Source organism: Odontesthes bonariensis, chromosome 20 (assembly GCF_027942865.1).
Source record: "Odontesthes bonariensis isolate fOdoBon6 chromosome 20, fOdoBon6.hap1, whole genome shotgun sequence".
NCBI classification, from domain to species: Eukaryota; Metazoa; Chordata; class Actinopteri; order Atheriniformes; family Atherinopsidae; genus Odontesthes; species Odontesthes bonariensis.
Window position 1 is genome coordinate 21,501,871 of NC_134525.1, and position 110,280 is coordinate 21,612,150.

At 40.5% G+C, this 110,280-nt stretch overlaps 4 protein-coding genes and 1 pseudogene across 6 annotated transcripts; 2 read left to right on the top strand and 3 right to left on the bottom strand.

The window, feature by feature from the left end:
• Positions 1–3,087: 3,087 nt before the first annotated feature.
• LOC142370368 (macrophage mannose receptor 1-like) lies at positions 3,088–8,078 on the bottom strand. 3 transcript variants are annotated; one of them, XR_012767850.1, is made up of 9 exons: positions 7,918–8,078; positions 7,442–7,843; positions 6,402–6,575; positions 5,569–5,682; positions 5,330–5,470; positions 5,074–5,219; positions 4,957–4,989; positions 4,677–4,857; positions 3,088–4,500 (listed from the first exon to the last, which is right to left on the bottom strand). XR_012767850.1 is itself a non-coding variant. In XM_075452903.1 (8 exons), the coding sequence occupies exons 1-6, from the start codon at positions 7,985–7,987 to the stop codon at positions 5,077–5,079; spliced, it is 1,044 nt and encodes a 347-aa protein (XP_075309018.1). In that variant the 5' UTR covers positions 7,988–8,078; the 3' UTR covers positions 3,088–4,854; positions 4,957–4,989; positions 5,074–5,076. The 3 variants fall into 3 exon arrangements, 2 of the variants coding, with proteins under 2 accessions (XP_075309018.1, XP_075309017.1); XM_075452903.1 differs by having other exon boundaries at positions 3,088–4,854; XM_075452902.1 differs by having other exon boundaries at positions 3,088–4,857.
• A 1,606-nt stretch (positions 8,079–9,684) lies between these two features.
• LOC142370083 (transmembrane protein 236) lies at positions 9,685–18,809 on the bottom strand. The gene is made up of 4 exons (XM_075452506.1): positions 18,538–18,809; positions 13,000–13,072; positions 12,242–12,365; positions 9,685–11,186 (listed from the first exon to the last, which is right to left on the bottom strand). The coding sequence occupies exons 1-4, from the start codon at positions 18,807–18,809 to the stop codon at positions 10,483–10,485; spliced, it is 1,173 nt and encodes a 390-aa protein (XP_075308621.1). The 3' UTR covers positions 9,685–10,482.
• A 3,704-nt stretch (positions 18,810–22,513) lies between these two features.
• On the top strand, positions 22,514–33,172 carry hacd1 (3-hydroxyacyl-CoA dehydratase 1). The gene is made up of 7 exons (XM_075452041.1): positions 22,514–22,697; positions 27,717–27,834; positions 27,915–27,933; positions 28,046–28,134; positions 28,346–28,467; positions 30,366–30,544; positions 31,786–33,172. The coding sequence occupies exons 1-7, from the start codon at positions 22,579–22,581 to the stop codon at positions 31,866–31,868; spliced, it is 729 nt and encodes a 242-aa protein (XP_075308156.1). The 5' UTR covers positions 22,514–22,578; the 3' UTR covers positions 31,869–33,172.
• Positions 33,173–33,409: 237 nt separating this feature from the next.
• Positions 33,410–78,624, bottom strand: LOC142369705 (collectin-12-like). Its single transcript, XM_075452040.1, has 10 exons — positions 78,362–78,624; positions 77,345–77,395; positions 42,970–43,092; positions 37,918–38,004; positions 36,786–37,829; positions 36,014–36,511; positions 35,395–35,531; positions 35,191–35,300; positions 34,682–34,827; positions 33,410–34,591 (listed from the first exon to the last, which is right to left on the bottom strand). Exons 1-10 carry the CDS (start codon positions 78,366–78,368, stop codon positions 34,572–34,574), a joined length of 2,223 nt encoding a protein of 740 aa, XP_075308155.1. The 5' UTR covers positions 78,369–78,624; the 3' UTR covers positions 33,410–34,571.
• An 11,820-nt stretch (positions 78,625–90,444) lies between these two features.
• Positions 90,445–94,467, top strand: LOC142370527 (clusterin-like protein 1; annotated as a pseudogene).
• The last annotated feature ends 15,813 nt before the right edge of the window (positions 94,468–110,280 follow it).

Sequence of the window (110,280 nt, forward strand, 5' to 3'; positions counted from 1 at the left end):
TTCCCGCATGACCCAGAGAGCAGAATTTATTAGTGTTTTAGAGTACCTAATTAAATATGTTTTAAATCATGTTTGATTTTGTCTGATTCGACAGGTTTTTGGGGACAGGACCCCTGAGAGATTTCTGAAATGATCTAAGTAAGTAGACAAAAAGAGCAGCGGGGATCTTGGTTCCCATTTGGGGAAATGATTGTCTGATAACTATGGCCTCATTAGTGTTGAAATACCCACAAATGCTGCTCAAGCCAATATAGATATGGATCCAAAGGCTCTACCAAAGACTCTGGTAGAGGTACATGAATTGCTGATGCTTGACAGAGTAAAACTTTGAAAACAAAGTTGTGTTGACTCCTTTTGATGTTTGATTCCCTCTATTTTATCTTCAACCCCCCCCCCCTCCCCCCACTCCTCCCCCTAAAAAATATTTGGTTTGCATTTCAAATTATCTATAATCTGATCTATTATAGGCTCTATTATATTGTTGGTATAGCAAGTTCTCTTTATGGCGGGGCCTCAATGATACCAGCAATGATAGGTGTGAATCCTTTGAAATTCCCAGGATTTCTGAAGTAATTACATGTAAATATTGTCTTATCTCCATCTGTGTCACAATTATATCAAACAAAATCTAAATGTGACAAGACAAATATCCCACCAGCAGTTCCACTTTTCTCATCTTTACTGAACTCACTCAGTAATCCCTCACAGTAAGCCTCCTTTAGCAGCAGCACCTCCATCAGTTGTTTGCTGTAGCAGCTTATGAGACCTGCACAGCAATGAGTAGGAATTCTGGACCATTCCTCCTTACAAAACTGTTTCAGTTAATCAACATTACAGTTTTAACTGAACAATAAACTCGTTTGAAATGACTTGGCCATTTCAGGAACAGGAATTTTTTTATGTTTTATTAATTCTTTTGCCGATTTACCAGTGTGTGTTTATAATTTAATTTAAAATATTTTTTTCCCTCAGCACTTGCAAGGCATCAAGACTCTTGGGAAGAAAAGCAACCCCAAATCATGATGCTTCCTCAACCATGTTTCAAAGTTGGATTGAAGTTTGGTGCCTCCCATGTGTCCACCGAACACTTTAAAGGACGCCACTTTTGGTCATTAATTTTCTTATAGTGAACACATTAACAAAGAGTATGTGTTTAGCTGTTTTAATTATATTTATTGCACCTAATTTAGGATTAGGTGAAATAATTAGATAAACTTTAACCTCATAGTGTGGTCTTTGAAGGACACTCCGACAAAGATTAGGTCATGCTGCATTCGTTGACAGTTTTTCTTAGTTTGGATTGATGAACACTAAGGATTACAGAATTCTTTTTTTGTTAGACTGCATTTGTCTACGACTTATATTAAGATAATTTTTTTGATATTTATCCTGGTCATTTCAGAACCTTTTCTTACAGTACATTAACAGTAATGCACAGGATATCTAAGAGATCCAGGAATGCAGCAACATTCAAAAAGGGGAGAACATTACTGCAGTTTACTTTCATATCAAAACTGAATAGGCGATAAAGTGGTATTGATCACAGCGATCAATATCATGTCACATGTGTGATTATAGGTAGGGTGGCTGTGGCTAAAGCCTGATTCTTACTTGGCGCAACCGCGCAACTGTTCTGGCTCGAGAACCATTAATAACGTCATCGAAAGCGCCAGCCCCTTCACAGTTCCTTCAGCTCATGAGCGCAGTTTGCGCCGAGTATGCGTCACATTTGCAGTTCTCTCCAGACCAGCGGGCGTCACTGTTGAGGAAACAAGCTGAAAAGCATACGAAGAAAGCATACACAATGCCACCTGTGGTGTCACGTCAGCAGAGGCTGGCACATCCGATGCGGATGCGGAATGAATTTTCTCTGGGTGTAGAACTGTATATGTATCTCAGAGCTAAGCGGCTGCGGCAAAAACAGAAGAGAAGGTGGAATGTTCGTCCTTTGCAACAAGACGAACTTTGTCAAACGTTGTCAAACGTTGTCCTTTGGGACAACGTTGTCCCAGTGTAACTTCATAGACGTGTCGTACAGATGTTTGTAGAGGCGCACCCTCTCGGTCACCGCGGTCTCTGCAGTGTTCATTTTTTCTTTTTCTTGGTCAGCTGTTTCCAGTTGAGCGCGCGTGAAGTCAGAAAAAAAGTTGTGTGCGCGCCCTTGCGCCGCGCGAGGATTTTCTAGCTTGCAACGGGGGGCGTGGCGGAATTTTGGGACACGTGACCGTTTGCGCCATTTGCGACCAGCTAGTATGAGCGAGGTTGCACGGAGTATGAATCAGCCTTTAAGGAGGTAGGATGGCTGCCTTGAAATCGAAAGGGTACTGGTTCGTTCCGCAGCTCACCTCTCAAAGTCTTCTTGGTCAAGATTCCCATAATGTGAGTCACTTTGGAAAAGCATCTGCTAAATGGAGTGTAATGTAAAGGTGGCTGAAGTTTCCACAGATTTTTTTGGCTGAGGGAGGCATGAGGCAAATGTATGACAGCTTTACTGAAAATCAATCATAGCATAAATATGTTCCTGGTTATACAAAATAATGTACCAACTCAAAGAATAAATAAGCTGTTGGATTTTGGTGGAAACTTGTTTGCAGTCTTTTTTGTCAGTATGATATATATATAGAGAGAGAGAGCTTTGGATTCTTTGACATGTTAAGTCTATCAACCCACAAAATTGAAATATCTCAAAAACAACTGGATGGATTTCCATCAGTCATTGCGAATACACTCACATTGCTAGAAGATGAATTGTAAAAACCTTTGTTATTTCTTTACGTCCAGTAAGTCTCAGCTGTACTTGATGCAACACAGAAGTAGTTGATAGTGACTAGGCAACATAACACATAATAGTAACACTTTACCTATTAAGAAGCAGTGTTAGCTTTACTGTTATGACCATTATAGCAGATCTTGGCTAAATGTACGTTCCTGAACTTGCATCCATAGTAGATTGTGATCAGATTCAAAACCGCTATGGTTTTCTTATATAAGCTTGGTGCATCTTACAATTCTATATAATTCTATTAAATGTATGTGGACTATTAGACAAAAAAAAAAGAAATATATTTAAAAAAAAAGCAAAATCAGTAATTCAGTACATTTTTATTTATTTGGTACATATTTACATTATCATAGAAAAGAAGTAAGCTGATCAACAGCCAGTGAGGATTATGAACAAGCACCCCAGTTAAGGGAGATTTGTCAGTTTGCATTCAAAACATATTCACCTTTCTTGATTTAGTGCTTGATTCCAAAACATCTGTACGTATTTCATAAAACACATGATCATATTCAATTTGGATTGATTGTTATTTACACAATCTTGTGCTGAGTGACTGCACGGTGGTGTGGTGGTTAGCACTATTGCCTCACAACAAGAGGATTCCAGGTTTAAATACCAGCTGGGTCCTGTATGTGTAGAGTTTACATGTTCTCCCCGTGTATGCATGAGTTTTCTTTGGGTACTCCGGCTTCCCCCCACTGTCCAAAAACATGCATGTCCCGAGGAGTGAGCGTGAGTGTGTATGGCTGTGTGTCTCATTTGTCTCTGTGTGGACTGACGACATGATAGGCTCCAGCCTCACTGCGACCCTAAATTGGATTTATGTGCCTAATAAGTGTGGTGCCACTGCATGCAGAGGAATCAACATGACTATAATCTCTGAGACAGTTATCACTAGAGGATTTCTTAGACATCCTCTTCCTTTTAAAATTATCCAAAATAAAGCATGCAAATCTCTGATCATTATGATATTGCCAACCACCTTTGTTCTTTCTACGCCTGCTCATTCTGCTCTATGTTGGCCACAAGGCCTTTGGTGCTCACGGGGACTCGGTTAGGATTGTTTGAGTATAACTTATTGTCAAAAGTGTGTAAAGCCCCGAAAATATGTTAAGAACGTGATATTCAATTAATAGGTATATTTATTTTATTGGGAGAGCATTTATTTTATTTACTATTTAGTTAAAACAATTAATTTGGTTTAGGGCTAAATATGTGTTAAAATTACTTTAGTTTGTTTCATTTATTTTATAGATTTCTGTCATGATAATACCCCGTTAAGAACGACACAATGCCTGATAGGAGTTGAAAGTTCATGACCTGTGATTAATACGCAAAGAGAAAACTACACATGCTGTATGCTCGAACTGGTGATTTTGTTTAATAAAGTTGCACAAAAGAGAATATCTATTTTGATTTTTTTAGTTATTTTCAAGGGTGCAACAAGATCACTCTCCCAGCACAGGTGTGGGTATCCATTTACGGAAGAGGAGGAAGGCACCAAGTCCAATTCTGTCAGAACCACTCTCGTCAAAACGAGACGAGAAACAGAGATGAATTTCAGAAGCTTATTCTGAATGCATACAATTATGTTTGGCGGTATGGCTCTGTTCGGAGGAAGTTCCCGACTTTTCCACGAGCTCCATGGAAGCCAAGACAGGGAACAGCAGCATCCTCAGGTGGAGTGCCTTCCATTTGCTGTAAAGGCAACAAACCCCCTAGAACAGAACAAGCAACAATGAACAACAGTATGACATTGTTTGGCAATGAGAAGTCAGTGGAGCAGGGGAGGTGGTGGGTGCAAGCAGAAAGCAAAAAAAAGCAGTGACAGCAAACCAAGTTTAAATGAAGCGCCCCAAATGCCAGCATCCAATTGCGAGCAGCAGCTGATTACCCATTGAGCGCAGCTGGTTGTGGACAGCCATAAGGGTTGGGTCGGCGTCAGCCAATAGGCAAAGGCCGCGTTGACTAGTGTGGTCTGCCAGAACTAACGCGGTGCTACATTTATGGCAATTACAATCAGTACTGTTGCCACAGTGATGCCAGCAGATCCATGTGAAGGTTCTTCAACACTACTGAGGAGGCAACACAGACAGAAGTCGGTTATCAGTTATGCATTTGAAGCTTGCAATATTTTACTCAGAATGTATTTAAAGTCGATTCTATTGACTTACCAAAAGATGGAGGCTTTTCTGTGGGTGGAATAACTGGAGAAAAAAAAAGATAATAAATACTCTGTCTTAGTGACTGATAAGTCAATTAGAAATTAAAGAAGAACTGATTAAACTTACTTTTCATCCTTTTGCAGATAAAAGATCTATTTTGTCTGCAGGTGGTTGTACTCCACTGTCCGCCCACATCTTTTTATTTCTCTCCAGGTACAAACAGTTACCTGCATAAGGAACCCAGTGACTGGGGCAGAAGCTGGGCGCTTTGACTGTGGATACACACAGATGGAGCTAAGGAACATAATCAACTACGGTTTGGACAGTAAGGACTTACTTCAAAAGTAAACCACATTCTGAGTGTGTTGGATGGGGATTTTACTGTGTGGTGGGTTTAGACTGGTAGAGTTTCCTCTTCGACAAATGTAGCCAAGTTTCTTGGTGCAGGTGCTGCTCTCCCACTTTGAGGCCTTTGCAGCATTTAGAGTTGCACAGGTGAGCCCAGGTTCTGAGGAAGGATGACCTGTTGGAAACATTGGTTCATTGATGATAAATGAGAGAATTAACTTAAGTTGCTCCAGTCATTAAAAACATATCTTACAATAGAATTTCTACACTAACCAGGGGCCCAGTTTAAGTATCTGAACGGGTTTCCATTGCTCCACTGCCATCCGCTCTCAACATCCAAGCTGTTCAGCCCAATCCAAAGAAAGGTTCCCAAGTGATTTGTCAACCCTTTGTCAACACATGAATATGACAGAAATTCATTTTCAACAATATGTCAACATAGGTTCGTGTAGTTCTACGATGCTGAGGAGATCAGCTCCCTGCTGCTGGCAGCTCTTCCTAGCCTGATGCCAGGTCAGCACTGCCTGTGCATTCCTCTGATACTGAACCCCTGTGACTGGGTCAGTGTCCCACCCAGTGGAGGCTAGATCATATTAAATACACATAACTCAACAAGTTAAAACCAAAAATAAAATAAATTGTTTACACTATTACCTTAAAGTAATGTTGACCTGTTGACAAAGAAGGACAATAAGGAGGTCAATAAAGTATCCAGCTTGATAAACATCTACATTCTTATCTAGGAAAGAGCTTTTTCATGAGGGGCTATTGTAAAGTGAGATCCCTTTATTTTCCTGTTCCCTTCCTGCTCTCGCTTTACAGCAGCGTCAGGGAGAAGACAAGAGGAAAATAAGGACAGTACTTTGTTGACAACATGAGAGGAAGTGGTGGTGTTGTTCTGCTGCGGGAGAACAGGGGAGAGGGGTCAGAAACCAGACCTGTAAGCACCAACCTCTTGATAAAATGATGACGATATGATTATGCATGGTCTGGAGTTCTTTCGTCAATCAGCAAATTGTGCAAAGAGTTTGCAACTCTTTAGGAGTGCTGATTATTATAGATATACGTTGACCTTTTGAAGGTTAATTAATGTAAATGTTACTCACCTTTGTTTGGACAAAACCCCCACTTTTTTGCTTTGTCATAATCTCTGTCCGTAGCACACCACAGCTGTCCATCTGTGCGACCTTCCTTTGTGCAGTCAGCATACCACTTCTCATGGAACTTAAATGGGAACTGACAGGGGGCTCCAAAAGCATTACCCCCTATCGTGAAAGTCTCTGAGGAGAAACAGATCACAGATTTAAAGATGATAAGAAACTGTATGGACATGTTGTTACTACATTATGAGCATTACTTTCCTTATGCTATGACCGTTTTCTAGGATGGATTTCCTCATGACTCTGGCAGCTGGTTGTAGGTTTTCACTCCCATATCAAAGGTTTTCCACACCAAATTTAAAAAGCTGTTTCTTAATGGACTTGTTGTCTTAATTGCCAAAGCTAAACTGAGCTTTTTTTATATTCGAGTGGGCTGGATGAAGAACCTTAAACAAAAAGTACAACAAAATATGCAAAAGGTCTAGTTTATGATGCATGACGTGATGCTGTTGCTTGATTTGCCTTTAGATTGCTCTAACTCATGAAAAGGACTGGTTGTGAACCAATTCCAAATGTATTCAAGTCTAACTTTGATGCTAGAACTCTGTGAACCCAACAGCCAGCTATGCATGGCCAGTTGTGCCACTCTGGACAGTGTGTAGTGCTGGCTGCACGTGCACCAAGATACAAATGTCTCATCGTTATCAGCTGCACTTATGGGTCTTATGTGGTAAAATTTCGCTCCTCACTTTATAACCACAAACCATTTCCCTGAAGGTGGAATTTTTTTCACAATTATTGAATTTCCACACAAGTGATCATTTATCAGAAATCCCTTTTTTTCTGTATAAATCACATATTTTGTTATCTGAATTAAGTTTATACAGTATATATTTTCATTGTCTGTTCAATATTATAATAAAACACTGCTGAGGGACTCTCTGAAACACATTTCCAAACCTCCTAGAAAGCTGCTGCACCCTCCATTTTAGCTCCCACTGTGGACAACATTGTGGATTTGTCGATTGTGGACAAAGAATTCCTACCTTGAAACCCTTTTGAACAAAGATCATTCTGAGTGCCAAATAGTCTCCAGCGACTCCACACCCCTGAGCCTTTGTAGATCATAACATTCGTCTCCTGGCGGTTTCCCCAGTTTAGGTGCAGGTCCTGGTCTTTTAGGCCAAAAAGGGTCTCGTTCTTGCACTGCCAGTGCTGAAGAATATTGTTTTCATCGCATTCAAAGAGAACTACCTTCACCCAATCTTTTATCTCTGTGGCAGCCAGGCACAGTTTGAGGGACAGACTGAGGAGGCGGGACTCAGAAGCCCAGCGAAACTGCTGCTCCTTGGCACGTGGATTACATGGAGCCAGAGTTACTGAAGTGGCTTTCTCCACTTTTACGCACTTGCTGTGGTCCTGGTTGAAGATCAGGAAGGTTCCACTGTCTGGAGAGGAAGTTATTTAATTACTCCATCACAGTCAAACTTACTGAAACAAGAAATGTGTCTGGAGTACTTACCTATATCAGCGGTGATGCAGAGAACTTGCAGGAGACAGAGAACCACAGCAAATTTCAAACAGGGTAACATCCTCAGTCTCTGGCTTGAACTTGGTTGTGAATGTGGCTGTAGGACAGATTTGTGTGCAAAGGTATGTGACAAAGTTCACCAGTGACACAGAGCCAAGGTGTCCTCCTCTTAATCACACTGATGGATATCCTGTCACATGGGTAGTTCTGGCTGGACAAACTTCTTCCATAGGCAGACTTTTCTTGGCAAAACAGAGGAGGAAGTGGGATCAAACTATTAGGCGAGAAAATGAAAGTCAGCTTACAGAATCTGAAAGGACAGAAAAAAAGAAGGCCTGCATGATATATTTTTACATTCATTTATGAAAGTGTCATTTTTAAGTTTAGAAATGTTATTTGTAAAAAAATAAATTAAAAAAAGCCTAATGTGAATGCTAAGTTACCCAGAGAGCAGAATTGATTAGTTGTTTAGAGCACATAATTATGTGTTTTTGGGGACAGGGTCTCTGAGAGATCAACGAGGCCTCAAGTTAGAATACAGAAATTATCTGTCAAAATAACTTATAGTATAAGTCAATAGTTAAAGAGAGCAACAGGAGATCTTGGTCCCCATTTGGGCAAATGATTGTCTGATCACTATGCCCCCATTAGTGTGCCCACAAATGCCGCTCAAGCCAATATAGATGTGGATCCAGATTAGTTGGCTATGTATCTGTGAAATACATTTGCCTTGAAATATAATTCAGAGCTACAGTAATGTGTTTGTCAGCTTCCTGGGGGCAGCAGATCAATTTGTAAATTCAACAAGCCAACATGTATACTGGGCCTGTGATTAAACCATTTCCTGAGAGAAATCCCTTGGGCAGTTGATAAATCCTCCTCCATGAACACCAGCTTTTTTACTCTTGTTTTTACACCATTTAATGCTGAACTGGGAGTGTATACTCAGTGTGTTGGAGGTTCTTGACCAAACCAGGTCAGAGAACAGAACAAAATGATCCAAAACAGACTTATTGGTTGAATGAACTGTGTTCTTTTCTCTCTTTTATACATCTCAGACACTGCATTATCCAGGCCAAAGTGTAACATCCATCTTTTTGTCAAAAACAGTTGTACTTTTGTACATTCGTGAGGACACATTTAGAGCTAAACAATATTTACAGGATTTGGGGTTCTGCAGTAAGAGTCTGGGTGCTGAACTGGCCTGCCCTTACCAACTGAAAACATTTTTTTAAAATATCTGAGATTCAACATTTGATATGTTGTCTTATGTGTTGTTATCAATCAAATCAACTGATATTAAAATATATTAGTAATTTAATCTCTTTTTACGTTACATTAAACCTTTTTGTTTGAGACGTTAACTTTTGTGTGTTGGATGGCTTTGGTGTTTACTCCCAGATCATTTCACAGGTACAGTGACGTTGTTTCCTCTGCTGCTCTTTTCTATAATGCAAATGTTGCAGAATGACAGGAAAACTTTTTTTCATATCTGGCAGCTGTTTGGAGTGAATGAGATGAATTCTAGTAAAAAAAAAAAGGTGTAAATGGAGGTCAAAAACAAGCACACACTGTTGGTCAAATCCGTCCATATCGCAAATCATGAGTTAAGCTCAAACAAATATTTTAGGAGTTTCTTTATTTATCATATTAAAATAAATGTATCAGTGATACAAACTCACACTTTTTTCCTCTTGTGAGTATTAACTTAGCAAAGAAAAACTCTAATTTAAACAACATGGATTTATTCTTTTACATATTTGCCACACCTTATGATGGTAGAAAAAAAATCTGCTATTAACTCTCAAGTGACATTACAGGGACATTCCCAAAGTGCCATGCTTGGTGAAGGTCAAGGGTTCTGAGGGGTTAAAAAAGTATGTTTGCACAGAAAGGTAATAAAACATAACACAACACATCATTTGACACATAACTTCAATTGCCTAAGAGCTCCCTTTTGGCCTGTGTATAGTACCATCATGTTTTTTATTCTTCAGTTGTTGTTTTTTTTGTAATGTCTTGCAGATGCAAATTCATACTTGGTTTGGTTGCACCAGCTATCTTTAAATCCACCGCTAAGTTTGAGTATAAAGTTCCTCCTAAACTACTTTTAAAATAATGACTTATTAAGCCAGGTTACACCATTAAAACTCAATACAGAAATATTGAATTATGGAAACAGGTAGTTGCGAAAATGACAACTATCAAAACCCAAATGATGTTTTCATGAGCTGCTTTAACATTTTCTGATTTAAAATGATTTTTTTTTAAGTGTTGCAGATGCCACTTTTCCAGATTTAGTTGCTTATAAAGTTGCCTTTTAATGGGCATCATGTCAGGTTTGTAGACTATATTCCACATTTCGTCTTTGACTATAATAAAACTCAACTAAATAACTAGTTTGCGCTCATACCATTTGAACTTTTTCTCATTGCTAAGTTTAAACGTATGGAGAGCTGGTGCAACCACCTTCTGAATGCCATCAGGCTGCGTTTCTTGTTTAAGTCTCCCAACACCTTTTTCAGTGTTGCACTGTTTGTCCTTGCTGTCTTGGTCTCAAAAGAACATCCTCTCTGTATTGAAGACCCTCAGCTTGGTCATGAAGTTAAAATAGACGAAGGCCAGACACACCAGCAGGTTCTTCATCAGATAGAGGACGGGCGTGACAAAGCCGAAGAAGGCAATGAGGCCGATGCGCACAAAGAAGAAGGGTAAGTCCTGCAGGGCAACTCCCAGCGAGGAGAGCAAGGGGCTGTGGGGCATGACCACCACACGCAAGCATGACAGGTAGCTGAAGATGTAGATGGGGAACACCCAGCCTGAGTAGTAGACCAGAGGGTGTCCTGCCACTCTCACCATCTCCACTGTATCCATCCAGAACATGAAGCTGTCCACAAACACATCTGCTCGGGCATCACTGGCACACAGGAACCTCAGAGGGCCCGTGTAGGCGTATGGAGATATACGGTACGCTGAGGTGCTTGCTGATCGAGAGCTCAGTCCAGAAATACTGAATGGCCTGCCAGGGGTTCCTGGTATCCCCGGGACTGTCCCATTGGTCTCTGGTCGAGCTGCTGCTCCATTCTGGCTCCTGTCATTGAGCTGGGTTGGTTGCTGGCTTGGTTGCATGGGTGCAGGCACACTTTGCCCGGGCACAGCTGGCCCCGGCACAGCTGGAGTGATGGGAGTTACTGGTGTCACCTGCTCCACATGTGTGAGGACAGTGGAAGGGATTTCAGCATCTCTATCCATGTCGTTAGCTGTACGGAACAAAGGAAAAACAAACACAGACAGTCACCGACACCCTATATTCAACAGAAAATCCAGCAATGAAAATGTATCGGATAAGGTTAGGAGAGGGGCACTGAAAGACTGAAAGAGCTCTAAAATAAATCAAACTGGCAAGAAGCCAGTAATAGGACAATAATAATACTGGTGTAATACCATTAGTGCTATGATAAGATATACAGGTTTTGGGAACACTATGTATCCAGGGAAGATGTTGCTTATTCGAGTAAGACAACACATAGGGGAAGAGTCAGGGTCTGGTCTGCCCACAGTACAGACTTGTTACAAAGTAACAATATTCAAAGCATTAAGAAAAAATAATACAATATGTGAGGTCCAGCATTGTTCAGCAGATAAAATCCTGTATCAGTTAAGAATGGGAATACATTTAATTTTAAAGCATCAGTTAGTTTCCTCATTTTCCAAACACTTTTTTAATATAATATAATATGCAACCCAGCCCAACTTTTTTAAATATGTTGCTGTCACTGTGTATTTGTTTTAAAAAACAATACAATTTCAACATCCGTAATGCTACTTTAAGTTAAATATAGAACTTAAATCATTTGCAAATCATTGCTTTGTGTCAGTATTTACATTGACTCAGCATGAAGCATTCTTTGGAAACAAGACTGTAACCCAGATACAACTATAGGCCCACAGCAGTTCGTGTCCACAGCAGTTCCTAAAAAGAAATTCCCTTCACGTCTTTATTCATATGTTTTTAAACTTATCACAGTATTCTTAGGGGGAAAAAAACACAGAAACCACATAATACTGTTTTCAGAACTGGGTACTTGTAGTTTCTCTCTTTGGTAAATTGAGCATTGACAAATGTCCTTCTCCTTTCCTCAGACTAGATGGCTGAGTTGTTCTGGATACACGATGTAAAGACCTATTCCTGGTCTGTTGTCTCAGAACCCCTGCAGTGTAAAACCAGGTGTGTATCACTATAGAAGTACGGGAAAGTTCAGGAACTACAGAACTCAGTGACTGATTTGTGTAATGTGTTCTGAGCTGCGCTCACCCTGGCCAGTCAGTCTGCAGTGGCGTATCCTCTCCACAACATCGATACAGATGAGCGAAAAGAGGACCAGTGACACTGGGAGCTCTGTGAACGTATCGTGCTTTATGTTGTTATTTATCTGCACCTGCACAAATAACGATACACTAATTAAAAATAAATACATTTGACCTGAACCCATCAGTCAATAATGAACTTTGTGAGCTACAATATATCACTTTCAGCTCTGTTATTTGCCTGAGTCAGGACTTCACACCAACAGGACACAGAACAAAGCAGACAAACGGGTCATCTAACAGAATTTATGGCTCTTACAGAAAAGGCACCAGATAAGTAGGGGCCAACAGGTCAGCTTGGTCTTTGGAGAGTGCTATGTAAAACAGCAAATAGGACCTGGGCTGCAGCCAGAGAGGAAGTGAAAATGCGCTTCATGGACAGATGGTTTGAAAGCATGGACAGGAAGAGAAACCAAGCTGCTTATCAGTAGCTTCTTGTCCAAAGGACTTCTCACAAATCATCACTTACAGAGACCTTCCAATGATGGCCCTAAATGCTCCAAAATGTTACTTTTTTGCAGCAAATTTAATTTTGCTATGTTTTTGGACTATGTGAATATAAAAAAAAATATTAGAAGGATGAACAATAACAGACTTATTCATGTTACAAATATAGCAACATACAGGTGAGAGGTCTTGATCAGAGCACAGATAAACAGATGTAACAAATGAAGCACATGAAAAACGATCCACTGCAGGTTGTACCTCAGAGCTGGCGATGAGAAAGGCAAAGCAGGGCAATGTGGACAGGATCACGTATACGAGGGCCACAGGCCTCCTGATTAAAGAAAAAAAAGAGGGGGAAGACTAAAAGTATAAGAGAGGAAGACTGACAGTTGCAACAGTTGCAATCTCATGGTATTCACCAACCGAATGCTGTCCAAACAATGGATGTTTTCAGTGAACTTTAATAACTCTAACAATCCACAAATCTGTGCAACAATACACAAGCAGCTCCACGGACAAACATGCATTTTTGTAGATTTCGTTTGTAAAATCATATCCACAAAAATACAGAGTGATTTACAAATATGTATTATCTGCTCTGTAAGTAAATATTTTGATTACATGTAAGAATGAAGTTTATTCAAACGTAGATACTTTCAAAACTGAAATGCATTTAAAGGGAAGTTTCAGCGCAATGATTTTCACATTTACATCGTTTACTGTCAGCGTGAGGTGGGACTTTTTACATTACATTACATTACGGTCATTTTGCAGACGCTTTTATCCAAAGGGACTTACAATAAGTATGTTCAACATTGGTAGGCAAAAGAACTTCAGGTCACAAGAAAGTGCATTTCCTTCCAAAACCAAACAGCTAAGAGCATAACTAGTGCTAGAGTAAGTGCAATAAGTTAGGTACTGAGACAAATTGGAAAAAAGACAATTTAGAAAAAAAAGACAATTTAGGAAACAAATAAGTGCGTAGGAAGCTTTTCTGACTTCACTCCTACGTGTTTGCGTTATTTTGTTCAACTGGAACCGAGTGGGTCAAAAGTACCCAAATAATATTATACATTTGATTAGAAATGTGTAGTTACTCGCTACACCAGCAGGTGGTGATACACGGATAATTAAAGACAGGGATAACAAAACAGTCTACTTGCAAGGGAAGGCTACTATGGGCTCCGTGGAATAGTCTAATAGTCTATTTTGCCTAGGCGCCTTCCTTACTGAGTGAAATGACCTGGAAGTATCTGAGTAGAAGATAGGAGCTGTTTGAATTCTTCAAATTCTAAGGAAACGAGCTTCAATGCTTCCTTTGTTATATCCTTTAGCAGAGGATACGCTTTATGAGAGAAAAGAGAAAATTATATCTCAGTTCTTTCTTTTATAGCAACGCTCAATTATAAAAATAATTAAAAAAAAAAGATAGCGGAAAGTGTCACATATTGAGAAAATGCAAACTTCTCTGACTTTATCTTAAAAGTTTAAATCAGTCTGTTTAACAGGATTGTTTAAATGCACATGATGCTGCAGACTCTGCTTACTTCTGTCCCACTACAGTCAGTTAACTGGCCCTTCCCAAGCCGTCGCCCTTCACCTGCCCCTTTTTTCTTGTTCCAGGTTCAGATGCATCCTGCCTTGAGTTAGATCTGTTTATAAAATGTAAATCTCGATCACTTTGTTCTTAGAGCTCCTCGGGTGAGCAAAAATTAATGGTAGACTTTTCAGTGAAGTAGGTCATGTGTGTATTTTGTTCTGACAAATTATGAGGTTTCTAACAACTTTTAAAGGGAAGTAAGTTATTTCTTGCACTTTTTTTCTTAAAAACATATCTGTCGGGGAGTGCAAATGCAAAAGAGGGTAGGACTAGGATGTTATATTCCACCATACATGTAACACACAAAAGGAATTTGTGGGACAAAGTACCTGATGGCTTGGAGAACATTGCATTGCAACATACAGAAAAATCTGATTTTAAGTCAAGAAACATTCGGTATTGAGACTGAATGTCTACACAAAACTCAAATATGCTCTCTGTTAGCCAAATTTTAGGGTTTCAACCGTCACTGGAGACTTCATTAGTATTGCTTCTTCTAATTCTGCTCTAAATACACAACATGCTGCTGACATCTGCATCTGATAGACAGGTTTATGTTGGACATTCATGTTAGCACCTGTGATTTGTCCAACAACACACATTCTTTCTGAAGAGCTTTTGAGAGTTGGGTGGGTTCTGCTGCTGTACAGTCATTCTACAGTCTGAATTGGATTGAGATCTGGGCTTTGACTTGTACATTCCAACACATTCAAACAACATTTCTCAAACATTTCCCTTTAAACCACTTGGGTGGCGCTTTAGCAGTATGCTTCAGGTCAGTGTTCCGCTCAAAGGTGAAACTCTGTCCTTGTCTCAAATCTCTAAACTGAAACAGGGAATTTCCCTGTTTAACACCATCCATCATTCCATCAGTTTTAACCAGTTTCCAAGTCCGTGTCAAGGACAAACATCCCTGCCACTGTGGGGATGGTGTTTTTAAAGGTGATGAGAAGTGTTGGGTTTTCACCACAAATAGCATTTTTCTTGATGGTCAAAAAGTTCCATTTTAGTCTCATCAGACCAGAGCACCTTCTTCCTTGAAGGGAGTCTCCCACTAGGGATGGGCAAAGATTCTCCACTGTTCAAAATAGTGATTCAATTGTGAGAAATCAAATAGTTGTGCACGAATGTCTTGATATGGAATTATTTTGCTATAACAGGCAACTTATAGTAATGTTTTCCTACCATCACAAGATGGCGGTAATGCACAGAGGTGTTTGCCAATTGATTTGACAACAACAAAAGTGCTTGGCGACTGCCATCCTCCAATACAACCTATCTGGCACATTGATTTTAGATGCTAATGGTTGTCCAACAAGAGAAATGTGCAAAGTTAAAGACAGCAGCCGTGAAACATATCTGTGTGGAGCACAAATGAAAATCAAGTCCAGAGAAAACTCTTCCAGGTAAAGCTAGGATGCCATAAGTTTTCTTCAACTATGCACTGTCATTTGAGGTGACTGACCATCATCCATACCCTTATGAGGGTTGGGCATTATGGGGGTTGGGGGTGTGGGGGGGGGGGGTTTACTGTGATTTCGAACAGTATTTTCACTTGAAATGCTCCATCTCCAACATTCCTATTGACGAACTCTAAATGTGCTTTCTTATTTGTTTCTGTAAGCAAAGACTTTTTGTTCTGGCCACTCTATTGTAAAGCTCTGCTCTGTGGAGTGGACAGATAAGTCTCTCTCCTCTGTGGAGCCTTCCAGCTCCTTCAGGGATAGCATTGGTCTCTTTGTTGCCTCTCTGATTAATGCCCTCTTTGACCGGTCTGTGAGTTTTGGTGGACAGCCCTCTAAAAGCAGATTTGTTATGGTGTGGGCCATATCCTTTCCATTCTGTGATGATGGATTTAATGGTGCTCTGTGGGATTTTCAAAGTTTGGGATATTTTCTTATAGTCTAATCTTGATTTGTATTTCGCCCCTGACCTGCTGAAAGAGCTCCTTGAACTCCATGGTGTCACTTGCTTGGGCGTGCCTCTTGATTAGTGGTGTTGCAGACTCTGGGGCCTTTCAGAACAGGTGTACTGAGATGATGTGACACTTAGACTGCACACAGGTGGACCTTAGTTAACCAATTATGTGACAAAGGTAACTGGTAGCACCAGATCTTATTCAGGAGCTTTGTAGCAAAGGGGCTATATACATATGCACACACCACTTTTTATATTCCTTTTTTTTTTTTTCCTCACCAATTGAAACTATTTTGTGTAGGTTTTTACATGAAATAACAATAAAAATCAATTACAGGTTGTAATGTAAAACAAAATGGGAAAAACAGCAAGAGGGGGTGGAAGCTTTGGCAAGCCACTGTGTGAATGTTTTGGAAAAGCTCTACAACATGCTCTTCTTATAGCTTGTATTATTCACAACAAAACCTGTACGATGGAGTCTGACAGCAGTTTTTGTAAACATTAAGTGTGTCACATTTGAAACCTGAATATGATTTAGGGTGTCTTTAGGCTATTCAAACACCCAATGGTTTTGTCAGCAATGTTTCATTTACCTTTTCACAGTCTGGCCCTGCTTCAAGGAGGCAGATTTCTGGCCTGCTTTCAGTTACGTTAAAGCAGGACGCAAAGACGCTCTGCAGCATCGTGTGCATTTTGATAGTCCTGTTCAACAAAGGGATTTCAACTATTAGAATTAAGTCAGAGATGTTTGACTAACATGCATTTTCTGGGTATGCGACTCAGCAACAATTCCATTTTCAAAACAGGAAACCTATTATTGTACATATCCAGCTGTCAGAATCATCTACACGAAAGTTTGGTGACACAGCTGTTTTTTTCATCCTCTATTCTGACAACATAATACTGTGACAAAGGGCTGTCATTTCTTGCTTTAGCGGGAAATCATTTAAACTATGTAGCAAATTTGTTTTTGCAGCAGCTCCACAATTAGCAATTTACACCAAACTTATGCTGCACAATATGCAAATGCAATGCACACTACACAGACAAAAAGTCTAGATGTTTTTCTTGTCTTAACATTTTTTCAACTTAACAGCAAGAAACTCTTGATATGATCAAATAGATTTAATGTCGTAGACAGCTGCCTCCTTGCCATCAATGCTACAAACGGGGACTGAATGAAGTTTACGCTTTATGCTAACACATGTTCGCTGGCTGGCTAGGACGGCTTATTATCATTATTATTACCATACATTCACTTTTGCACCTTCTCCAAGAAAAGTTCATGTGGCATTGAACACTGTTTTACTGTCTTAATTAAAACTGCTGCGATAAAGCAGAATCCACTTCTCCAGGAAGGGCTACTGGGTCCTGGAGAGCCTGCCCTTGTCCTCTACAACCTTGTCCAGTAACCTTGCCTGGTTACTTCTTTCTTGTGCTCTTCTATATATGTCTGCCCATTGCCACCTGCCGGTGTCGGAAGTAACTACACTTTATATTTGTGTACTTTTTTCTGCAGACCTGCTCTATTCCAGTTGGACAAAATTAAGCAGGAGGGAAGTCACAAAAGTCCCTCCTCACAAAGTGACAGGAAGCGATTCACAAATGTGTGAAATCTGTTTCATGTGTACAAAGCAGTCTGTAAATGCATCATTTTCACTTCACGTGCATTTCACTGGCGATGGTATTTACATTTGTGAAACCCTTTATAGTTTTTATGTTAAATGTACATATTTACAGAGCAAGTTATACGTATTTTTTAATCGCAGCTATTCCAAAACATTAAAATAATATAGGCTATATCTACGCATGGAGATAATCACAGACCTTTCTACATATTGGTTTGATTCGTCTAGTTTGACAGATTAGTTTTGGTACCAACTTGTCAAAAATCCTCAAACAGGACTGAAGTCGCACATGTCACGTGATCCACAAAGAGTAGAGGTGCACAAATGTGCAAAACCTGCCTCACAAGTACAAGTTAATCCAAAATGTTTACACCAGCGGTTGTGCACGTTTGCAAATTGTTCCGCATTTTTGTGCATAAGATTTTACACAACATAAATGTAATGAAATACAATTTTGTGGAGAGTGAAATGTTTGTGGATGGTCTTGTGTGGGTTACAACTTTTAAAGTCCACTATAAACTTCCATACCAAACCAGCCACAGGCCTGGTCAGACTCACAACAGCTGGTCAGGTCTCTGTCAGTGTTTCACTGAGACAAGGTGATAACCACACATAGCTGAGACCTCCATTTGTGGCTCCACAGAAACTCACCACTTCTTCCTCCCAACGAGAAACTTCTTCTTCATGAAGACCATGTACTTCAGGGGAACCCAGACCAGCAGGGCCGTAGAGGTGACATAGGCGATGGAGGAGGCCACGATAAGCCAGTAAGCAGTGCTGCTGTCGCCGGGGGGCTGTGCCGAGGTTTTGACCTTTGCTACGATGACGGCGAACCTCTGCATGACGATAAAGAGTGGCACACACAGGCCTGCAAACTGCAGCACCTCGCAGAGGGCGAATTTCAGCGTCCTCCCCGAGCCCATCCTGTGGCAGGTCACAAAAAGAGAAAGAAGGGAGGGAGACGGGGTCTGTTGTCGCAGTGAGGCGACCCCTGTCCCTCTGAGGGCTGGTCAGGCCTCGGACTGCTGCATTGTCTGCCTCCACTAGCATTTTCCACACACCACAGCTCTGGCTCTTTGCTCACCCAACTGCTTACACTGCACTAGGCATTGTGTACCTCGGTGTGACGGTGATGTGACTAGCCTTTTACTTTCTTTTTGTACACAATACAAACAAAGTTTATCCAACTCTTCTCCCTCAAGAACTGAAAAAAGATCAGAATCAAATCAATGATTCTGTACTTTTTTATGCCAAAAGCCCATCTCATAACAGCACTCTGATTCGGGGTAACATATGTTACAGCTGGGAGACACAAGCAGAGTTAATAACTTCAATAGTTCAACAAAATCTAAGAACTTCTTAATCCAAGAAAAATATGATCCCACTGAAAATTCACTTGCCCCTCTCTTATTTATATGCTGCCATCTAGTGGCTGAATGTGATCATTGTAAAACATCAGAAGCTGCTTGGTGATGTACCAAGAATCAGTCTTTCTCACTTTCTCTGATAGCGTTGTCTTGAGTCTCTTTGCTGCATCTGCCGCATCGTTTTTTATTTGGGTGAAAGTGCATTAAAAAAAAATTTGCACAAACATCTACTAGTGTTATGTGTTGTTACTTTTGCTTAACTGTTTGTTAACATATCTTAGAGATGTAACCCAACTTTATCATTTAGTCAGTGGCAATGTAATTAACTTATGGTATAGTTACAAAGTTTGTCTAAAGTGAAATTGGATAAAGACAGTTGCTAATCATAATCATGGATACTAATCATACAAGCACAGAGGGATGTAACACTTTCAGTTCCGTGTTTCAACCTCTCAGACTGAAAGATAAAGCAATTAAAATACTCAAAACAAAGCATACGCTGCCATTCATATTGGTATTTCAGATGGGTCTTTTTTTATAGTTAAAAATGCTTAGCTGAGAGCATTTCGGTATGCCAATGTGGATTAGTGTTGCATTAGTGCAGTCTTTTCTGTTTGTGGTGAGCTGTAAGTACAGTAGCAGAATATTGACTGTTACTTAGCAAACAGTTCCTCACTGTACTTCCAGTCTGCTGTGCCCTTTCGGTTTGCGCTGTTGCAGATATCCGTTTCGCAGATGAACAAGGTGAACAGGTTGATTGTCATAGATCTGGTCAGGGTCAGTCTGCATCTTTTCCCGAAGCCCTATAGGTCTACCAAAATTGAGTGACCGACATTCACTTCCATGTCAATTATGTTTTTCTGCATGGGCCAGCCTCAAGATGACTAGGTCTGGTCCTCGGTAGATTAGTCAGATGTGGCATTGCACAGATAACATTTTGTCCTCTTTTTATATTCCTGAGCCTCACAATGATTAGCATTGGTCTAAGGGTTCGTTAACTGTTTTTTGTTGCAAGTCACAAAAGTGTATTTGGAGAAATGATATTTGCATTATGTCAGATTCTGCCTGCAGGGAACAATGTGCACATAGGATAACATCAGCCAATGTTAGAAAAGAACTTTCTAACAGTTTGATGAAGGGCTGAAAAAGCGTTCTGTTCAGTCATAGTTCTTTGTTTCCCTGGAATCAAAGTGGGAGAAAAATAACAAAAATGATCAGGATTAGCCACTGGCCAGATCATTATCTTTAACATCTGTATTAGTATCTGCCCAGAATTTCACATTTTCTTAAAAAGAAGTTGAGACTCTTTGTAGGATTTAAATAAAAACAGAATTCAGTCATTTGCAAATCTCACAAATCAAAGTTTATTCACATTAGAACATATAAAACATATCAAATGTGGAAAGTAGGATATTTTACTGATGATATTAAAGGATAAGACCGTTTTTTTGACATTGGGCCCTTGATTTCACATTATAACATGATGTTCTACTCACCCCTGCTTGTTGTTGGTAATTTGGAGCTGTTCCGAAGATATTTGAGAGGCGTCTGGCTGCTCTCTTGAGATATTCGGCCATGAAACGGTTTCCTATGGGCAAGCTTATACAGGCACAAACTATGCTGTTTATAATTTATTAATTACTCTACACTAGCACTGATAACGTGGAGGTGCGTCGCTTACTTAAAAAAATCCGGGTTACTAATTTTGAATTTTAGCCGAATGAATAAATAGGCAGCAGGTCTGTGGGCTGTCTGTGGTAGTAGCACGACGATGACGTCAGTAACACCCACTTTACGACAAAAAAATCAAAATTACAATAACCCGGATTTTTTTAAGTAAGCGACGCACCTCCACGTTATCAGTGCTAATGTACAGTAATTAATAAATTATAAACAGCATAGTTTGTGCCTGTATAAGCTTGCCCATAGGAAACCGTTTCATGGCCGAATATCTCAAGAGAGCAGCCAGACGCCTCTCGAATATCTTCGGAACAGCTCCAAATGACCAACAACAAGCAGGGGTGAGTAGAACATCATGTTATAATGTGAAATCAAGGGCCTAATGTCAAAAAACCGGTCTTATCCTTTAACCCCTAACCCTAAGTAACAGATGGGGACAGGTCCATGTTCACCTTTTCCCTTAACAGCAGTCTGTAAACATCTGGGAACCGAGAAGACCAGTTCCTGCATCTTTGGAAGAGGAATGTTGTCCCATCTTGTCTGATATAGGATTCTAGCTGCACGGCAGTCCTGGGTGTTCTTTGTTGTATTTTGTGTTTCATGATCCACCAATTGTCTTCAGATAGTGAAAGGTCTGGACAGCAGGCAGGTCAGTCCAGCAACTCGACCCTATAGATGCAGTGTGAGGTTTAGCGTTCTCTTCCCTGAAAAAGAAGAGTCATCTGCATAGAAGCGTATGTTGTTCTTTAACCTATACTTTTTGGCATTGTCTGTGCCTTTCCAGATGTGCAGGTTGCCTGTTCCACCGGCACAAATGCACCCCAATACAATAAGATATGCAGACTTTTGAGCTGATAACAAGATAGATGGTCCCTTTCCTTTTTAGTTCAGAGGAAGTTGTGTACATTATTTCCAAATTCAAAACTTTGATAAGTCTGGCCACAGAACAGTTTTTCACTTAGGCTCAGGCCATTTTAAATGAGCTTCGCTCCAGAGAAGACAGCAGGGTTTTGGTTTTTTTTATCATGCCCATATTGTCAAGCTGTTGGTTGCCTGTGTCCAAACTGTTTGATATGTGTTGCTATCTTCAAATTCAAGATGAGCTGATATTTTTTTCATTAAACACTAACGTGTCTCCCTGTCAACACGTTTGACATGTTTTCTGTGTTCAACTTGGAATAAAATGTTGGCTGACAAGATTTGCTCACCATTGCATTGTGTTTTTATACATTTTCGGGATTGTACATAGTCCAAGAATTTTCCAAATAAGGTATATTAGATCCTCAAATTTATTCTTTATTTTTATCCTCCAAATCTAACTCGAAGTAGTTGGATTACCATGAGAAATTATATTATACTAGATGGGAAAATTAAGCAGCCGTGGGCTTCTTCAAAAGGGCTAATACGCATCAGTAGGACTTCCAGATTAGACAAAGAAGTTTATTTAATATAAACACATTCAGAGTTTTCACAAGCTGACTTTGCTGAGCAGTGCCTGGCCCACCGGCAGGCCACGCACTTGTCTCACTGGAGTGAAGGGATCCGTGGGCGGATAGATAGATGGATGAATGACCCCGCTGCTCCCCTCCCTACCAGCCCCAGCTGTCAGCTCCCTTCCTGACTTCCCCACCCTGCCCCCGGTGCCATGGCGTCCAGCGAGGAGGACGGCACAGTTGAGGAGAAGGAAAACAACAACAAGAGGAGAACGAAAAGCGCCGTCGCTACCGCATGGCTCACTTTCTACAACATCGCCATGACCGCCGGGTACGTGCGTTTATTCCGCCCGTGTCGCCTTTTAATAAGGAAAAGCGGAAAAGTTTTACCGCTCCCTAAAAAACTGTAAGCGTGTGTTGCTGTTTATAGGACTGCGTGTGTGTCCGTGTCAAGCCGAAAGTGCCTGTTCAGCTCGCCGGATTTAGCGGCTCGTCGGCGCTGGAACTGGGGGAAACTTTGGCGAGCAGGTTGCCAGCGAAGAGCAGATTTAGTGAAAAGCGAGCCGGGGCTTGAGTGACTGTTGGAAAATGAATGAACGGCGGTTGGTTTGAAGTGACAGACTGGCGCTGAAGCCGTGTCCAAATAGGGCTGACTGCATGGTGTCAGCGTCAAGGCCCACACTGGGTCCGACAGTTGCAGTGATAAGTATAGCCGGAGCGCGCTGCTGACACTGGAGCCGCGACTGTGAACTGCTCGCTGGGCAGATTTTTAATAACATTTTTCACCCAGTGCAGCCCAAATAAAACCTATCCAGTCCATCTTTTTTTTTGATTGCGTGCCTAATTTAGTTACTTTTTTTTTTTAAAGACGCATCTGTAAGAGTTATGGAGCAAGCGGCCCCCTTATTGAACTCCGTTGTCGGTTTTTGGAACGCTGTTCAGAATGTACAAAACACAATGCAGTGATTTATAAAATGATTTCAACTGCAATATTTAACGGTCGTGATTTATGGCACATTTGACCATGTCACGTGCATTGAAGGACATTGAAAAATACACGGATCTGATGCCCCCCCCCAAAAAAAAAAAAAAAAGAATGTGGGTGAGATACAGAATCTCGTTGATTAAGACATTCACCCAGTGCGCACCAAACATACAACACAGCAGTGTGAACACCAAAAACTCAACTAAAGTGCGAGCATACAGTACAGGCAGACGTAAACACGAAGGCACTAATGATAAGCCTGTTTTATTGTTAGTTTCATTTCTTTGACCTGAAAAAATAAAACCCTCGAGATTTAAAATCCATTTTCCGAGTGCCCCAGAAGTCCAATCAACACTTATTACACAACAGTACACACATAATTGACCCACTATGATGTACAAACAGTATGTTCATATTGTATGGCTGAAGTACAGAGACGAAAGCAATCATACGGATCAAAACTAAAGGATGTAAAGATATATCAGGGGCAATTATAGTCAGCCACAAGACTGGCAGCCAGATGTTCCTGCCTCCAAATTATTAACAACTTCTTTGAAGCTGTTTCATAAAACCAGCTCCCTCATTTTCGGCTGGATTCCAAGCACAGGAAATAGTGTATTTATGCATCTTTTTTTCCCCAGTTTGGTGCAGGCTTTAGCACTGAATTGAAACAGTGAAATATTTGTGCGTTTTTGAAAATATGGCGTTCAGTTTCAACTTCAAGATTGTGCTTCAAAAAGGCTTTGAAAGGGGTAACAATTATAGACAAGTGATTAGGTTTGTTTTCAGCAGGTCTGCCTTGTGTTAGTGGATTAATAGAGCGCCCACTTTTCAACAAAGGGTTCCTCACTCTCTGCAAAAGAGTGGGGAGGTAGTGGAGGGGTGTAAATATTTAAGAGATAAATCTGCATTATTAGGTCCAGAGATTCCAGAAAAATCTCTGTGCACAAGTGCAAGGGTTGAAAAATAACATTGAATAGTGGAACTCTTCAGACTTAGGCAGCACTACATTAAAGACATACATGATTATGTCACGGAAATCACTGCACGGGCTCAGGAACACTTCTGAAAACTACCTGCAGTGAACAAACATGGTTCACAAGTGAAAGTTAAATCTTGACTTTGTTGAGAAGAAAAACATCAAGAACCAGAAGCAACACCAGTAGAAATCTGGCCTGTTGTCTGACCAATCCAAATTTTGAATGCATGATGGAAATCACGAGTGATGTGTTCGCAGAACTAAAGAATCGAGAAACCATCCTGCTTGTTTTCAGTGTACAGTTAAAAAGCTATTAGCCGGGATGGAATGGGCCTGCATCACTGCACATCTTAAGGGTAACTTGAACGTCTGTGAAGGCATCATTAATGTTAAATAATGATTTTTACAGGTTTTTGAGAAGCCTAAGCTTCCAACCAGTCAACTAATATTCAGAGAAGACTTTGCTTATTTCAGCAAGACGACACCGAAACCAGATTCTGCACGTGCTACAGCAGTATGGGGCTCTGTGGTCGAGGTGCTAAACTTGTTTATCTGTAGTCTGGACCTGTTTGGAAAATATTTGGAGCATCAGGAAATTAAAAACATGACCAAAGGGGGCTCTGACCTCCTGAGCAGCTGAAATCACTTATTAAGCAAGGATGGGTAAATGTTTCTCTTTGTTGTTACAAGAGGAAGTGGTGACACAAGTCATAATCCTGTCCTTATTTCTTTTAAACATGTAGCTGGCAACAAAACCGCATATCATTTTCAAAAGAACATTCAATCTCAACCATTGATATGTTGCCTTGTTCTATTTTCCAGTTAAAGGATAAGACCGGTTTTTTGACATTGGGCCCTTGATTTCACATTATAACATGATGTTCTACTCACCCCTGCTTGTTGTTGGTCATTCGGAGCTGTTCCGAAGATATTCGCGAGGCGTCTGGCTGCTCTCTCGAGATATTCGGCCATGAAACGGTTTCCTATGGGCAAGCTTATACAGGCACAAACAATGCTGTTTATAATTTATTAATTACTCTACACTAGCACTGATAACGTGGAGGTGCGTCGCTTACTTAAAAAAATCCGGGTTACTAATTTTGAATTTTAGCCGAATGAATAAATAGGCAGCAGGTCTGTGGGCTGTCTGTGGCAGTAGCACGACAATGACGTCAGTAACACCCACTTTACGACGAAAAAATCAAAATTACAATAACCCGGATTTTTTTAAGTAAGCGACGCACCTCCACGTTATCAGTGCTAGTGTACAGTAATTAATAAATTATAAACAGCATAGTTTGTGCCTGTATAAGCTTGCCCATAGGAAACCGTTTCATGGCCGAATATCTCAAGAGAGCAGCCAGACACCTCTCGAATATCTTCGGAACAGCTCCAAATGACCAACAACAAGCAGGGGTGAGTAGAACATCATGCTATAATGTGAAATCAAGGGCCCAATGTCAAAAAACCGGTCTTATCCTTTAAATGTAAGGTTTAAATTATTAGGAAATCACTACATTCATTTTTTATATTTGAACGTTTTCGATCTTCACTGATTGTTTTTTTTTTCCCCACTCTGTGTTATGTCCTGTTCATCTGTTTGGTTCATGTGTTTGGTTCACATGTAAGTTAATAAAAGGTTAGTGGTACCATGAGATGTTTTTGACCACAAACGAGAAAAAAAACAGATCAGCTCAGAAATAGGAGAAAACTACTGAGAAGTTTTATCAAGTCAGTCATCACCAGTGAATTCTCATCCTACGTCTTTTTTTTTCTCTGCTGGCTTACGTTATGACAAAGTTTTGCACCAGCTATAGGTTGATTCAGTTTCAATTCAGTTTCATTCATAAAACGCTAGAAGAAACATACAGTAGCTCATGTCTAGGCAATTTGCAAAAGAGGGTAAAGGCTGCACTGTTTTCAACAAATTGAGCAGCGCTTGATGACAGCTTTCAAGAAAAAAACCTCAGACAGATGCAGGCTCAGGTAAAGCAGACTCCACCTTTGGTTCTGTCCATCTGCTGCCTAAAGTGTAGTGAAGATGAAGAATTGTTATTTGGGCTTTTAAAATGCATGTGATCACGTGAGTCCTCTGAAAACCGGACTATCACCCCCAGAAAATCTGACTGGGGATCAAATTATTCTTGTGTGAATGCACTCAAAAAGACTCAAATGGGCCTGGGATCTCTACACATGCCCCAAAGCTCCATCTTTTTGTAAAAACAGCAAATCCTTACTGTATACTTATATAGCTGAATTCCCAATAAAGCTGCTCCCGATCACGTTTTTCTTGTTTTTTTCTATCAGACGGCCGGTTAGAAATTATTACTGAAAATCAGCCCACTATGACTGCAAGTTAAGTTGAAGTCACCTAAAACGATTCCAGACTGTTGCTCTGCTCTAATAAAAACCTGATTTCATAACCACTGCATAATCTGGCAAAATCTCCATCCAAGTAATTTAAAGACGACGTCTGCTCAGCTAATGCCGCTATACAGACAAAGTTGGAAGCTGCAGATTGTCTTGAATATTTTGTCGTATGATAAAAAGTGTCCAATATACCTGCTGTGGCCATTGCTTAACTCAACTTTGCCTGAAACTGAGTGTGCGTCAAAGAATAATTGATTTCAGCGGTTGTTTAGTCTCATGGTTCAAAAACTGACAACCCAGCTATGGATCGCTCTTCTTTAGGTTCTTTAGTTAGAATGTAAGTAGTGAAAGGCCTTTCTTTCTTTAATGTGACAGAATAAAGTACTGAACATTGTGTGCATAAATACAACTTTGAGTAAGTGTTTTGTTTCTAATGTTGGTCGTATAGAGCACAAGTTGTGATTTGGACTGAATTTATGAGCATTACATATTAATTTTCAGGCTATGACTTATGTATGTTGTCCAACCTCAGAGATGGTGATAAATCTGATGTACAGAAGGGTGGTTTAATGGGGCCTTTGTGGAAGTTGTTGCAGTTGTTGCCCTTTTGGGTTTTTACATCATTCTGCTTCAGTGTGATGTAGTGCCTTCACTGCTCAGGCATTTATTAAATGGATTTCTCACAAAAACGGGGAATTACTTTTTATTACTGAATAATAATTTATTTTTACTATATTCTGATGTGCTGTATATTAATTGTGTTGATATAAAAGGACACATTTTGTGATTTGGGTCATCCACAAGGTGCAAATAGATCTCCAAAATAATGTGTATTTTCTCATTTATTCCCACTGAAGCAGCGTCTGCTTCTATCAGGGTTATTTCTTACTGTGAATGTTTGAAAAGGCCGTCGGTCCTTTACAGCCTGTTGACTCTTTCTGCAACTCTGCTTTGTTTACACAAATCGATGCCTGTACGTTTTTTTGGGATTGTTTTTCTTGTATTCTTTTGTGCAGGTGGCTGGTTTTGGCCATTGCAATGATGCGCTTCTACATCAAGAAAGGCACACACAAGGGTCTGTACAGAAGTATAGCAAGGACATTAAAGTTTTTCCAGACCTTTGCGTTAGTTGAGGTAAGACTTTGAGTACAATAAGAGAAGAGAACAAGAGAGAGAGACACTTAACTAACCGTATTGTATGTTTTGTCTTCCAGGTGGGACATTGTGCTATAGGTATGTGTTTATTTTGTCCTTTTTTTTTGTTAAAATCTCAATACATTTGTCTCCAATCCAATGTCTGTATGGAAGCTGATTTTATCTATTTTTTTCCCTGGCTCTGCTGCAGGAATTGTGAGGACTTCTGTGATTGTAACTGGGGTTCAAGTGTGTTCACGGATTTTCATGGTTTGGTTTGTCACTAACGGCATCAGACAGGTGAATATTACGCCAAGTCTCGACTGAAAAACGGCACCATTTTTAGATTAAATTCTTAGTTTGTCGCTGCAAGGTAGACTTTTTAAAGCTGAATCTATTAGCATAGTAAAATATCTACTACTTCACACGTCGTCGCCAATAATATGACATGACCAGTGAGTACAGCATCTGTCGGCTTTGCAAACTTATAACTGTGTATATTTTGCTGAAGATCCAGAATGAAGAAAGCGTAATCCTGTTCCTGGTCGTGTGGACTGTGACAGAAATTACCAGATATTCCTACTACACATTCAAACTGCTCAACCACCTGCCGTACTTCATCAAATGGGCCAGGTGGTGATGCTGTTAGCCGTGGCTGTGATGAATCCTTATTACTGTCAGACATTGTGTGTGAGCATGTCGGCCTGATGTGGTGATTTTTCCCCTGATTCCCTTTCTGGGCGGAGACTGACTTTTGCACCAGGAAGTGGTGCAGCAGTGTGTGTACTGATTGCCTATCTCGTGTGTATTGATTAGCACCTCATTAGACATGATCTATGAGTGGATGAACAGTACTAACTGCTGGTATTGTGCTCTGACAACACTGATAGCAATGAAGAGATAAACTGCATGACTGTATTATGGGTTTTAACTTGATTCTAAAACATAAACAAACAAAAAAATGGCTGTCTAACGGGAACTTTAGAAAATTCAAATCCTCAACTGTCAGGAGATAAAACCTAAAATTGAAGCGTTTCCCAATGAAAGTGTCTCAGCTGAAGTGACATCATTCTGCCTTCTGCTGCACCTGTGACGTAACTGTCTGCCCTGGCAGGAGCTCATCTGAAATCGGAGCTATTTGGAGGAACGCCAGCTCTACACACTGATTGCGGTCCAACACACAAACTTGGCATCGCAGAGAGGGCCATCTACCTCTCTACAGAATAGTGCACATCAACTCATTAACAAAGCGAGACATTTCTGTCTCAGTGTTTAAGCTAACAGAGGCCTACCTGCAAAAATGCAAATTTTTTTCTTCTATTTCCATGCATCATGTGATGCTCAGGGGTCCACCCAGCTCTGTGCCAGCCTTTCCTTTGTCTCTGCTCTTGATTCTTGCAAACTAAGCGGACTCTCTTCCCTACCCCCCACCCTTCACGTCTTTCTTTAAGCATTGAGGAGACGCTAGGCCCCCAGAGAGGGCTCATGTTCAGCTGCTCCTGTTTTTAAGACCTTCTGTTTTGGTCATGGAATGTTCACCCAACATTTCTCTCACATCCGCCGAGACGCTACCCCGAGCCTTTGCTGTGGTCCAGACTAAAAGCAGGATCCCTGCAGTCCTGAGTCATGGCATGCTGTGCTGTATGACAGAGCACTCTTGTCACAAAAGTTGGCACGCTATCTCCCACATGCACTGTGTGACTAGACTTTGCAGTTGAAGTTAAAGTAAATCCAGCTTTAACAGTAAGCTACTTCTTTATGCTAAATAATGTTTAAATATCGACATACTGTAGGAACAAATTAAAAAGACAATCTATGCATTCAAGGGTTACTGTGGCTTTAAATAACTAGTGCATGTACTGATTGTGTAGTAACTGTCACTGAGGCCTAAATTACACACACCCTGATCTTGCACCTTAACCTACTACTACAATGTGCCAAATCAAATGCCTGGCTCTCTGTTCCAAGCTTTAGTCACCACCCATCATCATTTCCGCTGCCTCCTAATTTTTATCGGTTCTGAAACAGCACATCCAAGTAGCGTAAAAGTAGAAGCTAAGAATTGTTATTTATTTAAACATCCACAGTGAAACTTTGCCTCCATGTTTTTCTTTTTACTCTTTCTTATTCTTATCATATCTTCCACACATTGAAGCTTTCAAAGTTTTTACATGTTTTATATATATATATATATATATACATATATATATATATATATATTGTCAAGACAAACAGCAGTTCAGTGGACCAGTTTGGAAAAACTGTGATCAGGCAAAACCTTTTTTACTCTGTCCCTTTTTTTTATCATGTGTTAGATCTGGCCATATCAGCACATCGCGTTTATTTCTCTGCTTTAGCTCAAAATTTAAGGATCAAGTCTTTGCAGCAGCTGGAAAGCTTGTGCTGAGCGTGCACGTGCTAACATTCTCTCACTCTGACTTCAGGTCTGGGCTTGCCTTCGTGTGTGAATGCATTAGTATGTGCTCATAAATTTTGAAAACATTTTACTCTCTTTTCTCTTTTTGCGGCAGATACAACCTTTTCATCATCTTGTACCCGCTGGGAGTCGTTGGAGAGCTTCTCACCATTTATGCTGCTCTGCCATTCGTGCGTAGATCTGGAATGTACTCCATGAGGCTCCCCAGCAAATATAACGTGTCGTTTGACTACTACTATTGCCTTATCATCGTCATGCTGTCCTACATCCCACGTAAGGATTATTTCTCTCCTGTACTGAACACTTTAGACACCTGCTACAGAATGCAATGATTTGCAGATCATTTAATGTGATATGTGAGCACAGATATGGGACTGTTAAAATGTTTTGGGTGCAAATTATTTGCCTTTTCAACTTGGTTTTTCCCCGCTTATATCGGTATTTAGATCAGGATTGTAAAGGCAGGTTAGAGTGCCATTCAGCCATCCATCCAAATAACAATGATGAACTCAATCTGAAAATAATCAAAAGGAGCATTGTTACAGATGTTTTTTTTCTATCATGTTTTTTCCGTCAAATGAAAAAATATTGCATTCACGAAGGTTAGAAACAGGAGACAGTAAACAATCTATGTACAGTTTGTCAAAATATTGTACATTCATGATTATTACTGAAATTCTTTACAGTCAGGATACAAAGTGTTTACTGCAAATTCACATTCCTTGGATTCCAGTTGAGTTGCAGCAATCCGTCTGGCGCACTTTGCTTTACTTTTTAGAATCTTCCACAAAGAAAAGTCTTTTTTTTTTTTTAATCAGGTGGTCAATCATGCAACAGCTCTTCACCATTTCAGACATGTTTGTTTGTGTTTTCGAGTTGGTCAAACAGTCCGTAGCACTCGGTGTCCAGGTACAAAACTGACAAAATCAGGTGCTGGTAAAACAGGTGCATTCAAGACCTGTCACCCATTTAAAACGTTTAGTGCGTTATGAATAACCAATACTTTCATGTTTATCAATTTAGCATATCTACACTTGAATTTTGGCAATGCGGGGTTCATTAACTTGCCATTTGGGAATGATTTGTCTTCTCCCTGAGCCATAAAGAGGAGCAAATAGGAAAAAAGAGCCCCCACACTCTTCAGCAGATTAAGTCAGGCTTAAATCCTGTTTAAATAGTGTTTTTGTTCCCATTTTGAACGACTTTTTATCAGAAGTAGGGTTGTTTTATGGCATGTGAAGCAGAATCTGAAAGAGCATCTTAAATGATGTCTCAGAAGCAGTTTGTGTTCTGCTCTTTAGAAACAGAAGGTATGAAGGTGCCTCACAGTGAACGGACCCACATGCAACATTATTAACCCTCATTTCCTCTCACTGCAACAGGAAAAATTCTACCTGCACTGTTCAAATAGGAAACAATTGATCATCTCTCTGTTCTGTTTGACTTTTTCAGCCCTTCTTGCTCGAAAAACGATCAAAGTTGTCATTTCTCAGTGATATTTCTGTTCCTCGCAGTGTTTCCTCAGCTCTACTTCCACATGCTGCGGCAGAGGAGGAGGGTGCTTCATGGGGAAGTCATAGTGGAGAAGGACGACTAGGCGAGCACCACCTCATGCCTTCGTTTGAGCCAGCCTGCCTCCACATCACCCTCACCTCACCTCCACTCCATCTCCATCTCACCTTCCAGACGTTAACATTCTCCACTGCGAGGGACCCGAAGAGCAGCTGACGACCTGCCTGACGAGCGCTACAACCAGCGATGAGCAGAAATGACAGAACCGTGGGACTCCATCAGCACTGAGTTAAAATAACTGACTCTGAGAGCAGGATTAATTCCTGTCCGAATGGTAATCTGGCAAGATGTTTACAGTCCAAAATATTGCTGGAGCTTGAGCTAGAAGCCTGGCATCATGTCTCAGCACTAAGAAATCCTGAGTCCTTTGTTCACCCACCAACTTTACAGCATCTGGTTGCACTGAAGAGAAACAAGCAATGAGCCACACCACTGCACCCTGATGGAGAAATATGGAATGAAGATTGTATGTTTTGTGCTCTGAGTCGTCCCTCGGCCCACCAAATTGCCAGATTCATCATATTTTAAATGTATTCCACGACAGATTTTATTCATAAAGCAGTGTGGCTGCTTAAAATAAGGTTTCAAAAGAGAGGATATTCACCGTTCTATCATACCTCAACAATAAATCAGCATTTAGACAATGTGCTGCTGCTTTTGTGTATGTTTGTTTTACCTGACGTGTAAATGACACAATGTGAAGGGAGCGGTTAATAAGAAGCATATTTCTTAATTTATTCACATACTGTATCACTTAGAGCAAACACAGCTCAAACTTAACACTCTGCTTGGCTTAGCTCCTGCATTCTTTTATGTTTCAATGTTTACTGTGTCGAGTTCATTTACAAGAGTGCATCTTAAACTAATTAGAGTCCTCACGGAGGTAGAAGTGTTTTATGTAGGCCGCTGTAGGTACAGTCAGACTACAATTTAAGTTTTCTGTAAGCACTCGCAGTCTTTGGTCAGTGTCTTGTCTGTTTTATAACGTAAAGAATCTGGTGTCCGTACTAATAGAAAGGTAGTTATGCTCCCTCCCAATAAAGGTGCTATTGTAAGATCATTTCAATCTTCTGTGCAGCTGAAGGAGTGATTGGAGTTGACCTAAAGCCAGAAAGCAGGATGTGAAATGACTGAGAGGAGATGTTAGTCAGGGAACTGCATAGACTGCGGACAACTAAGAGAATCAAGAATTTTGCTAACAGTCTTGGTTAGAGATGAGACAAACAACAATGTTTAATACAATGGGAAACGTGTTTTTCAAGGGAAAAAGAACAATAAAAATGTGAAAACACCTATTTGTGAAAAATCAATAAACTCAATTCTAAAACACTTAGGAGAGTTTTGTGATGAACTTCCCATTGTTTGTCTGCATGTTACAGTCATGTAACAGTAAAAAAGGAGGTCTACAGCCTCAGGAGAAGAACAGCACCTGACAAATTGCACTGTGTCATTATTCACCAAAAACTAAACGAAAATGCAGAAGTAGTTTTTCATGTGTGAATAATCTTTTTCTCTGTAGAATGATGGATTCCAAATAGTTCGGAAATGGCTTTATAACCCTTCCCAGATTGATAGGCAGCAACAATTGCTTCTCTAAAATCATTATTGCAGTATTCCCTCCTTGGCAATGTTTTAACACACTTCTGAATGCTGCAGACCAGCAAACTGACAAAGCTCCTGCTTTTAGAGAGGTGGTCACACTTACAGATGATCGATTAATCAAGCACATTTGATTCACAGCACCTGGCTGCTACTTATACTTCTAACTCCTATTGAACCAGTTATTTTGGCTTACTTTTTGTTAAGTAATGACATGGTTTAATCTGTGATGTTCATCTGAGATTACATTTTCTTCATTTTGAAACCTGGTAAGGACTAAATGGTTTTCTAAAATATCCTAACATTAAAGGAGGGTGCACTTTCTTTATGACATCACTGTAAATATAGAAAGTCAAACTGAATATAAACACTCCAGGGGTTTTATGGATTTATTAGTTTTTTTTCTTCATTTTCAATTTAAACCTGAGTGCAGGAAATGGCACATTTTCAATTTGTACTGGACAGATTTCTATTCATAGAAACAACAAAGATCCACATAGTATTAAAGTATAAACCTACTGACCAAAACTCGATTTTACTGTCATTTTCTTCAGATCATCTGTAATTTATCCCTAATTAGGCTTAAATGAAAACATTATATAGACATGAGGTTAGTAAGATCGGAGATTTCTTGAAGACAGCATATCAGCGACATGTTTTCGCGCATCATTTTGCACCTTTTCTTTCTCAGTAACATAAAAAAGCATTACAGTAAGTCCATTTGGCTGTATAGCATTCATACCTGCCTACATACATTGCATAATAAAATATACATTCATATATTTAGTTGTACAAGGAGTACAGTTACATAAAATGTATTTCACATAACCATAAAAATATATATTCATATAAATCAGTTGGTGATTTGGTAATTTATAAAAAAAATAACAAACACAGATTCTCCTCCTCCTTTGGTTGCCTTGCTGTATTGCACTTGCTGGTAATGACGGATTGGCTTCATTTTGGAGGAGAAAGCACCAGAGAGACGTTTGCTGCTGCTGCCCGGGTCCCGAATTCAAAACCGTCCCTTTGTTCTCTCTGTACGGACTGTCCCGTGTGCTGCGTCAGTCGACAAGAGCCACATGGATGAAGTCTAGCTGCATACTGTGCGCTCCCTTTCAACACATCGCTATGATCCAGTAGATCTTGCTGCGGGAACAAAAACGAGAGAAAAAACTTGAAATTACTAATGAGCAGTCAAAACTCACCAGATAAGAGCAGACACAGAAGCAAACGTACAGGTCTCCATTTCCTTCGCACAGATGTAGCTTATGAGATCTTCACAGAAGAAATCGTTCCATAACCCTTCGTGGATGAGTCCCGCGCAGTCTTCTCCTCTTTCGTGGCTGTGGCCCCAGTTGTCAGGTTGTCCTGGCTTCCAATTTCTGCAGGCAGACAACAGGGGGCGATCACACAATACATTTACAGGGTTTCATTTACAGCAGGTGGACAGGAGAATAAAATAAAACTGATCCAGAGATTTCCATTCAAAATTCCTCCTCTGAAATGGTTAGACCTGACAGCAGATCTGAGGTCGCCTTGGCCTTTATGTAAAAAACTGATTGAGTACTGAGCTCTCATTTATTTGCAGTCTTGTAAGCTTTACCATTCATCTGAATGCTTTCTGAGTCCACAACAACGAGCTGGGTGACAGTGTAGAACACTAGCACTGAAAATAAGCATGTTTCCTAAACAAAACATCCATTTGGGGGACAGAATTTGTGTGCCGATAATGATTTATTACTGACGTGAAAGCAGGCTCAGTCCCGTCCAGCCAGCGCCACACATTCTCCTCCTCCTTGTCTGTCAGACCCATCCAGAAGTAACCCTTTCCTAACGTCTGCTTCTTAAGCCATTTCTGAGTGAGGACAGAGGGAGCATCCAGTCACAATTTAGAATTTTTTTTAAAAAGCGGCATGAATTCACCAAAAATGACTGGATTTTCATGTCACCTGCTCCTCCGTGTCGTTGATGATCAGTAACGATGCAGACCTCGATAGACAGCTTGCTTTTGCGTCATCAAAACTGTGAAGGTCTTTGGAAAAAAAGTAGCACTTGTTTCTGTAGTTCAACCACTCGACAGGGCAACCTGCAACACATCCATTTGTTTAAATGAATATATGAAAATGGAAGCATACTACCGATGATTACAGTTGATCAGTTTACTTTCCAGCCTATAGTTACCAACAGCTGATAAAATGGTCTAGCCGTGCACATAAAATTCCTGTATGATTATATACTGTCTATCTTATATTTATCTCCTTTAACTTATAGAGGTGCTTGGGGGTTTCCAAATAACTATGACCTAAAACACAAGTATATTTTCAGGCCTATAAGAAGATAAAGAAGAGTGGCAGAAGTATTTAAACATCCAGGATTACCAATTCATTTAAGGGTCATCAGGCTGGAAAAGTTTACAAAACCATCCCTAAAGAGTTTGGACACCATGCATGAGATCCACTTTGAGGATTTTGATGAAAACATAATTAAACTTACGTAAATGTTTCTGCAGAAATCTAGAACAATCTACATTGCGAAGCTGCTAACACAAATCAATGAGTTATGTTGTACCTGGGGCCCACAGTGCAGGAGCCACTGCCTCATCCTGCAGTGACACAGGCCCAAAAGGAATTACTGGACTATGATGTGGGATTCCTGGTTGCCCTGGTGGTCCAACTGGCCCCGGGGGCCCCACAGGTCCTGGCAGTCCTCTTGGTCCTTGCTCCCCAGCTGGTCCAATTGGACCACGGATGCCTGGTGGACCTTGTGGCCCCTGTGGACCAGGTTGTCCATCTCTTCCAGGCAGACCAGCAGACCCTGGCTCTCCTTTAGATCCAGAAGGTCCGGCCCTGCCTCCTGACCCTCGAGAGCCCTTGGACCCAGGGCTACCAGGTACACCGGGGAGGCCCCTCACCCCCTGGAACCCTGGTTGTCCTGGATTACCTTCCTCCCCTCTAGGTCCTCTTATCCCTGGAGCTCCCTTTTCTCCTTTTTCTCCCTTTTGACCCGTCTGGCCAGTTGGTCCCTGAGGTCCTTTGTCCCCTCTTGGCCCTCTGGGTCCAGGGGGGCCTGAAACATAACACATAATGTCAGCTTGCAGAGAAAGCTTTTATGTATTTCACATGGAAGCCCATGAAAAACAGTTAGCTTCACTTCACATTTTGGCATATCTATCTATCTATCCAAAAAAAATGGAAAAACTGAAACTTTTATGTTAATTTAAGATCTGACCTCAGCTTGTGCATGAGCAGAAAACAGTGTTTCAAAAGGAAAAGGGAAATAATTCTTGAACTTTAAAACTAACATTTCTTTTGTACAACTCAAACAACCATACATCTCTCACCCTGTAAAATAGTGAAGTTGGTTATTAGTTGTGAGTGTTTGGTGTCCACCAGCTTCATTTCCTCCATGACTATGGACAGGCTAGTGACCTCCTTGTCCAAACGTGCTGCCAGCTCTTCCTGCTGCGGCCTCAGACTGGACACATCTGTCCTCACATCCGTCACGCTGCTGTTGAGATTCTGCAGCAAGTCTGAGTGACGATCGACTGTCTCGGAACAAGTGCGCAAGTCGTTCAGGTTAAGGTTGATGGCGCCCAAAAGCTGTGTGGTGAAGCTGATGTTGCCAGTCACGCGGTCCATATTCTGCTCCGACTCATCCAGCCGCACCTCAAGGCGGTCAAACTTTGTGGACGTAAGATTGCCGAAGTCCCTCTGCTGGTCCATGATCTCACGCAAGGTCTGGTCATGAGAATCTGCAAGGCTGCTGGTGTTCTGGAGCTGGCTGGCCATGAAAGCGATCTGCGCCCCAACATCCTCCAGGCTGTCATTATTGGCCTTAGCTAAAGTTGAGGCATTGTTGGCCATGAGTTGCAGGTTTTCTACTTTGCTGCGAAGCCACTGAGCATCAGAACGCGTCTGTCGGGTTGTCTGCTCCAAGCTCTGAAAGTCACTGCGCATTTTCTGAATAGCCTGGCTTGTATCATCCACTGAGCGTTGCAGAGCAGCAATGAGGCCTCTCTGTTGGGCCTGAGTAAGATTCAGATTGCTGATGCTGAACAGTGCCTGATTTTGGAGTTTGACGTGCTGCTGAAATTCTCTCTGCAGCCTGGCTGTGTCCTCCTGCAGACCCCCGATGATGCTGCCATAGGACTGCAGGGTGCCATTTACAGAGCGCAAGGTGGCTGTGTTGCTGTTAAGCAGTCCCTGAATGGAGCCCTGGCTGCTTTGGATGTCTGAGCCAATGCTTTGCAGCTGATTCAGCTTAACTTGATCGCTGTGGATACGTTCCTCCACCGCAGACAGCTGCCTCTGGAGTGTCCAGATGTTGCTCTTGAAAGCCTGAATCTCTGTGGTGGTATTCTCCGACTTCTCTCCCGTTTGATCATCTGGAATTGAAGATTTGCATGATAATTTACAAAAAAAGTCTCGGCATTGCACTGTAGCTTTTACTTTTAAATAAACCCAGATACATACCCAGCTTTTTTAAATCAGTTTCAACTGCAATTATCTTTCCTCCATAGTTTGCAATACCTTCAGACACACTGTCGACTCTTTGCACCACTGCAAAGAAAAGACAGCAGGTAAGAACAAGGTTAATGTCGCAGACTCATCATATTTGTTTATTGACGGACCAAACAGGGATGACAAACTGCCTGCAACTACAGACATTGTATATAAAAGGGATCAGAGGGGGAATTAATGAAAGTCTCTGACAGATATCGCAACAGATGTATCTACTTGTCTTGTAGGCATGTAATAATGGTGGACTTGATTAACATAATCTCTTGAATTAGACAAGATCTAGTCTGTGACAGACTTAAAGAGCAAGTGCAAAAAAATGTAAATTGGATTTGTGCTGAAATTTCATATAAGTGACAGAAAAAATATTGAGAAAGAAACAAAGGAATGATGAAACACTGATTCAGCAAAGATGGAGTGGGTGGTCAGTGACAGAGACTGTGGCTGGGGGTGCAAGGAAGCCAAAGCCCCAGGGAACAGGAAGTGACCTGAAGGGGTCTTCAGTAAACAGACGGATCAAAGACGACCCACCGGAGACAGACACAGTTGCAGGGAGGCTTCACGCCCCCAGAGGCGACACCAGCATTCATTTCCTCTGGAATGTGTCTGGGATTCCAGGGAAGCAGCCCACTTCTACCACCAGCCTCACCAGGAGGACACTTCCTCTAAATGGGGACGGCATGCGCTCCTCTGCTGGGAAGCTGTTTACCCCAGGAGCTAAGACAACAGTAAAGTCTAAAGGCTTTCACCTTGCACCAGAACAACAAGATGAGCTGCAGTAAATCTATCCATACCTTCTAATTTTATTTGTGGTCCCACAAGCACTAATGTTGGCTTGAAATTGATCTGTTAAGTATGTTCTTAAATGAGTCAAGATGCTTTTTTGCTGTAATAAAGTAAAATGCTAAGCTACAGGTAACCACATGTTGGCTTAGCTGGCTAACTGGCTGACCAATTCTATATTTCCAGACATTAGTTTTGTATAAATTAAATATTCAACATGTTAATTAATGAGTGGTTGGCAAGATGGTCGACTAATTATGAGTCCTGAGGAGAGCTGGGCTAGTTAGCTAACAAACTCTGAAGTGTAAGACCTATTTACTTTCTAAACTAACCCTGCAAAAAAACAAAGTGCATGTAAATGCAAAAGAAGACAAGTCTTGAGTCTCTAGACTACAAAAAGAAACAAATCCTCTGTAGTAATTGGAAATGCTGTCTCCTTAGTAACTGATGTTGACACATTTGGGAAATTTCTGTTTGGAAAACAGATGTTTAATCAATAGATTAAAAGCTACTTTTGGTTTTCTGCCCTCAATCATTTAAACATCCGAGAAACCCACCTAAAGTTGTCCCATATGGAACAAGTAAACAGATTAAATACCACATTATTTTTAGTTATGAAGGAAAACTGTTATTTGGACAGGAAATGTGCCAAAGAAAATTAAATGGGACATATTTCCAGACACAGGATGTTACAGCCCAGCACCACAGAGAACAAGCTCTGCAGACCAACTGCACTGTATATCTATGACACATTTTTTTCATCGGCTAACACATAAAATATTTCTGGGCCTTTTCCAGTTGTTCTGTTCGTGTACTGGCCCCGTAAAATACACATGCAAAAAGTTTAAATGGCTGCAGAGGAAGGCATTACTTTGGCTCCAAATGTAGGTCCAAATGTTGAAGAAACGAGCTGTTTTGTACCCAGTTTGAGCTCTTTCCAGATTTTCTGTGGGTGGTTTCTGAAATGTATGTCCTAGCTGTCTTGTAAAATCCAACTTCCTGGTGCAACACATTAATGAATCGAGTGAAGTATAAACTTAGCTCGAACAAGCCAAGAACCTCAAGGCTCTATGATTTTAGCAATAACATCAAGTCATATTTACTGACTTCTCTGATAAAAGTCTGCTTGGTCACTTGTGCTGTAAGCAACTCTAAACTCTCTACAACTGTTCTCAGCGGGCCACTGTTGCCCTGTATCTCAGCAAATTTGCAGCCAGTGATGCGTGATTGCTCTGTATCTTGAAAGCTAGCACAACATAAGCTAGTATGGCGATGGAATCAGGCTTTCAGCTCTTTGTTAGACCAGGAAAACAATGTGCCTATGACTTGTCATATTGTTGGACAGCAAGGTCTTTTACTGTTCAAGAATTCAAGGATGTTTCCCAGTTTAAAAGCAACACGGTGTTGCTTTTAAAAATGATCATTGTTGGCACACTGTTTGGTTGTGGTTTTATGAGAATGGGCAGAAATAAATTTGTTCTTTAGTGTTTGTGTCTATGTAAAATAAGAGACATTCACAAATGAAGGTAAGGGCCTCTGGTGTGTGTTTTCTTTTCCTTGAGGAAAATTAATGACACGCAAAGCCTTTGAACTCTGAGAATCAGCTCATGAAAAATAAGCTGCAGGTATCTGAATCCCAGTTATACTACTGAGGTTAGACTGCATCAAAACAAAGCAGCCAAGGTGGTTTGTGTGGGTCAGTGGTGGAGGACGGAGAAAAGCACACATGTTAAGTGCATAGAGCACATCGGGTCTCACTACATAACCATCTGGAGCTGGGAGTGTGTTTGAACTGTGGTTCCCTTGACACAGCAGTGCTTCAGTGCCAGTAAAAACCCAATTTCAGTGGGTTCTGCTGGAGTTGCACTGAGTTCACTCGCAGCTCATCTGGGATCAATTAAGTCTGCATGAAAACCTGCAGCGTGGAACAAGAAGGACCCTCTGAGCTCAGGACGTAAGGGGACATCATTGTACGGGCAGTCAAGACACACAGATAACCCTGAAACATGTTAACTTCACGCCATTTTCACCAATTGAAAATAATGAGGGGACACAACGCAGACACACATGGGAATGTTTAACACAACTATGGCAGGGACATTCAGAGTTCAATCCTGTGGAAGACGGCGGGACCGGTTTCCAAACTGGAAGAAATGAGAACCAGGAAGTTCATCTCCACAAAGCCTGAGGAGGTTCTATGGAGGTGTGAGCTTTGGGGGTGACGGAAAAATACTGAGAGAAGGATGTGGGGTGAAGACAAAAGGACTACAGCAGGTTTAGATACTTTGCTGGGCAAACTGAGTCCTGTCAGCAGGAATTAGTCTGACAAAATGTATTGTATGTGTTTAAAAGTTTTTACAGTCTGTTGCCACAGACATTAGCGGCAGGCTAACTAGAAGAGGAAAAACCAATAGCCTCAGTTGGAGTTTGTCAGAGTGCTTGAGCAAGTGAAACAGATTTCACCAGAAACTTAAATTTCTCATTTCTTTTCTCATGTGTCTATGCATGAAATATCTTTTAACTTATCTAGACTGTTGCCCTATTTTTAAATTCATTTAAATGATTTTATTTTTTTCTCTTTATATTCTTTTATGTATTTTTAATGCTTCTTGCACTCCCTGCTGCAATGCTTTTATTTTATGTAAAGCACTTTGAACTGTTTGTACATGAAATGTGCTATATAAATAAATTTGATTTGATTTGATGTTAGTTCCTTCTGGTTTCTTTTCTAGGTATTTCTTCTAGTCTGTGTACATGATTGGTATAATTTGAGAAGTCCCTGAGACGAATGCTAAAATGAATTGCTTAAGCTGCATTTTCAACTTACCTAAACCCTCAGCTACCCATTTGAAAAAAATATTAATAAACTCTTAAATCTACTTGTGTATGACCTAAAATTAGCATTGAAAAGAGTTGGAGCTTTGAAAACGGTGTTCAAAAGTAATCCCAAAGTTAGTAGTTGAAGCTCTAAAGTTCTAAAGTTTGTGAAGGTAGAGAAGAATTCAAGCATGCGTAAGGATTTCTATGCGTGAAAGACACTGTTTACAAAAAGTTAAAGTTATTAGTGAACACACAGAAACCGAAGCAACGTCTTTACACTGTGTAAAGCAAAATCTGCAGAAACTGTCCAATCTTCTGAATGTGATTGGACAGCATAATTTGATGATGCTGTGGAGAATAATGGCCAACATTTAACATGCTACGTATGCTTGATGTGTGCAGTACCTCAACATTCACTCAAGTTAGTTATAGTACTCAAAGGGCCACACATGATCTTAGCATGATCTTAAGCTAGAAGCTGACGTCATACAGTTGTGAAAGTATCGTCAGAAAAAGCTTTGCTCTATTTCACAAGCTTGTGTGATACCATATAATTAATCGTGTTGGGGATTTAAGGATTTTGACCGCCTTTTAAGGTTTTTTGGAGACAAATTCCAATATTTTTTTCTTTTTTCATGCAGTGACAAATTTGAAAAAGAGTTAGCATGTTAAGTTTAAAAGTGTATCTTAATGCTGTACATATGCAAATAAAAATCATCTCTTGGCATATCAAACATTCTGTCTTTGAACTGCCAGTCATGACTAAATATTTTGATTTCCACTCCTAATTAGAATCTGGACATTTGGAGTCAACTTTTGCCAGCGTCTCTGGAGTCTCTGAAAATCACAGCCGACGACTTTACTAACATGTCACCGACAAAGAGCATGAAGACTAATTTTAGTCTAACCTACATATAGGTCATATTTCGCTCATATGTGCTTCAAAGCTAAACAGGAATTTCATTCTACATGTGCACAAACTAGAGTTTCGTAAGTTGTGAATACCCAGAAGAGATGTGTGTGAGTAAAACTGCTGAATTTTCAAGTAGGAGTGGCAGTTCTGTTGTCATATTTTACATTCCTGACCTATTGTGCTCAAAAAAGTACTGGAACAGAGCATTCATATCATACTTGACCACACCGAAGGCCACTTCAGGGATGAAGAGCTGGATGTCTCACAAATATTGGAGGTCTCAGACACTGACTGAGCAGCAGTGCTCTTGGCAGCACAAAGAGTAACTAAATTATATATTTGGATGCTTGCTGTTTCAACTCAATGCAAGCGAATCAATTCAACATTCTAGGAAACAAAGAGCATTCTTTTCTGATCTTTAACGTCAGGTCAGAGAAAAAGCAGAGACCAGAAAGCGGCCGAGAGCTCAAAGAAAAGTATCTTCATCTTACCTTTATAACCAAGTACAGCAACAGCAATGGTGAGCAGAGTACAAAGCACATAGAGCAGGGCTATGGAGGTCTTCAGTGCCCATTCATTCTTACACTTGGTGCACTGGGTACCCTCTTGGATCCCTGTGAGAAAACAATAAAAAAATGCCACATAATTTATTACATTTTGATGCCTGTTGTGGGCTTTATGAGAGCAGAAATGTTTAAAACAGACATGTTGGTGGAGTCTGGAGTTAGCTTGGGACTCCAGGAGTCCCACATCTGGACAAACAGCCCTGGAGTCTACATTAAAGAGACCAGCGTCCCTCAGGGCCCGGCTGGTGAAGGGGCAGGGGACACAAAAACAATCCCCCCCACTGACTTGTTTACTCTCGACGTACTTGTTCTCCTGAACTCACTTTTCACTCAGCACTCAGTCTGTGTACACAAAGATCTCTCACTTTAGGCTCTCCTGCTGCAGCGTCACAGCCACAGACTAACTCAGACCCTCAGCTTTTGGGGACACTTAAGGAATATACCTTTCAGAAGGTATCTTTCATGACCAATGAATGGTGAGATCCACACTGACGGGAACACAGCTGTGTTTAATTTCCAATCCAGAAAGTGTGTGTGTGTGTGTGTGTGTGTGTGTGTGAAAAGGTTGGAAGCGCTGTGTGTGTGTGTGTGTGTGTGTGTGTGTGGATGTAGGAGGGGGGTGTTCTGGTATTCAAGCACCTGGAATGAAACTTCCTTCACATTCTTAGATATAGTACAAAGGTATTACTATCATTCAATATGGTAACACAACCTGTAAAGTGCATAAACTCTTCAGCGCCAAAGACGTCACCACAAGAGTGTTTTATACGCTGAGGTAATGTTTAAATAGATTAAAACCTCAGTGCCGATTGGCTCTGTAGAGAGCCAGGGGGAGTTTAGATGGCTAAGTTAACAACATGCCTTGCTCTGAAGAGTGTGAAAGGATGGTTAATAATCACAGAGTTACACATCAAGTCCAGCTGGAAGGGAGGTGGAACGTGAAGTTTACGGTAAAAAGAGTGTGGGCAAGACCTGGAAGATACCAAAAGGGATTTTGAATATAATTCTTCCACAAATGATCACACCGTCTCACAGGCCAGATATCAGATCCACTTCATCTGGTGAGAATTAATCACAGTATGTTCCCAGAGGAGACAATTATTCTAAACCTGTATCCAAACTGTTGCAAGCTTGACGTCTTCATGAGAGTCAGACCCATTATTCAGGCCAGGCTTGATGTTGCAGATTGAAATTTGAGCGTATTTCAGATATATGTGTGTATGCATTGGCTAATAAGTGACAATGCAGTGCAGTCCAGGTTTGAAACCCTTTAGAAACAGCATTTACTCCACAAATGTTCACGTGTTGGACATAAATCACGTTCCTCTTATAATGCCTGTAAAAAATATAAATAACTCAAAATTGGATATTTCGTTTGTGTATTTCCACAACGTGTATTTCCACAACTACCAAACATTGATATTTGGTAGTTTGTCCCACAACCGCTCCCCAAATTAGAAAAAACAAGCTATATGAAAAATACATAGAAAATAGAAAGTGGTACAAATAAAGAGTTGATAGGAACTTAAATCAAAGGGACTTGGTCATCTGACTCCTCTGGCATTATATCCAGCACACAAATGGGCTCCTTATTTTATCAAAGTTCTTTAAGGAATCTCTGAGAAGAAACTTTTCCAGCTTTAGATTATAATAAACCTTTGTCCATCGACCACAACATAACAGAAAATCTAAAAGTATGGTGCATGGCGCGAAGGTCCACAGCACAGTGCGGTACTGCTGAGAGCTCTGCATTAGTTGGGTCTATCACTACACAGTAAGCCATTGAAATTTGGCGATTATTCTAAGCTACAACTTTTGGACATGACCAAAGTAAAGTCAGACAGGGACTAACAACATCTGTTGCAGATAAGCCCCACATCCTGTTTTCCTGATTCTGAAATCTGACAAAGTCGATATAACTCTTTTGTCACTCTTGATCTATCAAATAAATAAACAAAGTATTTTGTACTGTATTTTCATTTGTTTTTTTTTTCTCAGTTAAAGTGAATTATATGACTGCTGATGAGTATTTGCGATTAGCAGAAAACCAACAGAGCAAATAAGGCAGACATTAATTTTCTGAGGCATATCACATGTCGCTTAGACTATATGTGTGCAGCTATGAAAATACGTTCATAATGGATGGTGGCAGATTTGCAGGAAGAGAGGATGTAAGCAGGAACATGTTGGGATAATAAATCAACCAACGATAAAGTCCAAAAAAATTGATAAATAAAATATGGGAAGGCACTCATTTGAAAGACAAACTGTTCTCATATAAGTGGATTTATTTGTTGACAGTTTAAATGCTTAAATTGTTCTTGATAGTTTGATTATTGTAGTCATTTGCCTTTTTAATACAATCAACATTATCTTCTACTTCTTTTTACTCTTCTGTAACCCTTGGATGTCCTGCTCCAACATTTACTTGAGCATATTTTCCAGTGACTGTACTTTATCTGATTGAAAATCAGTAGAAATAAACCTCCCTAAACCACTTCTACCATTCACATTAGATATATGTAATGCTAAAACAAAGTATATGGTGATAGTTGTAACATGACGTGAGATCAGAAAACACTGATTCTGACTATAATTTCCCTAAAGAAATACATAAATGCAAAGAAACACTTGCTTTTTTCTCAGTGTGGACATTAAAGGGATACGCTGCTTTCTTATTGTAGTTTCACTATTTAATAGAAATTGTATGAATGATATTTTTGCCATTTTGTTAGCAGTAAATGAACCCTTGGATATTTCTTGCCAATATTTTTGCATATAAATGTGGGGGAAGGGGGGTTTTAAGTCTCCACCAAATCCTACAGAAACATCTGCATCTTTTAAAGTGCTCCAGCTCTGCGTAGGGGGTGAGTTGCTCAGCAGAAAGTGATTACCACAACTCGCCTCCTTTTTGACTGCAAGCAGAAACGAAGTGCACTCTGGGAATGTAGCCACGATGAATGATTGCATTTCTCAGCAATTCATAACCGCTGACAATTCTGAAGTGTCAGCTCATGCATGCTTTCACAATAAAACATATCAGTTCATCAGCTCGCAGTAATCAAAGTGCTGCTGCTCAAAGCCGCTGTTCCAATGCAAACAAGCTGACAGTGTTTACAAATCTGCAGCAGAGAAACAACACCGAACCACTGTGTCAGGGTGTGAACTGCTGCTTTTCACTGCATACCGTGATCATCTTCAGATGCTCCGTAGATAGGTGGAAAATTTAAATTTGGCTGTCAAGTATGGATGACAAGTGGTGTGACTGGCCACACATGGCTCACATCACAGCGAGAAAAAAGGGAGAGATTTGAGTTTCACAGCTCCTCCGTAAGCACTGAGAGAACGGACAGCAGATGGAGGTGCTAGGGTTGTTTCGACCTGTAAACACACCAGTGGGGCAGTTCATGACCTGCATGCTGTTCAGTTCCTGGATGAGCAGGAGATACTTCTGAGTGAGGCTTGTGGATAATATTTGTGCCTTTAAAAAATTGGTGTCACTTATCCATGTTTCCTGTTTCCTACAATGCTCCTTTAAGTGTATCTAGATACATGGATCATCAGGGAAGGTGACAATACCAGAGTTGTTTCAAATCTACGTTAGCCTCTCTCTACTGAATTTTCTTGTTAGTTGCATTTTGTACAGTTATAAACCAAAGCAGGATATTATATCTGCTTGCCGTGATAGCAATATTATAGTACCTGAGTTTCAATACTGAAAACCGACCATATGTGACTTTATACAGCTGAAATCTTCTTTCTTTGACCCGGTGGGATCTAAACCTCTCTCTAAAAGTGTTCTAAAACACAAGAATTGTTTGAAATTAGATGGACCTCTCTGAAAGACTTGACAGAGTGGTCAACATTCACTGTTGAGAAATAGGTCTTGAATGGCTGGTACAGATTGAACAATTAAAGGCGGGGTAGGGGATCTTTTTCTGGAACATTTTTTTACATATTGCTTGAAATACTCTTCACACCCCCATTGCAACCAATTAATTAAAAGTTTTGACACAAATATGAAAAGTTTTAGTGGCCTCTAGAACGTACAATCTAGGAAAAACAGTATCCAATCATTGTGAACGGACCGTTCACAATGATTGGATTCTGATGCGTCTATCAAACTGCAATCTGCTCCTCCCTCCCCCTCCCCCTACCCCTGTGCGAGTACCCTGCTCCGTGAACGAAGCTTGGCAGGAAGCTAAACAAGAGCCAGCTTGGCTAGCACCTAGCATTATTAAACGTATAGTTAGCATAAACTAAATACTAAATACTAAATACGGCAACGATCGATGCTTGCTGTCAGAACAGCGCTCGTGCACCTTCGTGCTTGTGCGCGTTCATGTACTCTAGAGGCGTTCCTTCGGGGGGAAAGTGAAGAAAAGGGTTGGGACTTTTTACCTGTGTATTTTCAAAATGCAGCTTCGCTGGACTCAAAATCCAGGATCTCCTACCCTACCTTTAAATAAAAACTATTTGAGAGCTCAAAGCTTTATCTTTTATTGTAATTTAAGCTGTTGATTTTATTTTCATCAGCTTTAATGAAGAAAAAAAATCACGTGTGATGAAAAATGTACTCTGAGATAATGGCGTATACATAAGTTATAACCAGTCCTAACTGGTAAATCATACAGTAGAAATAAGCAAACGTTTGCTCAGTCAGAGGCACAGAGGGGCTGCTTCTCCAGTGTTTGCTTAGAAACTTGCTTATCATTTAATTTTTCAAACCCCAAATCAATCTGGAGTATTCATTGTTTCTAAATGAACTAGTTCAGATAATTTTGTGAAAATGCCTACATATTTGTTTATAGCACAGAGAGTTTATTCATAAAGTGCATTTTAGGCAACTGCTGTTGTCCAAATGACAACAGACAAGAAGGACAAACAAAAAACATAAGAATGACAAATAAATAATACAGATAATAACTCACCTAAGGAATTTAAAAGCCAAGGGGGGAAAAAGGTGTTAATAGACGTGAAAACAGACAGTGTTTTCCCTTAAGCAGGGACAGTTTTTGTTCCATAACTTAGAGGCTACGACCGCAAAGGCACGATTTCCTCTGTATGCCTATGAAGTGAACTGAAGTTTCAAAATCTGATCAAACTGTTGTTTTAACTGCATGTCAAAGCAAAGCAACCAAAGTTTGAACTTGGATGCCTACGTGTCTTTTAATGTGATAATTACCAGAACTTCTTAGAAAGAACGTAGGCTTTGTTGATTATATTGTCACCTTCACATCCTCTAAGTCAAACTGGATGAACAGGAGACAATTATTCTAACCCTGTATCCAACAGGAAATGATAAAGTCTGTGTTTCAAAGTGATGACAGACCTGAAAAAGATAATCATGAGTTTGGATTGTAAATTAAATAAAATCAGACTGACACACCAACAGGAGGGAAGTGATCCCCCTCCACCTTCGTAAAATCTCTGTTTGCATGACGACCAGATGAAAATGAGAGCTTTCACACAAAGTCAAAAACATCACTTGTCATACTAACAAAGCCCACACGCACGAGTCAAAACACATGGATATGATATCCTGAGATTAGCAGCTACATGTACAGTTATGTGTGCAAGGTTCAGGGTAGTTGATGAAGGTCAAAAGGCTTATGGAGTGACAAACTGCCAATGAATACTCACAGTAAGAAGAAGAAAACTAACAGGAAACCATAAATAGATTTGAGTCTGTTTCCTTTAGTTTGGCTGCTCATCATTAAAGTGGACACTGATTCATCATCTTTCCCTTCTGCAGAGGCAGGCTCTGATCACAATGACCACAACCACAAAAACAACCATCATCCAGGATGCTCAGACCGCAGCCTGACAACAACACTTTTACTGCTTAAAGCAAAACTAAAATCGGTGCCCTGAACACAAGGGGCCTTTCCAAAACAAGAACAGCACATAGCAGTGGGTTTTTTGATGTTAATGAATTCCCTATTTCATCATGTGCTTCAGCTCAACAAAGTTCCCCATTGTTTCTGAACAGTCTCTACACTGGAAGGATGTCCCGACAGTGTCCACCCTGGTGCTAATGAACTATGTGCGAGCCTTTGTCTTTCATCAGCCTCATTTCCTGAAACAAAGGATTACACACATCATCTTTTTCATCTCAACATGGCCCCCTGAAATGCCACAATGATGTCCATGGGGCCATAGTGAGATGTGGGCCTCATTTGTTCAAACTAAACACCGTGTTTATTTACTGTAAATAGCAGCCAGGACACTATAGTAACGGATGAGAACACAAAATTATGTGCTGAGGTCACACAAACTGAGATTTGGATCTCAGCCTTTTCGAACACAAACTTCCAGGAACCAGAGTGCAGATCTAATCCAAGAGGGCAATCAGTGAACTATACCTGGCACCAAAGAGGAAGAGGAAGAGGAGTTCAACACAAACTGCATGGACGAAGAACTCAAAGCCCTGACGGAAGCTGAGGTAGCAACATCAGAGGGACATTATATTCCAAGATGAGGGCCTCTGTGCATGATTATACAGCAGTGCTAGCTGAAATTTTTGTATTTTATTTGATTTACATATTACTCAGAATGTTCAAACAACCAGCTTCTCAGTTAAGAAGAGGTACATTAATGAGAAAACAAGTGCTCAGTTTAGGGAGGCTATAGCTATGTTACCAACAATGAGCGCAGAGTCGGTTGAAGGAACGCTGGATCATTTTAACTTGAAAATTTTTAATGTAATGGAAGCTGTTGCACCGATAAGAATCAAGAGCACCTTGATCAAACAGAAAACCCCATGCAGAAACACCACTACGGTCAAAAACCTGAAAAGAGAATGCAGGAAAGCTGAACGTAAATGGAGGAAAACAAAGCTTCAGATTCACTATGAGCTGTACAAAGAAAGCCTGCGTAGTTATAACAATGAGCTGTGCAAGGCCAGACAGCTGCATTTATCTGAAATGATTAATAAGAATGTCAACAATTCTCGAATTCTGTTTTTGCTATGGTGGAAAAACTCACAAATCCTCCTAAACAGTCAAACCCAGACCTCCTCTCCACTGAGAAATGCAACGAATTTGCCAACTTTTTTAGCCAAAAAATCAAAACAATTAGACAAAACATTAACGCCACACAGACAGACAAGAAAACTAATCTGTGTCTAAAACCTAGAAATAACTCTGACGTTATGTCACAATTTAATATTGTTAATTTAAAAATCCTAGAGGAAACAGTTCGGCAGCTGAAATCAACAACTTGTTCTCTGGACATAATACCATCCGACTTTTTAAAAACTGTTTTTACCTCAGTAGAAAGTGATCTCCTACGAATAGTTAACAGCTCACTGGCATCAGGCATTTTTCCCAAGTCACTAAAGACAGCTGCCATTAAGCCACTCCTAAAGAAGAGAACTCTAGATGCCTCTATGATGAACAACTACAGACCTGTCTCTAACCTCTCTTTTATATCTAAGATTATTGAGAAAGTTGTATTTAACCAGCTCAACGACTTTCTGAATGAAAGTGGAAGTCTTGATAACTTTCAGTCAGGCTTCAGACGTCATCACAGCACTGAAACAGCTCTGGTCAAAGTGTTAAACGACATTAGGTTGAATACTGATTCTGGTAAGGTTTCAGTCCTGGTTCTGTTGGACCTCAGCGCTGCGTTTGATACTGTAGATCACAGAATCCTGTTGCACAGGCTGGAAAACTGGGTTGGACTTTCTGGAGCGGTCCTTAACTGGTTCAGGTCCTACTTAGAAGGCCGGAGTTATTTTGTTACTATTGGTAGCTATGAATCTGAGCGAGTGGCCATGACTTGTGGAGTCCCCCAGGGGTCAATTCTTGGACCTCTTCTGTTTAACTTGTATATGCTCCCTTTGGGTCAGATATTGCAGAATTTTAACATCAATTATCACAGTTATGCAGACGATACACAACTTTATGTGTCTCTGTCACCGGACGACTGCAGCCCAGCAGACATACTGTGTCAGTGTCTGGAGGAAGTAAACACCTGGATATGAGAGAATTTTCTACAATTAAATGAAGACAAAACTGAGATCATTCTGTTTGGTAGCAAAGAGAAGAGGTTCAGCGTTGGTAAATATCTTGAGACTCGGGACCTTACAATCACTGACCAAGTTCGTAACCTCGGAGTGTTGATAGACTCAGATCTGACTTTCAGCAGCCACATCAAAGCTGTCACCAAGGCAGCTTTTTACCATCTCAGAAACATTAACAGAATTAAAGGTTTCCTCTCCCAAAAAGACCAGGAGAAACTCATCCATGCATTCATCTCCAGTAGACTCGATTACTGTAATGCTCTTTTAACTGGACTTCCCAAAAAGAGCATTAAACATCTGCAGCTCATCCAGAACGCTGCTGCTAGAGTTTTAACCCGGACTAAGAGATCTGAACACATCACACCAGTTTTAAAATCTTTACACTGGCTTCCAGTAAGTCACAGAATAGATTTTAAAAGCCTGCTGATGGTTTACAAATCCCAGAACGGTTTAGGCCCAAAATACATCTGTGATATGTTCAGAGAATATAAACCCAGCAGAGCTCTTAGATCCAAGGACTCAGGTCAGCTGGTCCAGTCCAGAGTCCAGACTAAACATGGAGAAGCAGCATTTAGCTGTTGTGGTGCAAACAAGTGGAACAAACTGCCAGTGGAGATTAAACTTTCACCAAATGTAGACATTTTTAAATCCAGGTTAAAAACATTTCTGTTCTCATGTGTCTATGCATGAAATATCTTTTAACTTATCTAGACTGTTGCCTGTTTTTAAATTAATTTAAATGATTTTATTTGTTTCTCTTTATATTCTTTTATGTATTTTTAATGCTTCTTGCACTCCCTGCTGCAATGCTTTTATTTTATGTAAAGCACTTTGAACTGTTTGTACATGAAATGTGCTATACAAATAAATTTGATTTGATTTGATAAACAGAGATTCTTAAATTGAGAGTTATCTTGTTGCATTACAGTGTGTGTCTGTGTGTGTGTCTGTCCATGGTTGTATGCACGTGTTCACAGACGAGAGACATTGTGCGCCATAGAAGGACGACAGAATTGAGAGGCCTTCCCATTTTTGTGAGAGAGGATGCATCAGAGTTCTTTATAAAGTGCATGGTAAGTCAGTCCAGAGCAATTCGGTGTGATTAATAGATTTGCAGTGCCTCTTTCATATCTCCCCAGAAGCTGGATACATATTGGCTGGTAGTCTTGCCCTAAATGTGACTGTAAACAACTAAATTAGCTTATGTGTTGACCGCATATCTAATGGGGTGTCTGTATCACTAAAAAAAGTGCTCTGTCTGTTTTTTCCCACAGAACAGACCCTGAGGAAGAGGTGGTTGGAGGAGTGGCAGTGGCCATCCTTACTGTCTATGATGATGATGATGGCACCGCATCCCCACCAGTGACTGAAATCAATGTCGTCTTGGAAGGGGCAGTTATAAAACACGACCTACCTGACCTCGCTGCTGCCTTCGCCTACCTGTTTGGCCTAATGTATGCAGTGGACATAAGCTATCCAGAGAAAATGAGGTTCACCTTTGAGGCCATCCAGACTATCTTTTCATGCAGACATCATTGTTCCAGCAGCCCATTGATGTTGGAAAAATAAAAAAAAATTGTATTCAATTCATTTGTTGTGTGTTGAATGATGGGGAGTGGTGAGGGGGATTGGTAGAACTAAAAAACCTGAGTTGGTAGAACTCCTGGAATCTATATGTAAAACTCATAAAACTGTGTTGGTAGAACTCAGAGCTTAAAGGTGAAACTCAAAAAACTGAGTTGGTAGAACTCCGAGCTTAAAGGTGAAACTCAAAAAACTGTGTTGGTAGAACTCAATATTAACATGTGAAACTCAAAAGTCTTTGTTTGTAGAACTCAAAATTTCAATGCCAATTTTTGAGTTGTCTTTTCAAAGACAACTCAAAAAACCAAATGCATCACGTTGCCTAGAAAATCTGTGTTCTGTCAACCACTATTTTTTTTCAGTGCAGCAATGGACGAAGAACTCAAAGCCCTGACGGAAGCTGAGGTAGCAACACCAGAGGGACATTATATTCCAAGATGAGGGCCTCTGTGCATGATTATACAGCAGTGCTAGCTGAAATTTACTGAAAGAACGAAACAAACACAGAAATCCACCTCGGCTTATTTGCTGTCAGGTTTTTTGACAACATTTTTCAGACACCTCTTATGTAATGTTGGTGTGTGAGGCATTTTTTTTTTTTGCTTTTGTTGCAATTAGCAGCAAATCGTAATTACTGTGGTCAGTGTTGGGCATTAATATGAGCGTTCATTTCTTCCCTGAATTTTGAACTGAACGGGGCCAAATTGGGAACTTGCTGTGTTACAGCACACTGAGAGCACACTGCCATAAAAATGTTTAAATAAAAATAGTGGCAGTTTTAATTAAAAAATATATTCACAATGTATATAACAACAACAAAACAATAATCAACGAAACTGTGCACAGTTATGTGCAAATGGACAGTGTATGTATAAGTAGTAAATGATTGAGGTGAACATGAGTGCAGTGCAGGTATTTATTTCTACAGATGAATACTTATTCACCATTTGAGTCTGGTGTGCTCCCTGTCAGACAGAGGTGAACTGATGTCTGAGGGTATCTGGCAGGAAGGATTTCCTGTGGCAGTCCTTATGATAGCGGATTTGAATGAGCCTCCTGGAGCTCCACTGTCTGTCCTGAACGTGATGGAGAAGGTGGTCAGGATTGTCAAAGACGGAGTCCTCCTCACCATCATGGCCTCAAATGTCTCCAGATTGTGGATTTTTAACTCATGAAAGTGAAATGAACTCAGCTCTTTCTCGTGGCATTGAACAATCTTCTTGTTCATAGCGAATGTGTTATGCTGAATTGGCTGCACGCTCTGTAAGTCACAGACCTTGCAATGATTTCTCCCCCTGTTACATTCCCATGCTAGACAGCACAACAGAAACTGACAGGAAGTGGCACACTAAAACAAAAGGAGGTTTCAGACGTCAGCTCTAAAGGAGTGAAAACAACAGTGAGGCCAGCCAGCAGAATCTGAAGGATGTAATAGACTACTAAAGCCCCTGTAATGTAAGTTTAACTTTTGTTTTGGCCTTGATGCAACCAAGAAAAAAGTTCAGTTACTCTGTCCTCATCTGTGACTAAATATGATTTTATCTGCTCTTGTTCTCCCACACTAAATGTTGTCATATAGCTGCTGGTCTGTTTTCTAAGTTTCTTATTACATTTAGCTGTTGCTGGTAGGTAACCTTATGTCAGCCATGCACTAAAAACGTTTTTTTATTTTTTTATTTCTATCATAACTTGATTTAGAGTATCTTCATTGTTAATAATAAAATAGATAAATGCAGACATGTGCGCGTATCTTCTACGATGGCCGTGGGCCCATGCTTCAGTACCTCAAAGCACTATATAACACTATGTACCATAAAAGGATAATTCAGAGAAGGTCATAAAAAGTGATGAATGAACTTGAACCCGTTCACTTTGGGACTGTGCACTTGGTTAAGAATTTCATATTGTGAACTGGAATCCATGTGAACTGAACTTTGATCTCGTCCTTGTGAAGTGTGAGCTTGCACAGCAAGGTCTGTTGTACAGTCCCTTGTGAATGCTCTGGAAACCTAAATCACAAAGCATTTCAGCTGGCTACATGATAGAAAAATCTGACTAATCTGACATTTTATACTGTACTGTAATAAACCCAAACATCAAAGAAAGAATGCAGATCTGATATTGTAGGAACAAGTTTCTATTACCCGCCATCTAGCCATTATCTCACGATTTATGTATTTTGTGTTTTTCTGTTTGGTTTCAGTTTTGCCATTTCCCTGACCTTTTTCCTCAGTTCCCTCCTGCCTGGTCATCAGCTCCACTCCCTTCACCTGTGTTCAGTTATCCTCAGCTGCTGTCATTCACTAATCACTCTCCCTACGGTATTTAAACTCCCAGTTTTCTCTACTCTTAGTCAGATCCTTGTCGTTGTTCCCATAGTTTAAACAATCAGTTTTGTTCCTACTAATGTACAGTCTGGTTGTTTTTTTCTTAGGTGTTTTTGGTTTTTCAAGTTTAGTTTTATGGTATTCCAGTATGGCTGCCGTTTTAATTTCAATTCCAAATAAACTGAATTATTCTGCTATATTCCGATATATTCTGCACAGTCAAATTGAACTCTATGGCTTTGGAAAATGTTTCTTGATAGAACAATATAACAAAGACATCTTCCTGTGGTCTTGTGAAGTTCATTCATTGATACACTGCTACACTAGTAAAAACTTTCCTTAAGAGAACACAGATATGTCAGTACACTGTTCAAATAAAAAAAGAAAACATTACAATCCACAAGTACTGCAGACCATTTGCTGTACAAACAGATTCAGCAAACTTTTAGAAGTACTTTGACTTAAGATTCAGCTGAGAGCGCTCTAGTATCCACTTGGCCTAATGCCCTGGTAAAAGAAGCTCATGTCGCTAATGTTATCTTTGCTCTGTCGCAATAAAATAGAGAAAAGTAAAGGAGTTCTAAGAGGAAAACCATGACTCAAATACATAAAATATTCATTCAAATTATTTTTTCTGGAAAAGTCATGGACTCTGGTTTGATTCCAGTGTGAGACTGTTTTTTTTATGTTTCTTCACCTTGGAAACTTTAGTTATTGTCACATAATGATTTTTTTTGTTGTTTTTTTTGGTTTGGTTATGCTTTGTTTCTTTCATATATTTACTCCCTCCTTGATTGGTCAGCTTGAGGCACAACAACTATTTGATAAGTTTTAAGGAAAGGTTTCCTACAAAGAGTCACAACAAGATCTCATTCTCAACTCCTCACATACTGCTGCTTGGTCAAAAGCCCCATATGCCACTTTTCAATACACGGGGTACACCTTTAGCATCAATTTCAAACGCACAGGGAGTTGCTGTGCATCTGCATGTTGCCAGCTGTCCTTTCCGCAGCAGTAAGTGATGCATTGGCTACATCAAGAGTAAACGTGTCAGAAGGTAGGAGGGGAGCAGGAGAATAGACACCCGACTGACACTCATATTTGAGCCCAAGCTTGACACTGCTGTTTTCCACTTCCTTTTGTTTTGACTTTACTTTACTTCCAGTCTGTATTTTGACTTCCTCCATTCTACTACTTTGGCCTACTACTCTGTTAGACATTAAAAGTGCTTGGTTAAGATTAGGGGAACACCATGATTAGGTTATGAAATACACACAAAAAAAAAAAACATTTCATTGCAAAAGGCTTTGTCAACATGTTCCACATTGTCATTGGTGATGCTGCCTGCACGACTGTTATGGTATCAGCTGTGGGGGTACCCTCTGCACTCAAAACTGACATAGTGGGGCCCTGACCTTGCGTTCATATGTAATTAGGCTGGAGAGACATTGGGCTCTTTACTATGTATAAATGACTGAGAAAAGTAAAATAGTAAAACTTTACTCTGTGAACAAGCAGCTGGAATTGCAATTGATCCTATAAAATCTGAGCTATAAGATATATAACATCAAAAAGACATATTTAATGTTCCTGACAGATCTAGTTCAGTGATGAATCAGCCCAAATGACGTAATACACAGATTTTAGTCATTGCACGCCAAAACTGCACGTTTGTTTCCTGTTGTTTTTGTATTTTTTAAAATAGCTGTAATCTTTCAACCCATCTGTCCTTCATTACTCAAACAGAAATAAGATGTTTTACAAGATCCACCGATACACTGTAATCTTGGCCAAGTTGTTTTACAGTCAGAGGGGAGATGACGGCCCAATGAATGAGTCATACGCAGCTCAGTTTTCTCAGCGGGACGGTGAGGCAGCCTGCGCTGAATCATGCGTGGAGCTGTGTGTGTGTGTGTCTGCGTGTGTGTGTGAGCAAGTGGGCCATGACTTTCACTGTTTCTGGTCTTTCAGGTGCAGCTTTGACTTTAAAGTATAATCCCTCATTTGGCCATTCTCAGCCTGTTTTTTTTTGGTGCATTCAAGCAAAATGTTTGTATTGTCTCAAATGATCGCTCAATGCACCAACTTGTTCGGTTGATGTTTTTGCTGTGCATCCGGTTTGTATCATCTTTGTAACTTTTAGTAGGAAAGACAAGAGTAAAGATATTACTGCAAAGAAAATGTGATCTCATGTCTTTGCAAAAAAAGTCTGGAATCGTAAAACAAAAACATCACCCCTATCAGCTCTTGTAATGGGGCTTTTGGGAAGACTTTGAACCCAAGCTGAACACCATCTTCAGTTAATGCAAATGCCTCTCACAGTGGAGGTCCTGGCTGCAAAGATACTCCCTCTAATAACAGTTTAACAGCATGAAGAATATACATTACGTCCCTCATCATGCTCACTGTGCTTACTTCGAGATTGTACCTGCCAATGACGCAATCAGAGGAAGTGAATTGGGGCCAAAGAGTCTGAGTTCTTGGGATGGCTCTGGGGCCTTGCAGAAAACCAACCCCATCTCAGCTTCATGTGTGGCCCAACTCAGGCTTCGTCTCTTGTATTACAAGTGATGGAAGCCATACGCCTCCATCACATGAGTCAGGCATAATCCTTGTCAGTAAATGAGGGAAAAAGAGGACGAGTGAAGACAATCAGGGCAAGTTCAGTCACAAAAGGATGAGTTGGGAGTAAAGATGAAATGAGAGAAGTTCTTAAAAAGAAAGGGGTGAGAGTAAAATATTTCTGAGGTGGAGAGAAAGCTGTGATAGATGAACTGTAAAAGCCAGCCTGCCGTCACATTTACCCAGCAGGAGCCAAGAATCTCTCAGGAACTGTGGAACTGTGACACAGGCCAGATCATCCATGTCAAAAATAGGCGAGTAGGAAAAGTGGTGCCTCTCTGACAGGAGATCTCTCACTCTGCCTTGTATCACATCCAAAAAAAAGGCTTTGTCAAATTATGAGGCAACCGATTACAGCATCCAGCAGCCCTGACAGGCTCCAAGTGTCTTTCAGGTCACTTTTTTTTTCCACAGTTTTCCTCTTAGTTAATTTCTCAGCTTTGCTTTGATCTACTGGCAGGTTTCCATGGGTAAACAGTCATGTAAAAGAAAGCGAATCCTCTTTGAATTCCAAGGTTTTCCATATCAGGACATACAACGTATGAATTGGTCCTGACCAAGTCTTAAAATTGTTGAACAACAACAAATGATATATTACACTGTGTCATTATATATTGAACAAAAACAAAATGCAGAAGTAGCATCTAAAAAAACTAAGTACACTCTTACTGCTTCCATAAGAATTAACAAGGTAAGAAGCAGCCAGGTGCTGCTAATCATATGCACATAAACTGATCATTAGCTCGTGAGCACCTCTATAAAAGCAGAAGTTTTGTCAATTAGCTGGTCTGGAACATTCAGGTGTGTGTTAACTCAATGTCAATGGAGAGGGACATCAGCAATGATCTTAGAAAAACAACTGTTGCTGCCCATCAATCTGGTAAGGCTTATGAGGCCATTTCCAAACAATTTGGAGTCATCATTCTACAGTAAGAAAGATTATTCACAAGTGAAAAACATTCAACACAGCTGTCAGTCTTCCCAGGAGTGGACGTCCCAGCAAGTTCACCCTAAACTCAGACTGTGCAAAGCTCAGAAAAACTGCAAAATACCCAAAAGCTACATCTCAGACTCTATAGGCCTCAGTTAGCATGTTAAATATTGCATGTATGCATGGGTTCTCTCCAGGTACTCCGGTTTCCTCCCACTGCCCAAAAACATGCATATAGGTTAATTGGTGACTCTAAATTGTCCCTTGGAGTGAGTGTGACGGTTATTTGTCTCATTTGTCTCTGTGTGGCCCTGTGATGAACTGGTGGAATAGGGTGTGCCCAGCCTCTCGCCCAATGACAGCTGGGATAGATGGATGGATGGAAGTTCGGCTTGTTTGGAAGAGTTGCAGGAGAAAGCCTCTTCTCTCTAAAGAGAACATAACATGGCTTAGGTTTGTAAAGTTGCATCTGAACAAACCCCAAGACCTCTGGAACAATGTCCTTTCGGTAGATGAGACTGAAGTGGAGATGTTTGGTCATCTGTCTGACAGCTAAAGGTTGGCTGAAAAATCAGGGTGGTCCTAAACATGTCCTAAAGTGATGCAACATTGTAAAAAAGAGTGAAAAATATCTGCTCCTTTACCTGCTATTTCTGTTCACCAGCTAGTCCCTTAAATGTGTTTGACCATCATTTGGCGATGGGTAGTGTAAAATATGCAACAGTACAATAGATGTTGGATTGAATGAGCAGATTTCAGGCTCATGAATCTAAAACGATGTCCAAAAGATGCCAAACTGCTGCTAAATATTAACCTGAACAGTAAGTGGCAGGAGTCTGGCATATCACATTGATTGCATTGTAATCCAAAAATAACTTCAGTGAAATTTTTACAGTTAAAATTTAAATAGCCTACCAAGAAAAAAACAAGCAGGCCAAAGTGTGCTCTTCACTCCTCATCAGAACCATAATGAGGCCTGATAGTAAAGGTAGAGAAATAAACAAGTCCAAAATGGTTCTCAGCTGCGGTCAGACAGGCTGCCACAGCATCCACAGTCTCCTGCCTCAGCCCCCACCCACGAGGTCCCGCTCGACTCTGCTCAGACTCAGTGCTTGCTGCAGTTACACAAACAGGTCGTCTTTCCAGAAAATTTCAACAACAAAGAAGTGGGAAGGTGGAATGGTCTTACTCAGCTCGAGGATTTGGGGCCCACAGAGTGACTTGGGTTTTAGTTACAAAGCAAAACATCAGAGCTTTGGTACTGCAAGTTGCAGCTCTATAGCAAGTGTGCGTGTTTCACTTTACGAATGACCATGTTAATGACCATCACATTAGCATCTTAAACTGATAGCCTCCCAAGCTCATTGTTGAAATAAATCAAACATCTTTAGTGATAAGAATAGTGAGTTTTAGCTTATTCCAGGAAAGAGGGAAAAGAAAAACACACAAAATGTTTCAGCCAGTCACAAAAAAAGAGGCTACTTTTCTCCTGTCAGCTGGAAGAAACATTGACAAGGTGAAGCACTTACTAATACCTCCATCCTGTACTGGAATCTGTATCATATTCCTGTTCAAGTAAAAATTCAACACACACAAACGCACACTAAAAAAACTAAGAATCTGTCATTTTCTCTCAGTCAGCATTTTCAGTTTTGGGAAGTTCCTGCCTACTTTTCACCTGCAAAGACGTGAAATTGAAGTTCTCCCTCTCCAACCTCATCTGATTGATGTTATCCGTCCCTGACCAAACTTCCTGCTGGACGCTTCAAGTGCCAGTCAAAATGTGAAACCTATTACAAAGACCCCCAGTGCTGACGGAGTGCTGGCGAGCACTTCAAAGAAAAACAAACAGCCTAATGTCACCAGTCGGAGAAAACCAGAAATAAAATAAATAACATGACATTCTCCCTCTGATGAGCAGCTGGGATAATAAACCACAAAAGCGTATTTGTGGCATGCCCTTTTCTGACTGGTGGCTTTAGTTTGTACTCTTGAACATTGCAAGGGATGTAAAAGAACCCGACAAAGCCTGTGTTTTTACAAACCCCTTGTGTTTTCACATTATTTATGTAATTTCTTTTCTTTTTCTCTTTGCTTTGGTATTTTTGACTATCATTGTGGCTTAGCATTTGAGAGTTTGCACATAGAATCCAACCTGTTCCTAAAACAGTTTAATCTACTTGTTAGAACCAAATATAGGGACACATGTTGTTGCACATGCTATTCCACTGATTTAAAGGGTGCAATAACACGCTCCCTGCATGAATGTTAATGATGTGGCTTCCCCAGCTTTACAACTATTTTATGAGACAGAAAATATCCATCCATTCATCCATTTCTTATACCCGCTTAATCCAACTCGGGGTCACGGGGGGCTGGAGCCTATCCCAGCTGTCATTGGGTGAGAGGCGGGGTAAATCCTGGACAAGTCGCCAGTCCATCACAGGGCAGACAGAAAATTTCATACACATGATACTTTATGTTGAAAAAAACTGAATGTAAAATTTGTTTGGTGACAGGAAAGCTGCACAGCTCATCTTAAATTAAACCTGCAACCACTACAGCTGCACTATTAGGAACTATTACTATTACTATTAGGATGTAGTTCATCTAATGGCCAATAGATGCTCGAACGAAGATAGTTCCATCAAAGGCAAAGTGATTTATCTGAAATACAACTTTTGTGATGGGACAAGCAGAATAAGTGAGGCTGATTGAGCAAAACAGCTGTATAACCCTGCAATTAGTAACAATAAGGATGATATTTAAGTCTCTGCAAATGTTTGAAAAGTTTGGGAGCCCCTGGCATAGAGTATATACATGTCATATACAATATTACCTCAAACCGAAAATGTTTTAAGTCTGTTTCTGAGGGTGATCAACAAAATGTATTAAATCCACTTGATATCTGCATGAATAAATGATCCATAAAGATTTTTTTTTAAAACAGGGACTTGTCATGCTGCATGTCCTAAAACATGATGTGATATGTAGATGTACTGAACTGAACTTCCTGTTCTGCAGAGGTGCTGCCAGATCAAACCTTGAAGGAGTGAAAGAGCCATGTGGATATCTGGGAAACATGACAGGGAATTGGTTTGGAAAATCTCTATGGAACAGTTCTTTTACAGACCGTGCCCCCATCAGCCAAACTCATCACCGCATTGGCCACATCCACCACAGACTCTGCCATCTGGATGGAGGACTGGTCTTCACCCAAACCCAGTGAAAGAACATGTTTCCTCGCCAACCGACCAGTGTGGACTGACATTTTCTATCAGACCCGATGGTCTCTGCTCTCTACCTCTGGTGTCGTTTGTGGGTAACAACTGTATAACATTATGGTCACGATGGAATAAACCACCCTGTGATTTTAGGGTTTCGTGTAATAGGAGGCTCCATCATTTAAAAGTGGCTTTGGGAGAACACGGAGGGCTATAAAATATGACTGTGGTCTGTGTGTTGTCAGGTGGTTGGAGCCTTAGTTGAGCTTAGTTTTAAATGCACATAAACCATGTGAGACTTGACCTTTATGCAAATTTGGAAAATAGTAGTAGCTGATATGACAATGGAGAGAAAAACGGCAAATGGCAACTAAAAGATTACAGTCTAATGTGTGAACTGCTTACATCAATGACTGCATGCAGACTGATAATTTACTAAATGAATAGACTTTAACTTTAAATGATGAGAAAACTCCACAATCAACAAGTAGAATACAAAGAGGAGCAGGCCTATAGACTGATGAGATGCTCTGTAAGATTTGAAATCAATGGAAAAACCATCTGTTAATACCGCATCTTGGGTTTAAGAATCTCTTCTGGGTGGCCCAACACATCTGCGGATGGATGGATGCGTGTGTGTGGCATGTCAGTGTGAAAGACAACAAGCCATCCTGCTCAGGAAAAAGAGCCCATTCACAAAGACACGCTCCAGGCGAGAGGGTGGCGCGCTCCTCTACCTCTGAGCAGTAAAGATAAAGCTTCATGAGACAGGAAGTAGTGTCAGACATCTGGTTTGTAAATCATGCGAAGGCAATACCACTAACTGAAAGCAGTAATCAACACCAGACAATGGCCTAAATTACTCTTCACAACTGTTTGTTTAGAATAATAAAGAAGTGCTGCAGAGAAAAATTCTAAGTGAAAGATGGAAGATCTGAATCTGGGATTTTTCAGACATCATCTGAGACCAAACTCATCATTTAACTAATTCAAGTAGTAAGATTTGGTTGCCAAATATTACCTCTGATTAAAATACCGATGACCTTTTCTTATAGCTCCAGGGATATGTGCTGTGCAGACAGGCAGGCAAATGTTTCGAAAAAGTGATATTTATTGTGTAAATTGAGCAAGATGGTATTAGGTGTAGAGGTGGGTGGTGTGAGCCAAGCATTCACCGAGGAACATTGCACTGTAACATGATGATCAATGTTAATCACTTCACCTGTCAGTGGGATCAATGTCATAGTTAATCGGTGCGCAGCATCCCACACAACACGTTGCATTTTATATTCAGTGGCCATCAGCGACAACATCAGTAACTTTGGCACCAGTGATAAACATATAGATGATTTAACATCTATATATTTAGCACATTATAAGAACAAAAATGGAACATTATAGCTGTTTTACTATTTTAGCTTCAGAAATGAGATTTTATCTTCAGAAAATAATAACATGGAAATTCTATGCAGCAAAATGTTTTTAACATAAAAAGAGCCTCTGAAAAGACGTGAATCAAATTACTCGTAATAAGAAAGGCAACACTTATTTCATGTGGCAAAATACTCCAGTGTCTGTAGAAATTGTAATAGAAGCAGAAGAAGTTAGATAACATTATGACAAACTGACAAAGTCGGCAAAATTGCTGATTTATGGTGCACAAGAGAGAAATGGATTCTGATGTTTAATTGGGGGATTTGTTAAGTATTATAATTCACCAGATTAAATTGTGCACAACGATGATGCAATCCCTCTTTAGTCCTGTTCTGCCTGATATATGCCTCACCAGTATCGGGTAAAAGAATTTCTGCAGCTTTTTTCATTCAATAACCAGTTACCAGATCATTTTATACAAGTTAAATTCAGAGTTTATTCTTTAAAACACAAAGTTTACTGTTGTTTTTAGCAAACCATGCTAAATGTTTTTCTGATATGCATATGTAAAATATGCAATGTAGACGTCTGAAACCAATCAAAGGTTTTCCACTATATTCCAGTGACCCCTAATATCTTACCCAGTACTTTAGCAGAGTCTCTGAAGTCCTGCTAATGTTCACAGATATGTGACTTTAGATATGAGGTACCACATTAGCAGTCATTTCTGTAAAGGCCTTATTGTTAACTGTGCTTCCATATATGGAAAGTTAGAAGCACTGAACATACGGAGTCATGGAATACAGTCTATTGTAAACACAAAGTTTGGAGATGGTTTACCTCAAACTGTACACAGTGGTATCAGGTATGTGATCTGTGCAATAACAGAAATGTACTGTAGAATGTGGCATGTTTAATACATCCATAATGTCTTAATTAAACCTGCATGCTTGATAAGCAGTGTGGAAAGGTGCCAGAAAAATGAATTTATTGAATTCCATCTGTATGCGGCCTCAGGCACACATGGAAAATGTGATAGCCATTATACAGCTGACAGGGTTTTGGAGCCGAACGTTGTACCTCTCCGCTTCAACTCCCTTTTGCAAACCAGGAAGCTGTGGGTTGATCTTGGCAACCCTTCAAGTCACTTTCCCCCCACGTTCATTAACATTTTGGATAGTGAATAGCAGATTTAAGGATTTTTATTGCTGATACTAAAAGAGGAAAAATTAGAAGCCCCAAAATCATTGTAAAAGTGTGCCTGTGTGTTCTGCTGCCGGAGGTGTTGGAGAAATCTTAGTGTTGGTGGACACAAGAGACGCACACACATAAAATTGTCAGTTTATTTAACAAAAGTGAGATGTGTGTTATTCAAGAGCTGAACTCACACATGCATACGCTGGAAAAACACACACACACACTGGAGTGAAGACAAAAATAAGATCCAATGTACAGGCATGATTCTTGAAGAACAAAGAACAGCAACTTGCCAGATTGTAGCTGTTTTAACAGGAGGCGTTAAAGGAACACAGGTGTCTTGGAAAGCCTTTTCATTGCTCTGCTATTCTTTTATTTAATTACTAAATCAAGGACTCAAACCTCCTGTTTTGAAAAGCACTCAAAAGAGACCCTGCTGAACTCCAGAAACCCTCCCCTGACATCTGCGTGTGGGTCACGTCAAGGACACCGGGGTTATTATGGAGGGCGAGAGCCGTAGAAGGGACACGGGTGGATTTGCTGCTTTTTCTCACTCTTAAAGGTGAGTTAGAAAAGTCACTGACACTCAGTGGGTCACAAGCCAGATTGGAAATAGCAGCTAATTACCAGCACGTGTGTTCATCTGGCAAAAACAGCACTGATCGATGTCTACTCTGCACGTACGGCGTCTGGAGTCATGTTACTGCTGTTTTATTCAACCTAACGAAGGCATAGCAAGAAGTGAAAGAGGGGGCGTGTGGACAAAGGCTAACAGAACCTCTCTGAACAGACAGTGATGTTAAAACCATGTGCATTTTTTATCTGCTATGACGCATCATGAAATATAAGATAAAACAAAGACGCAGCCAGAATCCTATATCAGTCAAAAATGAGGCAACATTTCTGTCCCAAAGGTCCAGCAACTGGTCTCCTCAGATTTTTACAGACTGTTAAAAGAAAGCTACACAGTGATAAACATGGCCCTGTCCCAATGTTTTTTGAGACATTTTGCCATCAAATTCAAGATGAGCTCATAATTTTGATGGTATTGTACTGTTGCATGCGGATTCCACAAGGGGGCACATCTAATGACTCAGACCGGAGGAAGCTGCTGTCTGATTTACAGGATGTAAAACGAAAGACTCTGGTAAATGGTATTATGGCGTCAATAGAAAAGGTTAGCATTTTATTGATTTAAGGTCACAACGGAAAAAGCGATAAGGCAATTGCGGACTTGGCCGACGAGCTTGTCTTCAAAACTTTCTGCCATGTTTACTGTGACCGACGCCATGACCCCACATCCAGTCAGGTTTGGCCCTACACTCCTCCTACCGATCACCTACATATTGCAGCTTGCGTTAATAAACAACGCATATGTGTAGTTAACAGCAAGTATATTTCAAACCAGCGAGGACAGAGCCTCAGGGCTAACTTAGGACTTGCTGATGGGATTGTTATCCCCAGCTGATCTGAGAGCGACCGGGGATCCACCAGGACAGACTGGGGGCAGCTGCCGGTGAAAAGGAGGCCTGGGCTTCTCTGCATTCCCTGTTGTCACCACTTCAACTTTTTATGCAGTTGAAGTAGATAGTGTAGATGAACATGTTTTACAAGTAAAATCTTAAAATTAAAGTAAGTACAGCTGGAACATGTAAACATATACCAGCAGAGTATAAAGTATCTTAAAGTTGATTTAAAGCTACTTCAGCTTCTCAATCCAGCCCGTGTGTAAATAGAGACTTTCTGTATCTGTCTGGATATAACATTACTGAAAACTAATCAACTAATTACTGAAAAATTTTGTTCATGTTCGTTTCGTGCATAGCCACAATGTCTCCATTTGGCTGCCTGTGTTCACATTCTCACGGATCAGTGAATTCCAGGCTGAAAGGGTTGGTTTTATATCAGAGAGATAACACACTGTGTAAATGTCCAAGAGTGAAGACAAAGAAACGGCATGATTTGTTAACTAGATATATGTTTTCTATGTCACAAAGGTGTGTAGTTTGTGTCTAGGATAAACACGTCCAGATGGATTTTATACAGTCACAACTCCCTCCTCTTTATCTTCTACCCCCATCACATAATCAAACCCTTATCTCCCCACAAAGGGCTCCTCTCACGCTCTGCCAAACTCATCCATCTACTTCCTGCTCTTCACTTTCGACCAGCTGCATCTCCTCCATCTTCTCTCACTTCCTCTCCCCTTCCTACCCTTCTCCTGACAAAATACTATCTTGCCCGAAGCCTCCTGCTCTCCCTGCATCTATCGGTTATCTCCAGTCCTGTCTGTTCTGTAGTGAGTTTCTCCCAAAACCAGGGTCTGGTCTGTACATCATCTTTTCGTTTACACCCGGAGGCTGTAGTTTAAATCTCAAGAGAAAATATGACCAAGCCTGACAAGTAAAACTGAGATGTAAAGCTGCTGGCTGACATCTGATTTTATTTTTTCTACTCATATTTTACTTCATTGTTCGTGGGTGTCGCCTTGGGAAATGTGTTCTCTCGCACATACAAACACACACACACACTTAATTCTAGCCTTTGTCCCCTTGTCACCACATTCATTTCTCCCTTTCTTTTTAAGTTTTCCAAGCAGTCCTGTTCAAAGCTTGTGGATGTTTTTAACACAAAACATGGACTTGTTTACTCGTGAATTTAAAATGATGTGGAAAAAAACAATAAATGAGAATCCCTTGCACGCAGTGCCACACAGTATAAAGAGACAGAAAATCAACAAACACCACAGTTTACTATGAGCGAGCGTAATTTCACTATGAGCAACAGGTGTGATGCAGCAAATTACAACTAATCAGGGACAGGTGCTAAAGAGGCAGCATGTGACAAAAATGCATTTGGTTTTGTTCACTATGTGCAAACAATAAGTAAGCAACTACTGAACGAGCTCTGAACGTGTTTTTTCACCAGCATATGATGACCTGGTCAGCCTCTGCTCTGGATATGCACTTTCCCCGTAAAGAATTGAACGCATGCCTTCTGTGATGTCTGAGCATGCCTGAAAACTTCCTGATTTTTACAAGAGAAGCCCTTAAAAGAAGCCCAGTGTTTTATTGCTTGGTCTATCCCATTCTAACAGGTGATTTCAGTAAGTGATTTCCCATCCCTGTCTACTCTCTACAACAGGTGTTAACCTGCTGAATGCTCGGATCAGGTTTTCGCATCTGTGTCTGGATTTACTGCTTACTTCGGCAAAGGTCACAGTGAGGTGTCAAACTGTAATCGGCTTTAAATGATATTAGGCCACTTAGCAAGCAGCAGAAGCATAGAAACACCATATCAACCTATATTAAGTCGTATAGAGCGGCATTACTATTCATATTGGGATGCTAATAAATCCAAGTTCAATTTCAACTTTGTTATTATCATCTTTCGATGGGAAGTCTGACACATAGGTGTCAGTTCTGCAAAGCTAAGCGGGATGGCTCAGTCAGTTTACGACATCCATTTACGACATGAAATGTGGAAATTACAACTACTTTATTGAGGAAACAAGAATTGTGATTCGTTGGACAATCAGAATCATCTGAAAGAATGTACAAAAACTTGCAGCTGAGAAGGGCAATCGAAGAAAAATCAGACACATGTGCAATGGCATGCTGACTGAAGTCTGAGGGCCAAAGGAAAATTCTGACAGTGGTATAGCAACCAGTGAAAACAGGGAATTGTACACTTCAGAAAAATATTAAGAGATCAAAACCGCCACCCAATTTAAAAAAAAAAAAAGGACTTACAGGGGAGGATCTGAGGATCCCATGATATTGGAGAAAAACAGAAACCACAGCAAAGTGCAGACAAATCCTCATCAGACATTCTGACAAATGCACTGCAAAGTATCACATGACAACATGTATTAAATATGCCAGTGTATGACAAGAGCCCGTGTTAACAAAACCGTACTTTAATCCCAGTTAACTGGAATGAATGAAGTGACGGGTGAGGTGTCTTTATGAAGCCAGGGAATGCTCTTTGCCACAAAGACCGACAGGACCGAACCGAGCCCCGTCTGTGCTGACACAGCTGGTTCCCGGCACAGACACCCCGACATCGTGCTCGGCTCCAGGAATGTTCCAGGGCTTTGCTGGAGAAACCATAACAAGTGCAGGAAATAGATTAGTGCTCTCTGGGTTCCACACCAGCAACAACCCTCCTTAGCCCGGCCTCTCCAAACCCACATGTGTGGGAACAGCAGACATGGCGGCGGAGGGAGAAAGACCATCATCCAGACTTTAGTGCACATGCCAAGAGGACGTGTCCCCATTGTTATTCATCCTCATCATGTGATGATCTTTAGGTTTATTCACTTTGCCAACCTGTCTTCCTCTAATGTTTTCCATTCTTCAACATGACCCATACAACATGATAAGGCAAACCGTTGAAATATCTCACTACAAATGACTTTGTGACACTACTATTAATGAACATATCCATTTTTAATGGGATATGTTCTGAACTGAACTTTCAAAGCATCTAAAACATTTTCTTCTACTCAATTCTTTTAAAGCTCGACAGATCTCAAGCTGTTGTTAGCAGCAGTGAGAGAGAGACTGTTTATGATCTTTACATGCTAAACTATTATATTGTTAGAATTTGCTTTGCAAGGGTCAAGATAAGCATCCAATGAACCAAAATGAAGCAATAAAATCACAACAGTCCTCATGAAATAAAAACTGATGTTTAAGTATTTTTATATGATTTGGCTTGTATGTTATCTGTACGTGACTATTTACCCCGACAATGACAAAAAGTAATTTTGCAGGAATTCTTAATGGTATTTCAGTTTCTCAACTCCTGGAAAACTTTATAAAATACTGATGACTAGGCCTGCGCTCAATGGAGGGCACTGACTTTGTGTCCAATAAAAAGAAAAAAGAAAATCTTAAATTTCAAGAGAGTTTTATTGGAATCATGGGTGGTGTCTGATCAGGCCACCGGAGCTAGCCAATCAGAGCAGAGTGGGCTTTTGGGGATTCAAGAGGGGGGCAACCCCCTTAACCTCAGTTTCAACAGGAGACATTTAAATTTGCAGGAACAAGTAGCAATCCTAAAGATATTTGTTCACAACGGGTGACATCTTTTATACAACGAATGCAAGTTGAGGATGTAAGAATATAAGAATGAGGACTTATTTAGATGTTAGAGGATAATAAACAAGCTATTATTTTGTGACTAGTGGGTAAAACGGTGCAATAAGCCATAATCACTTCAGTCGAATATTACTGCACAATCGCTCCAGAGATGGTAAAATGTTTGTCCACACGTGCAATATGAAGTTGTTTCACAGTCAGGTCTGAAAATTGTGAGATGACAGCACGTTTGTTGGCAGTTCTTTTTATTGGGTGGTGTTGAATCATGTGACCAATGAGTAATCGAGTTCGCATTGATTATTATTAAAAAATGACAGAGCCATGACCCTGGTTCACACAAAGTGACTTTTGTGCAAATCAGTGCTGCCGTTTATGAGAGGTCAGCATTTCCCAATTCCCCTTGCCCTGTATTTGTTTTACATGTTTACCTGATCCAACACATCTGTTTGAAATGAATGGTTCCCCATGTCGCTGCCTCATCAAACTCTACAGGAGCCTGATTATGATCCATTTATTTAAATCAGGTGTGTTTGAACAGTAACAAATCTAAAACATTAAAGGCAGCTGGGCCCGAGGAGCAGAACTGGGAAATGCTGCACTGAGTGACCTCTCCTTCAATCCTTTTATGATCTATTGCACATTTTGGAAATTAGAATATTTCTTACAAAAACAAAGCCTGTGACCCCCCCCCCCCCCCCTTCCAAAATACGCAGAGAAAATAATCTCCAAAAGTTAAGTGCCGGCCGCTTTTTAGAACAATCAGTCAGACCAGACTTTTCCTCTCATCAAGCACTAATGGCTTGCACCACTCTAGGGATGAGTCGTCATATGTTATGTGTTGAGGTGTGTAATGGGTAAATAGGGCTGGATAGGAGAATAACCTATTACTGCGGGTTTGGCCAATCTCATGGCCCGTTACAATCCAAAACTTGTTTGTGTGCATTCACCAAAAAATATTTTTCCCAACACTGAGTCAGTTTAAATTGTGTCCGCATTATCAGTGCTAAGGTATTCCATGTCCTTGAGACAGGATATATAGTTGTCCAACACTTATCCATCCATCCATCCATCCATCCATCCATCCATCCATTCATTTTCTATACCCACTTAATCTAATTCAAGGTCACAGGGGGCTGGATCCTATGTCAGAGTACAGCCTTGATGGGGCCACATCACAGGGCCACACAGAGACAAACAACCATGCACATTCAAACTCACTTGTAGGGACAATTCAGAATCCCCATCTAACCTAACATGCATGTTTTTGAACAGTGGGAGGAAACCGGAGTACCTGTAGAGAACCCACGCATACACGTATCCAACACTTATGATTGTATCCAACAATGAGACTAAAATGAATCCGAGTAAATCCATGTGTAAGGATGCACGCACTGTGCCTCTGGACTGTTTCATCTGAAATTGTTGTAGCTCATGGTTTGACATTTTTCCAACTCTGTGGGAACCTGAATCAATCTATTTGTCTAACTCTAGGGAATGATTGTGTCTGCGAGGTATGCTGTTTATTTGAAAATGCTGTTTATTAGATGAGCATTTTAAAGAATTTATTTCCTGTAGTTTCACGAAACATACAACTACATATCCCGTGTTTGATGTGCTTCATCCTGATACAGACTTGATCCAGTAAATTTAGGCAATGCTGAGAAAGATTGTCTATGATTGGACCAATTAATTCATTGATGAATCGATGTCCAATTGGTTCGTTTTAATGAAAAGGAGCATTAGTTTTTATTCTATGTAGAAGACCAGAAGAGGAAAGATGCAGATGAATTCAGAGCCTGAAATGATGAAAGGGTTTTTCTTGGTATAAATGTTTTTGATGACTCCTGGACATTCACTGCTTGGGCCTCAAATTGATTTGTGTTCCACTGACTTGCTAATATCCTCTGGAACATTACCTGTTAAGGACTATAAATGTAAAATAAACCACAGCAAAATTAATTAGGGTGAAACAGGAGGTGACGGAAGCTTTGTTCGCTTGAATGTTTTTTATGTTTTATTGACACTGGACGGTTCATGCACAGAGTCAGGCTAAGGACAGCAACTGACTCGCATTGGCCAATGATTTTACTGGCCCTAATGGGCCAATAAAAGTTCAGCCAAAGCTCAGGTAGATTTTGCTTTTACTCAGATGGCCTTCTTATGTCAGAACCCCACAGAAAAATAAATATGTTTAAATCCTGAGCACTGCGGAAGAGATTCCGGCCTGGCTCCAATTTGGCAAGGAGGACAATGTGATAACCATATGAATTTGCTCAGTGTGTGCACAGGTATGTGTGTGTGTGGTGTGTGTGTCCACTTGCATGCAGTTGAGTGGAAAATGTGTCTTTGTATATATTTTTGTATAAATGTACATGATATATGAATGCCTTCTGGATGACGAATGTGTAAGAAAAATAATCAGAAACAGCCCAGTGTGTTTAATGTAAATGTGTGTGTGCTTGCCCATCGGGCTCTTTCTGACCTTTAGGAATCTAACTTGTCACTCTGCACGTCAGTAAAAGTGCAGCCACCAAATATATTTCGAAAGACATTTCAACACCTGGTCACTTTGTGTTGCTTGAACATGAGTGCTGACATCACACAATGCATATGTTTTTCATATGCAAACCCCCATGGTCCTTGTAGGTGGGACGCATGCCAGAATATGCTGGTGTGTACACCTTTGATGAAACTGAAAGCTGTGTCAGGTTGTCTTGTAGATATATAACTGCATTTTATCCCAATAATGAGGTCATCTAGATCGTCAAACTTTGCTGTATTACAATGCATTTTTTATCTATTCTAACTTTATGTTTGCAGAGAAGCACTCGAGCCACAACTATCTGAATCTGAACTCTGCAGCATAAAAACACAGTGTTTTTGGCTATTACCTTTACAATGATGTAGCTCATTTATCATTCATACAGTTGGTTTTATGTCTGACGTCTGCTCTCATAGGTGTGAAACTTAGTTGTGATAGATAATTCATTGTGAAATATGAGCACAGTTGAGTTACGGTTATAGCACGACTTGGCCAATTAAGTAGACCACTGCCCTTGTTCCAGTATATAAGCACAAGAGATATCAATTCATAAATGTCTGTATGTCCGCCTCCACTACGCTAGATGACAATATGCCCCTTTTCAGCCTTTTTCTGGTTGACCTATTACATCGTGAACCAAAAATACTGATAATTTCGCTGACAGAAAATTGGTCCCATTGTCAGTTGGTGAATTTGAAAGCTTTACAGCTTTGTTCATTTCTTAAGTGCTATATGCTTCTTGGTCATTTTTATATAAATGAGACACACACGATACTTTGTAATTATTCTCTGTTGTTACCAGCTTCTTCTGTTACTTCCGCGTCAACTGTAGAGCATGGGCAGAGCACCAAGACCAACCAGGTCCAACTGAATATAGACCTGTAGGATTAACTCGACTCCAAACCCAATTTGAACTCATGACAGATGTGTTAAACCTCCGCTGATCCATGACACAGTAATTACAACTGCACAATAAAGCCTCAAAAATGTACAGCTGCTACATTCCCTTTCTCGGTTCTCTCCTGTGATACAGCTCCTGTTGACAGTCGATACAATTGATTAAAGGACAAAACTCTACAGGAGAGGCTTGGCAGATTGCATTAAACTGCTGACTGTCAAATGATGAATCGAGAGTTCAAATCCCATCCTGCAACAATTTTTATTCGGCCCTTTCATTTTTGTATGTCTGCTCCCTCTCTCAATAACTAAGTACCTGTTTGGATTAGAAATACGACACATTGTCTCAGACTACATATTTATTACTCATTGAACTTGGTTCCTGTCAAAAAACATGGCATTTAGTTGACACCTGAACACAAAATTCTTTGCAATTTGCTGCTTCCTGACTCAACAAACTATAATGTGAGGAACTGGCACTAACTATGGAGTGTGACCATGGTTCATTTCAGCATCCTAATCCATCTGCTAGCTTCTACTTTTCCCTATTATACTCATGTCTCAATGGTTCCCTGGAAAATTCTCCTCTTAGAAAGAGAGTTCTTAGAAAAAAAAAGGCAGTACAGAAATATGTGTAAATAGGCTAAAAAAGACAAAAGCCAACTTATTTTGTGGGTTCTTGTGTTTGCTCTATAAACCCAGCAGGATTAAGTGTTCCATCTTTCAGTGTTGAAGCATGACTATATAAAGTGGACACAGATTTGTACAACATTCACAGCTTTGACATGTCTTAACAATTTAAACACTATCAGTCTCCTGGGAGACTGTGATGAATTAAAGCAAAACACAGAGAGAGGAACTAACTGTTTGTTTCCCCATGAGAACTGACATTACCGCACTAATAGTGGAAGAATGAGGGCTTGTGATGGTTTGCATGCATGCAGGGCTATTGCACAACAAAGCCTCTGGAGTGTGGAAGCAGACCCTTGGAGCCGGCTCTTTTAAACAGCTGCCGTGTCCCCGAGAGGACAGTCGGCCTAAAGAGTTCAGCAACCCTCTCTTCCTACTCCTCCAACTGTTAAGAGTTCATCTAAATAAAGTTAAAAGTGAGCTGGATTTGGCTCTCCTCCCCACAGCTCTCTAATCTAATCCATGCACAGGACTCACACGCGCTCACAGAGAAAGACAAACAGGATGCCTCTACTCGGGTGACTCGGATGAAAGAGATTGTGTTCTAACACAGTTTGAATTCACCTCTGCTGGTGCTGACTCACACAGTGCAGTCCGCTGCCTCACATCTCCTCTCACAGTCCTCAGCCGAACTGTGTGTGAATGACTCATCCTGTAGGAACACCCTGCATACAGAGACACAGAGGCTCCGAATGCTAAATCAATCCCGAATCAACAATTCAGCCATGGAGCATGTGCTCAGTCTCCAAAGAGAATATTTATTATGTGTTAGAGAGTGTCTGAGAGAGTTTGACCTTTGCTGGTACTCTTTAATGTTGAATTTGAAGCACGAATGCATGCACTCAATGGGAAACATGTTGCCCAACACCACTTCAACAAAAGAAGTTCGAAATCTCACAAAAAAAACAAAAACAAATTGTGCAGCAGCTTATTTTAAAGGGTCATATACATGGCAAAAGTAGTACATTAGTAGTACCACACTACAGGTGGTAAAGATCTTGATCTGGGAGTAAAATGCTACGCAGAAGATGTGCACATTTCCATTCTATGACAAACTGGAGAAGTCTTTGGAGGCCTCTTAGAAGTAAATAAACTGCAATCAAGTGTAAAGCTTTTTAGTGTGATGACAGTCAACAGTGACACCCCAAAAGAGGTATTCAGCTTTGTCAGATCTGAAGAATATTTCCTGACTGAAGGAGTTTTCTGAGAGGAAAATATGTTTTTGCTACAAGGAGGAGCTTGACTGATCCATCTGGCTCTGCTTTGTTGGTCTCTGTTTAAGCTAGGCCGTGATAGATGGTGATGTACAGATGGTATATTAAATCACCTGCCAACTTTCTTTTTTTTTTCTTAAATCGATGATCATTCCCATTTTCCAACAATGGCTTTCCAGATGTTTTTTGATAACAAACAACCAACTTTCACGAAAAAACGTGAAATACCTACATTTGTTTCACAGCGCAATATGTTGCAGTTTCACAAAAAGGGCACAATAGCTATATTTTCCTTATGTTGTGTTCTTCAAGAATTCATCCTAAATTCTGATTAAACAGCACGTCGACATCTTACGTCTCCATACATATTTATGGGATGATGTCCACTTTCCATGTCTCGCTAGTATACATTTGGTCACAGTGGTCTATGGATTTGGTCAATAGACCTCTGTGATACTTTTTGCATTAGACTGATGGGTCAAGACTCATTTTGCACAATTTTTCAACAGTTGTTGTACTTTTATACTTTCCACCCTACTCACAGTTCCTCACTTTGCTTATTTAATGCACTCTAAATTACAAATGGTTAGAATTAATGCACAAAGTTGGGTCTGGATGTACCAAAATACTTGGTTGGACTACGTGGTTAAGGCTTACACATTTTTTTATTCACAGGTTGCAATACCTTAACCTGACTCACGTCATCTGGCTGCGTTCACCAACTACACCGGGGGGCGTTCCCTTTCCTCACACAAACATCTGAGGAGCCTGGGAGTCATAGCTGTTTCGTCCGATTAGAAAATAATCAGAGCCAATCATTAATCGCTGGGTGGGACTTTGGATGAATGGGCGGCGTTATGGCCGCCCATTCATGCTCCAGAGGGCGGGAGTCAGGTAAGCTCTGAGATACGTTACGGGTTGAGTCATTGGGAGTGGCTGAAGTGGCGTGTCAGTCAAGATGACGGACAGATTCTTCATTCAATCACATGCACGAGTTTTAGAAAAAATAGCCCCATTTGAAATCATGTCGGTTGTGGGCTCGTCCCAGATGGTATGCGAATACCAGAGGGCGGGAGTCAGGTAAGCAATACCTGCCTTGTCACATGAACTAGTGAAGAATTATGTTGGCTTCTAATTTGGGGGAACTGATCTTTTTTATCTTTCTTTTTTTCGTTTCTTTACATTTCTGGTCTACAAAATAAACTGTATAAGAGATGGATGTAGCCTCTGGATCTGAAGATTGCAATCAGGGCAAAAGTGTATGAAATCACCATTCTGTCTACTGGCCAGCAGGAAGCAACACTGCTGGTTTAAATGGATATGTATGAAGATGTTATTCTAAACCAATCTCAGTTAAATATGTTGCATGTAACAAATGTTTAAAAGCATTCACCTGTATTTCATTACAACTGTGAGATGAGCATTAATCCATTAATGGTCGCACTAAGAGAAAATGAGTAGAAACCTGTTTCTTGGCAATTTTTTCTTTTTCTCGTAGCAAAAAAAAAAGAATGTTTAAAAAAATTGAGGGATATCACTTCATAGTAACATACCTAAACAGGGTGGTAGAGATGCCTAAAGCAGGCTTACTTCCAAAATCTTTCAATAAGATAAAGTAAAATGTGTTTTTACTAAATGATAGAGCAGGACATTAAAGGGTTAAAAGTATTCACAACAACACATATTTACTTCAATTTACATTGTGGGATTAATGTGTCACACCCACTCCAGACATCCCAAATGTTGAAAGGATGTCTTCAAATGATAGTATCCTCGCTTATAGCCCCTCCAGCAAATCTCCTCTCTCCTCAGGATTTATATTGAGGAATTGAGACATCCTTCAAAACATTTGTCTGTTAACAATTTCAGAGTAAAAGGCAGGAGGGTGGAGGAGGGAGGAGATGAGGAGGCACAAATTGGACAAATAAGATGAGTATCAGTCTACAAATGGTCTGGATTTGTTCGGCAGTATGTATATCTGCTGAGAAACTAACACGACCTCTCTGCATGCGCAGCAACTCTTACACAAAACAAAAGCATATCAACTCTACGCTTGTGTTGCATTTTAACCGACACATTTGTGCTGCTTGTCTACCGTCTCAGTTTGAGTAACCACATTTTTTTAGATCCTCGACATGTTTATGTGAGTCCCCATGTTTAACTCAGTTTCAGTTGGTGTAGGCGAGGGGAGAGTTTCTGAAACTTCTTGATCTGGTGAGCTCTGTCAGCAGCCAATGGGCCTGCGGTGAGCTGGACCTCACAGACTGTCAGACACATTTTTGCTCAACCCAAATCCTGCCATCAGAGGCAAAACCATTCGTGCAAATATCAGGAAAGATGAGGCTCAGACAGCCAAGCTGTGAGAAAAAGTGCTCAGTTAGAGCAACATGCCAATACGAAGTAAGTATAGAAAAGAAAGAGTTAAGAGAGCCCACACACTTAGTGTCTTTTATTCATAGCAGTTTATACAAAAAACAGTAAAAGTTTTATGATGAGAGCTCCAAGTGTGCTGGCTTCTCTCTTTTCCAACTTAAAGAAAACAAGCAAAAAGATCACTTCTCACTCACCGAACCTCTTGTATCCAAAAGATTGTACTTCCTCCTCGTCTGCAAAATCGTCTGCGTGACATTAACAAAAACATATGACATTACTGTCTCATAGGCACATAGAGTACTGGGGCTACATAGAGTTTAAAACAGTTGGTAGGAGTCCTATAAACAAAATGAAATCGACAGAAACAATAAAGGGCAGTTGCATGACGCCAAGTATTTATAACGCTGTCCTTACAAAAAGTAGCTACCCTGTGTGTAGGAAAGCAGAGGCCAGAGATACTTCTGGCCTGTGTGTGTGGGTGTGTGTGGAGACAGGAGGTCCAAGGAACAGTAAAAGCAACAGGCTGTGGTTTCTCTGGGTTGTTGACAGTAAACCCTAATTACACTCTGCTACACTAAACTGAAGACTGGAGCAGAGCACAGAGAACATCTCTGGTAATGGCAGACAGATGGGGCTGAGAGGAGGGCATCTTGGGTGAGGGGGAAAGATAAGGGACACGGGGAGGGATGAGCTGAGTGTGTTTGTTGGGGGGAGGTCAGAGGGGTTTAGACTAGATGCACACATTATTTTACCTTAAATTAAATAAAACAAGTTCCTAAAACTGGCCACTTACTGATGTCAAAATTAAGAGTACGTGCCCTTTAAATGGCTACTTGTTGAAATTGAAATACAGCAGGTTGTGTTCACTGGTTTCCATCTGCCAGCTTCTCATTTTCTTCGCCATGCTTATCTGCATCTTTCCTTGAATGTTTAATATGGGGTTTTCATTCTGTCAGTGGCAATTATAGACACGCAACCTAATTGTGATTTGGTCTTTGATTACTTTAGGATTCAACTGGTGGGGAAATAAAAACTCCTTAGTGTTTCAGTACTTCTGCACCGCAGTACCGTAATGTCATCCAGATGTGACTCGCCGCAAAGAATTAGGCACAGATTGAATAAAGTGCAAAGACTGGAAAATTAAATCATCTATACATTTTGATAAAAACATGTATGTAACCTAATCCAACAAGCAGTCCTACATTTCGTACCTTTCATGGCGTTTTATAACTCGTTGAAGACTGTAGAAGCGATGAGGATCCCCGTCACTTTCTGCGCATCTCAGCATCCAGTGCAAAGTAGTAAACTTGTTCCAAAGATAGCGTCGTGTTCTTGTAATGATAGAAACCTATGCGTCTTTAATCATGTTTGGTTTTCAGTTTAAAATCCCATCGTCTTTGTTTTTCTTCTCGTTGCGGCTCCGAGGGGTTGCTGAAGCTGCGCTGTGATGATCCAGGAGTTTTGTCTCGCAGCGCTACGTAGATCCGAAAGTTACCACCAGAGTTAAGCTGCCCAAAACAAGACATTACACTTCCGGTGTTGATTTCAAAATTAAACCGTGTTTTCATTGCGTGTGTTTTATGGTAAGGATACATACATGAAAGCCTTTAAAGTGAAGGTATGCAGGAATTGTTCCTTTAAATAATAGATTCAGGAGCATTCTGTATTCTAGTATCTATACATGCTTCTTATAAGGAAAAACGAACTACCTCGTATTTCCACGCCTCAGATCTTACTATGTCACTTTGTTGGCGGGTTTCATCTCCCCCTAAAAAGCATTACAACAGTAGGTCAAATAGACTCCGTTGTAAATAAACCAATGCCAAAAAAGCAAGCTCTGATAAGTAAATAACATCCCAAAGTATGTTTACTGACACTGTCTGTTATGGGAAATACAACAATTTACAGTTGTGCAAACAAACTCGGCCGAAAGAATGCACTGTTTTCTCAAGCAGTCAGTTTCTCTGAAAGACATTCTGAGGGTTTCTTTCCTCAGACGAGACTACTACATTCACAAACAAAACAAGTGCAAATAAACGACAAACAGGCCCATAAATATGCAGGCCGTGTGTATGTGTGTGTTCGTGTTTTTTGTTCTTCATTAGGACCTCTTATGGTATTCTCATTGACCTTGTTGGGATTAGTGGAATTATGGGGACTAATAAGCCCAGATGTAACATGAGACATTTGTCATGTACTGGTTAGAGTTAAGGCTACGTTGTAAATTTAGGTAAACTGGGTAAGACATGAAATGATAATGGTTAAGGTTTGGTTTGAGTTATGCTTCCCACAATTAATTAATCAATATCATTACCATTTAAAGATGTATGTACAAGTTTGTTGTGTATGTATCTGTATTTGTGAGCAGCACCGAAAGGAACAGCTCTTGGTTCTTAGAAATAAAAGTCCTGAATGGTTGCATATATGGATAAACTTCAAGCTTACTTTGCAACATTTTAATAAAAACCTCTCGTTTTCAGTCAACATTCACAAAATGTAAGCACATAGCTTGCAAGGCATGTCATCAGCGGCTCAGACCTTCTTGACCAGACACGCTGAGAGTTCAGCAGTAACAGCAGTGTTTACCAGCATCTCACAGTCTGCTGTAACTGAAGAGGAGCACATGAAGCAGCCTCTTTCTTCTGTTGTTTCTCACATCAAATTAGGAAAAATGAACTACAAACTCACAGCTGCATACGACACGTAACAAATCAGTGAGTTCAAACTGAACCGGAAAGTCTCAATGGATTTTACAAGACATGGTGTGTAACACTTTTGCTTTTTAGCATAACCTTTACATGAAGAAACATCTAACCTGAAATCGGGATGAGAGATTATGAAAATATAAGACACTGTTCACATTTGTAGCCTGTTTTTTGAAGTTATATCATTATGTCTTGGCTCACATTTGTCACTTAAATTTTGGTTGCACCTGTGCATGATTACACACAAATTTCAAGTTGCGCACTTGTATGACAGGTTTTTTATAGTTTATAGATTAATTTAAAACAAATGAGAGCATATCATTTGAACCTGTTGGCTATGGTGTAGCATTCACTAACTTGTTGATTTCAGACAGTCACTCAAACTGCCTCCTTGATGTTTCCTGTTTTAGGCTGCACTGCGCTAACTGGCTATAAACTGGATGAAAAAAAACAAAATAAGCCAATTTTCTTTCAGAAAAACTAAGTTCCTTTAATCAATTTTTAGTTCATAGTGTGACATTTCTTATTGCAGCATTAACCTTTACAGTGTAAATATCTTGAAACATTATGATAGTGGTGCCATTTAGGTGAAGTTGAAGCAAACTGAATCAATAGTGTAAAAAAACTCCTTAGAACTTAAGTTAAAAGGTTCTGTACTAAAGACTTTATCAACATTGTTACTATTACCAACATGTCGGCTGTTTTCTTTTTTTAAAATAATTCCGTCTCTCTTTTTCTGTCGGGTCACATTTTCTATGGTATATGTGTCTTACTTGTTCATGTTCACTTACTATTATTTAAAAAGTTATATGCAAAACAAAGTATTATTATTATTATTTTAGTCATTACAGTTATCATTAACATTATTTTTCTTATTATCATTATTCCCATGTACATCGTTATCGTCTTATTTAGTAGACTTTTTTAAAACTGATGGTAAACAGACAATATTAACTCCATTCAGCAAAATGTAAAAAAAAAAGATTTTTCTTGAAGGTCGTTTGACACTCACCTTTAAAGCATTTTATTTATTAGCTAGTCAGCTGTTTGTAAAGCTAGAAAGTTTATCTGTTTAAGCACACTCCTGTGTTTACAGCCATAGTGCTCAATTTCTTGTATGATCATCGATTTTCTTACCAGCTTTTCTAACCTGATACAGTTGTGAACACATCTGTACTGCACAGTGTTTGAAAGTCAGAGTGACCGGTCGCTTCCTGCCGTGTCTCCTCCTGTAGGGACGGGGAGCTGGGAGCAGCTTTCAACACTGCATTCCCCGGGACGTCGTGCGGTGCCGCAGTAATCCAGCCGGAGATGAGATTATGTTACAGGGGGCTGATGGCAATCGTGTCCTCGGGTGAAAAATCTGGTACCCATTACAGATCATTTCAAAAGGTTTGGGTATGCTGAGGAGAGAAATTACTGAAACTGTGACTTTTCGGTGTCCTCCTGTTTGCACATATTTACATGTCATTCATCTTGTTTTTTTCAAAGATTAGAAAATATCACTTTCACTTTGTTTATCACAGGCTTTATAAAGGTCTTTTTTTTTTTTACTTGCAATACCCTCAAATACCTATGAAATACTGCAAAAATCCACATATTTACAAGTATCTTAAACATCTTTTGTAAAATGTAACAGAAAAAAACTAGCTAAAATACTTTTGTTAAGAAGTAGCTTGAAGAAATTAGTTCAGTCATTCAATAAAATGAATTACAACACTTATGAGTTGTGTGACTTATTAGTTAAGTTTTTATGTAAAGGTTTAGTGTTGGATGTGGTGAACATCTAGAGGTGAATCTGTAGATAGCAACTCACCCTCTCTTTCCAAGCATGTACAGTATGGGAAACTGGTATACTGAAAAATCAGTAAGCTTGTTCTAGAACCAGTGTGTGGTTTGTCTTGTTCTAAGGTTATGAAAACGTAGTTACGAATAGTATTTCTGCTTACATTATAGAATAGAACTTTAACTGTCACCATTTGCTTTCCTTTATTTACAAAAAGTTAATATAAACAGCTCTATTTTGATTTTAAACATCGGAATTTTTTTAACTTTTCCTCTGACAAGCGTTTGGCATTAAATTGTCTCTAAGCAGCCAGCACTGGACACAGCTCCTCCAAGTTAGACTGAGATTCACCAGACGCCATATTTCCTTTAATTCTTCCAGGTGCTGTGATAATTCCAACACTTCCTGTGTCCAGAATCTCTCTGGCCTGCAGATGCAGATCACTGATCAAAGGCAGAGTACCCCCAGCTGCATCCTCCCAGACTAAGCGGAAACATCAAAGAAGTTAGACAGAGAGACTTTCGTGTCTTTTCAGCGCTGGCTAATGTCATTGGGATGCATGATCTGGGCTCAGAGATAATCTTTTTACCCTCAATGGCTCAAATTGGTTGATTTGCTAGAAAAGATACAGATAACACCAGCTGTCTTAACTCTAAAATCCTCTGAGCTTCAAGAGAAAGCCATACAGACAAAAAAAAAAACAAGAAAAACATTTCAGCTCTGTTCCTCCCCATTATTTGGATAACACAGCCTTCAAACCCAGGCTCAACGCTAATAGCTCAAAAGTGACCCAGTCTGCCACACATTAGATTCCAGACCAGCCTGAGATGATAAAGAGACTAATTACTTGTTTTCCTAAAGGCTTCAAAATTGTTATTTTATTGTCTGCTATAATTGGAGCAGCGGGCTGGTTTTAGGGCTGTGAGATCGAGCCGAGCTGATAAAAAACAGCTGAGGGTCAGGTATCTTACAGCCAGGCTGGTCCTTGTTTAGGAGCTTGGTCCTCATTTGCTGGGTCAAGGCTTTCAGGAGTGGATTGGATCAACACAAGAGTCAGAAAATGCACAGGAATTTTACATTTATCATACTGCTTCCATGTTAAGGTATCAAGAACTCATTCAATAAACATACTTTTTAAGAAAATATAATTTTAGCAATTTTCAATCTTAAATATTGATTGATGATTAAACATGCTAGATGGTAACCACGCTACCTTGCTGTATCAAAATCTTAAAACACTTTTCAACAGCAGCTTTTCTCCCTCAACAACTGTTTTCTTTTTTTTTTTTTTTATGTATGTATTGGAGGAGCAGCTATGGTATTTTTTGGCCCATATTCTATAAATTAGGACACCTTACAGGCAAACATGTGACTGCAGAGGTAAAATTCTGAGCTAATGTGGTGCAGAGATTGTGGTGTCACAGATCAGCCCCCGCTGAGCGGTAAAGTGAACAAGAATAATGATTATGGGACAGAGAGCAAGCAAACAACCAGTTCTTGAAGTTCATGTCTTGGAAGGAGGAAAAATAAGCAGCTTAAGGATCTCAATGTCAAGTGACTCTTGACAAGAGCCATATTGTGATGGCTAGAGAAAAGGGACAAAGTACTTACAAAATAAATCAAATCAAATCAAATTTATTTACATTTCATGTACAAACAATTCAAAGTGCTTTACATAAAATAAAAGCATTGCAGCAGGGAGTGGAAGAAGCATTAAAATACATAAAAGAATATAAAGAGAAACAAATAAAATAATTTAAATGAATTTAAAAACAAGCAACAGTCTAGATAAGTTAAAAGATAGCGTGCAGATTTCATGCATAAACACATGAGAACAGAAATGTCTTTAACCTGGATTTAAAAATGTCTACATTTGGGGAAAGTTTAATCTCCACTGGCAGTTTGTTCCACTTATTTGCAGCATAACAGCTAAATGCTGCTTCTCCATGTTTAGTCTGGACTCTGGACTGGACCAGCTGACCTGAGTCCTTGGATCTAAGAGCTCTGCTGGGTTTATATTCTCTGACCATATCACAGATGTATTTTGGGCCTAAACCATTCTGGGATTTGTAAACCATCAGCAGACTTTTAAAATCTATTCTGTGACTGACTGGAAGCCAGTGTAAAGATTTTAAAACTGCTGTGATGTGTTCAGATCTCTTAGTCTGGGTTAAAACTCTAGCAGCAGCGTTCTGGATAAACTGCAGATGTTTAATGCTCTTTTTGGGAAGTCCAGTTAAAAGAGCATTACAGTAATAGAGTCTACTGGAGATGAATGCATGGATGAATTAGATGTTTTTTGTGGTGAAGACCAGTGAACAACCCACAGGATTAAGGCTAAATGGTCTGATCCCACAGAAGCTGTGCAAACAGGTCAGAGTGTCCATGCAGTTGTCTGTTTACTAAGTGCCTGCAATGAGCATGTGAGTGTCAGAACTGGATCATGGAACAATGGAAGAAGGTGGCCCGGTTTGATGAATCAGGCTTTTTCAGACTTCATGTGTACTGTTGGGTGAATGTGAGTTTGTTTGTTTGGGAAAGAGATGGGATCAGAATGTATTATGAAGGCTAAACATCAATTCCTAACAGATGTGACCTGTTTAAGCGGAACAAATATATTAAACAATAAATATATTAATGCAATTTCCCTTTAACATAAATAATGTATTTTTCTAAATTTGATCTCATAAAGTGCCCTGTCACACTGCAAAAATTTCTTAGGAAGGATTTTTAAGAACATGAGTTTAAAATGCTGACTTGACCTCCAGATTCCCCAGATCTCAATCCAATTGAGCATCTGTGGGATGTGCTTAAAAACAAGATTGACCTTTGGAGGCCCCATCTCACCGCTGACAGGACTTAAAGGATCAGGTGCTAAAGTATTGGTACCTGACACCCAGGAGTCCATGCCTTGATGTTTCAGATCTGTTTGGTTTTTTTTTTTGCAGCACAATGGGGCCCTACACGATATGCGGCATGTGGTATTAATATTGCGGCTGTAATATTACTGTAACATGGACCGAAATTTATTCAGGTTTTTTTCTCCGTGATGGATTACAGAACCCTGTATGTTACTGAATTATCATGTAATATGAAAGTAAAATGAAACCGGCGGCAGCCTGCAAATACAATCTTAGTCATGCAAGCCAAATGATAAAAGCTGCGCATGCAATGTTCATGCTTTGCGGTAAAGGCCAAAACTTATAAACAACTGGATTTTGCCTTTGTAGGTAATCTGTTTTTGTACAGCATGCACACGTGAATATACGCTCTGGCTCCTGTGGCCTGCAAAGCAGAGCTTAGCCGTTGACTGAGACCAAGCCAGTATGTGCTGGGCCCCTGCAGGGGGCCGAGGCTTACTGTCTGTCTGGTGGAGATTAGAGCATAAAGTTTTACCTGAGGAGGGCTCTGGAGTCAGTTAGACACAGTTGAGTGTGCGAGAGAGACCTGCAAACAACTGAGTATGGTATGTTAACTGGTGCATTGATGCCAGCCTTAAGCTGATCTCTGGTTACACAGCGAGCATAAAGCTCAATAACTCATAATGCAAATACAATAATAAGATCTGTGCTGCTGAGGAAATCCATAAAAGTAGAACAGTCCCTCGAGGAAGCGGACTCTCCCACTCTCATCCCTCCAACTGCTCAACCTGCTGCTTTTGTTCTGGCGTCTGATGTGTTCATCTTTCCCAAGGTAAATGCCTGTTCTTCATTTCTTTGGTTTCTATTTTGTATTGAATCATGCGGTTACACAACACTCAGCGCGTACTTGTACAATATACTCTGTGTATTCACCAACAGTTAATGAAAATTTGTATTAAAAAGATTTTTTTCTTCATTTACATTGTACTGTACATAGAGATGGACTTACCAGGACTTAAAATGAGGAAAATACAGCTGCAGATGACAACACACGACACACTGTGTCTTTTTTATTGAACAAAAACTAAGGCAAAAATACAGAAGCAGTGTGTGAAAAACTACATCTAACCCGTGATTCAACAGCTTCTAGAACCACCCTCAGCAGGAACAACTCGAAGTATTCGCTCTTTATATGATGTTATCAGTCTCTCACCGCATTATGGAGGAATTTTTGTCCGCTGAACTTCAGTTCATTGAGGTTTACAGCTTTCCTTTGTGCACAGCTCTCTTAAGGTCCCACCACAACGTCTCAATCAGATTGAGGTCTGGACTTTGACTGGACCATTACAACGCCTTGATTCATTTCTTTTCCAGTCATCCTGTTGTAAATTTGCTGCTGTGTTTGACATAATTTTCCTCTTTGTATGGTCCAATTTCAGCCAAGCTTTGGCTCTTAGAAAGATGGCTTCACATTTGAATCTAGAATACTTTGGTACAAAGAGGAGTTCATGGTCGACTAAAAAGTGTCCAGGTCCTGCACTGTAAATTCTAACAGGTTGAGTTTACTTAAAGAAATTTAGGAAACCGATTACCTTGGGAAAAGTAAGTAAACAAACTTAATTGTGTGAAGTAGAGTGAAATTATTATACTTAAAGGTGGGGTAGGGGTTCTTTTTCTGGAGCATTTTTTTACATATTGCTTGAAATACTCTTCACACCCCCATTGCAACCAATTAATTAAAAGTTTTGACACAAAAATGAAAAGTTTTAGTGGCCTCTAGAAAGAACAATCCAGGAAAAACACTATCCGATCATACTGAACGGACCGTTAACGATGATTGGATTCTGATGCGTCTATGAAACTGCAATCTGCTCCTCCCTCCCCCTCCTTCCCCCTGTGCGCGTACCCTGCTCCGTGAACGAATTACGCGTGCCCAGAAGCTTGGCAGGAAGCTAAACTAGAGCCAGCTTGGCTAGCACCTAGCATTATTAAACGGTTCATTATGATGTTGAAAGGTATTTTCTTACCTGTGAATCCATCCATCCATCCATTTTCTATACTGCTGAATCCGTCGGTCGGGTCGCAGGGGGGCTGGAGCCTATCCCAGCGATCAATGGGCAAGAGGCGGGGTACACCCTGGACAGGCCGCCAGTCCATCACAGGGCCACATAGAGACAAACGAGACAAACAACCATACACGCTCACACTCACTCCTAAGGACAATTTTAGAGACACTTGTGAGTCCACCATGAGAAAAAGTTGGCAAAAGTTAGCCAAACCAATCGATGCTTGCTGTCAGAACAGCGCTCGTGCACCTTCGTGCTCGTGAACAAGCATTGCGTGTTCATGTGCTATAGAGGCGTGGCTTCGGGGGAAGTCTGAATAAAGGGGTTGGGACTTTTGACCTGTGTACGAAAGGTTGGTATCACGTGCACCTTTAGAAAATCACACATTAAAAAGTCCTATAAAAATATTTTTTAATTTGAATAAAATGTTGTCCCGTCCCTTCCCGACCCCTAGCAAACAAGCGATTATGCCTTCTTTATAAAGTTAACTAGTCGCAAGTTTGCCGTAAAAAAAATTTAAAAAAATGTAGTTGGGTTGTCGAGGTCAAAACAATAGCAGCTGTGAATCAAATAAAGTAGGTTTTTTAAACTCTTACACTGAATGTTTGCTGCTTCAATCCAGATGAGTATTGAAAAATATTTTCCGCGATTGAAAAAGAGACGTGCGTGTTGAGGATGAGGACCAGCCTGAACCGGAGGTATCAGTCTGAAACAGAGCTGAACAGTCCGACCAGTGTAATTAGCTATGTTATCAATGAAGATGTGAAAATCTGCAGATAAGCCGCACCTGTGTCACCCACCGTGACACAGGTGTCACACATCCTTACGTCCCCCATCATTTTCCTTGATGGAGAAATTATCCAGGTTCTGAACTCCCAATGTGACATATATGTCACATTACAGATCTCTGACAGTGGGGGGTGGTATTTTGGAAAAAAATTCTGAAATGGGTTCTATGTGGTCTATTTAGTCTGTGTTATAACCCCCTTAATTTTCATTTAAGTAGAAATGGGTCTGGGTTCTTAAGGGTTAATACAATAAAGTTTCGTGTGACCAATTATTAACGAAGGAATTATTTTGAAGAATTTTTATTCTAATACTGTTTGGGGGGCCTTGGCATGGAAAAGTTTAGACCCCTGGTCTAAACCAATCAGAGATAGTGAAGGGCGGGACCCCCCTCTGATTGGCCCGTGTATGTGTGTGTACGTTTGAACACGCGCATCCTGCAGTCAGACAGATAGGTGATGAACCTCGGCCCGTCAGATAAACAGTGGATGTACCCGCGGGTGATAAGATGAAAAGAACGATTGACAACTTTTTCTTTAAGTTAAGGCCTGATTCGTCCGAAAATAACCACAACCAATGCTCTGACACGGAGCCGTCAACCGGACGCGAATTTTCGCACCGCGTTAAGCCGGAGTTATAGTTGACGCGTCTGTCACGGCGGTGGCGGACCGTGACGTCAAAATGACGTATCAGGCATGGCGCTTCCCTTGAAAAGACGGCGCAGCGCGTTGTCGTGCACTAGTCGATTTTTGTAACTTGGCGGCGCCAACAATTACAGACCGGATGGACCGATGTGAGACCAGGCTCTGTCAGGAGGTGCGTTTGTACAGCACCTGTTCGACACTGCAGTGAAATAGCACAGGGACCACGTAAACTCCCAAAACTGGTGCACAGAGATTGGCAGAACTTTGGGGAAAGAGGGAAAGTTCTGTAAGAATGTGTGGACAGATACGTGAAGGCAAAGAAGAGGGCAGAGACTCTGTTGATGCTGGGGGCTTCAAACCTTCACCTCTATTAACTGAATTAAAAAATTAAAATGATCCGAATACTGCAGCAACATCTTTAATTACAGTATTCTTGCTCTTGACAGAGGCATTGTTTTCTTCTCCACTTTTGTGGTTGTAGAGTAGAGGTAACCTTCACGTAGCAGCGCCACCTCTGTGATGGAGAAAATTGCAACTACTGGCGCATCGACTTGCGCCACTATACATGGCGGGCACGAAATCGTGACGTCATCAACACCGCTCGCAGACGCGGCAACCATTTTTGCCGCGGGTGTAGTTGAATTTACTCGCCTTGTTTGCGCGAGTAAACAACGAGCAAATTTTCGCTCTAGGGGCTATCCATTTCATTCTCTCATCAACCATGGCTGATATAAGTACCATCGCGTCCTTGTACCTGCTGTGGCAGTCCGAGATTCGTCGGAAACGCACACGCCGTTGTGTCTGGGTCAGTGACATCATCCGGAGGTGCATTCAGCTCGGAGAATTTCACCGCCTTCTCCAGGAGTTGCGTCTGGATGACGGCCGCTTCCAGCGGTATTTCAGGCTCACCAGGACCCAGTTTGATGACCTGCTCGGGAGGATCGGCGCCGTGATCTCTCGGCAGGACACCTACAGGCGCTCCATTTCAGCTGCGGAGCGCCTGTAGTTGGTGTCCTGCCGAGAGATTACGGCACCGATCCTCCCGACTGCACCTACGGATGATGTCACTGGTCCAGTTTACTGAGAAAGCTTCATATCAAGAAGCAGCAGTGAGGGGGGAGGTGTAGAGGGACTAAAAGCTGCGGCTGCTGTGCTGGTCTGGCTGGGAGACGGTTACCTGGTACCCTGGTGGCAGACACGGTCTTGGTGACCTAGGTTTCCTTTTTTCTTACTGGCAGAGACACCACCTAAGATCCCCTCCCCTCTCCCCCGCACAACTCAAAAACAGCTAAATTAGCAGCGCGCGCTAATCCAGTAGCTAGCAGACAGGAACCGGCGGAGACATGTTACATATTAACAATATTATTAACTGGGGCTCGCTCCAGGCCGAGTCAAATCACTTTTATTTGGATTCGCTCATGTTGAGCTGCTGCTAACGTCTGCTCTGTGAACCAACGCGCAGACACACACAAGCTGACATGCCAAAAGAAAGTCGGAGAGACAGAGTTGTCGGCTTTCTTCGAACAACTCTCATTCCAAACATTAAATCATATTGACAAGATTAAAAACAAAAGCTTTACACTTACCGAAACCGACGTCAGAGTTAACCTTCCTTGAGAGCACTGGGGCCATGTGCGTGGCTTTGACCTCTTGCATGAGTTTGGCTTCAGTCGGAGATGCGCGCCAACCGGAAATGGACATGCGCACTGGGGTGCACAGCTCTGTAACTCAGGTCTCATACCTCAGTGTGTGGCTGCAAAATAAGCCCAAATCATCAGCCCTCCACCACCGTGCCTGACAGTTTGTTATAAGGTGTTTATGCTGATATGCTATGTTTGGTTTTCTCCAAACGTGCTGCTGTGCATTATGACCAAACACCACAACTTTGGTCTTGTCTAAAGGAGATTGTTCCAGAAGTTCTTAGTTTTTCAGACACTGCTTTGCATTTAGTTTTTTTTTTTCTTTTCTCTGTTTTTTATTTTTTAAATACATAATTGACACAGTGTAATATTTGTGAGTTGTTGTTCATCTGAGGTTGTAGCTACCAAAATTCAAACCCTGATAAGCACCAGATGTTATCATTATTATCAATAACAATAATAAGTTAGAATAGTTGATTACTGTGATGGTACTTTAACTCCACAAAGCCTAACCAAATACATTACAAAAATTGGATCTCTTTAGTTATGGATGCATTTTGGTTTGATATTAATGTGATAATACAAGGAGTGAATATTTTTGTTTACGTAATGTTGAATTAGTTTGAATTGCCTGACAGTTAAATTCGGAGAAATGGCACCACCTAGTGGTGAATTTCTATTTTTCTCTGATGCAGTGAGAAGTCACAGTACGGTGCACCTGATGCATGGCGCTCTCCTTGACGTCTCCAACTTAACACCGGAGAAATAATGACTTCTTCACTTTTTTTCTCGAGATTTAAGACAGGATGAGGAGACTCTTTATTCCAATTCTGTGCGTCACCGCAGTCGTCCTATGCACAGCTGACTCTCCTTTGATGAGTGAAGACCTACTGAAAAGTAAGGCCTTCACCTACAAACAGCATCTCTGGAAAGATTTTAGGAGAAGTTAAGCATGTGGTGTTTCACTGGTGTGTGCAGAGCTGTCTGCAGCCGGGGAGCAGTATGTTGATGAGGAGATAAGGCAAACTATACTAGGAGTGAAGCAGGTGAAGGAAATGATGGAGAAGAGAGAAGAGAAGCACAGACACCTGATGGACGCCCTGAGACACAGCAGCGTCAAAAAGAGGGTAATTCCATATAATTTATACTGTATGGGTTTGCTGTAATTGTTTCTGATGTAAGAAACTCATAATAAATCATACCATATCTATTTAAAAACAGCCTTTCACAAAGCATGACTATTGTAGTTTCATGGCAGTCTTTGTGGTTTCCTCTGAAACCAACCTAATTTTTTCTGCCTCTTAAAGTCAAAGCCACGGAGAAACTTCAAAGTAGACAGACAATCAAGAATGTGAAAGTACAGCTGGGGTCGTTTTACAACAGTCAGAATAAATTAACTGTCTGCAGATTAATATATTTTCTGGTAATTTCGGAAAGAGAAGCAGGGCAACGTGCCGGAGCTGTGGCTCATTGAGAGGCAATGTGTCTGAGGCAGTTTTCTGTTGTGCGGTTCTTTCAGGGAGCGATGCAGTTGGCCAAGGAAACAGAGCAGAAACTCGAGGTGGCTGAGCAGCAATGTCAAGACTCAATCAAATCTTCTATCAGAAAGTGTTGGCCTTGTTTAGAAGATTCCTGTAAGGCCTTCTATACGTCTACGTGTCGCCGTGGTTTCGCTTCTTTCTCATTCAAGGTTTGAGTTCACTTTAAAAAAATCTTAAAGTTCCCCCAGTGGGACCCTGCTGTGTAACAGACGTGAATCTATGAATCTTTCTCTGTGCAGGTAGAGGAGTTTTTTAGAAAAATGGCCACCCAGTTGGATGCCACGGAGCATGTCTACAGTCAAAACCAGGAGAATTCAGATAAACCCCCCTCAGCTGAGAACCAGGTTCCAGAGGATAAAATAAATCTGGAGCTGCGGCAAGCTGAGGCATCGTTCAGCCAGCAGCTGTCCAACATCACCCTCTTGTACAACCAGAGCATCATTCTGGCCAAGAGGATGCAACAGGTGTTTGGTCACTCCTTTCTCACATCTTTCACCTCGGGGCTCCAGCTAAGCCCGCTGCCAGCCATGCAGGACGGATCGAGCGCTGGCTTCTTCAAGACTTTGGGCTTGGATCACGTCTTTCATTCAGCTTATGACTTTGGGAGAGACGTGCTGGAGGAATTCAGCTCCATGGCGACAGATGCGTTCGGAGAGATTCACGAGGCTGAAGAGTATTTTCAGCAATCAGACAGAGGTATCTGATAATTAGGCTACACTCTAAAGAAAATGCTTTTATTCATTTTATGTTCTCATGAGTAATGTCATTTTGTTTTAATGTACAAAGATCCAGGACCCCTCTCTGCTTTTGGACAGCCTCCTAGTGGATATCTGTGCAGACAACTCCGCAGACAGGCATCAGACTGCTTGCAATTCCAAGACTTGTGTGAGACATGCAAAGATTACCTGATAAAAGGTAAATCATATTTATTCTCAACTACAGGTTCCACTTCTACTTATTAAGCTGCTCTTCCCACTTAGATTTGACCAAAGAGATCATTTACAAACAACATTTTGTATATATTCTGTATTACCTGAAAGGCTGTAACACACATCATGACTAAACTATTTTGCGGTAATCATTTAAGGAATTATAGTTTGGACTGAGCATCAAGCGAAGAACATGTGAAAAATACTATCAAGAAAACTGCTTTGAAAAAGCCAAATTTGACATCAGCAGACTGACTGTTTTTCTATCATCAACTGTCCAAAACTCCAAACAAGGAGACTATTCAAAAATGTTGAATACATAAAGCACCAAATCTCTACATTTGAAAAAGTGAAATCTTCAAATAAATCTTTTTTTGTCATCTTTAAATGATTTCACTGGTTACTTTATAATCAAAATAGTCTTTGACTGAGGAATGAACTGATCATGAATTCAGTGTTATTCAGTGTATCTCAGTAAAATGTCCAAAGTTACTGAACAACAAGTCTTTTATGTAGAAAATGTAGAATGTAAGCTTAAAATACAGTTCTTTCTTTATTTGTTATTGGTATCCTTTTGATTGAGACTCCCCTGTGCTTAATTTTCAATGTTAACGTCATGTGAGTTTCACTGTATAAGAAAAATTTAGTGTTGCCATTATCATAAATACAAAACTGTTAAGATACTTCCAGGATGTGCTGCTTAGAAAAAAGGTTAATGCGAGTAGTCTGGGAAAGTTTGTGCTGATTTGGAAAAATCAGCATGCAAGACATCTAAACTGGTTTCAGGCATATTAAAAAAATTTCTCCGATAAGACAAGGAAAACCTAACCTATAATAAAATGCTGGCATGTTGTTGTTGGAATAGTGTGAACTGATAAATACATGTTTTAGTCACTGGTTGACTTTTACTTAGAGGCAAAGAAAATGAAAAGCTTAGAATAAAAAGAACGTTTTTTTTTTCTCATCCTTGTTCTCCCTTCTCACATCTGGGTTGGCGCATGCCTTCTCTGCTTACAGAGTGTCCCTCCGTGCAGAAGTTACACTCTGAGATGGATGAGATGCACATGCTGCTAAACGCATCCAGTCAGCAGTATTACCAGAGACTGCAGCTGGTCCAGAGACACACAGGAGACACTCAGAGATGGCTCAGCAGCATGCAGGACCAGTACGGCTGGGTCTGCCAGCTGTCCAACACCACAGCGGGCCCAAATAACATCTTCAATCTTCAACGTGACCACAGTATGTTTTTTTAAATTGATGTTGAATTGGTCAGAATCATCGGTTATCCGGGTTGCTAGGTGCCAAATGCACCTTAATGCTTTTATTTGGATCAGTGCTTAGTATTAATCCTGCAATAAGATATCAGATATCAGTTACGGACATTACACATAATACACTTCACATGTCTTATTTTTCCCGGCAAGAATTTGATTTTGAGCCAAAAGAGACCTTGAGTGGAAATCATGTTACTTAAAGGGGAACTGCGGTATTTTCAACATTAAGCCCCTCACCGCTTTTTTTATGTTTACTGCTGTCTCCAGTATTTGCCTAATTTTGATTCATCTCAATCTGCTTCAGAACGGCAAGTCATGCGCATGTCTAGAAAGGTCCGTAAAAGCACAATAAACGTCCGTTTTCAAAATCATCACCTCACCGGAGTGGTTACTGGTGTGCACTGTTACTCCGCCACCGCTAAGAAAATAGTGCGAGCATGAACGAGCTGCCAAATAAAACACGACAGAAGCCACTTTTCGCAACGAAATTTGATATGGATTACCAGTGCACACCAGTAACCACTCCGGTGAGTTGATTATTTTGAAAACGGACCTTTATTGTGCTTTTACGGACCTTTCTAGACATGCGCATGACTTGCCATTCTGAAGCAGGTTGAGAAGAATCAAAATTACAGCAAAAGACAGCAGTAAACATCAAAAAAGCGGTGAGGGGGGTTCTAAAACATTGCAGACGACTCAGAAAAGAGGCTTAATGTTGAAAATACCGCAGTTCCCCTTTAAACATTGAACAGATGTTACCCCATTGTTGTTTCAATTGAGTTTTTGTTTAGCGTCCTCATCAATGGGATCCCTACTACTATTCTATGTGTCAGTCATGATCTGGTGCAATTTCCCTTCATCTAATTCCTCAGGTGAATCTGCAGCAGCAAATGAAGAATAACACGCCTATAGGGGACAGAAGTGTGGTTGTCTGCATATTGGACTCAGCCCCGATAACCATCCTGGTGCCAGCAGATCTGGTTGTGGATGGTCCTGCTTTTCTCCAATATGTGGCTCGGGAAGCTCTGACACTCCATAAACAGCTGATTAGAGGTATTGATTCAATCCCTGATCCCAGTATTTAGCTAAAGCTTCAAATCTAATTTCAAGCTAAATAAACTCATTTTGAACGACGAGGCAAATGCATTTATATTTTTAACCATGATTAAGTGAATCTAGTCAACCTGTTGCTCACCTAAACCACCTTAAATAGGGGTCCAAAAGTTGATGTTTGGTTCTCTTCTGCACAGGAAGGAAGTGACCATCCCTGCATCCAAACAGTTTCCTCTGAAGCTGAATAAAGACTCCAGTACAGTAGTAAATTCCACTGGTCTTGCATAATTATAAGCATCTGAAACTTGAAAATGAACCCCACAGACCTCTAAACCTTCACAAGCACTACTTATGTTGTTTGTGTTTGTGTTCCTTATGTTCATTCTTGGATTTTGAAATGTTTCTGTAATAAAGTTGTGTACAATGTATAAGCCATTTTTTATTTTTTATTTTTTTACTTACTTGGAGGCAAAGCACTTCTCCAAAGAAATGGCTCACAGAACACAAGAATGGAAAGTAACCACAAATGTGAGTGAGAAACTCTATTCTGAGGGAAGACATCAGGCACGGTGCCGAAGGGCTTGGTCCTGGCAGCATCAAGACATCCATCAGTGGTTAACAGAGAACACTTTGGAGTGGAAAATCTCTCTCAAAATTCAGGCTTCAAACCTTCATGGTGCTGTGCGAGAGTCTCAAGCTGCCTCTCATTTCTTTATATTTTGCCAGGGAAACAGGAAATGGGTGCAGTAATTCATTGTAACATGAGCAAACATAAATGGAAATACACGTTGAGAGGCAAAAAAAAAGACTATTTTCATGATTCTAAGCAGCTTGAAAGTCAATATTTGGTATAAACACCTTTATTTCTAATTATTTTATTTAGGCCTGTTCCTTCTTTTCTTGCCCCCCTGTGAGTAAATAGTCAGGGAGCCAAAAGCTCAATAAAATGGGTTGAACCTGACTTAGTCTGCCATACTTTTTAGTTGTGTTTTTTATGTTCACTGTTGTGTTGGTCAATAATGAAACATGTCGTCTTCATTTAGTTTCCTGTATTTCCGAACCTTCACATTACATGTATGCGCCTGGTTGTGTTCTACCGAGATCCCCCCCTCGGCTCCCGTAGCTGGCCTTTCATAATAACTCTACTACATTCCTCCCCTTGTAGATTTTTTTTAACTCAGCCTAACTAAATTTAACTCATTGAGACTTGAAAACATTTCAAAATTAAATCTCCTATTATTAACTGCATCTCAACAACACTAAACTGAAGCAAAAGAAAATTCAAGGAACATGAAACACCAACATTATTATTATTATTATTATTTTTTAAGTGCTACATCCTGTACCGAGCGGGTTTCTTGATAACCCTCCCAGATCTGGTGGTGAGTGGTAAGTTTGGAGGTTTTGGTTCTGGGACTGTGAGAGTCTCTTGTGGTATTTCTGAGGTTGGCTGGTGCTGTGGCTGTGTATCCTCGGGTAGGCCTACTCCATTGTCTAGGTCCGTTATCTCTGGTTCTGGGATGCTGACCTCCACTGGCATGGGTGCATGTCGGAGGTGCTTGACATTTCGGTTCACATGACTTCCATTTTCCGTATTTACTATCTCAAAGGAGGTGTCAGAGGTATTTCTCAATATGACATAACGCACATCTTTGTATTTTGAATCCAACTTGCTGTTCTCCAGGTTTGCAATGTATACAATGTCTCCGACCTCAAAGCTGTGTTCTTTTGCTCCATGTTTCTTGTCGGCATAGTCTTTCATTTTCTTCTTGTATTCGTCATGATGCTTTCTGATGTCACGGTTCTCATTTTCTTCCTCTTCCCAATGAGGTAGTTTGATGCGCATATCCCTCCCAAAGATGAGATAGGCTGGGGTTTCTCCTGATGCTCTGTGGGGGGTCGTACGATACGCCATCAGGATCTTTGACAGTTCGTCTGTCCAACTCTTTCCCTCACACTTACAGGCCCTGAAAGCCTTCTTCAGGTAGTGATGAAAGCGTTCCATCTTGCCATTACTCTTTGGGTAATAAGGGGATGCCCGGATATGCTTGATTCCACAGGTTCTTAGAGAAGAATCAAAAAGAATGGACACAAATTGCCTGCCATTACAAGTCACTACCTCTAGGGGGTATCCAAATCTTGCAAATATCTTCATTAGTTCTCTAGTAACTGTCTGTGATCTGACAATACAACTGCTTCTGGGTAAGACGTATAGTAATCAATGACTGTCAGTATATGCTTGTTGTCAATTGGGCCTACTAGGTCTACACCTAACTTCGTCCACGGCTTGGGGGGTAGCTCTAGTGGCTGGAGGGGTTGATCTTCATGCAGAGGTTGGTTCAGAATGCATGCATTGCAGTTTCTAATCAATCTCTCAATGTCAATATCCATGTTCGGCCAATAAAATTTGTTTCCAGTGGCGGCTCCTGACATTTTTTTTAGGTAGTGCAATTTCCAGTCTGTGAAAGCTGCATCAGAGTGGGCTGTGCGAAGCTGAACCGATTGCACTGATGCAAACCTGTTATGCTCCCATACAGGAAATAAAATGTCCAATCATCCAGAAACTCCTTGTCTTCCTTAAATAAACACAACGCAGAGTCGAGGGGTTATTTGGTCTTCCAAATAACCAAAGTGACTCTGCAATTTCCCCCGTTATGTCCATAAGGACCATAAAAGTCCATAGGACTGAGGTATATTTGTCTAGGTAGCATAATTTATTGTAATAATTTTTAATACATTTTTGTTATTTTTTGCATAATTTGCCAATCAGTTAATATTACACCTTAACCATTATTTATTTATTTTCCTCACATTGTTCCAGGATTCTATGAAATAAGTAAACACATAAGCTCTTAATGATAAGATTCATTCAATTTTCATTCTAAAGAATGTAATTAAAATGATAACATATAAATCCAAGTCAAGTGTTTATTGAAGTTTTGGAAAATATGACTTAGAAAAGCATAACCAGTTGTCAAACATGGTGAAGTGCAGCTTACTTATGTGAGATTTCTCTCTTTTTTAAATATAATACTGCACCATTAACAATGAATGTGTCATTATACATTCTGCTATCATTGTCAACATTATATAAAAGATTTAAATCATTACAAGTCAATGATTGAGCACAAAAGGGTAAGTTATACTACCTGGAAAAATAGCAGCGTTGGTGGAGCCCTGGGTTTCATCTTTGCCTCGCAAGGCGAGCCCGAAAATCCTGCAAAATTCTTCCAAACTTCCTTCTCCGCATTAGTACGACGACTAAAGAGAATTTCTGTCAGAAACACTACCGTATTGTTGCACTCGACACTCGCCATCTTCTTCATAGAATGTTTTTTTTTTTTTTCTTTATTGAAAACCACAATGTTACAACAACAAGTAGAATGTTCATGGTCCCGCGCAACAGACATATGACGAAAGCACGTTGTGCGTCGTTTGTGCGAGCACATAAACCCTCATAGAAAATGCATTGGGAGCAGGATTTTTGAAAAAAACCGAGGCGCGACCTTAATCTGATTGGACAATGACATATACAACCAGTTTGCCTACAGAAGATCAGTCCCACTTTAGTAACTAGATTAAAAAAAAAAAAAAACTCCGTGTTTGGTAGTGCGTCGCACAAATCGCCCCTATGGAGGAACCGCCACTGTTTGTTTCTCAAAAACTGTTTTGTCCTTACTACTCCTTGGTGTGTTTCATGTGCTATGTTCATGGCCTGCTTTGTTTTGCTTTTGGGCAGCACAATCCTGTGTGCCCTAAGGATCAGTCCATTGTGTGTTGACAATTCCTCTGCACATCTCCTATATGGTTGCATCTCCTCTGTCATGTGTGTTGGCCACTGTCCAGTCTCAATAATTGAGATAAGCTGGTTCAGAGTATCATCCTCTTGTGTGTCTTTTCTGATGTCATCGAGTGTCATGGCTGGTACTTCACTTGTGCTGATGGAGAGTGCCCTCTCCATATATGTGTCAACGTACTCACTATCTTCTGCCACAGACAAAGGCAGTCTTGAGAGAGAATCTGCTATGTTACTCTTGCCTACCACATGTTCTATTTCATATTCGAATGGGTGCAGTCTCATCCCCAGTCTCTGAATTCGTGGTGGCAACATTGTTGCTTTTTCTGGATTGAACATGTATATCAGTGGTTTATGATCTGTTTGTAAGGTAAACTTGCCGCCCCATAGGTATGATCTAAAGTGCTCTACGGCCCAGACACATCCAAGAGCTTCTCGTTCGATTTGTGATAGCGTCTTTCTGTGGCGGTTAGTGAGCGACTTGCATACGCTATTGGTTTGTTTTGTCCATTGGACTGTTTCTGAAGTAGGACAGCTCCTAATCCTATTGGACTGGCATCTGCAATTACAGTGGTCGGTGCATCTAACTTGAAGTAAGCTAGGGAAGGTTGACTTACCATTGCTCTTTTCATGTCTTTAAAGGACTTTTCAGTCTCTGTGGTCCACTGCCATTCTTCACCTTTTCGTGTCAGTCGCCTGAGTGGTTCTGACAGGTTTGCATAATCCAGTATGAATTTCATCAAAAATCCACATGTGCCTAAAAATGAACGTGGCTGTGAAATGTTCTCGGGTCTTGGTGCTTTGCTTATGGCTTCCACTTTTCTTGGATCTGGCTTTGTACCCTCTCCTGAGATCACATGATCTAGTATTTCAATTTGTTTCAATCCTAACACGCATCTGTCTTTGTTAAGTGTCAGTCCTTTCTCCTGAAATCTTTTGAACACTCTCCTCAGTCTCTCTTCCAACTGTTCCTCGTCATCTGCATATACGACCATGTCATCCATGTAGCACACAATTCCAGGCATACCGCTAAGCAAAGAATCCATAGCCTTCTGATAAGCCTCCGGTGCTGAAGATAATCCAAACGGTACCTTTTTGTACCTGTAGCAGCCTCTGTGTCTAATGAATGCGGTCAGGTGTCTTGACTCTGGATCAAAGTCAATTTGCCAGAAGCCTTTCCTTGCAACCAGTTTTGCATAGACTTTAGCTCCTTGAACTGCCTGTAGAATGCTATCAACAGTCGGTACTGGATGCCTTTCCCTAATCAAAGCTTTGTTCGCCCCTCTAAGGTCTGCACAGAGCCTTAATTCCGCCGTGTCTTTCTTTGGTGTGAGCAGTAGATTTGAAACCCAATCAGATCCTTCATTCACTTCTTCAATTATATCTTGTTCAAGCATTTTGTCTAATTCCTGATTCACAGCTTCCTTCATGTGATATGGAATTTACCTTAATTTCTGTCCCACAGGTGGTATAGACTTATCCACTGTTATCTTGTGTGTGTATCCTTTGACATTTCCTAATCCTTTGAATAGTTCTCCATATTCCTCAAACAAGTTCTGAAATCTCTGAGACTGTTGTACTGCACTGACTGTCTCCCTCTTGTTCAGTATTTTCAGTGAAAAGCTGGACATCCGTCCTAGAAGTGGCTCAACATCGCCTCTGATCACATAGACATCGTCCTTCATTCTGATTCCCTTCCAGCCAAGCTCAGCTTCGAAAAATCCCATGCATGGCAATGATGTTTTCTGCCCATATGCATAAAACTTTTTCGTTTTCACTTTCAGCTTTGTGTTTGTTTTGAACAGTCTGTTGTAAAGACTGTCAGATATGAATTTTCTGCTACTTCCTGTGTCTATTACCATTTTCACTCTTTGTCCATTAATCTGAATTGGTTCTTTTCCTTCAGGGTCGACTGAATAAACGAACTCGTCAGAATTGTCTGAGCTGTATTCATCCACATTTCTTAGTTTCTCCGATTTGGATCTGCCTGACTCTGATTTTCTTTGTTTTGAATCAGTGTTGCTATTGCTACTCTCTTTGTCGGCAGTCTTCTTTCTGCAAACCCGTGCATAATGACCCACTTTTTTACAGTACATGCATTTAGCTGTTCTGGCTCCACAGTCATCTGCCTTGTGGCTAGTCAACCCGCATCTGTAACACACACTGTCTTCATCGTCACTCTCACCTTTCCTAGGCGCACCTTTCCTTTCAGACCGTTGAGGCTGTGTGTGCCTGTCTCTGGTGAAGTTTACAGTGCTATCCTTTAGTCTAGTGCTGTCTGACAGCGTTTTGGCTTCTGTTTGTGCAGCCTCGAAAACCCTCGCTACTGTAAGCGTTCTCTCCAATGTGAGCCCTTCCTCCTGCAGCAGCTTATCACGTAGCCTTCTGTTTGCACATTTCTCCACGATTTGGTCACGTATCATGTCTGATTCTAGCCCTCCAAAGTCGCACGATCTGGCCAGTTCTTTGAGTGCATTTACATAAGCATCTATAGTCTCGTCTTGAGTCTGAGTTCTCTGTCTGAATTTATGCCTCGCGAGCACCACATTTCTCCGTGGTGTAAAGTACTTGTCAAGCACGGCTATCGTCTGCGGATAAGTATCTTTTGGACCTTGTAAATTGCCAAAAATCCGTTGGACCGAAGGCCCTATGCAATGTAGCAAAGTTGCTCTCCTCACCTCATCCGTGCTCCCTACGGATCCACTGGCTATTTCGAAAATCGTGTAAGAGTCCATCCAGAGCTTATATTCCGTGTACAGATCTGCAGCTCCAACATTCAAAGGGTTGGGCGGTGATATTTCGCACAATCGTATTCCCACCTTGCTGTACTTGTCCAGGTGCAGGGGCAGGACCACGGCCTGTAGCAGCAGAATTTCCAGCAGGCTCATCCGTCATTTCGCCGCTCCAATTTAGCTAACTGTGCTAGCCAGCGGAATCCAGTCAGGTCCAAAAATGTTCAAAGTCGGTTTGGAACGTTAAATCCGTGTCGTTCTTCTGTTCATGTCAATGTCTCCTGATTCTTTGTTTATCCCATTCTCGTCACCATAAATGTTGTGTTGGTCAATAATGAAACATGTCGTCTTCATTTAGTTTCCTGTATTTCCGAACCTTCACATTACATGTACGCGCCTAGTTGTGTTCTACCGAAATCCCCCCCTCGGCTCCCGTAGCTGGCGTTTCATAATAACTCTACTACATTCACTTTGACCCTAAGAAGCAATAATCAGAGGGTCTGCTCTGCCGGAAACATCGCGGAAAAAAAAATTGTGGCCATTTTTTTTCTTAAAGGAATCTTGTTTCAGTCACGAGCTTCGACAGCTGACAGCTCCAACAGCCTGAGCAAACACTCTTTCTTAAATCCTGTGTCTGCCGTTGAACTTCAGTTTAATTACACTTATTTGTTACAAACATCAGAGAACAAAACAGAACCATGTCGTAATACGAGTACAACATTTGTAGAGTTAATATGAGCACAGGCAGGTCTGCAGACCAAATGTACAAAAACTAACGCGAACTGATTCATATGAAACTTCAGCCACTCCTCTTGAGATCGACCAAACTCAATAAACTTAAATCCGTCATAGTCATACGCTCAGTTCCGGAAGGACAGCTCGCCTTCTCCAAATATATTTTTTAATCTGACAGTTCAGTTCATGGACAACATCTAAGCAGTATTTATTTACATTCAGTCACTCATAAATAAAACAAGTCTACGAAGTTATCATATCAAATAGCTTTATATTATGTATCTTAATAGTATATTATTGTGAAAGGTACCACCGGAAGTGTCAGTCTTTTGTACTATCTCCACAGCCATTATAACGAACAGCCTTGCCACTCTCTATTAAGCCCCATTGTACCGGCTTTTTGGCTGCAGTTCCACCAGAATTCCACTGGGGGCGTCGGTGGAGACCAGAATAAATGGGGCCCAATGGAGCTAGATGCTACAAATGGTCAGTTTCACCTAAGTCTCCTCAAGAGCGCTCAGATTTGAATGTAGTTTCTGAGAGCTCAACATGGGTTTCAAGTCAAAAATCTACTGAACGAGTACATATATACCTTTGATTTCTTACAGGTTGGCTTCTTGTTGTCCACAACGCGCTAGCATTGTGCTAATGACAGCGCTCGACCCAAATTACAACCAGAGGCACCGCTTGACGGCTGGCTCCATACCAAGCGACAACAGAATTAAGATGGACTTTTTCCGCTTATGTTACCACAGATTCTCTCTTACTACAGCTCTTCCTTGAAAACGCTGCTGCCTTTGAGACCAACAACAAGCAGGATTGTTGGCGTAAAGCGGCATCTCCGGTCGTAAGCTATGTATGACGTCATTTACACTTCAAATCCTTTTTTTAAGCAAATGAGTGGCTCTAAAAATCTAAAACTCAGCCATGGGTATTTTCTAAACATCCTCTTTCGAAAACAACATTCGAATTACTAGTGAAAAAATTATAGCTTGAGATAAGGGCACGAAAGGGCATATAGCTCCATAGCTCCATTCTGGTCTCCAAAATTGAGCGCCCCACGTGGAAAAAGGGTGGAACTGCAACCAAAATCGCCTCGTTGGAAACCGGAAATGCACCGTGAGTGGCGTATCTGTACCACAGATTCTATAATAGTACAGATACGCCACTCACGGTGCACACCAGAGACCACACCAGAGACACTGACAGGATGCCGGGCTGGTGCGCTGCGTACTCCTGCTCAAACGAGCGAACGGTAGAGATGAGGAAACAAGGGATAACTTTTCACAAGTAAGATTTAACATTACCGTGCTATTGTTTGTATTTTGTAAACAGAATATTATCATATTACCAGAGTTGAGAAGGAGCAAAGATACTGAAATCGTTAACAGCTATCTAGCTAGGGTGCCTTGTTTCACCATGATCAGAGTAATACAACTTTTTTATTTTTTTTAATTTGCAGGTACTTGTCGGTCATAGGCTTTGTCATCAACATTGACACATTAGCCGCTTTCGGACAGAGTAGTTATAAGAACTCAGTTATCAGAACTGTTCTACTCGAATGTCGTTCTGATAACTGTGCTTCCCCAGCGGAACTGTTTCAGTCTGCATTCGCACATGAGTCGGGACCAGGTCGGGACTGATGCGCCGTGCGCAGCCGTCTGCGTCAGTGACGTGTTATGTTAGCCGTTTAGCGCCACATTCAACAACAAAACAAAACCCGGTAAAAGTAAGGAGAGAAGAAAAAATACCACAAAGAAGCTAATATGGAGAGCGGGGAGGCCACCGTGTTCATGGTCTGCATGATGGTGATATTAATCATGGACGATCACATCGGGCGTCTAATATCGAGGCTGGAAGAGCTCACAGGGAGTCAGGATCGAGCTGCTCCAGGTTCAGCGATATGTGCTCACCTACAGGTTCAGCCAGGATCACCTGGAGCTCCTATTTAATTCCATCAGAGCGTCAGGTAGGGTTGATGTTCTTTAAATTGCAACAAATTGTTAAAATGTACCTAATGAATATCTTTGTTATGTCTTGTGAATATGTATGTGTTGTGTGCCTGTTTTCCATGCAAGGCGGATGGGATAACAATCCCACGGCACGTCAGTTTCAGGCCATCTTCTGTCGTCTCATGGTTCGCTGTGGTGTGTCGCCTAGTGAGATAGGCAATGTGGAGAGACAGAGATGCTGTGCCAGCTTCATTTGATAAAAATTCATCTTCTCACCCTGAAGAACAACGGCGGACTAGTGATTAATCACTATGCGCAGTGAAGGTTTGATTTTGATATCTTGTTATTTATCTGTTTGTCTTTAAATACTAAATAAGTTGCTTTTGTTATGTTCTCTGTTCTGTAGTGTCTTTAAGCACAGTGTAAATCACTACATAAAAATAATGTATATTATTATTATTATTATTGTAAGGTGGTGAGAGCTGCAGAAAGGGTGATCCGCCAAGCTTCATTAATGCAAACTCAAGCTCCTACGGTGTCAGCAGTCCTACCAGAGGGGAACCCTTAGGGCCTTCTACGCCTTCAGAGAAGGCCTTAAAAAATTCAGAACAAAAATATATTAGTATTGAATAATAATATATGTATACATAAAAAAAACTCAAGTCACTCTCATTTAATTTAATACAATACATTTAATACTACATTCTCGCTAATCTATGTTCCAAAGGTAAGTTTACTGTCAAATTCACATCGGCAATGAAAGGGTTACTGTCCTGAAACATACTATCCAATCAGAATCGTCCATCTCTACCGAAGCAAGATTAACCGGCACATTAATTGGTTAGGACTTCACGCATCTCGGGGAAGGCCAAGCTATGTGTTTTGGTTTGGAGAGTGATGGGAAAATTGACCAATCACGGTTTGATTTGAAGTGGGCGGGACAAAAAAAAAAGATCGTAGGCCTTTGTGAAGTCTGAAAAGCGTGCAGAGTGGAGCGGTTGAGAGACAGAATGGCGGAAGACGGGACCAATGTTGTGGCTAGCTTGATAGCATCAAGGCGGTCTTTCACAGAAAAACTTAAAATAATAAAAAAACGGAAGACCAACTCCAGAACTGGAATTAAAAGAAAAGGTTAAGACAGTGGAAAGGCATTTCAAGACCGAAAATTATCAGCGATATCCATGGATGACGGGCCGAAGAAAACAAACAGGCTGTACTGCTGGAGTTGTCTACTTTTTACAACTGACAAGTCATCCACCTGGGTCAGCGGAGGATTTGTCAGCCTTACAAATCTGACAAAGTCAGCCCATCGACATAAAGATTCTGCTGCACACATTGCAAGCGACGGTCAGTTTGAAAACTTTTGGGGACACAAGAGTTGATCTTCAGCTAGATGAGCAGCGCCGGAATCATACGACGGCCCACAACAACAAGGTCAGGCAGAACAGAGAAATCCTCAAACGACTCATCAATGTCGTCACATTTCTTGGAAAGCAAGGGCTGGCATTTCGAAGACATGATGAACGTAAAGATTCTGAGAACAAGGGGAACTACTTGGAGCTACTGCAGTTTTTGGCGGAATATGATAGCCCTATGCGCTGTCATCTGGATTCGGCTACTGTTTTCATCGGCACCTCCAGCAAAATTCAGAACGATCTGATTCAATCGGTGGCGGATGTAATGACCGAGGCAATGAGGGAGGAGGTGATAAAAACGCCTTTTGTCTCCGTTATGGTAGACGAGACAACTGATGTAAGCAACACTGCTCAGATGTCATATGTCCTGCGTTACACCATTGACGGTGGTGTGAAGGAGCGCTTTTTCCAGTTTGGTGATGTCAGTGGTGATAAGCGCGCAGAAGCCATAGCTGGACAAGTTTTGGAGTTTCTGGAGGACTACGCCTGCACCAACAAGGTAATTGTGCAGTGTTACGATGGAGCCGCAGTCATGGCCTCTGGACTGAATGGGGTCCAAGCTAAAATAAAGGAAAAAATACCACATGCTCTATTCGTTCACTGTTATGCGCACTCTCTGAACCTCGTCATGTCCCAAAGTGCTGCTAAAATGAAAGAGTGCAAGATTTTTTTCTCACACCTCAGTGGCCTCGCAGCCTTTTTCTCCAAGTCAGCCAAACGCACGAAAATGGCATTTGGCATTTGGCAGCTCGTTCATGCTCGAACGATTTTCTTAGCCACCTCACAGCCGTGGATAAACGTCCGCTCAGCAGTTGAATCTGACTTTTCGTTTCGGTGGCGGAGTAATATCAACGAACATCCAGTCTTCAATAGAACTCAATGGGATTTACAAAATGTCAAATAAAACACGACAGAAGCCACTTTTCGCAACGAAATTTGATATGGATTACCAGTGCACACTAGTAACCACTCCGGTGAGTTGATGATTTTGAAAACAGATGTTTATTGTGCTTTTACGGACCTTTTTGGACATGCACATGACTTGCCATTCTGAAGCAGGTTGAGATGAATCAAAATTAGGCAAATACCGGAGACAGCAGTAAACATCAAAAAAGCGGTGAGGGGGGTTCTAAAACATTGCAGACGACTCAGAAAAGAGGCTTAATGTTGAAAATACCGCAGCTATCCTTTAAGGAAGTTTTTAGCCCAATTAATTTTGAATGTGTTATTTAGGGTAGAGAAATCCAAAAAGTTAAGTCCACCTGATTCATAATTATTCATAATAACAGTTTTTCTAATATAGTGTGTATGATTTTTCCATACAAAATTAAGAAGCATACAGTCAATATCTTTACTAATTTTGTTGTCTAAATGTAAGGGGAGAGCAGCATATGTCAGTCGGGATAATCCTTCAGCTTTAGTAATTAATACTCTACCTTTTAGAGATAAGTCCCGCTGCAGCCACTGGTTAAGTTTTTTTTTGGTTTTCTGTATAATTGGTGTGAAATTAGAGGAGCATCTTAACTTTTGGTCTTTAGAGATTAAAAGTCCTAAGTAAGTAACGTCTTGTTTAACAGGGATTTTGCGAATAATATTTGCTGGACAAATCTTTAATTGCTAGTAATTCACATTTTTTTTAATTTAAACATAAACCAGAGGCTTTGGAAAAGACACTAATCACATCTAAGGCAAGAGGGATCTGGTTTGTATTCCTTAAAAGAAATTGTTGTGTCATCAGCCAACTGGCTGATTATAAGCTCTTTATTAGCTATGCTGATTTCTTGTACATCACTATTGGAGACAGAAGTTGTAAGAATTTGTGAACAAAGTAATAAATATGGAGAAATGGGGCATCCTTGGCGAATACCACGTTTTAGGTCAAATCTAGGGGTGGAGCCGTTTGGCATTTTAATAGAACTATTGCTATTGGAGTATAATGTTTTAACAGCGTTACAATAAAAAGTGGGTCTTTGTTTGGTTTCGGAATAAGTGTTATTAGACCTTAAGTTAGAGTAGGAGGAAGAGTGTTATTCTCTAAACTTTCTAGAAATACCTGTAAGAGAAATGGAGCTATATGATTAGAGAATGATTGATAAAAGTCAGCAGATAAACCATCTGTCCCAGGAGATTTATTGGTCTTCAGTGCATAATGTATCACGCAATGATTCGATGAACGCTTGAAGTTCAAGGACAACTGGAAACTCTGAATTTGGAATTGAAACTTTTTTTTTTTTACCCAGGCTGTTCATTTTGGTTTGAACAAGTCAGTGGAGTTTTCTGTTGTTTTTAACACATCATAGACTAAAAACTTTTTTTTTAAAAAGAAAATACTACATTGCCCCCTCACGCCACCTCTTGACGCCAGGACTGCCCCAGCCCCAGCCCCAGTTGGATATAATATGGATAGAATAGCAGATGACGCCTTTATTCTGAAAAAGCAAAGCGGAAAAGATTGCTCTCGGGCACATACACCAGCTGTGGTCACACATCTGCCATTCTACTAGTTAGTTGCAAGCCAAACAGGGTAGTGTAAAACGCTGGAATGACCTGGAATTATAACGCTTATTTTTCTAGGCCTTTGAAAAAAATGTACTGAGCTGGTCAGTATATATGTGCAACAGTATATTACATATAGCCTACTGCATCAATGTTTACTTCCACCATATTTATAATTCCACCATTTTTAGAACTGTATATATATATATATATATATATAACTGTTTTTACTACTCAACACTTTATTTCTTAATTTTTTTATTCAAGACACTTTATTTTATTAATTGTTGTTGTTTTGTTAGTTTTTCTTGAGTGCCAACAAAATTTTGTTGAAGGAATACAAATAAAAAAATCTTTGAATCCTATATGTATATGCTTGTATGTATATGTCTTACAGAAGGATCGTGTGTGTGAGAGAGAAATACATTCAAATGAACAATCAAACTTGTTTCTTTATTAAAATATAACATTTATATTTAAATTCATTTATACATTTATCAATATGCCATAGCCTACCATATGTCTTTGTTAAAGAGCGTAATACAAAGTCTTTCAGAATGAAAGCACGTATTTTTAATGTGTGACAGCGTCCTGTATCATAACTAAATCTCTGCCGTTTGTAACAAACCAAACCGTGTGAAAATCCGGTGAAAATTCGGGGAGTTATGATTATTGTAGTTGGGGATATACACCGTCCTCGGTCGAAATAAATGCAATGTGGAGGCATTGGAGACCCATCCAAAATGGCAGCCGCGCTTATACGTCAGCTCCAATAGGCAGTTTCAGTCTATGAGGCGACTACGTACATAATGTCAATGCTTACACCGGCTAATTGGCATGTTAAATTGAGTTTTTAGGTTGTTCGGAGGCCAAGGTAGCTGAAATTCTGTATTTTATGGCACTCGTTTTGAAATTCCAAAATGGCCACCATACAGGTGTCTGTTCAAGTGGCAACATTGGTTTTTGGAATCCCCAAGGTCTGCAGATTCCAAAAATGTATAGGTCAACTAATCCCCCAAAAATTCCCACAAAAAGAAATTTTTGTACACAGTGAACCTGACTAATTCTGGAATTTGTAGTATTTGCGGTGCATGTGCCGTCTACCGGCGAGCCAGCTCTAGTAGACATTTGATGGTTGACATCTGGTTTAAGTGGTTAATTGGTCAGTATCATAGTATTTTAACAAACAATAGGGAAAAAAAGAACAAAAAACAAAAACTTGCTCTGTCAGAAAATGGTCATGTTCATGGAGTGGACTGAAAATGAGTGAAAAGGTAGCCAAAGAAAAATTTTGAAAGACCTTCAGAAAGCCTGGAGAACTATATAAAAATATATATTAATAAATGAGGGTTGGCTCGGGAGTTTCCTAGTGTTGTATTTTTTAGTCCTATAGATGTGCATGGTATCTATAATCAGAATGATTACTATTATTCTGAATTACTCGTAGGTTTTTTTTTCCTTTGTGTAGTCATTGTACAAAGAACAACAACAACAAAAAAGAAATACATTGAAACATGAAATATATTAAACCTTATATTGTGTTAGAAAGCTGTTTACACCTGTGGTGTTCGCGGGTCAATTTTGACCCGTGATTTGAAAATGCTTGAAAATGTTTAAAATCACCAGTTTTCTTCCAATATTGTTTTTCAACTCATTGTTGGCTTAGTATACATTCATATAAATGGAACCAGTGTGGGAAATTTCTTTAGTTGGCTCCACAGACACAGTGTTTTAAAATGTACCACTTGTTTTATAATACAAAAACTATTTAAATTCACTAAAAATATTTGTCATTCTTATAGACTGAGTAATTAGAAACTGTAAATGTGTTATAGACCTATATTAGAGTACACCTACCAAAGAAATTATTATTATTTTTTTTATTATTTAAAATTATTAACAATAGTTACATCTTTGGTGTTTCGGGTCAAAACTGACCCGCATAGATAAATAGTAGGATAAAGACAACAAGTTTTATTTAACCATACCAATTAACCAAGTAATTTAACTATAACAAATTAACAATGACCAACAACAGTGTGTGTGTGTGTGTGTGCCTGCATTAACCATAAACTGAACATTGAAAAATAATAAGATGTTAGTGCAGGTGAGTCACTCTGAATTAACCAAAAACTTAGCATCAGAAACTTTAACTGTGTGTGTGTGTTCAAATGCATGAATCACAGTATTTGATGGTTACTGTGTGCTCTGCGCAAATGAATTTCTTGCATGTGTGGCAAGTGGTGTTGGACTTCCTGTCCTTGTTGGCGGGGCAGGACTGGCACCTCTTCCTCTTGCTGCTCCTGGAATCTCCTCCCTGGTTCGTATCACAGGATGATGATGTGGGTCTTGGCTGAAGCCCTTTCACCAAACGAACAGACGCTTCGGTTCGGGGCAGCCTCTTTCGTCTTTCGATGTAGGGAGAAACCAGAGACTTGCCCAACTCCTCCAGAAAAAGCCTCCTCTTGAAAGGTTTTTCTCCATTCCATCCTGGATCTATTTCAGTCCACACTACATGTGCGTTGTATGCCGAAACGTCCAGCATGTTGTAGAACACAACCATTGGCCACCTTTTTGTCCCCCGCTTGCATGTGTATGTGCCGGTGACCTTGTCCAGGTTGTCAACACCGCCTTTGTTCTTGTTGTAATCCAGGATCATGTCTGGCTTCTTGTCCTCCCTACTGCTCACACTCTTCTCCCTTCCATGTTGGTCATTTCA

Excerpts from the sequence above, each read along its gene's own strand:
- LOC142370368 (XM_075452903.1), bottom strand. The coding sequence starts at position 7,987 with ATGTTACCCTGTTTGAAATTTGCTGTGGTTCTCTGTCTCCTGCAAGTT. Across the intron at positions 5,683-6,401 it reads GGGGTTTTGTCCAAACAAAG|GGTTGACAAATCACTTGGGA; the intron begins GTGAGTAACATT and ends GTGTTGACAAAG. Across the intron at positions 5,220-5,329 it reads CAGTCTAAACCCACCACACA|TCAAAGCGCCCAGCTTCTGC; the intron begins GTAAAATCCCCA and ends GTGTATCCACAG.
- LOC142370083 (XM_075452506.1), bottom strand. The coding sequence starts at position 18,809 with ATGGGCTCGGGGAGGACGCTGAAATTCGCCCTCTGCGAGGTGCTGCAG. Across the intron at positions 13,073-18,537 it reads CTCGTTGGGAGGAAGAAGTG|GAGGCCTGTGGCCCTCGTAT; the intron begins GTGAGTTTCTGT and ends TTCTTTAATCAG. Across the intron at positions 12,366-12,999 it reads TTCTCATCGCCAGCTCTGAG|GTGCAGATAAATAACAACAT; the intron begins GTACAACCTGCA and ends TTATTTGTGCAG.
- hacd1 (XM_075452041.1), top strand. The coding sequence starts at position 22,579 with ATGGCGTCCAGCGAGGAGGACGGCACAGTTGAGGAGAAGGAAAACAAC. Across the intron at positions 28,135-28,345 it reads TCACTAACGGCATCAGACAG|ATCCAGAATGAAGAAAGCGT; the intron begins GTGAATATTACG and ends ATTTTGCTGAAG. Across the intron at positions 30,545-31,785 it reads CATGCTGTCCTACATCCCAC|TGTTTCCTCAGCTCTACTTC; the intron begins GTAAGGATTATT and ends TGTTCCTCGCAG.
- LOC142369705 (XM_075452040.1), bottom strand. Across the intron at positions 36,512-36,785 it reads CAACTTCACTATTTTACAGG|GCCCCCCTGGACCCAGAGGG; the intron begins GTGAGAGATGTA and ends GTTATGTTTCAG. Across the intron at positions 34,828-35,190 it reads GGGACTGAGCCTGCTTTCAC|AAATTGGAAGCCAGGACAAC; the intron begins GTCAGTAATAAA and ends GTCTGCCTGCAG.